Genomic DNA, 121896 nt, shown 5'->3' on the forward strand with positions numbered 1-121896 from the left:
TTCTAATATAAGCATTTAAAGTGTTAAGTGCCCCTCTAAGCACTGCTTTAGCTACAGCTCATACATTTTGATATGTTAGGTTATTGCTCCCGTTCAATTCAGCACATTTTCTAATTTACCTTGTGATGTCACCTTTGATTCATTGTTTTTCCAAAAGCATATTGTGAAATTCAAAATATTTTGGAAATCTCAAATTACCTTCTGTTGCTGGTTTCTTATTTAATTTTGTTGTAGTCAAAATAGTTTGACTTGGCTTCCCTGGTAGAACAGTGGTTGAGAGTCCACCTGCCGATGCAGGGGACACGGGTTCGTGCCCCGGTCCGAGAAGATCCCACATGCTGCGGAGCGGCTGGGCCCGTGAGCCATGGCCACTGAGCCTGCACGTCCAGAGCCTGTGCTCCGCAACGGGAGAGGGAACAACAGTGAGAGGCCGTGTACCGCAAAAAAAAAATAAAAAAAAGTTTGACTTATTTTGTGGCCTATAATACAGTTAATATGGAGAGAGTTCCACGTGCACTTGAACAGAATGTATATTCTGGTGTTGCTGGATGGCGCATTCTATGTTATTTATGTCTAGTTGCTTGCTCGTGTTGTTCAAGTCTTGAATATTCTGTCTAGTTCTATCAATTACTGAGAGAGGAATGTTGAAATTTTCAACCACTACAATACTGAACTGTCTACCTATCTTTTAATTCTGTCAGTCTTTGATACATGTATTTTCGTGCCCTGGTGTTAGGTATTTATATATTAATAGTTGTTACTTCTTCCTGGGGTACTGAAAACTTTATCAGTATGCAATGCTTCCTTTTATCTGTAGTAATATTTCTTGTCTTAAAGCCTACATTTTATATTAACCAAGTCACTCCAGTTTTTTAATGGTTACTACTTGCTTTTCCATCCTTTTACTTTGAAACTATTTGGCTCAGGGCTTCCCTGGTGGTGCAGTGGTTGAGAGTCCGCCTGCCGACGCAGGGGACACGGGTTCGTGCCCCAGTCCGGGAAGATCCCACATGCCACGGAGCGGCTGGGCCCGTGAGCCATGGCCACTGAGCCTGCGCGTCCAGAGCCTGTGCTCCGCAACGGGAGAGGCCACAACAGTGAGAGGCCCACGTACCGCAAAAACAAAACAAAACAAAAAATAATATTTGGCTCTTTGAATATAAAATACGTCTCTTATAGACAGCATTTAGTTGGATCTTGCTCTTTCCTCTATTAATGGTTTAGCTATATTTTAAAAATTATTTTCTTAATAGTTCATCTAAGGATTACAATATATATCCCTTTTTTAACATATTTATTGGACTGTAATTGCTTTACGATGTCGTGTCAGTTTCTGCTGTACAACAAAGTGAATCAGCTATATGTATACATATGTCCCCATATCCCCCCGACTTGCGTCTCCCTCCCACCCTCCCTATCCCACCCCTCTAAGTGGTCACAAAGCAGAGCTGATCTCCCTGTGCAATGCAGCTGCTTTCCACTAGCTATCTATTTTACATTTGGTAGTGTATACATGTCCATGCTACTCTCTCACTTCGTCCCAGCTTACCCTTCCCCCTGTCAGTGTCCTCAAGTCCATTCTCTACATCTGCCTCTTTATTCCTGTTCTGCCCTTAGGTTTGTCAAACCTTTTTTTTTTTTTTTTTTTAGATTCCATATATACGTGTTAGCATTCGGTATTTGTTTCTCCCTTTCTGACTTGCTTCACGCTGTATGACAGACTCCAGTTCTATACACCTCACTACAAATTACTCAATTTCGTTTCTTTTTATGGCTGAGTAATATTCCATTGTATATATGTGCCACACCTTCTTTATCCATTCATCTTTCAATGGACACTTAGGTTGCTTCCATGTCCTGGCTATTGTAAAAAGTGCTGCAGTGAATATTGGGGTGCATGACTCTTTTTGAATTATGGTTTTCTCAGGGTATATGTCCAGTAGTGGGATTGCTGGGTCATATGGTAGTTCTAATTTTAGTTTTTTAAGGAACCTCCATACTGTTCTCCATAGTGGCTGTATCAATTTACATTCCCACCAACAGTGCAAGAGGGTTCCCTTTTCTCCACACCCTCTCCAGCATTTACTGTTTCTAGATTTTTTGATGATGGCCATTCTGACCACTGGGAGGTGATACCTCATTGTAGTTTTGATTTGCATTTCTCTAATGATTAGTGATATTGAGCATCCTTTCACATGTTTGTTGGTAATCTGTATATCTTCTTTGGAGAAAGGTCTATTTAGGTCTTCTGCCCATTTTTGGATTGGGTTGTTTGTTTTTCTGATATTGAGCTGCATGAGCTGCTTGTATATTTTGGAGATTAATCCTTTGTCAGTTGATTCATTTGCAAATATTTTCTCCCATTCTGAGGGTTGTATTTTCATCTTGTTTATGGTTTCCTTTGCTGTGCAAATGCTTTTAAGTTTCATTAGGTCCCATTTATTTTTCTTTCCATTTCTCTAGGAGGTGGGTCAAAAAGGATCTTGCTGTGATTTAAGTCATAGTGATGTGCGTATGTTTTCCTCTAAGAGTTTTATAGTGTCTGGCCTGATCTTTAGGTCTTTAATCCATTTTGAGTTTATTTTTGTGTATGGTGTTAGGGAGTGTTCTAATTCCAAACTTTTACATGTAGCTGTCCAGTTTTCCCAGCACCACTTATTGAAGAGGCTGCCTTTTCTCCATTGTATATTCTTGCCTCCTTTATCAAAAATAAGGTGACCATATGTGCATGGGTTTATCTCTGGGCTTTCTATCCTGTTCCATTGATCTATATTTCTGTTTTTGTGCCAGTACCATACTGTCTTGATTACTGTAGCTTTGTAGTATAGTCTGAAGTCATGGAGTCTGATTCCTCCAGCTCCATTTTTCATTCTCAAGATTGCTTTGGCTATTTGGGGTCTTTTGTGTTTCCATACAAATTGTGAAATTTTTTGTTCTAGTTCTGTGAAAAATGCCAGTGGTAGTTTGACAGGGATTGCACTGAATCTGTAGATTGCTGTGGGTAGTATAATCATTTTCACAATGTTGATTCCTCCAATCCAAGAACATGGTATATCTCTCCCTCTGTTTGTATCATCTTTAATTTCTTTCATCGGTGTCTTACAGTTTTCTGCATAAAGGTCTTTTGTCTCCATAGGGAGGCTTATTCCTAGGTATTTTATTCTTTTTGCTGCCATGATAAACGGTAGCGTTTCCTTAATTTCTCTTTCAGATTTTTCATCATTAGTGCATAGGAATGCAAGAGATTTCTGTGCATTAATTTTGTATCCTGCTACTTTACCAAATTCATTGATTAGCTCTAGTAGCTTTCTGATAGCATCTTTAGGATTCTCTATGTATAGTATCATGTCTTCTGCAAACAGTGACAGTTTTACTTCTTCTTTTCTGATTTGATTCCTTTTATTTCTTTTTCTTCTCTGATGGCTATGCCTAACACTTCCAAAATTATGTTGAATAACAGTGGTAAGAGTGGGCAACCTTGTCTTGTTTCTGATCTTAGAGGAAATGGTTTCAGCTTTTCACCACTGAGAACGATGTTGGCTGTGGGTTTGTCATATATGGCCTTTATTATGTTGAGGTAGGTTCCCCGTATGCCTACTTTCTGGAGAGTTTTTATCATAAATGGGTGTTGAATTTTGTTGAAAGCATTTTCTGCATCTATTGAGATTATCATAAGGTGTTTATCCTTCAATTTGTTAATATGGTGTATCACATTGATTGATTTGCATACATTGAAGAATCCTTGCATCTCTGGGATAAACCCCATTTGATCATGGTGTATGATCCTTTTAATGTGCTGTTGGATTCTGTTTGCTAGTAGTTTGTTGAGGATTTTTGCATCTATGGTCATCAGTGATATTGGCTTGTAGTTTTCTTTTTCTGTGATATCTTTGTCTGGTTTTGGTATCAGGGTGACGGTGGCCTCGTACAATGAGATTCGGAGTGTTCCTCCCTCTGCTATATTCTGGAAGAGTTTGAGAAAGATAGGTATTAGCTCTTCTCTAAATGTTTCATAGAATTCGCCTCTGAAGCCATCTGGTCCAGGGCTTTTGTTTGTTGGAAGATTTTTTTTTGTGGTACGCAGGCCTCTCACTGTTGTGGCCTCTCCCTTTGCAGAGCACAGGCTCCAGATGCGCAGGCTCAGTGCCCATGGCTCACGGGCTCAGCCGTTCCGCGGCACGTTGGATCTTCCTGTACCGGGGCATGAACCCACATCCCCTGCATCAGCAGGCGGACTCTCAACCACTGCGCCACCAGGGAAGCCCTGATGGAAGAGTTTTAATCACAGTTTCAATGTTACTGCTTGTGATTGGTCTGTTTATATTTTCTATTTCTTCCTGGTCCAGTCTCAGAAGGTTGTACTTTTCTACTAATTTGTCCATTTCTTCCAGGTTGTCCATTTTATGGGCATACAGTTCCTTGAAGTAGTCTCTCATGATCCTTTGTATTTCTGCAGTGTCAGTTGTTACTTCTCTGTTTTCATTTCTGATTCTGTTGGTTTCAGTCTTCTCCCTTTTTTTCTTGATGAGTCTGGCTAATGGTTTATCAATTTTGTTTATCTTCTTGAAGAACCAGCTTTTAGTATTATTGATCTTTGCTACTGTTTCATTTCTTTTTCATTTATTTCTGATCTGATCTTTATGATTTCTTTCCTTCTGCCAACTTTAGGGTTTCTTTGTTCTTCTTTCTCTAATTGCTTTAGGTGTAAGGTTAGATTGTTTATTTGAGATTTTTCTTGTTTCTTGAGGTAGATTTGTATTGTTATAAACTTCCCTCTTGGAACTGCTTGTACTGCATCCCATAAGTTTTGGGTTGCGTGTTTTCACTGTCATTTGTTTCTAGGTATTTTTTGATTTCCTCTTTGATTTCTTCAGTGATCTCTTGGTTATTCAGTAGCGTATTGTTTAGCCTCCATGTGTTTGAATTTTTTATAGTTTTTTTTCCTGTAATTGATATCTAGTCTCATAGCATTGTGGTTGGAAAAGATACTTGATATGATTTCAATTTTCCTAAATTTACCAAGGCTTGATTTGTGACCCAAGATATGATCTATCCTGGGGAATGTTCCATGAGCACTTGAGAAGAAAATGTACTCTGTTGGTTTTGGATGGAATGTCCTATAGATATCCATTAAGTCCATCTAGTTTAATGTGTCATTTAAATCTTGTGTTTCCTTATTTATTTTCATTTTGGATGATCTGTCCATTGGTGAAAGTGGGATGTTAATGTCCCGTAATATGATTGTGTTACTGTCGATTTCCCCTTTTATGGCTGTTAGCATTTGCCTTACGTATTGAGGTGCTCCTAGGTTGGGTGCATAAATATTTACAATTGTTATATCTTCTTCTTGGATTGATCCCTTGATCATTACGTAGTGTCCTTTTTGTCTCTTGTAATAGGCTTTATTTTAAAGTCTATTTTGCCTGATATGAGAATTGCTACTGCAGCTTTCTTCTGACTTCTATTTGCATGGAATATCTTTTTCCATCCCCTCACTTTCAATCTGTATGTGTCCTTAGGTCTGAAGTGGGTCTCTTCTCGACAGCATATATACGGGTCTTGTTTTTGTATCCATTCAGCCAGTCTATGTCTTTTGGTTGGAGCATTTAATCCATTTACATTTAAGGTAATTATCGATATGTATGTTCCTATTACCATTTTCTTAATTGTTTTGGGTTCGTTATTGTAGGTCTTTTCCTTCTCTTGTGTTTCCTGCCTAGAGAAGTTCCTTTAGCATTTGTTGTAAAGCTGGTTTGGTGGTGCTGAATTCTCTTAGCTTTTGCTTGTCTTTAAAGGTTGTAATTTCTCCGTTGAATCCGAATGAGATCCTTGCTGGGTAGAGTAATCTTGGTTGTAGGTTCTTCCCTTTCATCACTTTAAATATGTCCTGCCACTCCCTTCTGGCATGCAGAGTTTCTGCTGAAAGATCAGCTGTTAACCTTATGGGGATTCCCTTGTATGTTATTTCTTGTTTTTCCCTTGCTGCTTTTAATGTATTTTCTTTGTATTTAATTTTTGATAGTTTGATTAATACGTGTCTTGGCATGTTTCTCCTTGCATTTATCCTGTATGGGACTCTCTGTGCTTCCTGGACTTGTTTAACTATTTCCTTTCCCATGTTAGGGAAGTTTTCAACTATAATCTCTTCAAATATTTTCTCATACCCTTTCTTTTTCTCTTCTGCTCCTGGGACCCCTATAATTTGAAAGTTTGTGTGTTTAATGTTGTCCCAGAGGTTTCTGAGACTGTCCTCAATCCTTTTCATTCTTTTTTCTTTATTCTGCTCCGTGGTAGTTATTTACACTATTTTATCTTCCAGGTCACTTATCTGTTCTTCTGCCTCAGTTATTCTATTGATTCCTTCTAGAGAATTTTTAATTTCATTTGTTGTGTCATTCATCATCGTTTGTTTGCTCTTTAGTTCTTCTGGGTCCTTGTTAAACATTTCTTGTATTTTTTCCATTGTATTTTTGGATCATCTTTACTATCATTACTTTGAATTCTTTTTCAGGTAGACTGCCTATTTCCTGTTCACTTGTTTGGTCTGGTGGGTTTTAACCTTGCTCCTTCATCTGCTGCGTATTTCTCTGTCTTCTCATTTTGTTTAACTCACTGTGTTTGGGGTCTCCTTTTCGCAGGCTGCAGGTTTGTAGCTCCCATTGCTTTTGGTGTCTGTCCCAGTGGGTGAGGTTGGTTCAGTAGCTTATGTAGGCTCCCTGGTGGAGGGGACTGGTGCCTGTTCTCTGGCTGGTGGGGCTGTGTCTTGTCTCTCTGGTGGGCAGGGCCACGTCCAGTGGTGTGTTTTGGGCTATCTGTGAACTTAGTATGACTTTAGGCAGCCTCTCTGCTAATGCGTGCGGTTGCATTCCTGTCTTGCTAGTTGTTTGGCATGAGGTGTCCAGCACTGGAGCTTGCTGGCCATTGGGTGGAGCTGGGTCTTAGCGTTGAGACAGAAATCTCTGGGAGAGCTCTCATTGATTGATATTACGTGGTGCCAGGAAGTCTCTGGTGGTCCAATGTCCTGAACTCAGCTCTCCCACCTCAGAGGCTCAAGCCTGACACCAGGCTGGAGCAGTAGACCCTGTCAGCCCCACGGCTTATAAGAAGAGGGAGAAAAAAAGAAGGAAAAAAAAAATAAATAGAACAAATTATTAAAATAAAAAAGAAAATTTTTAAGGGAAAAAAAGGAAAGAGAAAAAGAAAGAAGAGAGCAACCAAACCAATAAAGAAGTCCACCAATGATAACAAGTGCTAATATCTATACTCAGAGAAACATAAAAATCAGAAACAAATCAGTCACAGACAGCAAACCCCAAGTCTACATTTGCTCCCAAAGTGCACTGCCTCAATTTTGGGATGATTTGTTTTCTATTCAGGTGTTCCATAGATGCAGGGTACATCAAGTTGACTGTGGAGATATAATCTGCTGCTTCTGAGGCTGCTGGGAGAGATTTCCCTTTCTCTTCTTTGTTCACACAGCTCCTGGGGTTCAGATTTGGTTTTGGTCCCACCTCTGCATGTAGGTCGCCTGAGGGTGTCTGTTCCCGCCCAGACAGGATGGGGTTAAAGCAGCGGCTGATTAGGGGGCTCTGGCTCACTCAGGCCGGGAGGAGGGAGGCGTACCGTAGGTATAATTGGAATGCGGGTGAGCCTGCAGCGGCAGAGGCCAGCATGACATGCAACAGCCTGAGGCACACCGTGTGTTCTCCCGGGGAACTTGTCCTTGGGTCACGGGGCCGTGGCAGTGGCGGGCTGCACAGGATCCCAGGGGGGTGTGGATAGTGACCTGTGCTTCCACACAGGATTCTTGGGGGCTGCAGCAGCAGCGTTTGCGTTTCATGCCCGTCTTTGGGGACTGAGCTGATAGCCATGGCTCATGCCCGTCTCTGGAGCTCATTTAGGCAGTGCTCTGCCTTCTGTGGGCAAACAGAGAAGGAATCCCCTCTCCTCGTGCACCCTGGAACAATGGTCTCTTGACTCTTAGGCAGGTCCAGGCTTTTCCCCAGACTCCCTGCCGTCTAGCTGTGGTGCACTAGCCCGCTTCAGGCTGTGTTCATGCAGCCACAACCCCAGACCTCTCCCTGGGATCCAACCTCCGAAGCCCGAGCCTCAGCCCCCAGCCCCCATCCACCCTGGCGGGTGAGCAGACAAGCCTCTGAGGCTGGTGAGTGCTGGTCGGCACTGGTCTTCTGTGCGGGTATCTCTCCGCTTTGCCCTCTGCACCCCTGTGCTGCGCTCTCCTCCATGGCTCCAAAGCTTCCCCCCACCCCGTCCATCCCCATTCTCCTCCAGTGAAGGGGCTTCTTAGTGTGTGGAAACTTTTCCTCCTTCACAGCTCCCTCCCACAGATGCAGGTCCAATCCCTATTCTTTTGTCTGTTTTTCCTTTTTTCTTTTGCCCTACCCAGGTACGTGGGGATTTTCTCGCCTTTTGGGACGTCTGAGGTGTTCTGCCAGGGTTCAGTAGGTGTTCTGTAGGAGTTGTTCCACATGTAGATGTATTTTTGATGCATTGGGGAGGAAGTGGGGAGGAAGGTGATCTCCACGTCTTACTCTTCCACCATCTTGAAGGTCCTCCCTACAATATATATCTTTAACTCATCACAATCTGCTCCACAATAATAACAATAACAGTAATAGTAATAATAACACAGCAACTTTGCTCTGATACATTTTCATTTTTCCCTCTCGTTTTAGTGCTAGTATTTTTTTTTTTTTTTTTTTTTGCGGTACGCGGGCCTCTCACTGCTGTGGCCTCTCCCATTGCGGAGCGCAGGCTCAGCGGCCATGGCTCATGGGCCCAGCCACTCCGCGGCATGTGGGATCTTCCCAGACCGGGGCATGAACCTGTGTCCCCTGCATCGGAAGGCGGACTCTCAACCACTGCGCCACCAGGGAAGCCCCTTAGTGCTAGTATTGTCATACATATTACATCCACGCATCCCCCAAAATGCAGCATTATAATTGTGGTTTCACATAGTCTTTGTTTTTAAAGAAATTAAGAAAAAACAATAAATATTCTTTCATGTTTACCCACATATTTAACATTTTCAGTGTTCTTCATTCCTTCCTGTTGAGCTGAGTCACATGTGCTATCACCATTTCCTTTCAGCTTGAAGGATAGCCTTTAGAATTTCTTACAGGGCAGATCTGTTTTCATTTACCTGGGAAGATCTATATTCTCCTTCATTTTGAAAGATGGTCTTACTAGATAGAAAATTCCTGGTAAATAGTCTTTGTTTTCGTTTTTTCTATTAGCACTTTGGACATGTTCTTCCACTACTTTCTACACCCCATATTTTTGTGAGAAGTCAGCCACTGTTTGTATTGTTTTCCATACATGATGAGTCATTTGCCTCTTGCTGCTTCAAGACTTTGTCTTGGCTTTCTGGAGTTTTTATTATCATGGGTCTATGTGTGAATCTCTTCGTGTTTATTCTACTTGGTGGTCATTGAGTATCCTGGACCTATAGATTAAGGCTTTTCATCAAATTGGGGAGTTTATGGTCATCATTTCTTCAAAAAAAAAAAATTTACCTTTGTGCTGCTCCATTCCTCCTGGGACTGCTATTACAAGTACATTGATATGCTTGCCCTTGTTCTACAGATCTTTGAGTCTCTGTTTATTTTTCTTCAATCTTGTTTTCTCTTTATTCTTTAGATTAGATAGTTTCTATTGATCTTTCTTCAAGTACACTGATTGTTTCTCCTGTCGTTTCAAATCTTTTACTGACCCATCTAGTGAACTTTTCACTTCAGTTACTGTATTTTTCAAATCTAGAATTTCTACTTGTTCTTTTTTATAGATTCTAAATCTTTTTAGATTTCCTATTTTTTGAGTCATATTCACCATATTTTCCCACACATGTGCAGCTCCTCATGTTTCTACTTAGGTCTTGAAATTGTACTTTTAAAATTATTTTTCAGCTTTCCTTATTAGGGTTCATCCCTGTGTCACTAATATTTTAGTGGTCAGCTAACAATTTATGCAGAGGTTTGCTTAAGCACCTCAAGTCCAAAAGTACTTCCACCCTCTGGCAATCAATCTGTGTATAGATTGGGAAATGCATTCAACCCTCAGTTAGTTCTCAAGGATGCCCTGGCTTTTACTTTTAAGTACACTCTTTATGGTCTCCTCCTGCATGAGCATAGCTCAGAGTCCCAGTCAGCCAGGAATGTGTGGAAAGCTTATGGAGTCCTTTTAATGGCTCTCTCACTTCCAAGATCTCCCCATTAAGTTACTAGGTGGTCCATCACTTGTCCCAGATAGAACCAGAGCCTCAGGCCAGAAAAGCTGTAGGTTTTTCCAGTTTGATTCCTACTGAGTTTGCCACTTTTAGATGACAAAGCCATGGGATTTTTGACTTCAGCCTCAAGTTGCGTCTGCCCACTCAGGAAGCAAAACTGCTGGTATTCACAGCCAGCACCACCCTGGTAAACTACAGCTTTCACCGACCAGCATGGGCTGGGGAAGCATCTCCAAGCAGAAAAGGTGCATATTCCCACAGCTCTTACCCAAAATTCTTGCAGATTTTTTCAGGAATAAATCCTTCTCAATTATTATCTCCCTTTGCTCAATGTCCATAGCCTTGAAATGGTTGTTATTGACAATTTTATCCAGTTTTATATTTGATTTTGTTTTGCAGAGAGGTCTCACTGACCTCTTCATACAACAATAGCTGGAAATATCTGTATAATGTGGCTTTGTGGTGCCTCTCCCTAGAGTAGCAAGAGTATATTTCTTTGCCCCATTGATGTTGGGCTTGGCCTTGTGACTTACTTATCCAGTGATACATCAGCAGGGGCTTTAAATGTATTCTCATGATCTGGCTTGGGTTTTGTACCCTTGTGATCCATCATCAGAAGAGCATACCCTGGATGGTGATTGGTCCTAAAATAAAGAAGCATGAAGTAGATCTACATCCAGTCTTGAGCCTGACGCCAAGCCCAGCTGAGCTCAACCATGTTCAGTCAAACCCCAGCTGAAATCCTACTGACCCACAGACACATGATTAAGAAAATAAATATTTGTTATTATGAGCAACTGGACATTTTGGCATTATTTTTAATGCAGCAGTGTTGACTCATGCAGTCACCTAATAATAGACAGTGTCCTATCTAACCTGTTCCATACCACCAATAAAAGAGAGTAGTGCCATGCTCTACTTTGTACAACCTTTTCAAAGTATCCAGATTGAAGGGTAATGTCTAGGTTACAGGCATCATCAAATGCCATGGAGAGGTAATGAAGCAATTGGCATGGATTTATCATGAAATTCTTTACAGAGTCAAGAAAGAACAGTGAGCTGTTGTAAGCCTAAAGAAGCCATTTACTGCTGAGTTATCGACTAAGAAGTAGAGAAGTACATGAAGAATGCCATTGTGTCTTTTATGAACCTGACAGACCAAGCTTAGAGGTAACCCAGCATTACTCTCTTATTCTGCATTACACACTGAGGGTCCATAAGCAAGAATGCATTCTGAACTTGTTTTGCTGAAAGCTCTGCATCATTTGCGCACACCTTACAGAGCCTCTTGAGCAGTTTCATCAGTTCAGTTCAGTTCAGCAACAGGTACAACAAAACACCTACAATATTTCAAGGGCAGCACAAGGCATCCTAGAATCCGTCACTCAAATGATAGAACTTACCAATAAATAGATGTTTACAATATGATGTTATATGTGTTATAAAAGACATCTATGCATTAGGGAACAATACCGTCTCCCAGATCTAAGAATGTTAACTTAAAAATCAGATCTCTCACCAGCATCAGAAGGAATACCGTCAGTCTTGGCACTGAAATAATCCTCATGTTGACGTGCCCCTGGAATGTGTGTATGCAGAGAATAGAAGACAGCAGGCCACTCAAGGAGCTATTATATATGAAAGCTGATGTCGGAAAAATCACAGGCAAGGAGAGCAGGATAAATGCTATCGGCACATATCCAAACACAGCATCAAGCAATGCAACAGAGCTTTGGACTACTGGGAAACAGCAGCAACACACAAAACAGCCCTAGCTGCAACTGTACGGAATGTGGGGAAAGACTTCAGGTGAATAGCTAAACAACAATAGGCGACATCTGCTAAGAGGCTGAAATTTCACATGAGCATAGCTCCTTCCACCTTTGCCTGCTTAGCCACACTTGAACATAGCAGCTGTGGTATGAACCCACGACACTGTCTCAAAACAAAACAAAACAAAACAAAACAGGAGTCAACAGAAGAATTCTAGCTATTGCCTATCAAGCCCTTATATATTTTTTTATAGCTATCTCAACAATTGTATACATAAATTCTAACGTCATCTGAAAATGCCACACTTCAGGTAATAGGTTAGTAGGAAGACTTCTAGCAGTCACAGATATCTCATCCATAACCTCAAATCCAGAAGCCAAAAAGATCTGTGCCTTGCAAGAAAACCAGCTGTAATAAAACCCATGGACCTTATCTACAGAAGAAGCAGAGCCTACCAGGGGTCCTAAGACCTACAATTCTGTAAAAGCTCACAGACCTCATAAGCTGCTTGCCTGCTTTTTCTAGAAAGCTGTTAAGTTTTCTGAAATTATAGAGGACATGCAGGTTGCATTAGAAAGGGCATAAAGGTATTCTTAAGAAGCAATAACAAACATTGGGGAAAATACAGCCAAACTCCTGACTATAATCATACATGAACCAGGGGCCATTTTATGTGAGAGCAATAGCTCTATAAGGTTCACTCACTCATAGGGGCATCAAGCAAACACAACATAAAAAAAATTAAGCTCCATAATGATGGTACTGACTCATGAAGAAAATGCTATATTAAGTTGTTTTTTCTAATTAAGAAGATGCAGAAGTATAGTACATTTAAGAAGACTTTCACAAAAATAACTGACACAGTGAACATTTTAATGTTTAAATGTATCTGGAAAATATAAACACGTAAAATCCTTGTTTGCACAATGGCTCTAGATCACCACTGCTCAGCAGAAACAAAAATGTCAGCCACCAGTGGAAGCACCCATGCAATTTTAAGTTCTCTAGCAGATACATTAAAGGGGGTTTTAAAAGAGTAAAATTAATTCCAATAATAAATATAATTTAACTCAACATATTCAAAACACTATATTAGCACTTCAGTATACAATCAACATAAAATTATTAATGACATTTTATCACATTTCATTTGTACTAAAGCCAATGAAATCTGGTATGTGTTACACCATGGCACATCTCAACTCATACCAGCCACGTTTCAAGCGCTCAATGGACACACCTGGCTGATGACTACCACACTGGATAGCACAGCTCTCAATAAATGAAGCTTTACTGAAGAGCTGAAATTAATGCAAATGCAACCATACTATTCTAATCCAGTATTCAGAACTACTAGAAAAAAATGCTGATATCAAGCCACACATGTTCCCTGAGTTTCTCCAAAAGCTCTATAAACAAGGTTGAAAGAATTTAATATATGTCTCTGATAACCATCACCAAGGCAAAGAACGGTTAGTACTAATTCCTGGTAAGAGGAAGGAAAGGGTTGTAGACTCTTAGAAATTTAGATTTAGGAAGAAATTTTCTCTGTAAGATTTTCTTGAGCCTTCCGAAATGAAGTGTAACCTTTGATGTCATAAGTCCTTTTCTTACCAGAGTCCTTTTCTTACCTGGAAAGGAGGACGGAGAATTGTAAACACTTAAAGCCATTTACATAGTCACTTCTAAGGTTAATAAGAGAAGTTCAATTTTCAAAGCTACAACTTTAATATAACTGAATTTTCAAAGATTGCTTCAATGTATGTCTAGATCACAGTAAGAAAGGCTCTACTAAATAAATCTAATAACAATATTTTAAAGTATGGCTTTTTTTGTACCACATGTCTGTTGGTATAGGGTCATTTGCCTGCTTATATATTTTGAAATTTTGCAAAAATTTGATATTACTATTTAATAATTATATTAATTTGGGGCTATTAAAATCACATGCAGGTTTCCTTGTGTTTAATTGCACTTTCTGAAATAAAAATAAATGAAAAAAATCTTACTAATGCAACATTAAAATTAAACTTTTTTATGCCCAAATGACAACAAATGTAAAGAAAATATTTCTTAGGGAATAGTCTTTCTCTTTGATCTAATTCAGATCTTGTGTCCTTCCACTTTTTTCTACAACTCCTGGTCCACAGGACTACACCCTGTCCAATTTCCTGCTCAAGCACCTCTCTCATGCCAAAAAGGCAGAGGTGACACCTTTTTTTTCTCATTGGATGAGAGCTAGAGCAAAGTTTAGCAAAGAATTAGAGGAGCTGCCAGGACAGACCTGTGCGAAGGGAAGTTCTTAAATGTCAGGTCCTAAGAAGCAGATGGAGACTAAATCTGCACTCTTTACCCCATGAGGTGCTAATTAAGAACCACTGGAAGATGCAGGGGTCACAGTACATGGCATGGGAAACCATGCTTGAGTAAACTGAGGACACAAAGGAGGAAGGATGGCAAGAATAAAGCCTATAAGGCCATTACAAAGTTTTATTTACCATGAACTTTGTTGGTTTAAATGTATTAATTTTGAATGAATTATAGAAGTTTATTATGTTTTTCTATGATAATTATGTTATCATTTTCTTAAAAGGCCAACTGATTCTCTATCTCTTCATCTTTCTTCATGATTCTCATAATCTGATACTTGATTACTCTTGTATGAACTTTCTCAAAGCTTTCTTTCTCTTCTGAGTTGTTGAGGATTTTAATACAAATCACAATACATATGACAGTCTAACTGCAGCTGAGTGCAATAAGAGGAAAACTCATGGTTCTAACATTAACTGGCTCTTATAAAAGATCTTTGTATTAAAGGTTGATTTTTTAAATCAAACTACATGCTATCCTGGATCTGTCTTTGACCCTCTTTGACGCCATATTCTCTCCTAGCTTTGGAGGACCCTTTTATGATCAGGAAGATGAATACACTTTGTAGTAACCGTGTATAATAGATTGATACTACTATCCATCAGTTAGCTGATAGGAAAAAAATTGAAGTGATTTTTGCTTATGGACAGAAGTATGTGGTAATCTTAGGCCTTCATTCTTAGGCTTCAAGATTCACCCGTCTCTCAAAGCAGTCCAGGCAATTCTCGTGATGTCAGGCCACCAGGACAAGTACTTGGGAGTCTAGAACTCATTACTATTTTCCACCCATCACTCTAAGAGTAAAGTTCTGGCTTCCCTTTCTTTTGTAGATATTGGTAAGTAGACAGGCATTTAAAAGTAAATGGAGGGCTTCCTTGGTGGCGCAGTGGTTAAGAATCCGCCTGCCAATGCAGGGGACAAGGGTTCAAGCCTTGGTCCGGGGAGTTCCCACATGCCGCGGAGCAACGAAGCCTGTGCGCCACAACTATTGAGCCTGTGCTCTAGAGCCCGCGAGCCACAGCTACAGAAGCCCGTGTGCCTAGAGCTCGTGCTCCGCAACAAGAGAAGCCACTGCCATGAGAAGCCCACGCACCGCAAACGAAGAGTAGCCCCCGCTCACCACAACTAGAGAAAGCACGCACGCAGCAAGGAAGACCCAATGCAGCCAAAACTAAATAAATAAAATTAATTAATTAATTTTTAAAAAAGTAAATGGAAGTTTGGGTGACAAAGAGATCAATTCACACCAAGTAACTAAAAGACACATGAGACAAAAGTAAACATCAAAAGGCTGATGTGTTAACTGACAGTGAGAAATATCACACCACATGCTCAAGAAATATCATGATGGCTTGATCAAAACTTTTTTTTTTTTTTTTTTTTTGCCGTGTGGTCCAACCACATGGAAATCAAAAGGAGGCTTCATGAGCGTGGACTCAGAACAACAGGAGGTAGATAAAATCAAGCCTTTAATGCATCCTTTCCCAAAATGTGCTGTGTGCTGTGAGACATTTGAATAGATCTTTCAACAACAACAGAAGGTTCAGTAATCAAGTGAAGTTGAGAAATGCTGGATTAAACCAAGGAAAACAGCTTTCATAACTGCACATTTCCTTTGATCTGCAGATGTACACTGCGGAGTTGTGAGCTCAGATAGGCAGTTTTCTAGAATAAATTTGGCTCCCGTCTTTATAGAACACGTCAATGTCTCATGGAACGATATTATTCTACAGATACAGTTTAGGATTCACTGACCAAATTCCTTAGCCTGATATACAGTCTTACCATAGGGACAGACTTGTCAGTGGGCCTAGTGCACTTAGAATGCAAGGACTCAAGCCCTGTAACATTCACCCTTCAGGGACACGCTTACCATGAGAACTGAAATAATCAAATAACAAACAGTATCTGAGTCTCCCTTTTCCTTTTTAGCGTTTGGGTGGGCACTGCCAATATATACTTATGTTATTGTCCTTTTTCTTTAATTTTATTTAATTCTACCAGTGATATTAAGACATTAAAGACGTTACAGCGAAGGCATGCTTGCCTACAAGTAATTTCATCTTCTTCAGATGATTTTCTCTACCTTTATTGTAAGTTATGTGTTGATTTTTAAATGTGACTCTAAATGACTCTATTTTCTTTATTTTCAATTTTTAGAGTCCTGCCACACTATAACCCCTAAATGCTTAGAAAAGTATGCAATCAGAAAATGATATAACTGTGGGAAACAGATTCATAACCCCCCCACCCCAAAGTCTATATCCAATCTCCAGAACCTGTAAATGTGTTAACCTTATATGACAGAAGGCACCTTGCAAATGTGAGTAAGTTAAGGATCTTGAGATGGAGAGATTATTCTGGATTATCTGGGTGGGCCAGTGCAATCACAAAGGTTCTTGTAAGTGAAAGAGGGAGGCAGGAGAGTAAGTCAGAGGAGGAGACGTGACAGTGGAAGCGGATGTCAGAGTGATGCAACAGCTAACTGGAAGGGGGCCATGAGCCAAGGAATGTGGGCAGCCTCTGGAAGGTGGAAAGGGCAAGAAAAGGAACTCTTCCCTCGAGGCTCTAGAAGGAGTGGTGCCTTGCTGACACTTTGATTTTAGACCCATGAGACTCATTTCAGGTTTCTGACCTTCAGAACTGTAAGATAGTAAATTTGCGTTGTTCTAAACCACTAACTCTGTGGTAATTTGTTAAAGCAACAATAGGAAAGGAATAGAATAACCAACACTTTGGAGACACCTGTCCCCTGTCCACCTGGTCCTTGCTGCCCATATGCAACGTGCAGCCTGCTGGGTTCAACCTTGCCGAATAACTAATACCCTGAGCCACAGTGTCTATCTGTCCTTTAAAACTTATTTGGAGATTCATGTGAATGTCGCCCTACAGTGCTATGGAAACTTAAATCTAAGAATCTTAAGAAGTTTCAAGAAGCATTAAACAAATCACTGAATGTCTCAGAAAGACATCAATGTAGTTAGAGAGCAAAAACCTGAAACTTTTAACTCAAGATGACAACTACTTGAGAAATGTGAGTGTTTAGAGCCTCGACGTAGAATGAACTCAGGAGAACTGGCCCATGTTAAACAAACTCACAAGACACTGTAAATAACTGTCAGGGTTCTCCAGAGGAACAAATCCAATAGGGTGTGTATATAAATAGAGATTTATTTGAAGGAATTGGCTCACGTGATTATGGAGGCAATCTGAAGGGTGAACTGTCGGGTTGGAAACCCAGGAAGAAACAATGTCGAGGTCAAGTCCTAAGGCTGCCTGCTGGTAGGACCCCTTGCTTGGGGAAAGGTCAGTCTTCTGTTTTATTCAGACCTTCAGCTGATTAGATGAGGCCCACCCACATTATGAAGGCAGTCTGCTTCATGCAGAGTCCACCAATTTAAATGTACATCTCACGGAAAAACACCTTCACAGAAACATCCAGAATGTCTGACCGAACATCTGGCACACAAAATTAACCATCACATAAACCAAAATGTCAATTTATTCATTTAAATTTGGGACATTTCTTCCCATTAATTACAGTATCTGTGTCCACTAACCAGAAAACCTTAGTGTCAGAACATCTGGCAGAGTAAATTCATAAGCCTTAAACTACTTGGTGAGTGTGAATCGGAACGAAGTTGGTAGGACAGTCGTGGGGAATAATTCACTATACTGGTCAGATTCTACCAGGTGCCTGTGATCTTACTACCCTTCAAAGAAGCCTCCAACGTCTTGCCTTTTGAAATTCTCCTTGTCAGTGGATTTCCATCCTTTGTTCAATGTGATGGAACACCATCTAGAAGGGCCACCATCTAAAGGTCTACGAGTTGGCCTCGCACTGACTGTACAGCAACTTAAGCTCATTTCTCCTTGAGATTTTCAATATGAAACATATGGACAGAGAGAGAGACTAAGTAAAAGCCTTAAAACATAGGAAACAATATTTTAGTAGAAGCAACATAGAGAACAATGGAGACGAGTTCGTTCGGCAGAAAGGAACAAGTGCCAGTAGAAGAAGAAGTGAAGCCTGAAGTGCTGAATCGCGCACCTGGGAGCTGAGTGGTGTGAAAGGCCTCCAGCCAGTGAGAGCTACCCAGGGGTCCTGACGACACGCCACCTACCAGTTCTCCCACGTATCTTACAACAAATCCCATTTGTGTAGCCCGACACATTCACCCAGGCTCTAGGAAAGCCAGGTAAACCTTTACTACCTTATCAGAGAGTACACCTTTCCCAGAGCCAAAAGTATGCCTATGCCTTAGGTCCGGTGTCTAGATCCCAGGTTCTTTGGACAGTTTTGGAGACTTAAGATCCCTCTGTAGGCTTCTGACCTCATCTCAACACCATATAATTACAACATACAAGATATATATGCCCGACGTATGGTCAGGTCAGTGCTCTGACCTTGTTATTACTGCAGAATATGATTCATCTGTTCATCTGTTTCCAGGAATGGTGTGCGTTATACTTTCAAAGCTTGTGGAAGCATTTCATCTTCCTGAGACCACAGCCCAGTCTTGCTCTACATGCTACTGCTCTATACATGCTACTGTTGTCCTCCAGGCACCTATTTCTTGATTACTCCTCAAGGTGTGTAAATATTAACGATGGCTGATCTCATCCACTCTGTGTGGCTTTTTGGAGGTTTACTGTCACAAGTTAACCTTATTTTCAGTTCCCATGTGACACACCTCATTTTCCCTCTTTGCGCTGACAACAGCATCATGCCTATTCAAATCCATCACTGAAAAATTATGAGCTTTAAGATTAATTACACAGTAAACATTAGGCAGAGGCAGAATTATAATGTAAAAATCCAGGCTTATTCAATCAATTTTAGTGTATTCACATTCAAGGGAGGAACAAGGAATCTGAAAGCTGATGTCGGGGAATTCTCTGACCTCCTTGAAAGTCCCTTGCCTTACAGATAGGTGAACAAGCACAGAAGCCGGCTGTCCAGGTGAGGCCAGGATTGGGGTCTCTGAGTTGAAGCAATCTGGCAGCTGCTTCTGGCAAAGGCCAACAAGCCCTTAGGACCCAGTGTCAAGTCACAGAGGGAGGATTCGGCAGGTGCTGCGTGCTCAGGCAGCGAAGAGGAATCTTGACTGAGAAGACAATGAAAGCCAGTGGCAGAATAAGACGATACGGCAGCTCCATCAGACAAGCAGGGGCCCTCTGGTCCCAGCACAGGGACCCTCTGTCTCCTGCCCTGCCTTAGGGCCGGCTCTGTAGGCTGCGGGAGACTGAACTACTAGCGGTTGTTTCTAACTAGAAAGAAAGTGTTGGTCCACAGATGAATCCTGGGCCTGGATGGTGCCTGGGCACAGGGTTCAGCTTGCCCCACTTTCTTGTCACAGGAAACAGGCTGCCACAAAAATGCCTTAGAACAGTGATTCTTCTTCTAATGGGTAGCAAGAGAACCTTTTTTCAAGTGAAATTTTTCTGTGGAATGTCAAATATATAAAAATAGTTGAAAGCGTATCAGCTCTGAACAGCCCAGAGCCCAGACACAAGGCCGCCCCACTGGGTCCCACCCCCATGGCAGCCTCTGAGGCCCCTCCATGGAGCTGCTGGCATTGGTGGGACACACTGTGAAAGCTGCTGCTTTAGAATGCCAGGCAGTCTGCCTGTGGAAGTCTGAAAGCAGAAATTCAGGCAAACGTGAAAAATAAAAATCATGTATCAAGCTGACAACTTAAAAAACCTACCAAAGTTGAATCAACTGGTCCCTGGGAAACCCTAAGCGTCAAAGGCATCCTCGAATCCTACCACATCAGCGGTCTGCTGCTAGAAATACCCTTACTGGAAAGGCACCTGAAAGGCCATGCATTGCCATGGAACATGTCATTTAGGGTCCTAAACCCTGAAGTTGAGTCACAACTCTGTGACTTACTAGCTGGGTGACCCTGAGGAAACGTCTTATCACTCTGAACCCTGATTCTCTCATCAACAAGAGGAAGATCACAGGTTTCTTACTCACTTTACATTGTTACGAGGATCAAACAAAAGAACACATTAAAGAGGTATATAAACTGTTAAGCTCTGTGTTCATGAAAGTTGTTGCCATTATAAAAACCTGCTGCCTGCTGTATCATTCATTTACTCTGCAAATTTCTATTGAATAATATTCCAGCTAGTGTAAGACTATTAGACTGGGCTGATTTGGATGTAACTGCTCTGTATCCCACTACACAAGGCAATAGTCCCTCCCAGGAGCAGTGATGGGATCTCCCTTGTCTGAGAGAGTCCCTCCAGCCCCACCCCCTGCCTGAGCTCCCTGGAGCTAGTGAAGCTTCCTCATGGGAGAGTCTACTCCTCTCTGTCACTCACTGTCATCTCCTTCACAGCTGGGGCCCTGAGCTTCCCGGTCCCCTCCTCTATACAGAAAATTCAGAGCCAGCTGACCTACTCATTCCATGACAGACAGACCTCACTTTCACCACCGCCAAGCTGCCGGCGGCATTGCCCAACAGAACTTTCTGCAGTGATGGAAATGTTCTATATATGCACTGTGTAGTAGATAGCCACCAGCCACATGAGGCCACTGACCCCCTGAAATGTGACTAGCATTCCTGAGGAATTAATGTAATTAATTTAAATAACCACATGTGGATAACAAACAGCACAGCACTAGAAGAATGGAACAGAGGTCAATCTTGATCTTTTCAATGCAATCCAAAAAAAAAAAACCACATAGTAGTTGCAACCGTATCATTTTCAAAAATAAAAACACTGTTAAATAAATAAATAATGGTGTTACCATGTTCATGCGCTCTTGCAAAAAGAGCAGATTGAGTTCCCTGTCCTAACTCAGTAGTGCTTCTCCTAATTGTTGAAGGTGGTGAGCAGAGGCCAATGTCAGACAAGAAGACAGCCTGCATCTATGGGACTTAGCACTTAGTCAGCAAATGAAACCTACAATAACGTTCATCTGACACCTATTAATGATGTGCATAATCACTGTGGTGCGTGCAGTAATTAGTTATAAAGGGTAAGTCATTCTCATAAATTACTAAAATTAGCATAATTTTATACCATTTGTTCTCTGGTATTAACAAATTACACCAATATCCCCAGCTTTCCTGAATTCTCTGTCAATGTTCATACATGGTCCATCTCCAGCATCAGTATCCTGGCTCTAACGCTATTGCTCCGTGTTCTAATATCAGCATTCATTCCCCACCCAAACAGTCCACCGCTGAGGTGCTGGGTGCTCCTGGCCATATTGCCAAGTTCTCCCTGTCCCACCCTTGAGATCCTGACAAACAGGGCCATTTTCACTCTTCCCCCCTTAAAGTTTTTGCCCTGGAGGGCCAGTAGCAGAAGCTCTGAGGCAAATTGTGGATGGACAGCTCTACCCGATCACCATGCATCAAAGAAAAGGGAGGGGAGGGGAGAAAGGGAAAAGGCCAGGAAAGAAGTCAGACACTGAGCAAGGGTGGCCATCTGGAGGAGCCAGAGGACGTGCTGAAGGTGGACTCTGGGTGAACTGACAGATGGCAGTTTGGGGGCGGAGGGGAAGAGCATGGAGTGAAAGAAGACCTTGCAGCAGTTAGATGAGGGGACCTGCACTCTTGCAGATGTGATCCTGGTCCTGCAGACACACCCAACAGAAGCCAAAGGGCACGCAGACCCAGGTGGCCCCTGGGCATATGTTGTGCTGAGCAGTCCCTGGGAATGTGCTCTAGTGGCTCTAGCTGTGACACAGATTCCACAGTGAAGAACAAAAATAACTAACATCACTGCAGTCTTGACCTCTTGGAAGACTAGAGGCAGCACAGGGGCAACAGGTAGGCAGAGAGGATAGGGCGAGGGAGAGGCTGCAAAGCCCAGGAAAAAGAAAGCTTGCGTTTCCTCTCGACTGGGAAAACTGCAGGAATCCCGCCGCGTTCGCAGGAAATACTCATTTCCATGGCAAGTGTTGGGTTATAAATACCTCAAATCGACCCTGAGCAGACCCTGCCGGCAGACTACATGCTTTCTGGGTTAAGGAGGCGGCCAGGGCTTTGAGGGGAACTAAATGGTACAGCTTCCTCACCAAATTTTCTACACTAGGGGTCCCAACAACATCCTGCTTGATATGCTTTTTCTAAGGTAGAAGCTGTCAAGTACTGGTTTATTATTCCAAGGCCCAGAAAAAAACAAAGGAGTTGTAGGAGTTCAGCAAGGCTTGTACTAAACACATCCTTTTCTCTCCAAGGACCCTCTCCATCTTCACAGTTTTCAGCTGACTCTGAAACGAAATACCAGTAACAACTACAATCCAGTCACTGAAGGATTTGTATGAGCGGCACTCAATGTTCCCACCTCAACCCAGCCTCTCCCTCTCTCTCTCTTTCTCTCAGCCTCCTGCATGACTACTCTACAGCTCTTGACATCTTCATTCACGGAGCCAGCTCAGATAGAAACCAGCAATTTTTGTTCTCAATTTAAACTCACTGGAAGGAAGAATTACCTAGCCCTGCTTGAGTTAGAAAATCTACCTTGGTTGAATCAATGGATACCAGAAGATCAGATACTTATAGAACACAGGTAAACAGTGGGGTCCCATCTTGAGGGAGTAGGAGGGTGACTGCCCTCAAAGAAGAGAGATGTGGGCTGGACAGACACTTGGGAACGTGTTTACTGCAGTGCAATACTTCAGTGCTGTTGGTATAGACTGTCTTTGATCTTTGGGAAGAGTTGTCATCACCAGAGATGGGGAAATTCTGAAATGCAGGATGGGGTAACCTCTAACTGCTGCACGGTTTACCTGCGACTGTCTCAATTACCTCCAAATGACCAGATAAATAAACGCTGTGTGCAAAGGAATCTGGCTCTGCCTGATTGCATGTACACAGGGAGGTGGGGTCGCAATCTCTTCTTTGATAAAGAGTTACTTTATAGGGAGGGTGGGAGGGAGGGAGACGCAAGAGGGAAGAGATATGGGAACATATGTATATGTATAACTGATTCACTTTGTTATAAAGCAGAAACTAACACACCATTGTAAAGCAATTATACTCCAATAAAGATGTAAAAACACACACAAAAAGAATATATATAAATATCTGAATCACTTTTACTTTTAATTATTCTGAAGCCAAAAAATGCCTTGGAAGAGAAATGCTACTGATATTAAAGTCTTTGAGCTGAGAGATTATTGTGCTCCCTCTTCCTTTCAGGGAATCTGAGAAAACCTGGTTGGGAGAAAGTGACTCAGGTGGCAGGGCGTGGGGCAACTGTTTGCGAGATCACACGGAGGAGAATGAGCTTCTGCTCCCCCAGTGGAGCTAATGTTAAAGGTTCCTGTGCTAGTGACAGGTGACTAAATAACTCAAACGTCGATTGCAGTCAGTAGTATTAGTTATGTTTATTAGGCTCCAGCAGAGAAAATACGGAGCAAAGACCAGACGATTAGGCTCGCCTTTGGCAGCTGCCGACGGAGAGCAATTCTGAGCTGCGTCTCTGGTGGTGAACTCCTTATGACTAAGAAGAAGATACCAATACAGAAATCTTTCTGTGGAAAAACTTTAAATAAAGAAGAGCCTTATCTCCTAGGAAACCAATTCACTCCTCCTCATTCTCTGTTCAGAAAGATGGCCAGCTTTCCCTTTCCCTTCCCCAATCCCATCCCCATTTCCTCCTTCAAAAGCTCACAGTTTATCAAAGCAAGCAGGCATTCTAGATGAATATATATATAATATATATATATATATATTTAAAGCTGAATTGTATCCAGCCAAGTTTCAACACCATTTCCAGATTCAGAATCCTTTTCAAAAGATATTTGGGGGCTTCCCTAGTGGCGCAGTGGTTGAGAGTCCGCCTGCCGATGCAGGGGACACGGGTTTGTGCCCCGGTCCGGGAAGATCCCACATGCCGCGGAGCGGCTGGGCCCGTGAGCCATGGCCATTAGGCCTGCTCATCCGGAGCCTGTGCTCCGCAACGGGAGAGGCCACAACAGTGAGAGGCCCGCGTACCGCAAAAAAAAAGAAAAAAAGAAAGAAAAAAGAGAGAATAATCCAGACAGTATGGTATTAAGCAGGAAGAGGTCATCTGAAATCATGGGTAAAGACATGAAGATGACATAAATTATAACTGGTAGAAGATATCCATTTAAAAATATAGGAAGGATTTGAACTGACTACCTAGATTCATTCAAATGTCATTATTTGTTCCTTTTCCACATGGGTGCGGTTTTATACAACATGAAAATGAAGGGATGTTCTTTGCACCTTCACCTTTCCACTGGGTTTTTTCTCTTCCTCTATCTTCCTCCTTCATCCTAAAGGCAATTTTCCCTTTCTTCACTGCTTTATTCCCTCATTTCATTCCCTTTGTTCTTCTCAGGATGAAGCCCATGCATTTCTACCTTTACAGATAAGAGTTCCTGCTCACATCTTCCAGATACCTAATCTGCTTTTCTTTAGCCAGGCAGTCTGGATCAAAGCCTTGTGGATCCAATGCCCATGCAAGTTTGGATGTGGCCACTCACAGACTTATGGGTTCAAAAACTGTAAATAGACCTCTAGGGCTATGTTGAAGTCAGGTTAATTGGTCATGGCCAGCCTAGTTTTTAAACGAAATACAGGAGAGTAAAATGGAATAGAAAACACAAGCACATATTACTGGCAGCAAAGATAAATATTATTTCATGGAACACTTGTGTCAGTGATAGGTTACGTGTGTATTTCAGTTTTATGCACGGTATGTGTGAAGAGTCACAAAGTCACATAATGGAGCAAAGTCTCATAAATATAAGATGAAAAAGAACTACCAAGGAGGATTGAGTTCTACCTTAGTTTACTTTTACAGGCAAGATCCCAGGCGCAGGTAGTTTATTTGGAAAGTGATCCTGGGAAACAAAAGGTAGGGAGTAGCGAAACAGAGAGAAGGAAGGTCAAAGAGCCCATAAAGTGCGTGTAATGTGCTGGCTACCACTGTGGGCAACTGGTCTCCATCTAACTGGGGACACATGAAGGAACTGTGTAGAATGTGCCTCAAAACTGACCAACTAGAGCAGAGGTTGGCAAACATTTTCTGTAAAGGGTCCAATATTCAACATTTTCCTCTTCGCAGGCCGTGCAGTCTCTGGTAACTACTCAACTCTGCCACTGTAGCATGAAAGTAACCGCTGACAATATGTAAATGAATGGGCATGACTGTGTTCCAATAAAACTTTATTTACAAAAACAGGCAGGCAGGATTTGGCCCATGGGCCAAAGTTTGTCAATCCCTACACTAGAGTGATAACCTTCTCTCCATTGCTGAGCGTGCACAGACAGTGAGAAAACAGCACAAATGGATGTTCAGCATGTTTGATGTAGAACACTGGCCAGCAAGGATATATGGGAGTGTGCTGGAGTCAGATGGACTAAGGGGATGTGATGGAGTGTATCACAGATGCTGCAAGGGACCAGTTGAGACTAGGAGATTCTGGAGAATATATTCACATACTCACATCTTTGCTGAAATGGCCTCACAAGGCTCTCCTAAGTCCTAACTCATTTTTCCATACCATCTCTTTCTCTGGAAATGCTAAAACTTGGTGTTTTCATATTCAGCATGACCCATTCCCTACGGAAATTAGTAGATGCATTTTAGAGAAGTTTTTTCTTTTACTTCTTTAAAGTTAACTGTGTGTTCAGCTCTCATACCTAGCTTGGCACAGACTCTACCATTTCAAATCATTTTCTCTTAAGACTTTCCACACAGAGGAATCTCACCTAATTATTCTTACACAGTCTAAAAGACACAGTCTCTCTTATGCTTTTAAGCTCATTTTCTTTTCCACACGCTTTCCTTTTTTCCCCAAATGGATACATCCAATTACTCTCCTCTTGGGTGTTTTAATTTCACACATTTTTGTATACTTAGAAAGACCATAGATTGCACTACATTCACTGGCAAATCATCAAAAAGCATTTAGATGAAAGAAAATTTTTGTAAAAACATATCTTTTGTAGCAACATAAGCATAAGATCATTCCTTGTTTTAAACCACATAACTAGAGGAGAGAAGGAAATGAGATTTCATGATTTGAATTCTTTTTAATGCCTTTTTCATGTATATAGCATTTTTACAGCTCACAAAACTCTTTCTCACTGAAGTTGTGTGATTTATACATTTCCTTATTTGATCCATAGGGAAACTGAGACTCAGAGGTTAAGTGCTTTGTAAACTTAACACAGAAAATCAGTAACAAGACTGGGTCTACAATCCAAGCCCCCTTTATCTCAATATTTTGTATGTGAATTATTCACAACTTTCCTGTGAATTACAGAAATTTTAAGGGTTATTTTAATTTTATTTTTTTTGGCTACTAACGTCTCACAAGGACTTTATAATACCATGTCATTCAACTTTCTCCATGTCTAGATATTGGCTATAACTGCTTGAATGTTTTTTGCTTTTGTTTTAACGTAGGTCCCAAGCATGGTAGATTATTTGCAAAGATGGCTACAAAACCTTTTATCCCTGTATGCTCATGACTTTGCTATTCTTTCTAGTGACAGAGTCTATTTCCCCCACCCTTGAGTCTTGGCTGACCTTGTGATTTCCTTTGAACAGTAGAATGCAGCAATGTAACATAGTGGAACTTCCAAGGCCAGGCCTCAAGATGCCTCTTGAAACATGGTGATGCCATGTGAGGGAGCCTAGCTCTCTTGCTTGAGGATGAAGGACCATGGGGAAAGGGTCCCAGCTGAAATTCGATACTGAACAGCAGGTGAGTGAAGCCACCTTGAACTATCCAGCACCATTCAAGCCTCCAGGAGACTGAGCCACATGAGTGATTCTAGATGACACCAGTAGAAGTGGGCAGTTAAGCTCATCCCAAATTGCTGACCCAGAGAAGGATGAGCAAATAAAAACAGTTGCTGTTTTAAGCCACTAAGTTTGGGGTTTATTTGTTATGCAGCATATACATAACTGATAAACTAGGGGTGAGGGATTTCATGGCCCATTATTTTGAGGAAATAGTGGACATTCCCCAAAGATCTGAAGCCATCTTTAATGCACCAGGGAATGATGAGTTTCCTCCATTTTTAAGGAATGCTTTCTCAATTCCCCAGGCTTATTGCAGAGTAATAGGATGTTAATAGATAAATACCATACGTTTATTATATTAACGTCTCACAGAACTGTTCGAGCTTACCATAGGAGTGATTTCTGGGAGCCAAATTTCTGTTGCTTGACTCTGCCCTGGTGGCCATAATTAATTAGTCCAAGAATGGATATCCAAGAATGGATACTAGTACAGATTGGGCAAGTTTGTCTCTCAGTGATGCATATGAAATATTGAATGGAAACCCAGAGACTGGAAATCTTTGAGAACTGAGTCTGTTTAACAGTATGGCTCTGAAAGAAAGGCTATGACTACTCTGAGGTCCCCAGAGACAAACTGGTCTTCACCCTCCCTGAAGAGTGGGTGTTAACTCCTCATTAGACTCTGTGACATAATTTAGTATTCATCCAATAAATCCCCTTTCCCACATAAGCTGCCTTGAGTTGGTTTTTGTTCCTGGCTCCTAAAAAATAAGTCTAAACGTAGGTCCCAATCCCACCTTTGGCTAGGTAGAAGCCCAGGGCTGGCTCCTATGGGTTCCTCGGGGGGTCTCATTTTATAGTGAGATCAGAAAAGCTGGTATCTTACATTTCTTCATGGTTCCACCTACAGCCCAGATCAGTGCTAACATCAGATATAAGCAAGTCTCTGTCAGTAATGATTTCACTGATGAGAGCTCTCCTGCCCCGTGCTCTTATCAGATGGACATCAACCCTGTGCTGTAGGGATCAGCCTTAGTGGTGGCAGTAGGAGGAAGAAAGTGTAGATGATGATACCTGCAACTGGTTTCTTAGGAAACTGGGCATTTGATGGTCTGTGGCACCCAGTACAAGGTCTTTTCTCCACTGCCCCACCAGGGCAGCTCTGGCCATTCTATTTCCTTGTTCCCTGTGACGTCAAAAATCTATACCCCTCTACACATTACTATAATATACTAATTTTATATGAGAAATCTTAGTTAAAAGAGCTGGAATCTTACATAATTACCACAATTCAGGGCCCAGAAAAAAGGCTGCAGGTAACAAAATCATTTTCTATTATATTTGTGCAGGGAAAGGTGAACGCTGCTGAACAGCTCCTGAGGGCATCTTGTTTTCAGTAACAGCTCACACGGTCATGTGGCTAAATTTCACCTATTTCATTCAGGACAAGTCTGGGATTTGATTTAGGTTTGTTACTAAAAAGGGAAAATGATCTTAGTAAATGTCCAGGAAATAAGGGTTACCAAACTTTACAATGTCATGATAATTTCCGCAAAGGCTGAACCAAGGATTAAAGTTAGGTGTCCCATGGGCAGATGTCATTGTGCCTGAGTCTCTTTTTTGGTTCTCTGAAAAATACGAACAAGGCCTTTGAGTGAATTTAAATCTAAGGAAGTTGATATCTTTTAGAAAATAGTTTCAGGTTGTGGCCTACAGATTGATAGTGAACGGTCACATTTGGATAAGAGCAAGATCCCTGGTTCTTGATCATATTCGAATCTCTTCCTCCATCTTCAGAAACCAAAGAGTTGAGTTTTCCATAAAAGTTATTGGTCTAAAGAAACAAATCAATTTATTCCAATTTCTTGTGGATTGGAAAAAGGAGAAAAGGGACAGAATCATACAAATGTAAAAATGGAGATGATCTCTTAATCCCACTCTATAAATAAAAATTTGCATAGGTTTTAGTTTTAGTAATCCTAAAGAAAACATACTGCATATGTAAAATCTCTATTCAAGTTAAAAAACAAAATCAAACAAAAATCCCTAAACCAAAGCTCTCCCTTTAGCCACACTCATTAAAGTTAGAACCATTTCCTTAGGACGGAGCAATTATCTACTGATAGGACCTTGTGTTACTTAGTACGTAAATGTCTATGCTTGAGTATCATGGGCAAAGATTACATAGATACCAAAAAGACTCCAAGAAAGGAGTGAATTTGGTCATTGGCAACTGCCGTTTTTTCAACAACCTATGCTCATGACCTAGAATTCATTTTTCTTTTTCTCATTTATTCACTCACTCCCTTGTTCACTCATTCATTCAATAGCATTTACTAATGACTGCAGCGTACCAGGCAATGTACTAAGCACTGGGGATGAAGAGAATTAAAATACAGCTCCTGTCCTCAAGAAGCTTACAATACACTCTGATCATGGAAACTTTCCAGTCTCATCCCTTACATCCAATTGTGAAAGTCAATGTAAGTCTCTTTTCTTTCCATCTCTTCCTTGTCTCCACCATGATTAAGGTCATTAATGGATGGCTGAATGATTAAAGTTGTTTTCTAGTGGAATTCCTATATCTAGCCTCTTCTCTCTCTGCAAATTCTTTATACCACTGCTTCATTCACCTTCCAAAAAGACTGCTTTGATCATGTCATACCCTTGTACACATTTCGTTAGTGGCTTCTCGTTTTCCCCAGAAAAAAAAAGATGAATTCCACAACCCAACTGTTATTATCAGTATAACTAATAATTACTACCATTTATTGAAGGCTTACTATGTGCCAGGTACTGTGCTAAAGACTTTATACACATTATGTCATTTACTCCACATGACAACCCACTGAAGGCAAGAATTCTCTTCATTTTATAAAACAAACAAACAAAAAATGATGCTAAGAGGTGATCACTAACTTTCCCCAGGTCACAGAGATAATAGGTAGCAGATTAACTCCAAAGCCCACGCTCTTAACCACTACACTGAACCGCCATTCTGCTCTTGAGTCAGTCTCAACCCTGTGCAGGTGTGCTTCTGTACCTTTGTTCCCCCTGGGTCCCCCATACGATATGTCCTTCAGTTTCTCCGTGCCTTCCAGGTTCTACTGACACTCATTCAAGGCCCAATTTAAGTCCCCTCTCCTCTGTGAACTCTTCCTAGACCACGCTAGTCTGCATGGATCTCCTCATCCTCTGAGCTCCTATAGGGCTTATTCTCTCCACCACTCATTTGGCATCAAGATGTCCCATACCACATTACTAGAGAACTATCTCATATGTCTCAGGCCCAGCAATGAAAACCCCTTGGGAGCACATGGTCCTCAAGATACTTAACAAATACCTGTTGGTTTTGTGGTGCTATACATTTAACAGGCACACGATAAATTAATACTGTGTGAGAAATGAAGAGCTTGGACATTAAAACAATGAGGGAAGACTGTCACTAAGTATGAATGATTACAATGCACATAGCATTCTCTTGCCATGACTGGTAGAAAAGGATCACGTTGGAGATGCTCTATCTCCCTGTCCCAGCATGCCATAAGGAACAGAAAGTTATAGGGGAGTTATAGGGGTTCCCCAAATCTTGCCTGAGTAGTCAGACAAGGGAGTATTACAAAAATCCCTGATCTGATCCTTAATTTGAATAAGACTTATGTGGAACTTAAGCCCCAGAGGCTTACACCACGCAAGCTCCAGGGCAGAAATGGTGGGCTTCCCAAACACTTGGCAGCAGCGTAGTTTGCTAAGTCTGAGCGGTGTGGATGCGGAGGGTTCCCACCCTCTCCTCAAGCCACAGGAAATGGTCTTCATTACAGGTCTAATCTAAGCCACACGGAGGGACCACAGAGCTCCTCAGCCCACCAGCCATGTCCTTCCACACTGAGCCCCTCCCCAGCCAGCACATGGCACGACGTGACGACCACCCTCCACGTCATACCTGGAGGTTAGCCAGAGAGAGGCTGCCAACTGGACAGTAATCTCCAGTGCGAAAGCCTGGCTGCAGGCTACGTGTGACCAATTGCTCCATGCCATTCTTACCTTTGTGAATTAGTGGCAGAACAGGGTCCATGCCTTCACTTCTTTGCTGAGGATAAAATGCGAGCCAGTGACTTGACAATGGAAGATTCCGAGTAAAGCCTCAGATGCCTTCGAGTAAGCATTATATTTTCTGAGAAAGGGAAGAAACAGAGGAACTTGTGGCACGTTGGATGCACATTCTCTGGAAAAGAACTGATAACATGCTACATTTGATATTAACCTTTTCTGGTTTTAAAGGGGGGGGGTTCATAAATTTCCATATAATTTCAGCCTCTCATCAATCCTAGGAGATGTCTCAGGCAGCAGTAAGTGTCCTCCGTTGTACGCACGTGGTAACAACAGCCCAGAGCCTGGCCGGAGATCCCACCGCTGGTGATGGGCAGCACCAGGGCTAGAACCTCTGTGCCTCTCACGCTTGCTCTAGTGCCCGGCCAGTCTCAGCACACTGTTCCTTCCCAAGACTGTAGAACTGGAATATGAAATGGCTTGGTTTGGTTTGGTTGGCTTTGCTTTTTTTGCTTCCATTCCTGTTCTGACTTTGTTCCCTTTCTATCCCTTCCCTCCCACATTCACACACTTCCCTCCCCCTCCCCACTGCCCCCCACCCTCTCATGCTGCTTCACTGGCAGCTTCGGCTGCAAACTTCCCAGCTTCACAGCCAACATTTGGAGCTCACAGATTACAGAGCCATGGCCTCAGGCTGCCTGTTGCTTCTTCTCGCAGTTGGATGAATGATTTTTTTTTTTTTTTAAATGGAGAAGGGGTGTTTGTTAGAGAGGAAGAGGAAAGAACTGAATAATTACCGAATTAACATCAATTGGTGCTCACCTAACAACACCATAGAGACCCCAAATCATCTCAATCTAACTCTTCAGGTTTGTGATGGACAAAGAGACATTTTAGGGGTCAAAACTCCAGGGTAAAATGCTTCCGGTGTTACAGTGTTTTGATTTACCTGACTGGTCAACATCTTGGCATGGAATAATCAAAAACACTTTAGACAGAGTTCTCGAGCGACTCCTCTCTTTTACTGCCAAGCTGTGAGGGAGAGACACCAGAGAGGGGGCGACATGTGCCGGGAGCTGTCAATCCGGCCTCTGCCTGGCCCTAAATTCACACAAAGCACACACCGCACACATGAGCAGCAAAGAGAGAACAAGGAGAAATCTGAGGGCTACGCTGTCATTCTACTTAGAGGGAAGAGAGTTCTGAAATTGTCAAAGGGAAGGCCCTACTCTGGGCCTCTCTTTTTTTCCACAGCAACATTGTTCAGGCGACTCTCACCATGACACACACTTCCACTGAGCTTCTCAGGGTGGGGGGGAAACAGCGACTCGGGCCTCCAGTGCTTCACCGGTAATAAAGATTTTACCAGCTGCCCGGAGTGCTGCTGTGGAATCCAACTATGGCTGTCAGGCTAATAGGAGAAGAGATGCACTGTCGTGAATCAAGTAAGTAAACATGCCTGGGAAACACTGTGGCAGCAGATAACACTGAGGAGAAATGAGAATTGGTACTATTTTTAGTGCTAGCTTTCTGATTATAATTATACTTGAAGAGCAACTAGCATGAACAATATAAAGGCAAAGGCAAAGTTAATTTCAGATCCTGAGCCTGCTGCAGAGTTCTTGGATGATTTGAAATGCAATGTGATCTAGAGCCATGTTTCAACCGTGTGACAGGGAAACTTGGAGATGGTAAGTAGCTGCTGGGAGGTTCGTGGGCAAATGGAAGTTGAGTACAGAAAGATTTTTTTACTTTAGAAAAATCTCACAGAGCGTATTCTGTTCACCCTTTTAAGCTAACATTTACTGAAGACTTATCTTGTGGCCAGGTACTGTGCTAATTGCGCTCATGAGAATTATCTCCTTTAATTATCGCAACAACCTGTGAGGTAGGTACTGTTATTGTTTCCATCATATAGAAGCCATACAGCTTGCAAAAACTGACTTAGAATTTGAACCCAGAGACTTCCCTGGTGGTCCAGAGGTTAAGATCCTGCGGTCCCAATGCAGGGGGCTCAGGTTCGATCCCTGGTCAAGGAACTAGATCCCGCACGCAGCAACGAAGATCCCATGAGCCACAACTAAGAGCCGGTGCAGCCAAATAAATAAATATATATATTTTTTAAAAATTCTCTTAATAAAAAGAAAGAATTTGAACCCAGTCCTCTTAGCTCTAGAGCCAAATCATTGCGCTATTGTAGATAACACACCCTTCTGCTTTCTGTCCTTCGATGAGACAAGGAATCACGTCCCACTACCTGCACTGACCTACACATCCATCGCTAATGACTAATGACAGAGCCCATGGTTGCTGCCCCAGTGATCCAGAAAGGAAACAGTGGTTACACCTTCCCAACACACCTGGAGCCCCTCCCATCCCACCCCCGTGTATCCGCACTGGTGGGAACCCTCTCCCTTGCTGAGTCCAGGCCTCACAGCAGAGGTACTCTCATCCTTCTTCCCAGATCAGAGCACTTAGAAGCACACACTCAGGTCCAGCTTTGAACCACTACTCTTACCATCACCCAAGGAAGCAGAATGGCTCCGACAGTCACTTCCACAACTCTACGACACTCAGTGTCTCCTTCCTTCTCCTGCCCTCGAGCTAAAAAGGGCCCAGGTTCAGACTCACTAAATGTGTGTATGAAAACAACCTTCATTCACATAAACTATACCAAAGGCTGAGCTTACAGGATCAACGAAGTGAGGAACAAATTTGTCCTACATTATGTGATGCTCTGAGTGCTAACATACTAGGTGTACATGTACATGGCAATATGTACAGATGGAGCTCATTGTTAACCACTGCAAGTCTTCAGATTAAAGAAAGATGAAAACCAAACCAAACTGCCAGCATAGGACTAAAAGGAGAAAATCCCCATTAATTGCAAAACACAGCGCGCTTGCTGACTGACCACAGGCTCCTGTGATGCCGTGTTACCGAGCTCATTTCCAAGCCTATGGAAATACTTCTCAGAGAAAGCTTTATAGTGAGAGTTAATGGGACAATAGTCTTGCCGTTAAGGAAAAGTCTTATACATATAACTTGACTAGAATACATTAGTATCAGTTTAAGAGCTTTTTGGTTCCAAATGACAGAAGATCCAACTCAAACTACCTTGGGTAAAAAGGGCCCTTGCTAGCTATAGGAACAGGCCTAGAGCTGGCTTCCAGGACAGACTAATCCAAGGACTCAAACTCTGTCACCAGAGCCTGTTCTCTCTCCACACCGGCTTCCTCTCTCCTTCATGTTGCTTTCATTGACGGTGTCCACTTGGTGGCAGGAAAAATTGTCAGCAACTTCCTGCCCTACACTCCCTGGAGTTGGAGGGGAGCTTGAAGGATAAGTGCTCCGGGCTCCACTCTGGTTGGCCTGACTTGTTTCAGGGGCTTATCCTTGATCACATCCCTGGGGTCGAGGGGTCTGAGTGTATTCTTTGGCCAAGCTGAATCACATGCCCACCTTCCACAGGGGCTGTGAGACAACGGGTGAGTCTCCAACAGAAATCTGAGGAATTTTTTTCCAAAAGAAGGGGGAAAGGAGGCCTCACATCAACAGATGTCCTCTACAGCCTCTCTTCATAAAACAGAAGTCCTTGTATTCTTTTATTAAAATTATTCAGTGCCGACGCCTTAAACACTTCACTGTGAGTACACTTAAGCTCCCCCCTGCAATGTAACATTCTTAGACGGACCTAAAACATTAGCACATTTTTAAAGCTTTGGCTGCCCACTGGTATGAATATGATTGCAAAAATTATATAGGTCTAAAATTAAAATCAAAGACCAAGACCAAAGAATCTTGTATTTCTATCTCAGATTGGCTTCTAAGTCATGAAATGTTATCCTGCTCAATTCAAGTAAATTTTCTGTACTATTTTTCCACTGGATGTTATGTGAGGGGATTAATTTGGGGGGAGGAGACTTGCAAAGACGTTATGGTTGTGCGATAACCAGAGAATAATTACCTGGAAGCATTTAGCCGACATCCCATTGGAAGCAAGGACCGCTGTCCGGTACGGTTCTATGAACACACTCCTGGGGGAGCTGAGTTATCCATATTTGCCTGTTCTTTGCTAGATCAAGACATTTTCTGTTTATCAACAGGGGGAGTGACAGCCCATCTACAGTGGGCTGTCACTGTAGATGATATAGTGAACAACAAAAAATGGGGTGAAGAGGAAAAAACAGAGATTATTAGCTTTAAACCCCCATCCCTTTCATTTGTATCAATTTTCCTATCAGTAGCTCACGCTCCTTTTGCTTCAGGCAGGGGAACTACTTAGAAAGTGGAATAGGTTATACTCTCCCTGGTTTGCAAATCTCTGCTGCTGCTACTGCTTGTTTATTTTTTTGTTTTTAATTATTTTTTAAAGGCATTGGTAACAGAACCAAGGAATGAGAGAACATACTCATTTCTTCCTGGCTGTTGGCCTTTCTTAAGTCCATGATTTTTTTTTTTTAATTTGTTGCCCCCAGCCATGGTAGCTGCCTTCAGTTGCCCAATTGAGTCTGCATTTTAATGAAAAGCGCGTTATCCTCTCCTATTCAGTTTAGGATAATTGTTGCCCAGGCAAATCATTATAATTAAGTTCAATTTAAAAGTGAGAAACCACCTGCAACCATATGCTAAATCTGCCTGTGGATAAGGAAGTTGGTATTTTCACTTTGTATTTAATGCAAAGGTGGATAATGGTAAGATTTTCAATGGTGATGGTTGAGGAGACTTGCTTCTTTTTTTAAATGAGTAATTACAATTCACCTGCATCTGAAAGGAAATTACTTGACTCTTGGAAAAACATTTTCATTAAATAGAACTACCACTGAGCAGGCTTCTATCAAACGGATTTGGTATTGATGCAGAGAAATAAACTTATTGAGATGAGAAAAAATAAGGAGCTTTCCGTAGATACGTGAAATGAAATTGAAACATAGAAGGATCCTATAGAAAACATTTGGCATTGCTTGGCTACCCAGCGTCCTTTCCATTTCCTAAAAGTGTTCTGAATTTCCTCTGAAAAAGCTATTTCTCATTCTTATGCAGAGTTTGGAAGAATGAGACCCTCCCAAACCAAGGGCTGATGTGATTTAAGCCAGTCAGATTAAGCCAATCGGCGTAACCCATTCCTCTGGTCAGACTAATTGGACTAGGAATCAGAGACAATGTTTGCAGGAACTTCTGGGAAGAAGAAAATTCCTCTCTCTTCTTCAAGAGTCACTTAAAGAGATGTTTTTCTCTAGAATGTATAGTTTGAAGATGCAAGATCTAGAACTGCGACAGCCATTTTGCCGTCTGGAAGGATGGCAGGGGGCCCCTCCCCCCCTGGGAGGGGCCCCCTAGGCGTGAAGCTTTTTACCTAGGAAGGCAGATCCATGTGATCACCTTGGTGACATCATCTGAGCCATTAGATCAAGCTAGTGCTACCTCTGGGTTTCTCAGCCATGTGTACCCACCTTTACACTTAAACTAATTTAAGTTGAATTTTCTGTCACTTGCAACCATGGGAATCCTGGAGGAGTGAGTTCCCCACCTGGTTTGAGGCAAGGTCAGCTGACCCTCAGTCTCTGATAGGGTAGAAAAAAATGACAATGCCTGCATTACTGGGACAGTGCATTATTAGGTCAGGAGTTCGTGGGTCTGGCTAATCATCTGAATCACCAGGAAACTTGGCAAAAACACATGTGAGAACTTGAAGATCAATGATTTTTGGAAATTAGTTTTTAAAAATAGGTGAATTGAGAAAAGAGAACTAAGGTAAACATAATTAATGATCTATATCTAAAAGAGGAGGGAGGGACTTCCCTGGCTGTCCAGTGGTTAAGATACCACACTTCCAATGCAGGGGGAGCAGGTTCGAACCCCGGTAGGGGAAACTAAGATCCCACGTGCCGCGTGGCCAAATAAATAAATACATAAACAAACAAACAAACGAGGGAGAGAATATTAGAAGAAATGGGCAAATTTTCATTCTCTTATTCAACTAGCATTCATTTAAAGTCATTTAACGGCAAAGTACTATGATAGAACTTGGTAGAGGTGATTACAAAGCTGTGAAAGACAAAAATCCATCTGCACATGGAATTTTTTTAATCGGGTAGGAAAGCTAAGCAGGTATGCTTGTAAGTCCATTGCAATTCAGTACAAGGCAAGCGCTGAGAAGTTATTTCTACAGTCTTTAACAGCCTTCTAAGCATAGTCACACTCATTGTATCATTTGATTCTCACAACAACCCTTTGAGATGGGCAGTGGCACTTCGCTATCTGGCATAAAGAAACAGCCTCAAAGTACACAAAGGTAAACATAAATGAATGTCGCTGTGACATTATTTGAAAGAGAAGAAAACGCGAAACTGCGTAAATAGCCATCGATAGTGGAGTGGCTAAATACATTATGTCCCTCCGTACAAGGGAACAGTAGGCAGCTGTTAAACATCGTAAGACTAAGTTCCTCTCTGGGAAAGATGGAGTAACGACACCCTACCCCGTCTCCCAGTGAATTAGGATTGCCAGATTGAGCAAATAAAAGTACAGACCATCCATTTATATTTGATTTTCAGATAAACGGTTAATTTTTTTAGTGTGTGTCCCACACAATATTTGAGATAAACTTACACTAAAAACGTATACTGGATGTCTTGTACTTTATCTGGCAAGCCTAGACTGAATGGAAATAAAAACCTGGACAAAATGCATGGAGAAATTATCTGAAGACTCTGAAAAGTGAACGGGAACAGGAAGGCTGAGTAAAGAGATCTTGAATTATGAATGATCTGGTGGTGAATTTCCTGGGTTGTTTGTCTGTTTCCTTCCTCATCTCCCAGCCTGGACTAAAAGCAACTCAAATCGCAGAGCTCTGGACGTGGCACAGAGAGCAAGAGTACCAAGAGAAGCTCTCCCTTTCTGGTCTGAGGAGTGAGAAGTGGGGCCTCGTATAGTATGGAGAGAACAGGGGAGGTCCTCTGGTTTCCTCCCTCCCTCCCTCCCTCCCTCCCTCCCCAACCTCCCTCCCTCCCTCCCCCCTCCCTTCCTCCCTTACTCCCCAACCTCCCTCCCTCCCCCTCTCTCCCTCCCCTCCCTCCCCTCCCCCTCCTCCCCCTCCCTCCCTCCCTCCCCCTCCCTCCCTCCCTCCTCCCTCCTCCCTCCCTCCCTCCTCCCTCCTCCCTCCCTCCCTCCTCCCTCCCTCCCTTCCTTCCTCCCCCCATCACCCCACATCATGGTATTCACACCCTTGTGTTGTTCCTTCCCACGCTGTACCAAGGTTGGTCTGGGGGCCCAACAGAATATGGCAGAAGTGATTATTTGCCACTTTGGAGGGTGTAAAGACTGTGGCTGCAGTCTTGGGTTCACTCTCTCTTGCATCACTCCATCTGAGGGAAGCCATGTCATGAGGAACCCCGTGGAGTGTGAAGGAGCTGAAGTGTCCTGTCAGCATCCATGTAAGTGAGCTTGGAAGTGGATCCTCAAGTCGCAGGCAAGCCTCCGCTGACCGCAGCCCAGGCAAAAACCTTGCGGCATCATGAGAGCCCCAGAGCCAGAACCACTCAGCTAAGTCTCCCCCAGATTTCTGACCCCCAGAAATTGTGAGATAACGAATGTGTGCTGTTTTAAGCTACTGGGTTTGGGGTAACTTGTTATATAGCAGTATATAACTAATATGCCTACCAAAACAAACAAGCAAAAAAATCCACCTTCTCCATATGATTCAAACAAGATACAGATTCTCATAGCATAGCAGTCAAATGATGCAATGTTAACGATGCAATCCAAATTACTTGATGTATGAAGGAATGAGAAAAATTTCATTGCTAGTATATAAAAATATGATTGATTTTTTTAATGTTGAACTTGTATCCTGTAATTTTCCTAAATTCACATATTAGTGCTAGAAGCTATTTAGTAGATTCCTTAAGATTTTCCGTGTAAATGCAATCATGCTGAGTGAAAGGACCCATTCTCAAAATGTCACATACTGTATAATTCCATTTACAGACACACCTCAGAGATCTTGTGGGTTCAGTTCCAGACCACTGAAATAAAGCGAGTATCACAACAAAGCAAATCACACACATTTTTTGGCTTCCCAAGGCATGTAAAAGTTGTTACACTACACTGTAGTCTATTAAGTGTGCAAGAGCATTATGTCTCAAAAAATAATGTACATCCCTTAATTAAAAAATACTTTATTGCTAAAAAATGCTATCATGTAAGCCTTCAGCAAGTCATAATCTTTTTGCTGGTGGAGGGTTCAAATATTTCGAGAATTACCAAAATGTACCACAGAGACACAAAGTGAGTAAACGCTATTGGAAAAATGGCGCCAACAGACCTGCTCGAGGCAGGGTTGCCACAAACCTCCAATTTCTAAAAAAAACACTCAATGTCTGCGAAGCGTAATAAAGCAAAATGCAATAAAATGAGGTGTGCTTGTACAAGACAGTCTGGGTAAGACAAAATTATGAGAATAGTTGCCACGGTTAAAGGGGAAGAAAGGGTTTAACTACAAAGGGGCAGCAAACGGGAATTTTGGGAGTGATGCACATAAATGTTCTCTATTCTAAATATGGTTTTGTTTACACAAATCTATATATGTGTTAAAACTCACTGAACTGTACACCCCCAAAATTCAATGTATGTAACTATTTTTAATTTAAAGTAATAAAAACTATTTTAAAATGAGAGAAAATGCCTATAATATATATTGCTTATTATAAGAAGTCACAAATGTGTGAACGTGTATATGTGTATCAGGTGTGTCTGTATGCATGTATTTTGTGAATATAGAAATATCTTTTTTTTTTTTTTTGCGTTATGCGGCCTCTCACTGATGTGGCCTCTCCCATTGCGGAGCACAGGCTCCGGACGCGCAGGCTCAGTGGCCATGTCTCATGGGCCCAGCCGCTCCGCAGCATGTGGGATCTTCCTGGACCAGGGCACGAACCCATGTCCCCTGCATCGGCAGGCGGACTCTCAACGACTGCACCACCAGGGAAGCCCTAGAAATATCTTTTTGTTTTTTTTTTTTTAATAGAAATATCTTTTTAAAAGAAGATATACAGACTGCTAACAAACACATGAAAGAATGCTCAATATCATTAATCATTAGAGAAATGCAAATCAAAATTACAATGAGATATCATCTCACACCAGTCAGAATGGCCATCATCAAAAAATCTAGAAACGATAAATGCTGAAGAGGGTGTGGAGAAATGGGAACCCTCTTGCACTGTTGGTGGGAATGTAAATTGATACAGCCACTGTGGAGAACAGTATGGAGGTTCCTTAAAAAACTACAAATAGAACTACCATATGACCCAGCAATCCCACTACTGGGCATATACCCTGAGAAAACCATAATTCAAAAAGAGTCATGTACCAAAATATTCATTGCAGCTCTATTTACAATAGCCAGGAGATGGAAGCAACCTAACTGTCCATCGGCGGATGAATGGATAAAGAAGATGTGGCACGTGTACACAATGGAATATTACTCAGCCATAAAAAGAAACGAAATTGAGCTATTTGTAATGAGGTGGATAGACCTAGAGTCTGTCATACAGAGTGAAGTAAGTCAGAAAGAGAAAGACAAATACCATATGCTAACACATATATATGGAATCTAAGGAAAAAAAAATGTCATGAAGAACCTAGGGGTAAGACAGGAATAAAGACACAGACCTACTAGAGAATGGACTTGAGGATATGGGGAGGGGGAAGGGTAAGCTGTGACAAAGCGAGAGAGAGGCATGGACATATATACACTACCAAACGTAAGGTAGATAGCTAGTGGGAAGCAGCCGCATAGCACAGGGAGATCAGCTCGGTGCTTTGTGACCGCCGGGAGGGGTGGGATAGGGAGGGTGGGAGGGAGGGAGACGCAAGAGGGAAGAGATATGGGAACATATGTCTATGTATAACTGATTCACTTTGTTATAAAGCAGAAACTAACACACCATTGTAAAGCAATTATACCCCAATAAAGATGTAAAATAAAATAAAATAAATGGGTATATAAATACCTTTAAGGATCTGAAGCAAACTTTTTTGTCACAAGAAAATGTTTTAATCTTTTCATACACTCTGTTCACTTATTCAATAACTATTTATAACTTGGCAAGTATTCTGGAAGGAATCAAGGAGACCACAGTCAGTGATACAAACCATTGCTGACTAATAATATTAAAAATATACCACATGTGTCCAGTGTATATGCCAAGTGAGTCACATCTGTTTTTTTGCTTAAAGAGGTGATGAGAGCTGCCCGGACTATTACAGCTAAGAAGTGGAAGAGGCAACATTCACACCAGGTTTGCTGTCTCTAGAGCCCAAGCTCTTAACCACAGTGCTATCAGGCTTTTCTGGCAGATAACGCTTGTTAAGTTACAAGTGGGACAACTGAAATAGAAAGTAAATCTAAGGCACCCACCCTTGCAGGGGGACAGAGAAGACCATCGTGGCCGTAACATTTTAGCTGAATAAGAGTTAGCTAAGGAAAGCTGGAGGAGTTGAGGGGACTGTGCAGCAAAGCAGAGGAAAAGTAGGGGCAAGGTGCAAAGAAACTAAAAAACAAATAACAGCAACCAGACCCCACCACACACACACACAGACAAAACCAAAAACAAAACAAAACTTGTAGGGCTACAATCAAGCGGTGGGAGAAGTGAGAAAGGGCAAGGAGTAAGATGCAGGCTTACTGAGGAACCTTGTTAATAACACTGAACTTTAAGAGCAAAGGCACATAATCCTACCGCTGAAACATGGGTTTCTATATTTGAAGCAAACTCTTAACAGAAGCAGAACTGGGGAGGAGTGGGAAAATCTTACTTACGGAGAGTAAATTTTGAAATGATATTTGTTACAAAAAACTTGTATAAAATTTGTAACATTGGTTAAGATTTGTATGATGAGAGAAACAGGCCCAGATAAATTGAGGTGTCTTGTTCAAAGTCATACTGCGACGGAATCAAGAGGATTCTTACATATTCCTAATGTTCTTGTCAATAAATGACAATGAATTCAAAGGAAAGTCAGAAAGGGGTGACTGGCGTTTGGGAAAGACCGTATTAAGGAAGAGGTATTTGGGGTCATACCTTAAAGGACAGAAAAAATTTAAAAGGTGGAGATAACAGGAAAGCATTTTTGGTAAAGAGACTACCTTGAGTATAACAGGAAAAAAATAAAGCTTGTTATTTTAGCCGTTCCAAATATTTATCTAAATAACCATTCCAGGTTATTTAGATCAATTATATAGGTATACCTACAGCATTAGGAGAAGGTGATGCAGAGATGTTACAGGGCATGAGAGCTTTGAAAAGACTGTATGGGGTTTGGGAATTGGGAAAAATTAGTAATACACTAACAGCCTTCAGAGAAGCCAGAAGAGATTAAGCCGTCTTAGTCTGAGGATGGACAAAAACAAGCTGTGCTTTCCAAAATAAGTAGTTACTTCCCAAAAATGTATTTCAAAATTTGGCTGCGTTTCTTTGCAGGGAAACTTATGTTTATAGCTCAATTAAACAACGATGTTTCACACGTACAGCGTTTCAAAGAATTCTGGGCGCTCTGGAAACTGAGAAGGGTCCTGACATTATCCTTCTCATCAGTTATTTAGCAACAACCTCAGGTGTTCTGGGACGCTTATTTCCAGAGCTTCCTGGCACATAATAATAGTAACCTTTCGCCCACACTATGTAATATATTAAGGAAAGACAAATCGTGGGTCTGTGGTTACTTGGGAGTAGCATGCGCCAGCACTGTTTACTGATTGGATTTAGGATTTGTACTTGGTTTGGTGGAGCCAGGTAAGTTTGACAGTTAAGTCTGATCACATAAATGTAATATGTCTAATATGACCAGCTCACTACAGGAGACCCTGACCAGGAGCAGCCTTGGGGCTTTCTGTCAATACGTGCTTTGCACACACAATAGTGGTGGTTTGAGACCTGGAGACAAAGCATGTCTTATCCAGCCTAGCAGTGACCAGACAAAGAAAGCTGGACATGAAATCTTCAGGCACTTTAAATGCATATCCTTTTCCTGATATTGTCCTGTATCCTTTGCTTGTAATAAAACTCTTCCATGGGTATAAACGATGTGAGTCCTGGGAGTCCTTTCAGCAATCAGCATCAGAACTCCTCAGGTAATTAATGAACAGAGCAAGGGGGATAGGAAGGCACAAAGATCATCTCTGAAGGGCAAACATTTGTTTTTCAGCTTTTATTGAATGTTTATAACTGCAAAAATCTCACTTGGTAATTGACAGACAAAAATGACTCAGGACTCTGTGATCCTGAAATCTAGGGAAGTCGTTTTTTCTTCTCTTTTCCTGGCTTTTCAAGAGCTTCTCCCCCTCCCCCGGGGGATGGGAGTACAGAGACAGAAACCTCAGATGAATGCCCGGTTCGTGGACACACTGCTCATCATCTCTGTCTTCTCGTGCCTCCTATTCTCACCAAGGGAGTAACCGGGGTCCTGGTTTACAGGACAGACAAGTACAGGAGACTGAAGGTAAAAGTGGAAAAACAGGGTAAAAAACTAGAAAGAAGAAAGAAACAGTAAGAGTCAGCTGGTAGAAAAAAAGAAAGAAAGAAAGGAAGGAAGGAAGGAAGGAAGAAAGAAAGGAAGGAAGAAAGAGAAAATGGGCACAGCTTGGTGCTTTGTGACCACCTAGAGGGTTGGGATGGCAGGGTCGGAGGGAGACGCAAGAGGGAGGAGATATGGGAATATATGTATATGTATAGCTGATTCACTTTGTTATAAAGCAGAAACTAAACCACTGTAAAGCAAGTATACTCCAATAAAGATGTTAAAAAACAAGAAAAGAGTCAGGTTGTAGGACTTGCTCTACAAGATATCATGACTTTATAAATCTGCTATAATTAGGATAGTATAGATATTAGGGCAGGGATAGAAAATTAGACCAAAGGAACAGAAACAGAAAAAAGAAATGGATATATATGTATGGATTCTTGTTTTATGACAAAAGTAGTATGGCAGAACAATGAGGACAGGACAGTTTTCAAACACTGCAGTTGAATAACTGTATGTCTATATGAAAAATAATTAATTCTGACCTCTACCTGACACCACATACAAATTAATTATAGGTAAATTTGCAGACCTAAATGTGAAGGCAAAACAATGGAGCTTCCAGAAGATAACATAAGAAGGAAAAAACCACATTCACAGAAAGATAGACAAGATGAAAAGGCAGAGGGCTATGTACCAGATGAAGGAACAAGATAAAACCCCAGAAAAACAACTAAATGAAATGGAGGTAGGCAATCTTCCAGAAAAAATTCAGAATAATGCTAGTGAAGATGATCCAGGACCTCGGTAAAAGAATGGAGGCAAAGATCGAGAAGCTGCAAGAAATGTTTACCAAAGATCTAGAAGAATTAAAGAACAAACAAACAGAGATGAACAATACAATAACTGAAATGAAAAATACACTGGAAGGAATCAATAGCAGAATAACTGAGGCAGAAGAACGGATAAGTGACCTCGAAGACGGAATGGTGGAATTCACTGCTGCAGAACAGAATAAAGAAAAAATAATGAAAAGAAATGTAGACAGCCTAAGAGACCTCTGGGACAACATTAAACATAACAACATTCACATTATAGGGGTCCCAGAAGGCGAAGAGAGAGAGAAAGGACCCAAGAAACTATTTGAAGAGATTAGAGTCGAAAACTTACCTAACATGGGAAAGGAAATAGCCACCCAAGTCCAGGCAGCACAGAGAGTCCCATACAGGATAAACCCAAGGAGAAACATGCCGAGACACATAGTAATCAAATTGGCAAAAAATAAAGACAAAAAAAATTATTGAAAGCAGCAAGGGAAACACAACAAATAACATACAAGGGAACTCCCATAAGGTTAACAGCTGATTTCTCAGCAGAAACTCTACAAGCCAGAAGGGAGTGGCATGATATACTTAAAGTGATGAAAGGGAAGAACCTACAACCAAGATTACTCTACCCGGCAAGGATCTCATTCAGATTCAATGGAGAAATCAAAAGCTTTACAGACAAGCAAAAGCTAAGAGAATTCAGCACGACCAGACCAGCTCTGCAACAAATGCTAAAGGAACTTCTCTAAGTGGGAAACAAAAGAGAAGAAAAGGACCTACAAAAACAAACCCAAAACAATTAAGAAAATGGTAATAGGAACATACATATCGATAATCACCTTAAACATGAATGGATTAAATGCTCCAAACAAGGGGCTTCCCTGGTGGCGCAGTGGATGAGAGTCTGCCTGCCGATGCAGAGGACAGGGGTTCGTGCCCTGGTCTGGGAGGATCCCACATGCCACAGAGCAGCTGGGCCCTTGGGCCATGGCCACTGAGCCTGTGCATCCGGAGCCTGTGCTCCGCAACGGGAGAGGCCGAAACAGTGAGAAGCCCGCGTACCGCAAAAATATAAATAAATAAATAAATAATGCTCCAAACAAAAGGCACAGGCTTGCTAAATGGATACAAAAACAAGACCCATGTATATGCTGTCTACAAGAGACCCAATTCAGGCCTAGGGACGCATACAGACTGAAAGTGAGAGGATGGAAAAGATATTCCATGCAAATGGAAATCAAAAGAAAGCTGGAGTAGCAATACTCATATCAGATAAAACAGACTTTAAAATAAAGAATGTTACAAGAGACAAGGAAGGACACTAGGTAATGATCAAGGGATCAATCCAAGAAGAAGATATAACAATCATAAATATATATGCACCCAACACAGGAGCACCTCCATACATAAGGCAACTGCTAACAGCTCTAAAAGAGGAAATCGACAGTAACACAATAATAGTGGGGGACATTAACACCTCACTTACACCAATGGACAGATCATCCAAACAGAAAATAAATAAGGAAACACAGGCTTTAAATGACACAATAGACCAGATAGTTTTAATTGATATTTATAGGACATTCCATCCAAAAACAGCAGATTACACTTTCTTCTCAAGTGCGCACGGAACACTCTCCATGATAGATCACATCTTGGGTCACAAATCAAGCCTCAGTAAATTTTAGAAAACTGAAATCATATCAAGCATCTTTTCTTACCACAACGCTGTGAGATTAGAACTCAATTACAGGGGAAAAAAACGTAAAAAACACAAACACATGGAGGCTAAACAATATGTTACTAACTAGCCAAGAGATCACTGAAGAAATCAAACAGGAAATCAAAAAATACCTAGAGACAAATTACAATGAAAACACGGCAATGCAAAACCTATGGGATGCAGCAAAAGCAGTTCTAAGAGGGAAGTTTATAGCTATACAAGCCTACCTCAAGAAACAAGAAAAATCGCAAATAAACAATCTAACCTTACACCAAAAGGAACTAGAGAAAGAGGAACAAACAAAACCCAAAGTTAGCAGAAGGAAAGAAATCATAAAGATCAGAGAAGAAATTAATGAACTGGAAACAAAGAAAAAAATAGCAAAGATCAATAAAACTAAAAGCTGCTTCTTTGAGAAGATAAACCAAATTGATAAACCATTAGCTAGACTCATCACAAAAAGAGGGAGAGGACTCAAATCAATAAAATTAGAAATGAAAAAGGAGAAGTTACAACAGACACTGTAGAAATACAAAGCATCCCAAGAGACTACTAAAAGCAACTCTATGCCAATAAAATGGACAACCTGGAAGAAACGGACAAATTCTTAGAAAGGTGTAACCTTCCAAGACTGAACCAAGAAGAAATAGAAAATATGAACAGACCAATCATAAGTAATGAAATTGAAACTGTGATTTAAAATCTTCCAACAAACAAAAGTCCAGGACCAGATGGCTTCACAGGTGAATTCTATCAAACATGTAGAGAAGAGCTAACATCCATCCTTCTCAAACTCTTCCAAAAAATTGCAGAGGAAGGAACACTCCCAAACTCATTCTATGAGGCCACCATCACCCTGATACCAAAACCAGACAAAGATACTACAAAAAAAGAAAGTTACAGACTGATATCACTGATGAATATAGACACAAAAATCCTCAACAAAATACTAGCAAACAGAATCCAACAACACATTAAAAGGATCATACACCATGATCAAGTGGGATTTATCCCAGAGATGCAAGGCTTCTTCAATATACGCAGATCAATCAATGTGATACACCATATTAACAAACTGAAGAATAAAAACCATATGATTATCTAAATAGATGCAGAAAAACCTTCTGACAAAATTCAACACCCATTTATGATTAAAAAACTCTCCAGAAAGTGGGCATAGAGGGAACCTACTTCAACATAATAAAGGCCATATACAACAAACCCACAGCAAACATCATTCTCAATGGTGAAAAACTGAAAGCATTTCCTCTAAGATCAGGAACAAGACAAGGATGTCCACTCTCACCACTATTATTCAACATAATTTTGGAAGTCCTAGCCACGACAATCAGAGAAGAAAAAGAAATGAAAGGAAAACAAATTGGAAAAGAAAAAGTAAAACTGTCACTGTTTGCAGATGACATGATACTATACATAGAGAATCCTAAAGATGCCACCAGAAAACTACTAGAGCTGATCAATGAATTTGGTACAGTTGCAGGATACAAAATTAATGCACAGAAATCTCTTGCATTCCTATACACTAATGATGAAAAATCTGAAAGAGAAATTAAGGAAACATTCCCATTTACCATTGCAACAAAAAGAATAAAATACCTAGGAATAAACCTACCTAGGGAGACAAAAGACCTGTATGCAGAAAAGTATAAGACACTGATGAAAGAAATTAAAGATGATACCAGCAGATGGAGAGATATACCATGTTCTTGGATTGGAAGAATCAATATTGCGAAAATGACTATACTACCCAAAGCAATCTACTGACTCGATGCAATCCCTATCAAATTACCAATGGCATTTTTTACAGAACTAGAACAAAATATCTTAAGATTTGTATGGAGACACAAAAGACCCTGAATAGGCAAAGCAGTCTTGAGGGAAAATAAAGGAGCTGGAGGAATCAGACTCCCTGACTTCAGACTATACTACAAAGCTACAGTAATCAAGACAATATGGTACTGGCACAAAAACAGAAATATAGAAATATAGAATATAGAAAGCCCAGAAATAAACCCACACACTATGATCAACTAATCTATGACAAAGGAGGCAAGGATATACAATGGAGAAAAGACAGTCTCTTCAATAAGTGGTGCTGGGAAAACTGGACAGCTACATGTAAAAGAATGAAATTAGAACACTCCCTAACACCATACACAAAATAAGCTCAAAATGGATTAGAGACCTAAATATAAGTCCAGGCACTATAAAACTCTTAGAGGAAAACATAGGAAGAACACTCTTTGACATAAATCACAGCAAGATCTTTTTTAAGTCACCTCCTAGAGTAATGGAAATAAAAACAAAAATGAACAAATGGGACCTAATGAAACTTAAAGTTAATGAAACTTAAAGTTAATGGAAACAAAAATAAACAAATGGGACCTAATGAAACTTAAAAAATTTACTGTGCAAACTTCCTTTGTACAGCAAAGGAAATCATAAACAAGACGAAAAGACAACCCTCAGAATGGGAGAAAATACTTGCAAATGAATCATCAGACAAAGGATTAATCTCCAAAATATATATGCAGCTCAAAATTAAAAAAACAAACAACCCAATCCAAAAATGGGCAGAAGACCTAAATAGACATTTCTCCAAATAAGGCATACAGATTGCCAACAAACACATGAAAGGATGCTCAACATCACTAATCATTAGGGAAATACAAATCAAAACCACAATGAGGTATCACCTCACACTGGTCAGAATGGCCATCATCAGAAAATCTACAAACAATAAATGCTGGAGAGGGTGTGGAGAAAAGAGAACCCTCTTGCACTGCTGGTGGGAATGTAAATTGATACAGACACTATGGAGAACAGTATGGAGGTTCCTTAAAAAACTGAAAATAGAATTACCATATGACCCAGAAATCCCAATACTGGGCATATACCCTGAGAAAACCATAACTCAAAAAGACACATGCACCCCAATATTCACTGCAGCACTATTTACAATAGCCAGGTCATGGAAGCAACCTAAATGCCCATTGACAGACGAATGGATAAAGAAGATATGGTACTTATATACAATGGAATATTACTCAGCCATATAAAGGAATGAAATTGGGTCATTTGTAGAGACGTGGATGGATCTAGAGACTGTCATACAGAGTGAAGTAAGTCAGAAAGAGAAAAACAAATATCATGTATTAACGCATATGTGTGGAATCTAGAAAAATTTTAGAGATGAACCAGTTTGCAAGGCAGAAATAGAGACACAGATGTAGAGAACAAACATATGGACACCAAGGGGGGAAAGCGGGGGGCGGGGGGGTGGTGGTGGGATGAATTGGGAGATTGGGATGGACATGTATACACTGATGTGTATAAAATGGATGACTAATAAGAAAAAAATGTATGTAAAAAATAAACTTAAAAAGTAAAACAATCAAATACTAAAAAAAAAAAAAGCAGATAACATAAGAAGACTTTGTGTCTTTGGAGTAGGAAAGATGTCTTTAACAGGACACATATAGTATTATTACTCAAAGAGAAATTTATTAGATTGGATTATATTAAAATTAAGGACTTTTATTCATCTAATAAACCATTAAGAAAGTGAAAAAGAAAGGCACAGAGTAGAAGAAAGTATTACATCGTATATAAGTGACAAAGGACTTGTATCCTGAATTTATAAGGACCCTGTACAAATTCAATAACAATAAAAAGACAATCAGGTAGAAAAGAGACTTGAAGAGGTTCTACATAGAAGAAGATATCCAAATATATGAAAATGTGCTCAAACTCATTCATCTTCAGGAAAATGTAAATTAAATCCACAATGAAATGTTCTGACACCTCCACCAAAATGGCTAAAATGTAAGTCTGTTAATACCATAATGTTGCCATGGATATGGAGCAACTAGAACTCTCATACACTGCTAATGGGTTCTAAATTGGTACAACTACTTTAAAAAAGAGTTTGAGGGCTTCCCTGGTGGCGCAGTGGTTGAGAATCTGCCTGCCAATGCAGGGGACACGGGTTCGAGCCATGGTCTGGGAAGATCCCACATGCCGCGGAGCAACTAGGCCCGTGAGCCACAACTACTGAGCCTGCGCGTCTGGAGCTTGTGCTCCGCAAGAGAGGCCATGACAGTGAGAGGCCCACGCACCGCGATGAAGAGTGGCCCCCGCCTACTGCAACTAGAGAAAGCCCTCGCACAGAAACGAAGACCCAGCACAGCCAAAAATTAATTAATTAATGAAACAAAATTAAAAATTTTTAAAAAGAGTTTGACGTTGTCCACAAGATTTATAATAAACATAGTCTTTGAACCGGAAATGTCATCCTCAGGTATACTGCCAAGGAGAGAAAAAAATATATATATGTATATATACCAAAATACATGAGTGAGAATGTTAACAGCCACATTATTCAAAATGGCCAAACACTATAAATTCATAGACATTCTACAGAAGAATTGGTTTATTATTTTTAAGTGCCAAGGTCAGAAAAACGGAGGAAAAATTGAACAGTTGTTCCAGATTGAAAGACATTAATGCAAAGTGTGGTCCTGGGTCAAATGAATGCCCTTATTAATATAGTACAGCCATCAACTTCCTTAACTTTTCCATCGCCATTGTTTTAGTTCAGACCCTCAAAATATTTCACTTGGAGCAGCCTTCTAACTCTTCTCTCCACTTCACCTTCATATTTTACTCAGAGTGGGCTTTATAAATGCAAATCTAATGAAAACATTATTATTATTATTCCCAAACACAAAACTTTTCTCTGTCCCATTACCTATAAGATAAAGTCCGACCCCTCACTTGTGTTTCACCTAGTCCCCACCCTGCTAGCCAAGATCAGCAAAGCTGCCTACCTGACTCACATTTAACCACAGGCAAATGCGAGAGCCCAGCTGTAACCAGAACAACTGCCCCGCTGAGCACAACCTTCATTGCTGACCCACGAAATTGTGAGCTAAATAAATGGGCCGTTTTTAGCTAAAAAGTTTTGGCGTGGTTGGAAGGGAACAACACCTAACTGCTACAATTCCTTTTTAATCACCTGAGAAAGGATCCTGAGTCTCTCCGAAAAGCTACTTTGGTAGTGACTACAAAATCCAACCTCATATTTTTTTGCCTTGTAAAACCGCCCAGGAACAGGTGGAGGGGTATGTGAGTTAAGGCATCTGCCGGAGGTTCAAACTTTAGGGGGATGCCTAAGAGCTCAGTAATTGAGACAATATTTTGAGGCAACATCTTTAAATTAAAAATAATGGAAAAAATGCATACCAGACAAAACATCAAAATTTTAAATAAAACCTAGAGCAGACAACAACACAACTGCAATTTCTACTTAACATCTGATTGAAATATAGGAGTAAGAGTAGTCAAGAAATTCTTAAATGGGATTAAGGAGAAAATGGGAAGAACTGATTATTTCTCAGACTATTTAACATGAAACACTTGATTATAAACTGACATTCTCTATAACATTAAACATGTTTCACTGAAAAACATGATTGACGGTAATAATACACAACCCTCCCCTTTGTTCCCCCACCATCTGATTGATGGACCTCACATCATTTGAGGGACAGAAAGGACAGCTACAGCTATTGAGACTCGCCACAGATGGAGTTTGCAATGTTAGTAAAAACCAACTTAAATTTAGACATTGCTTTCGGCTTCAACACAGACAAGAATACATTAAAGAACCTTTAAAAGAGGCTGATAAGATATGTTCGTCTTTAAGCTTTATAACCAAATGTTTTTAATGGTCCCGCTACACTTTTACTAACATTAAAATAAGAACTATCCCTGATTATTTTTCCTAAATGGATTTGGAGCAAGTGAATGGGGAAAATGTATTTACTTATTATGCAACACATTTGTTCTTAATGCAGCCTCTTACATCTTTGGGCAATTAATGGAGTTTAAATTTGTCTCATGATTAGTCTTGAGCCCTGTCTATCCCTTGAAGTGGAAAGACTTTGACATCTGTGTTCTTAAGAGGGACCTTAAATAATGAATAAGAATCTCCACACAATTCAGCTGGAGTAAACTATATTGAGATAGTACAAATAAAGAAGAAATTTTAAATATATTTAATTGGAAAAACTCTAACTCATAAATACTGTGTTTCTTTGGGACTTGAAACAACTATAATAATACTGGGTGCTCTAGGATACGAACTTATCACTGCTTCTGAGCCATCCTTCACTCATCTCCAAATATGTGTATGCCTCAAATATTACAGATGACTGTGCCACCCATTTGATTAAAATGAGGAATATCTTCCTCTTATTAGTAAAAGGCAAAGGCAAAAGAGAAGTTTTACCACTTGAATACATAAGAGAATAGCCAGTCTTTGACATAAGGAAAACATTTATTGAACTGATACCACACCAAGTGCTATACATGCTCTAATCATCAAATTTGATCTTCACAATGCTGTGCAAAAGATAATATTAACTCCTTTAACAGATGGGGTTTATGAAGCTGAAGTGAATTGACCAAGATCACAAAGATATGGAAGAATCTGGATTCCAACCCAGTCCTCTGGTTTCAGTCCTGTGATCTTCCTAGAGGACCCAGGAGAATGATTCCCATTCCCCCACAGTAGAGTCCAGCTGAGGTTCTGAGCCCCTTCTGTTTCTTCAGTGTGAGGGATGTGATAGTGACTGAGAGGAATTGAATAGATTAATCTCACTGATGGTCCCAGTTCTTTGCCTTCCCTGTATCAATGCCACTTTGCCAGATGAGTGTACATTTCTCATGGTTTTCCCATGTCACTTGCTTTGGCTAATGGGACGTTAGCAGATCTGACACATGTATAACCGTGAAAAAGGGCTTCTGCTCTTATGCTTCTGCTGCTGGCACAAGAACATACCTGGGCTGGCCTGCTGGAGCATGAGAGCCTAGGGGGTCCAGTTGCCTCAGTTAACAGTCAGCTGAGGAACTTCTCTGGTGGCGCAGTGGTTAAGAATCCGCCTGCCAATGCAGGGGACACGGGTTCGATCCCTGGTCTGGGAAGATCCCACACGCGGTGGAGCAACTAAGCCTGTGCACCACAACTACTGAGCCTGCACTCTAGAGCCCACGAGCCACAACTACTGAGCCCGCGTGCCACAACTACCAAAGCCTGTGCGCCTAGAGCCCGTGCTCTGCAACAAGAGAAGCCACCGCAATGAGAAGCCCGTGCACTGCAACGAAGGGTAGCCCCCGCTCGCCGCAACTAGAGAAAGCCCGTGCACAGCAACGAAGACCCAATGCAGCCAAAAATAAATTAATCAATGAATTTAAAGAAAACGAAAACAGAAACAGGGTTACGTGCTAAAGAGTGACATGGAGAAGGGCTAACAGAGAGCGACAGGTCAGGTGCACTGTCACTGAGGAAATAGCCGAGAAACAGACCAAACAGAGGACACATACACACACACATACACACACACACACACACACACACACACACTACACACACTACACACACACACACACACACACACACTTATTTCAAGGAATTGGCTTCTGTGGTTGTGGGTATTGGCAACTCCAAAATCTGTAGGGCAAACCATCATGCTGGATCAATCGGCCAGGAACTGATGCTGCAGTCTTGAGAAAGAAGTTCTTCTTCCACAGGGAAACCTCAATTTTGCTCCTCAGCCTTTTCAACTGATTGGCTGAGGACCACCCACATTATTCAGGAAAATTTCCTTTTATTAAAGTTGTACATATTAACTACAGCTACAAAATACCTTCACAGCAACACCTATATTAGTGTTTGCTTGACTAACTGGGCACTCTAGCCTAGCCAAGTTGACCATAAACTAACCATCACACTGAGGAAGCACAAATTACACTGAGATCTGGATGACAAGGTAGAGCCAACCATGTGAAGAATTGGGGAGGGACATTTTAGGCAGGAGGAAGAGCTAGTGTTAAGGCCCCAAGGCTGATATAATCTTAGAACACTGTTGTGCACTGAATTTTTACGTGTCCCCCCCCAAATTGATATGCTGAAATCTCATCCACAAGGTAATGGTATTTAGAGGTAGGGCCTTTCAGGGATGAGTAGATCATGAGGGTGGAGCCTTTATGAATGGAATTAGTGCCTTTAGAAGAGACCAGACAGCTAGCTCGCTCGCTCTCTCTCTGCTATGTGAAGATAGAATGAGAAGACAGCCATTGGTAAACCAGATAGAGGGCCTTCACTGAAACCTGACCATACCGCAGTCTGATCTCAGACTTCCAGCCTCCGTAACTATGAGGAATAAATATATGTTTTTTAAGTCACCCAGTCTATGGTCATGGTTACAGCAGCCCAAGCTGATAAGATGCACATCAAGAAGCAAATGGAAGGTCTGTACTAGAGTGCAGTGGCTGAGGAGGTAGAGATAAGTTAAGAGAAGCAGGAAGGCTATATCAGGTAGGGCCTGTAGAACATTACTTGAAAATGCATTTTATTCTAAGTACAATGGGAAGCCATTGGTAAGTTCTAAAAGGAAGTTACATCTGTTTGTTTGCTTTCCATTTTTTTAATTTTGGGCTGCACTGGGTCTTCACTGCTGTGTGCAGGCTTTCTCTAGTTGCAGCAGGCAGGGGGCCACTCCTCGCTGCAGTGCGTGGGCTTCTCATTGCGGTGGCTTCTCTTGCTGTGGAGCACGGGCTCTAGGCGTACAGGCTTCAGTAGTTGCAGCACGTGGGCTTTAGTAGTTGCAGCATGTGGGCTCAGTAGTTGTGGCTCACAGGCTCTAGAGCGCAGGCTCAGCAGTTGTGGCGCATGGGCTCAGTTGCTCTACGGCATGTGAGATCTTCCCGGACCAGGGATCAAACCCATGTCCCCTGCAATGGCAGGCAGATTCTCAGCCACTGCGCCACCAGGGAAGTCCCTGGTTTTTGTTTTAAAGATTACTCAACATTGCCAATGGAGAATTGATTATAGGCACACAAGAGTAGAACAGCCAAGTGATGATTTAGAAACCTATTGAAGTTGTTCAGGCAAAAGATAATGCTAAATTGACTGTTCTGATTAGTCAAAGTGGGAAAGAAGTAGATGGATTCAGCTGTGTATTGGTGGTAGAACCCACGAGACTTGCTGGTGGGTAGGACACGGGAGTGGTGTGGTGGTGGGCATCAGCATACATGAGTTTGGACTTCTGGTTTCCAGTCCAGCATGTAAGGGGCTTGGAAGTCATCATTCCATTCTAACAACAAAAAGCTGCACAAACTGAACGATCAACAGCTTTTCTTAGATCAAGCAGAGAAGTTAGGTCACAGAGCAAACTTCTGCCCCTCAGACTGGAGAGATAGACAAGTGAATACAGGCAATCACAACTTACCAGAGTAGAAACCCATGAGCAGAAACTTCTGTAAGAAACAGTGCTGGGGTAGAAAATCTTAATTGTAATTGATCAATTGAGGAGACTCAGTGTGGACAAGTCTTAAAGTTAAAAAAAACCAAGGGAACCAGTCGTGAGGGCCCCCTACACTTTCGAGTTTTACTGCCAGGAATTCTACCAGAGTGAATATTGGAAAAAAAATTCCCTTGTGCTTTTGGCAAAGGGATGGGGAAATAACCATTTTGAAACACTCAAGAAGATTCTGTTCTTAACAAGGCCTTCTTCCAAGAGAAACTATTTAATCAGAGCCTAGCCTGCTGGGGTTTTATCAGAGCCTGATTAACCTAGGAGAAGGGAAATAGCCGATTCTAGCCCGCTCTGCCCATCCTGTCCCATTGTGGGGGCAGGGAGAGGGCTGAGAAGCACTGGGAAAGTTCCCAGTCCAGGGTACAGGATCAATAAAAGACTGAGACCTGATCATAGGACAAGAGAATGCTTCTCTGCCCCCAACAGCTTAGACCTGTTTACTGAAGTTCCATTTGCTCAGTACCTCATATCCAGCTATGAAGAAAAACTACAAAGCATACTAAAATGCAAAAACACAATTTGAAGAAACAGAACAAGCATCAGAACCAGACTGATATGGCAGCGATGTTGGAATTATCAGACAGGCGTTTTAAAACCTCTATGATAAATACAGTAAGGGCTGTAACAGGTAAAGCAGACAATATGCAAGAACTGATTGACAATGTAATCAGAGGCATGGAAATTCTAAGAAAAAATCAAAAAGAAATGTTAGAGATCAAAAACACCATACCAAAAATGAAGAATGCCTTCGATGGGCTTATTAGTAGACTGGACATGGCTTGCGGATACATCAATACAGGTACTTCTAAGATGGAAAAGCAAAGGGAAAAAATCCTGAAAAACACAGAATAGAATGGAATATCCAAGAACTGTGGGACAACTACAAAAGATGTAACATACATATCATGGGAATACCAGAGGAGAAGAAAGACAAAAAGGAATAAAAGAAACATTTGCAGCAATAATGACCGAATTTCTCCAAATTAATATCAAACACAGATCCAGGAAGCTCATAGAACATCAAACTGGATAAACACGCCCCCCCAAATAATAAAGAATTACATCCAGTGTTGCCTCAGAAACCATGCAAATGTGAAGAGAATGGAGTGAAATATTTAAAGTATTGAAATAAAAAAACCACCAATTTACCATTCTGTACTCTGTAAAATTATCCCTCAAAAGTGAAGGGGAAAAAAAAGACTTTCTCAGACTAGCAAAAATTGAGAGAATTTGTTGCCAGTAAACCTGTCTTGTAAGATATGTTAAAAGAAGTTCTTCTGAGAAAAATGATACGCATCAGAAACTTGGATCTACATAAAGAAAGGAAGAGCACCAGAGAAGGAATAAATGAAAGCTAAAAAAATAAAATAAAACACTTTTATTTTTCTTATCCTTAACAGAACAGATAACAGCTTGTTTAATAATAGCAACAATGTATTCAATTGTGTGTGTGTGTGTGTGTGTGTGTGTGTGTGTGTGTGTGTGTGTGTGTATGCATGTTTGTATAAGTGAAATGAATGGCAGCAATGACACAAGATTTGGGAAGGGGAAGGAGCGTTATTCTGTTACTGGAAGATACTTGCACTACCCATGAAGAGGCTTAGTGTTATTTGAAAGTGAACTTGGATTCATTACAAATGTATATTATAAACTCGAGGGTAGCCACTAAAAAAGCAATTAAAAAACGAAGAAAAAGAAGTGTAGCTGAAATGCAGAGAAAGGAAAGAAAATGGAATCATATAAAATGTTCAGTTAATACCAAAAGAGGCAGAAAGAGTGGAAGACAAAAATAAAAACAAAGAACAAGAGCAACAAATAGAAAACAGTTACAAATATGGTAGAGATTAATCCAACTCTATTTGAGTCTGAAGTTCAGAAAGAAATCAGGACTAGAGATATAAATAAGGGAGCTATCAGCATATAGATGTTATTTAAAACAATTAAATTAGATATGGTTGCACAGAGAGGGAGGGAGGTAAAGGAAAGTCAAGAGCCTGGAACCAAGCTTGGGGTCACTCCAGCTTTTACACTCAAAGTTGAGTAACAGGGAACTTCTGTGGCAAGGGGAAGGCAAATAATCAAGGTAAGAAATTTCTAAGTCAAGGAGGAAAACAGGATTGCTCAGTCCACCCAGCTGGGGCAGTCTCTCTCGGGGGGATATTTGTTCATAAAGTTCACTTACGAATCAAGTTGGTAATGGCTACTGTTAGATGCTGTTGTCGATATATTTTTTTAAAATCACTATGAGTCCTGCTCTTTATGTATTTATTTATTTAGCCATACCACATGGCTTGCAGGACCTTAATTCCCCGACCAGGGACTGAACCCAGGCCACCGTAGTGAAAGTGCCAAGTCCTAACCACTGGACATCCAGAGGACTCTGGACCTCGCTCTTAAGGAACAGATAAATTTTCTTCTAAGTTCAAGTGCCAGAAATATTTACACCAGCATCTATAGTTACAGGATAGACAATCCTATAGATGAGGTTCTCCCTGACTTAAAAAGAGTGAAAATACTGTTTCCTCCCTGAATAACCTGGCTCTGAAAATGCCCAAATCTTAAAGGCCTTATTATTCCCAAAGAAATCTACACCAAGATACATCATAGTCAAACTTGTGAAAACTAAAGAAAAATCGTGAAAGTAGCTAAAGAAAAATGGCACCTTATCAATAGGAGAAAAACAACTCAAAAGACACTGGATTCCTCACCAAAACCTTAGAGGCCAGAATAAAATGGCACAGCATTTCTCAAGTGCTAAAAGATAAATCTGTAAATCTAGAATCCTATATCCATCAAAAATATCTTTCAAGAATAAGAGGAAATCACGACATTCTCAGATGAAGAGAAACTAAGAGAACTTGTTGCCAGCAGATCTATTCTTTATTTTCAGCAGATTTATTCTAAAAGAAGTTATTTAAACAGAATGGAAATTATTAAAAATATAAAGCTGGGAACATCAGGATGGAAGAAAGAACAGAGTAAGAAAAACTGAGTAATGTAATAGGTTTTCTTTCTCCTTTTGAGTTTCGTAAATTATGTTTGATGATCAAAACAAAAAATATAACGTGGCCTAATTTGGTTCTGAATATATGTAGAGGAAATATTTAAGAGATTATATTATAAATGGGAATGGGTTAAAAAAAAAAAGGGAAGTAAGGTTTCTACACTTCACTCAAACTGATAATATGATGATAGAAGTAGACTGTAATAAGGTATGGATGTAGAATGTAATAATACTTAGGGAAACCACTTAAACTATGCAAAGAGATACATTTAAAAGCATTATAAATAAATCTAGCTGAAATTCTAAAAAATGTTCAAGTAACCCACAGAAACACAGAAAAAAGAGAAACAGAGAAACAAAAAGCAACAGAGAGAACAAACAGAAACAAAAACATAAAATGGCAGACTTATGCCCTAATCCATCAACAATTATTTTAAATATAAGTGGTCTAAATACACCAATTAAAAGATAGAGATTAGCAGTAAATATATGCACAAAACAAAAGAACAGGAAAATGCGTGAAGGAAAAACTGATAAAACTGAAAACATAAACAGACAAATTCAAATTATAGTTGGAGACTTCAACACCCCTCTCTCAATAATTAATAGAAAAACTATGTAGAAAATCAGCACAGACATAGACGAACTCACTGACACCATCAACTAAGAGGATCAGTAAACATGTATAGAACACTCCACTCAACAGCAGCACAATATATATTCTTTTCAAGTGTCCATGGAACATATATTAAGATAGAACAAATCCTGGGCCATAAAACAAACCTCAACAAATTTAAAAGAATCTAAACCAGAGTGTGTTCTCTGACCACAATGGAATCAAACTAGAAATCAATAACAGAAGGATAAAAAGAAAATTTCCAAATACTTATAACCCAAACAGGACATTTCAAAGAAGAAATCTCAAGGTAAATTTTAAAAAATACATTGAAGTGAAAGAAAATGAAAATACAACATACCAAAATTTGTGGGACACAGCTAAAGCAGTGCTGAGAGAGAAATTTGTAGCATTAAATGCATATATTAGAAAAGAGGAAAGTCTCACATAAATAATTTAAACTTTCATCTTAAGAACTTAGAAAATGAAGAGCAAAATAAACTCCAAGTAAGTAGAAGAAAGGAGATAATAAAGATAAAAGCAGAAATAAATAAAATTGAAAACAGAAAGACAGTAGAGAAAATCAATGATAAGAGATTTCAGGTTTTTTTCAAAAATCAGTAAAATTGACAAACCTCTAGCAAGACTTACAAAGAAGAAAAAGAGAGAAGACTGAATTACCAGGATCAGGAATGTAACTGGATGTATTACTACAGGTTCTGCATACCTCAAAAAGATAATAAGGCAAAACTACAAACAACTCTATACATACATTTGACAACTTAGGTGAAATGAAGCCATTCCTCAGAAAAAAAGAACAAACCATCACAGCTTATGCAGAATAAAATAAATATGTGAATAGTCCTAGAATCATTAAGAAGTTTGAATTCATAATTTGAAAAACTTCCAAAAAATGAATCTCCAAGCCCAGATGGTTCCACAAATATTTAAAGGAGAAGTAACACCAATTCCACACAATCTCTTCCAGATAATGCAAGACAAGGAAACACTTCACAATTCATTTTATGAGGATAGTATTAGCCTCATACCAAAACTAGAAAAAGACAATAAAAAAAAAAAAACCTAAAATCCAATGTCCATCACGAATACAGACACAAAAATACTTAACAATGTGTTACCAAATAGAGCTAAAACTGAGCCGGACTCTGTGGAGCTCCAAAAGCCTTTCTGTGTCCCCCATTTCTTGATTAGAGGAAACAGGATTCATTCAGCCTCCATGACCTTCCCTGAGTTCCAATGGGCAAGTTCAAACAGTTGTTAATTAGGGAAGGGAGAGGAATGGATGCAATGCAGAGACAAGGGAGGAACAGACAAGAAACAATAGTGCAGCCTTCAGGCAGGGTTCTGGCTCCCCCTCAAGGGATACACATAACAATATCTTTGAGCTGTTTTGCAGATACTGAAACCCCCACCAGGTGGGAGAAGTTAGCTGTATGCTGCCCACAAGCATGTAGACCCCAGACAGGTTGGAACCAGAAGATCGATAATGGTCCCACTTACCTCACCACAACCAATCAGAAGAATGTCGATGAGCTGATCACGCCCTGTTTGAACCATTACTGTAAAACTCCTCACTACCTCCTCTAGGTAGGGACACACAGTTTTGAGGGCATTAGCCCACTGTAGCCCCCTTTGCCTGGCAAAGCAATAAAGCTATTCTTTTCTACTTCACCCAAAACTCTGTCTCTGATATTTAATTCAGTGTCAGGGTAAAGAGGCCAGATTCTGCTTCAGAACTGGCAATATTTATTTAGTTTTTCTTTTCGGCTGTGTTGGGCATTTGTTGCTGCACGCAGGCTTTCACTAATTGTGGTGAGGCCTACTCTTCACTATGGTGCGTGGGCTTCTCATTGCAGTGGCTTCTCATGTTGTGGACCACAGACTGTAGGCACGCAGGCTTCAGCAGCTGTGACACACAGGCTCAGTAGTTGCAGTGCATGGGCTCTAGGGTGCACGGGCTTCAGTAGTTGTGGCATCTGGGCTTAGTTGCCCTGTGGCATGTGGGATCTTCCCGGACCAGGGATCAAACCTGTGTCCTCTGCATTGGCGGGTGGATTCTTAACCACGCGCCACCAGGGAAGTCCTTGGCAATATTTTAAAAGAATTATATACCATGACCAAGCAGGGTTTATTCCAGAGATGTAAAACTGGTTCAATATTTGAAAATAAATAATGGTAATTCATCAAATTAGGCTATACAAGAAAACTCACATGACATAATCAATGCAGAAAAAGCATTGGACAGAGTTCAACACCATTTTTTTTTTTTTTTTTTTTTTTTTTTTGCGGTATGCGGGCCTCTCACTGCCATGGCCTCTCCCGTTGCGGAACAACAGGCTCCGGACGCACAGGCCCAGCGGCCATGGCTCACGGGCCCAGCCGCTCTGCAGCATGCGGGATCCTCCCGGACCAGGGCACGAACCCGCATCCCCCACATCGGCAGGTGGACCCTCAACCACTGCGCCACCAGGGAAGCCCAACACCATTTATTAAAGAAAGAAAAAAAAACTCTCAGAAATATGGAATGGAAAGGATTTCCCTCAATTTAATAAAGAACATCTACAAACAAGCTTCAGAATTACAGTTAATGGTAAAAGACTGAATATTTTAACCCTAAGATCAAGAAAAAGGCAAGGATGCCCACTCTCACTGCTCTTATTCGATATAGTGTTTGAAGTTCTAGCTAGTATAATAAGGCAAGAAAAAGAAATAAAAGGCATGCAGATTAGAAAGAAAGAAAGAAAACTGTCCTATATGCAGATAACATGATTGTGAATATATACAATCCCATGGAATTTACAAAAACTCCACCTAGTACTAACAAGTGAATCCAGCAAGTTCACAGGACACAAGATAAACATACAAAATTCATTTGTATTTACATATGCTAACAATGAACAAATAAATATCAGAATTAAAAATACAATACTATTTAAAATTGCTTTTATAAAAAGAAATACTTAAGTGTAAATCTTAAAAAATACATGTACAGGGCTTGTATGCTGAAACTAAAAAACACTGGTGAAAAAAATTAAAGACCTAAATAAATGGAGAGACGTATTATGCTCCCGGATGGAAAGACTCAGCCTGGTAAAGATGTTAATTCTCCCCCAAATTAATGTAAAAGTTTAACATAATTCCTATCACAATCCCAGCAATATTTTTGTTAGGTATAGACAAGATTATTCTAAAACATATATGGAAAGACAAAGGAACTAGGATAAGTTAAAAATTGTTTGAAAAAAAAAAAAGATTAAAGTGAATATATTAGTCACTAGGGCTCCCATAACAAAACAGCATAGACTGGGTGAATTAAACAACAGAAATTAATATTCTCACAGTTCTAGAGGCTGAAAAGTCCAAGATCAAGATTCCTGCAGGGTTCAGTTTCTGATAAAAGCTCTCTTTCTGGCTTGCAGATAGCCACCTTCTTGCTAGGCCCTCACCTCCCATGGCCCTTGCTCTGAGTGTGTATGAGGGAGGAGAGAGAAAGCAAGCCCTCTGATGTCTCTTCCTATAAGGACACTCATCCTATTGGATCAGAGTCCTACCCAAAAACCTCATTTAACCTTAATTGCCTCCTTATAGGCCCTATCTCCAAACACAGCCACACTGGGGGTTAGGGCTTCAACATATACATTTGGGGAGTGGCAGAGACAAAACCATTCAGTCCAAAACATCAGGACCAATCAGTTTACCTGATTTTAATATTTATTATACAGCAATAGTAATGAAGACTGTGTGGTATTGGCAGAGAGACAGACACACACATCAGTGGAGCAGAACAGACAGCACAGAAACAGACCCAACAGATTTTTGACAAAGGTACAAAAGCAATGCAATAGAGGAAAGATATCTTTTTCAACAAATGGTGCTGGAGCAATTAGACATCCATAAGCAAAAAGTGACAATAATAAACCTTGACCTAAGTCTCACTCCTTATACAAAAATTAACTCAAAATGGGTCACACACTTAAATGTAAAACATAAAACTATAAAACTTTTATAGGAGAAAATCTTCAGGATCTAGGGATACGCAAAGAGTTCTTATGCTTAACACCGAAAGCATAATCCACAACAGGAAAAATGGATAAATTTGGCTTTAAAAGAATTTATTTGCTCTGTGAAAGGCTCTCTTAAGATGACAAAGCAAGCTATAAACTGGAGAAAATATTTGCAAACTGTACATCCAACAGAGGACTAGTATCTTGAATGACATAAAGACCTCTCAAAACGTAAACATGCAAGTATCCTGTCACCCAGGCAATTGCGATCTGGGTATTTATGTCACAGAAATAACACATGTTCACACAAAAACTTGTACGTGAATGTTTACTGCAGCTTTATTCATAATAGCCCCAAATTGGAAAGAACCCAGATGTCCTTCAATGGATAAGTGGTTAAACAAACTGTGATAGAATCATACCATAGAATACTACTTAGCAATAAAAAAGAACAGACTATTGGTATACATATTCTCCATAGAATTATGCTGAGTGAAAAAAAAGCCAATCACAAAAGGTTACATACTGTATGATTCTAACTACATAACATTCTTGAAATGACAAATATCAAATCCCTAAAATGGTTTCCAGGGATTAAGGAGGGGGTGGGGCAGAGGGAAAGTAAGTATAACTGTAAAAGGGCAACGTGAAGGACCTTATGGTGATGAAAATGTTCAATATCTTGACCATATCAATGTCAGTAACCTGATAGGCACCGTATACTATTGTTTCCTAAGATGTTACCATTAAACTAGGTAAAGGGTACACAGGATTTTTCTGTAATATTTCTTTACAACTCATGTGAATCTAGAATTATCTTAACAAGTTTAATTTTAAAAAATGAGTGTTCAACTCTATGACATAAATCACAGCAAGATCCTTTTTGACCCACCTCCTAGACAAATGGAAATAAAAACAAAAATAAACCAATGGGACCTAATGAAACTTAAAAGCTTTTGCACAGCAAAGGAAACCATAAACAAGACCAAAAGACAACCCTCAGAATGGGAGAAAATATTTGCAAATGAAGCAACTGACAAAGGATTAATCTCCAAAATTTACAAGCAGCTCATGCAGCTCAGTAACAAAAAAACAAACAACCCAATCCAAAAATGCGCAGAAGACCTAAATAGACATTTCTCCAAAAAAGATATACAGATTGCCAACAAACACATGAAAGGATGCTCAACATCATTAATCACTAGAGAAATGCAAATCAAAACTACAATGAGATACCATCTCACACCAGTCAGAATGGCCATCATCAAAAATGCTAGAAACAATAAATGCTGGAGAGGGTGTGGAGAAAAGGGAACCCTCTTGCACTGTTGGTGGGAATGTAAATTGATACAGCCACTATGGAGAACAGTATGGAGGTTCCTTAAAAAACTAAAAATAGAACTACCATATGACCCAGCAATCCCACTACTGGGCATATACCCTGAGAAAACCATAATTCAAAAAGAGTCATGTACCAAAATGTTCATTGCAGCTCTATTTACAATAGCCAGGAGATGGAAGCAACCTAAGTGTCCATCAGCAGATGAATGGATAAAGAAGATGCGGCATATATATACAACGGAATATTACTCAGCCAAAAAGGAAATGAAATTGAGTTATTTGTAGTGAGGTGGATGGACCTAGAGTCTGTCATACAGAGTGAAGTAAGTCAGAAAGAGAAAAACAAATACCGTATGCTAACACATATATATGGAATCTAAGAAAAAAAAAAAAGGTCATGAAGAATATAGACAGACCTACTAGAGAATGGACTTGAGGATATGGGGAGGGGGAAGGGGAAGCTGTGACAAAGCAAGAGAGTGGCATGGACATATATACACTACCAAACGTAAGGTAGATAGCTAGTGGGAAGCAGCCGCATAGCACAGGGAGATCAGCTCGGTGCTTTGTGACCGCCTGGAGGGGTGGGATAGGGAGGGTGGGAGGGAGACGCAAGAGGGAGAAGATATGGGGATATATGTATGTGTATAGCTGATTCACTTTGTTATAAAGCTGAAATTAACACACCATTGTAAAGCAATTACACTCCAATAAAGATGTAAAAAAAAAAAAAGGGTGTTCAGACACTTGTAAAGGTCCTTCTGAATGTGACGTTCTAATTGTTACCGTGATTGTGTGCACACCTCTATGGCGTAGTTTCCAAAATGCAATCTATGGAACAAGGGTCCACCTCAAGAGGCCGGTAAGTGGTCTGTGGTTAGGAGGGTTTGTTCTATTGTCAAATAAGTGTGGATGAGCGTTACTATAATAAAGAGAACAGAAAAATTTTAAAAACTAATTAAACTTAAGCCACAGTTTCCAAATCCAAAACATGGCCAGAGTCCTTTTCCTTCCTTTCCTTTCCTTTTCCTTCCTTTTCTTTTCTTTCCTTTCTTTTCCTTTTTCATTTTTCCTTCTGAGGACCTAGTAGCATCAAATGGAACACTGGAGGTCCACAGAACCCAACTTGAGATATGATGCTGTTATCAATAGGCGGTTCCTCTGACATAGGGTGTACAACTTTAAGCTTTCACTGTGAGTCCTCCCTCAGTCCCTCTCTGGCTATGTATGTGCATTTTGGCCCCTGCTTCCAATTCCATCTCTTTCTCTTTGTGTTTTTAGTACTCTCTCCTGCACTGAATTCAGAGCTCCCTGAGGGCAAGAGCCTCGTCTCCTTCGTCAGAGGCAACCAAGCACTTGCTTTGTACCCACCTCTGCCTCCCCCCAGGCACTCTTCTGACTGTTTAGGCGTTACTCATCTCAGTTATTCTTCTGAAGTGACCCGCTGTTGTTTCTGCCTTCCACCAGCATTCCAGAACTGATCCTCCCCCAACGTGAATCACGCATCCTGGTGGCCTGTCACCTCTCTGACATGGGACGCAACGTGGTCAGATAGGACCCCATTCTCCTGGACAAAGGGATTGGTCCGGGGTGAGCATAAGACCCAAACCAAGCTAACCAAAGCTTTTCCCTGGAATTATCCAATTTGGAGTTGGAAGAGAAGTTTTGCCTCTTAGGTCATAGAAGCTGGAAAGATGTAAATCTGAGGCCAGGTTATCCATTTTGAGAAAGTCTGACTATGGTTAAGCTGAGGATAAAGCCACTCAGAGACAAGCAGAATTAATGAATAGAAAAAGTTCTGACACTAGTAGTTGGATCTCTGGGATCCTGTGGACAGCTCCACTCCTGAACTTCCCACTTACTTTAGCTAATATATTCTTTTTATGCTTAGGTGAGTTCAGGTTGGATTTCCATCACTGCAACTAAAAAATTTCTAACTAATACATCCCATTCGACTTCTCGTTCATTCCTGATCACCCTAATAAGCAGTAAGGATTGGAGCTTTTCATGCATCACTTTAACACATTTGGATACACTGAACACACTTTTACATTTTGATTTAAACCTGATGAGCTATGCAGGCACCTACTGTGCTCTTTCTTCATGAATGGGATCGAGAACAGATGTGTTTCCATGAAAAGAAGTCAGGAAAGGTCTGAAGCCTGGAGGGATGTCATGTGAGGATGCGAGGCAGCCAGTAAGAAGGAGGAGGGCTGTGGAGAGTCGGGTAGAAAAGGTCCTTTAACGGAAAGGGTGATCCCTCAAATGTATACGTTAGCTCTTCCAAAACGCTATACAGGAGTGAGCCTGCCTCGGTCAACCAGAGCCAGACAACAGCTGGGCGGGGAGAAGGAGGTACAGATGGACAGGAAAACCAGGGAAGGAGGAGAAGAGATTAACATTCATCCGGTGCCTAATACATGGCAGACACAGGCTCGAAAATGTCAAATAACGATTAGCCCAAGGTGGTGGGTTCACAATTCAAACACAAGTCTGTTTGCCTTCAAAGCCAGTGCTCTTTACACTCTGATGTGGGCTGTACCCGGATCCCAGCATCTGCAAATCAGGAAAGGGTGGAGCTTGCGGTCAGGACAGCAGAACCAGGTCAGCTTCAGAGCCACTTCTCTGACATGACCCGCACACAGGGCTGCCTCTCTCTTCTCTGGAACAGAAGAGAGCTCCAGGCGGTAGCCTCCTGGTGGGCTGCTGGAGCCCAGGGCATCTGAGGACCTGATCGGAATCGGGAGGGAGGGGGTGGAGGCAGATATTTCTATGGAACTAGGTTGTCAAAAATTGGGAAGTGTTCAAGACAGGCACTACTGTACATGGAGATGAGTGTGATCATAATCTTTTCTCTTAGTCCCCAGCAAAGCCAATGACCCAAGGCTGTTTGCAGCAGGGTGGGGAAGTAAAAGGGAATAGCATCTTCACGGAGAGTCCGGAAGTAAGGAATCTGGTTCCATGTTATATAATCTAAAAATGCCTCCACCACCTACCCTCACCCCACGCACAGGAGCAGGAAAGGGGGAAGAACTCCCAGAAATCACACAGTCAAGGCAAATGCAGCGAAATGGCTCACTGGTTACTGTGGCAACCGACTCCTCCCTGCTCCTGCTGCTTGTCCCACGATCCCTCTGTCACCCTATTTTTAGACTGAAGACAACGAATGAAAACGGCTTTAAAATATATATTTTTTTTTCTTTTCGGTGTGTTGAAGACATGCATAACCTTTCAAAAAAACAAAAAAGACTCCGAAGCCTGAGCTTCAAGGTAGGCACAAGTCCCACGGTCTTGCTATAAGGTGACCCTCATTTCTCTGAGACCCCGGACCAACTCCGCAGAGGAAGGAGGGTGCTGGGTTTCCTGTGAGTTACAGGGCAACAAATAAGGAGGAGAAACCTGAAGAGACTGGAAGGAGCATAAATGCAAAGTAAGCTGGAGAACCAAAGTCATTAAAAATAAATAACAGTTTTTGAGGAATGAGAGGAGTTTTGAATCAACTGGCTAAGAATGACTATGTAACTCACCTCACCTCCAGATTTACTTGTCCTCATCTGTGAAATAAAGGAGGTGATGGTCTTTCCGAATCTCCATAACCTCCAAGATTCTGAAAAGCTCTAACATCTGTGATCATATACGTTTTAAACGTTACTCTCGTTAACCTTGCAAAGGAGCCAAATTGTAAGAATCTACTAGAGTTTCCCTAAGAAACAGTCCCAAACTTGTTACAGTGTTTGGTTTTATTCCAGTTGTGATATTTGAGGAATGCTACTGTGGACTATATCTTTTATTCTGATGGAAAGATACTTAAAAACAAAACAAAACAAAAACAAAAACTTTTAGTGCTGATGAAGATAAGAAATGAAAAAATGTAGATGCCTTTTCCTCCTAGAAAACACTGAATGAGTGCAACATACACTTAAGACGTTTTTCATGAGAAAGCTGGCCTTCTACAATTCAATGGCAAATAAATTAGCAACTAGAATGCAAAGCTATAGGCTTAGTCTGTGGCAGAAAATAGCGCAGAGTCAGAGGAAGGGAAAAAGTGGAGAAAGCTCACTGAAGGAGGAGAAAAATCTAACCTAGATACAAGCTACATGCTTGATTTAGTTGATTCTGCATGGTGGTAGAAAGGGGCTCATGTGTCCAAATGGGTGGGGAGGCTCAGTAATAAGGGGCCTCCCCCGACCTTGCCCCATCCTAGTTCAGGGCTGAGTGGGAGAGCAGAGAGAGAGAGTCTTCCCCACAGGTGGTGGATGGGGAGACTGGGGTATATTTTGGGTCAGCTGAGGCCCCAGGGCAGGGGTTCTTGAAGTCCATCATGCTTGAGCATTACTAAAGTGCTTGTTAAAAAGGCAAATGCTCATTCACAGCACCAGTCTGTAGTAATCTGGCTTGTATACTCTTCACCTGGCTAACATCTATTTGCTGTTTGGTTTTGGCTTAGATGTCCCTTCCACAAGGAGACCTTTTTAATCACCCCCCACCCCACCTCAGATGGTTTAGATCTCTTCTTGTGTGATGCCATCACACCAGTGTTTCTTGTTTTGAACTTTGTATCATAGTTGCAACCATTTTGTTTAATATCTGTCTTCTACACTGGACTGTAAGGACTGTGAGCTTCATATAGGACATGTGCCACATCTGTCTTACTTGTCACTCTATCCCTAGTAGCTAATGTTGGGCCTAGCGCACAGTAGGCCCTCAATAAGAATCTGCTGAATGAATAAACATTATAAAGCATAGCAGTCCCATGTTGAATAGTGCCCGCCCCCCCCCCCCAAATTCATAACTACTTGAAACCTCAGAAGGTGACCTTACTGGATCAGCGGGGGTCCTAAATCCAATGACTGGTGCCCATACAAGAAGGTCGTGTGAACACATGAGAGGCAGAGATTGGAGTGATGCACCTACAAGCTAAGGAGCCCTGGCAGCCAACAGCAGCTGGGAGAGGAACGCAGAACACACTCTCCCCCAGAGTCTCCAGAGGGAACCAACCCTGCTGACAGCTTGATTTTGGACTTCCGGCCTCCAGAACTGTGAACGGATAAATTTTAGTTGTTGTAAGTCACCCAGATTGTGGTCGTTTGTTCTGACCGCCCTAGGAAACTAATACAGTAGCCCACCCGTTCTGGACACCTTTCCATTCACTGATTACTCCTTCTGTTTAGTCTCAGACTCTCCCTACATTCAACTCATGCCATCAAAATTCTCATATTTCCTACTCCAATTAAGCAGTTAAAAGTACCAGAAACCCAAACTGGTTTTAAGAATAAAATATTTAGGGCTTCCCTGGTGGCGCAGTGGTTGAGAGTCCGCCTGCCAATGCAGGGGACACGGGTTCGTGACCTGGTCTGGGAAGATCCCAGAGAGGCCACAGCAGTGAGAGGCCCACATAACGCAAAAGAAATTAATTAATTAATTAATTAATTAATTAAAATAAAGAAGAATAAAATATTTATTGCTCATGCTCTATCTGCAAAACACAGAGTAAGATGAGCTTCAGTGATGACAATGAGGAATCAAGCTCTTTTCAACCTCTCTGTTTCGCCTTCCAAAATGTAACTTCCGGGCTTCCCTGGTGGCACAGCGGTTGAAGGTCCGCTTGCTGATGCAGGGGACACGGGTTCGTGCCCCGGTCCAGGAGGATCCCACGTGCCGCGGAGCGGCTGGGCCCATGAGCCGTGGCTGCTGAGCCTGTGCGTCTGGAGCCTGTGCTCCGCAACAGGAGAGGCCACAGCAGTGAGAGGCCCGCGTACCGCAAAAAAAAAAAAAAAAAGTGTAACATCACCTCAAGTTGGCTCCTTCCCATGGTCACAAGATGCCTACTTACAACTCTCTGGGCTACAGTTTTTTTCTCTAGTATATTCATTATTTGTATCTGTGCAACAAATTACATTAAACCTATTGTTTAAGACAACAGCAATCGTTTATGTCTGGAAGGTGTGGAATTCTGTAGTGGTTTGGTTGTGGGATTCTGGCTAGGCATTTCTCCTGAAGTTGCAGTCAGATGTGAGCTGAAGTTGCAGACACTGAAGGCCTGCCTACAGCTGGAGGATCCACTTCCAAGGTGGTTTGCTCATATGGCTGACAGACTGATGCTGGCGAGTTGGTTCCTCTCCATGTGGGCTTGTACGCAGAACTCCAAGAGTCTTCCTGACACGGTGGCTAGCTTTCCCCAGAGCAGGAAGTCAAAGAGAGAAGGAAGGAACCTGCAATGGCTTTAGCCTCAAAAGTCATGCACCGTTGCTTCCACGGTATTCTATCATCCTGCTGTTCACACAGGTCAGCCATAATTCAATGTGGAAGGATACTACACAAGGTGTGGATTTCAGGAGGCCATCTGAGCAACTGGCTACCACACCTATGTCCTAGAAAAGCAAGTCTGAGTTTCTTCCTAGAGTTTGCTCAGAAGAACAAGGAAACTTTTTTCCCAAAAAATCTCCAGACAACTTTCTTCCTGCTTAATTGGTCCATCCTCAAACTAGAAAGTGTAGCTAGGATATGGGATTGAGCTAAATTAAGCCTGTGCTACATACCACACTATCGGGGCTATACAGGGCAGAGGGGTACGGACACTCAAATGAAAATCTGGATGGATGCCAGGAAAATCTGGGGAGACGCCATAATCTTCCCTAAATCCAGTGGCTTGACCCCAGGAACTTCTATTACAGTAAATACCCTAGTATGTATGTTTGAAGAAATAAGGACTTATTTAAAGACATAACTACAATACCATTGGCTTTAAAAATTAAGTCCTTATAATCAAATGTCCAATTAGCATTTAAATGCTCCTAAATATCTGATTGTTCAATATTGTTTATAGGGCTTCCCTGGTGGCGCAGTGGTTGAGAGTCCACCTGCCAATGCAGGGGACACAGGTTCGTGCCCCGGTCCGGGAAGATCCTACATGCCGCGGAGCGGCTGGGCCCGTGAGCCATGGCCACTGAGCCTGCGCGTCCGGAGCCTGTGCTCCGCAACGGGAGAGGCCACAGCAGTGAGAGGCCTGTGTACCGCAAAAAAAAAAAAAAAAAAAAAAAAAAATTGTTTGTATGGTTTTGTTTGGTTTTTAATTTTGTTTTCATCAGGATCCAAAGTCCAAACACTGCATCTGGTTGGCGCCTCTTCCCTTTCATTTAACCTATATATTTCTCCTTCATATTTTTTACTGCAATTTACTTGCTTAAGAAACCAGGTCATTAATCCTATAGAATTTCTCGCAGTTTGGATTTGGCTGAATGCATTCCCATGGTGCCATTTAACATGTTTCTCTGTCCCCTGTAGTCCCTGTAAACTGGCAGTTACAACTAGAGGCTTCATTAGACTTAGGTTCTGGCTTTTTGCCGGATATACTTTATTGATGGTGCAGTGTAATGGCAATCTGCATTTTAACAAATTCATATTTAACAAATGTGCCCTTTTTAAATAAGTTATTTATTACCGATATTAATGGAATTGATAGTGGATACTTAAATGGGAAAAGCTCTGGAGTGTGACTGCAAAACCCTAGCATACATAAGAATCGACTGAGGAGACTTATTTGAACAGATTGCCAGGTCCCACTCCTAAAGCTTTTTATTCAGTAGATATGAGATAAGACCTGAGAATCTGCATTAATAACAAGCTCCCAAGTGATGCTGATGCTGTTGTTCTTAGAACCACACTTTGTGAAACGTCTTCTTTAGAACACGGTGGTTTAGAAAGAGGCTTTGACATCTGAAAACCTAAGATGGATTCTGCCACCTGCCAGCTGAACAGTCTTGGAAAACTACTTGACTTCTCTAGACCTCGATTTCCTCATCTGTAAAATGGAGTGAAAATAATATTCACCTTAGATACAGAGTTTACAAACGATTAAATGAGATAATACCTGTAAACTTTAGTATTGAGCCTTGTGAATTGTCAATATTCAACAAATGGTAGTGGTGTTAGTATAATAATTATAATTATTATCATCAATATTATTATTCCTTTGCTAGTTTTATAACTTGCAATCAGGTCATAAGAAATTATTTCAACATAACAGTAATGAGGAATCTGCCTGGGAGACCTACTGGCCTCGAGATAGGAGTCTTTGGTCAAGTTGTGGCTGTGAACTATTTCAAAGTGGAACGTAGGAAAGAAAATGGAGGAAAGTTCTATTCTTTTTTTTAGCGGTACGCGGGCCTCTCACCGCTGTGGCCTCTCCCGTTGCGGAGCACAGGCTCCGGACGCGCAGGCTCAGTGGCCATGGCTCACGGGCCCAGCCGCTCCGCGGCACATGGGACCTTCCCAGACCGGGGCACGAACCCGCGTCCCCTGCATCGGCAGGCGGACTCTCAACCACTGCGCCACCAAGGAAGCCCGAAAGTTCTATTCTTATTCAGAGTCAGAGGTGTTCTTCCAAGTGGAGCAGTGAGAAACTGGCCCTTCCTACCACAAACACCACATCTGCCTCATGGACGCTCAGTAAATTTCCCAACATCACAGATAAAGGGACTCATCTCTCACCCATCAGCAGAACAGTTTTAACATTGTACAGAACGTGCAGACACAAAGACAAGTGGACCAAAAAATCAGACAAAGATATTTACAAAAATTAAAAATAAAAAGAGTGGCAATGAGTATTTTGGAGATGGGATTAAGAATATTTTTTTAACTTCATCACTTATTATGAATAAATGCTAAGGATTCCCTGGGTCACTGTAACTTCCTTGGTTCCACCATTACTTGATTCGACTGTCAGCCCAAAGCAAAGCGAAGGGGACTTGAGCCAATGCGGGGGAGGACAGGACTGACGAAGGGAGAAGACAACACAGGAACAGTCATAAGACTTGAGCTGAGATTAGAAAGAGGTTACTAATCCCAGCAAGGAGGGGTAGGTAGGAGGTTAACGAAATACATACATACATACATATATATATTTAAATATGGAACTGAACTGGAATCTTCTGTTGGGGAAGTAATACGGAATAATGATTAAGGGTCAGCAGGTCTAGGTTTCAATTACGTTTCTGCTGCTCACAGGCTGTGTGCCCTTGAAGAAGCTGTACAATCTCTCTGAGTCTCAATTTTTTTCATACGTAATGATGAAAATATTATTGTTATTAGTATTATTGTTATTACTATTATCATTTTGACAGGAGTATCTAAGGACTGTATATCCCGCCCAGGGCCTCTTATACTGTCACGATTCTCGTTCAAGCTGCAGACTATAACTCCCAGTCATGGTGGTTGTAAATAAAGTAAAGGGAAAATAAACTTGCCGGTGGGAGGAAACACTCTTAGAGGTCATGGGCATAATGAATCTGCCTTAAAGAGGCAACTGAAGAGGAAGGAAGATTAAGGCATGATGACTTTGGGAAAGACTGTCAAAAGCAGTAAAGAGTCTGAGATTTTCCTGTACTCGCCAGCTGACCATGTAGTCCACCACAGTTTCCTGGACAGAAGACCAAAGACTTCTGAGTCAGACACAAAGGTCTTTATTACTCACTGCACAGTGAGCAACGTGAACATCAGCAGATTTGCCTCAGTTCCCCTTGCTGTCAAGTCCAACAGGGGTGACATGATGAGACCAAACGATACCTGCACGCACAGCTGGTTGCTTTACAGGAGAGGAATCCAGGGCCTAAAGCCCAGAACTTTTTGATCAGGCAGCAAACATTGCAGCAAGCAGAAAATAAAGATACTTAAAATGAATTTAAAATAAAAGGAGCAATAATGAATATTTTGAAGTTAGTTAGTCCCCTTCCCTCTAGAGCACAAGTAGTTACAAGGTAGTCCCGCTGCGGTCACCTAGACCTACTTAGCTGCCTGTGTGGCTAGCTACAAAAACTGTTCAGTGTCAGGAGATGGGTAAGCCTTGCAATCTAGCACACTCAGCAAGGATGTCTAGGAAAGTTCAAGGCCCATGGGAGATTGCCTCTACCAATGGAGCACTCACACCTCCCGAGGGCCTTCTGAATCTCATTAAGTCTGCTGATGCTTTATTAATATTTGTATAGGTATTTTTTCATTTATTTAGAGTTGGAGTGGTCTGTCATCAAGATAAGAAGATAAGTCAGTCTTTAGAATGCATAATAAAACACCAACTTTCCATGTCTCTAATGTATACGAATATTATTTCAAATAACACAGGATACCTGGGGTTCAGATTCCCACCAGTAACCTCGATTCTGAAGTGTCATTTCTAAGTTCCCACTAAAAACCCAGTGAAGACTGTGATGCTCAAGAAAGACAGACTAGCTATATCATGTCATCTCAGCAGAAACTTATATATCTGAATACTACTCTAGCTCTTTATAGAAATGGTCTTACAAACTATAATTTAATACCATGCCCTCTTTTTACAAATCAAAACTTGGTATAGCTAATACTAAATAAAAAGCATCTTATTTAGTTGAAGATATGTCTACTATCTTGATCAACATCCCCAAAGATTCACAATATAGTTGTTGTTTTGTTTTGTTTTTTTACAGTTTAGCTCCAGGAAGACATTTGTCCAATATGCTTATTCATAATCGATATGAGAGAGATGTAACCGAATGTGCTTCTCTTTTTGCCTTGGCTATAGGAAAACCTGAAACTAAGTCTTGAACTTAAAAGTAGACATTTACCTCAGTCCAGAATAATTATTCAGTGTCTTTCATTGGTTTGTCTTCATCCTTGTATTTTTATTTCAGTGGGTTTAAAGAATTATGGTACATTGTCTCAAATCATTTTTTGAAAATAGGCAAAGTAATGAATGAATGAACAAAACTACCTAAGTTTGGGCTTTTTTTAAAAATTTATTATGGTTAATATTTTGCCAAAGTACCCATAAAGTTTTTTAGTTTAAGGCATAATCCTCAAATTAGTTTAAGATTTACAAAATGTAAATTGAGCTTCCAAGAGTTTAGTCAGCATGCCTTATATTATGAGTTTTCCTGACTGTACTTTTATTGGGGTTTAATCAGAGACCATTGTAAGAAATTCTAATCTGGGTTCTAAGCATCTGACATTATTAAACAGCTGAATGAAAGAGAACATAAGAATTGCAAAGTAGAAAATACAATTATTTTTAAATTGAATAACATTATAAATGTAACAACATTGAAATGTTAAGAAGCATTAGGCAGCTCCAGCAGTTCCTGCTTCACAGGCCTAAATGCAACTGGAGAGCAATTTCTGAGGAGCCCGGGGGTAAGGATCTGGTGTCCATCCCAGGGCAGTTCCCAGGAATAACAGGGCAGAAGTTCCATGGGACAGGTGAAAGACTCTCTGAGGGTTATGCTGCTGGCTGCTGGGTTTGCCCAGAACACAGCAGTGATAACAGTTTGGTCATGGGCCAGTCATGCACAGACACTCTCATCACCATGGCAAGGCCTAGAACGTGCCTGGAACTACTAAGGTGGGCCACGAAGGCCCCCTTCCTTGGGTACCACATCCAGCCCAGCACCTCTCACCTAGACTCTGCCTTGAGCTAAGCACTTCCTTAAGACCCGAGGAATGAACCATCATGAATGTGCTCAGCCAGAGAACACCCACATCCTCAAAGGCATAAAATACAGCCTGTTCCCGGGGCCCTAGATCTACCCCTGCTCTGTGGTGGCCTGAATAAGGGTGAAGACGCAGCCATCAGTAAAGGGCAGCGAATATACCTTCTTGCTGCAAAATGAGGGCAGTCAACATCCAACCCTGTTTCCTGGCATCACCTGAGTCTTTAACGCCATCTAAGAATTTAGATGGGGTGGGCGGGGGGCGTTAAATTCTCAAAAATAACTTCAATTAACTTTAATGATTTTAACTTTAAAAGTAAATATCTGTCATCCAGTAAATGGGTTACATTGTGTGGCAGCACAGAAAAACAAGTAACTTTGCAGTTGTTAACTTTGGAGCGGTAACTTTGAAGTGGCTGCGGAAAGGCCATTGACAGAGGGAGGCTGCCAGCACAGCACCCTCTGCCAGGCGAAAGCGTCCCTACAACCTGCCTAGAGCTGCTGGAGCTGCATGCAGCGGAGTGACCCTCCAGGCTGCTGTGGTCACCAAAGTAGAGTAGCTGTGGCACCCTCAGGGCTGATTCTCACGAAGTATACGTGAGAAAAAGAGAAGAGCAGGAAGCCAGAGCAAGTGTGACTGGACGAAGGGCATTTTTCTGCTTCTCCCTCCTCTTTGCAGCAGCTGCCGTTCACCATGCGGGATAAGTGAGGAGGGCAGGCTGCAGTTTGTATTTGCTCTTCCCACCCCCACTTTCATCATCTCCCTCCCCACCTCCACTCCAGACCAAGGACTTCATTCTAACAGGAATCTGCTTTGCTCTTGTAGCTATTTCTACTAAAATATTAACCCTGCTAAGGTGCCAGCAGACGAGAGACAAGCCACAGCCTCTCCTTGAGACATCTGGATTTCAAAAGGAGCCTCTTGTAAGATAAGTCTTCAGTCTCCAATGAGAAGGGGTTTGGATTTATCTGAAAAAGGACCACACTTGATGGGGAGAGGTTTTCCAGGCACACCTCAAATTGTGGGTGACCCTTGAACGACACGGGTTTGAACTGTGTTGATCCACTTATACACACATGTTTTTCAATAAATACGTACAGCACTACAGAACTGAGGATGGCTGAATCCGTGGATGTGGAACCACTCATACGGAGGGCGCACTTTGGGACCTAAGCATCCGCGGATTTTGGCATCTACTGGCGGCTCCTGGAATCAATCCCCCCACGGATACCAAGGGACAACTGTACATTGCCTTGGGCGGGAGGGCTTTCAAATGGCTCTGGTCATTCAGGTCAGACTTAGGACTATAGAACACTCCAGGGAGAGCAAATGATAGCCTGAAAAAGTAACAATCCCTGTCTCTAACTCAGAGAAATACAAGATCTTATGTAAGAATGATCACTACTAGGAAGAGGACACTTTAATCTTGGAAATGACATGAAGAGTTGGTTGATTCAACTTGACAAATATGTATGAAGACCCTCTTAGGAACTATACCATGAGATACTGGAGTGTACAAACTATGAGTAAGCCATGATGCTTACCCTCAGGGTGCCCAGTCCAACAGGGGAGACACGTGTAAATAATGCAATGTGGTTGGAACCTGCTGTAATAGCTTCACGGGAAAAGTGCTATCATCAGAGAGGGGAGAGGGAAGAAGAGGGAAGGAGGCTGCTTCATGTATCAGCAAGTACGCAAGAGGCATCTTCACGCTAGAAATGCCGAGATCTCAAATAATAGACAAGGGAAAGAAATGGAGAAACGAAGCAAAAATGAAGTCTGTGATTTAAACAGGACCTACTGCAAAAGGATTTTTGCCTTTGCCTTTTAAACTACAAACCCTTTCAGACACTTAATTATGAATGTATTACAAGAATAAAAAATAAACAGAGCATGGAAGATGATAGTGCAAGTTAATATTAGAATTTAATATCCATGAAACCTTGGCCATTCAGTTCGTTTAGGGTTAGGGCCAGGGAATCGGAAGGTGAACAGAAAGAGAAAATTATAATATAGAAGGAAAATCAGACGAAAGCATTACTGAATATTTCAATAGAAGAGGAACGAAGGCAATGGCACAAAAGGCAGAGCAGCAGAGGTAGATGATTTATTAACAGAGCTACTAAATTCCGTGTCAAGGATAATTCCAAGTTACAAAGACTGAAGTTAAGAGAGAGGGAAGTAGAAACTACAGAGAATGGGAAGTTTAGAGATCAGATTCTAGCCTTAGCTCCACTGCTAACAAATAAGGAGCCCTTTCTGGACCTTGATTTCCATATCTGTAAAGAGATAAGGTACAGTAAAGTCTCGCTAAGATTCCTTCCGTCTCATGTTTTTTTTTTTTAAAAAAAAAAGCATGGAGAAAGTGTAATACTCATTCATTTCATCTCAACAAATAGTGAGCACATAGCATGTGCCAGGCACAGGGGGACACAGGGGAGAACAAGATTATACTCTGGCTGGGGAGAGATCAGAGGAGATGAGAAAGGGAAGGAGTAGTACTTGACAAGACTGTTAATTCCACTGTTGAGCACTGTGGTAGCCAGCCTCGAAATGGCCCCCAATAATCCCTGTTTTGGGTGTTCACACCCTTGAGTCATTTGCTCCCACACTGTACCAGGATTGGTCTACGTGACCAACAATACACAGCAGAAATGATGGGAGGTCACTTCCAAGATTATTAGGTGATAAAAGACTGCAGCCCAGTGTTGGGTTCCCCCTGCTCCCCCATCTATCTGTACCTGTATCTCTAGCTCTAGTTTTCTTGGATCTCTTGCTCTGGGGGAAGACAGCTGCGATGCTGTGAGCAGCCCTATGGTAAAGAACTGAAGACTCCAGTCATTAGCCACTGAGGAACTGAGGCCTGCGATAATCACTTGAATGAGCTTGGAAGCTCAAGCTTTTCCAGCCCCAGTGAAACCCTGAGACGACTGTAGCCCTGGATCTACAATGGGACTGCAACCCTGTGAGAGACTGAGTCAGAACCTCCCAGAAACTGCATGAGATCATAAACATGTGTTCTTTTAAGCTGTCAAATTCAGGGGTGATTTCTAGTACAGCAATAGATCTAATCCACAGGTGCATGGTTTTAGTTTCAGTTATTTAAGTGTTCACATACATAGAATTTTAGAACTGAGGCTTAAGGAGGTTAAGATAATACCACTAACAACAGAGCAGGGACTAGAACCAACACCTTTTGATTGATGATCAAGCTCCTTTCACTGTACTGTGCTGACTCTCCATAATGGATTAATCTCATGGATAAAGAAATAAGGTCTGAGTGGATGAAGTAATTTGCTCAAGGTTCTACAGCAAGCAAGTAGCTGAGCCTCTGCACTAACCTACTGAACTCGACTCCATTCTTTATAATAATCTTTTTCCTACTCTCAAGCTTCACTGACCTTGAGATAATTAGCTGAATGAAGATTAAAAGAAATGAGAGCTGTCCTTAAAGGGTAAACTGGGCGCTTGCCTCGGGCCTTTCCATTCAAGGCAAGCTCTATGCTGGTGATTTACACTTAGCAATATATTCACGCATTTATTCAACAAGTGTTTTTTTTGACACCTGCTTTAAGCACAGCAAAATCTGTGGGTTGTAAGGAACACAAAATGCTCGGACTTAAAAATCTAATTAGGGATAAAAGACAAACGTGATGAAAAATTACAATAAAGTCAGTATATGTTTGCCTGCTGAATGAACAGTAGGAACAATATCTGCAATAAGCATTTTAAAAGAATTGTAGGCTAAAAAAAAATGAAAGGATAGAAGGAAATCCACGGTTTCCCCCAGTTAAAGTCATACCCCACCCTCAGGCAACGGAATGAGACCTAGAAATCCCCGTTCTTATTCCCTAGAAGCTCCTTTCTCCCCTAGGGACATTCCATTCATTACCATTACAAATATCATGGCCTCTGCTTCCTCCTTCATTGTTTTGGGTGTGACTTGGTCGTCAGGCTAAGGAATTTGAACTCCTTTTCTCTAATTGTTGAAGGTTTTTGAGCTAAGGTTGCAATGGGGATGAGAACGGACTGGGTGGCAGAGGCAGGGGGATTCATGTCAACACCCACTTGTTCACACAGGTCGGTTGGCCAGGGCTGCCACCTTGTGACAGGCATGGGCAGTGTGCCCTCTGCAGTGGAGACTGGAGACTAGAAGGGGGTGTGGGCGCTTAGCAGTGCCTGACTGGCTGGCAGCTGAAGGCTTTTTCATGTCTGTCTTAAAGAGACCTTGCTTTAGCTTGATAAAGAGAAAACAGGGACAAGTGTGGGCCTTTTAAGAAGATCAATATGGCCCACAATAAAGATGCCAGAGAATTCCCTGGCGGTCCAGTGGTTAGGACTCCATGCTTTCACTGCCCAGGGCACAAGGTTCAATCCCTGGTCAGGGAACTAAGATCCCACAAACTGCTCAGAGTGGCCAAAATTTTTTTTAAATAAAATAAAACAGCAGGCAAAAAGAAATTATTCTCAAAAAAAAAAAAGATACCAGAGACTATATATTTACACATCCAAGGATATGTATATTTTCAAAGATTGTGAGGAAAAGACTGGCAAAAGTAAACAGGGAAAATTCCGAGCAGCAATGAAAAAAAAAATTGAGCTTCACGTGTTCTCCATTCAAGTCAGCAGATGAACAACAGTCCCTCCCCCTAAAGGGCCCAGAAGCAGTCTGAATTTAATATGTCCCCCAAATACTATTCATATTCTCCTTAGCACCTGTTCTTCCTTCTGTGTTCTGTAATTTGGTGAACGATACCACCCAACTCAGCCTGAAGCCAAGAAGCCACCCTAGATGCTCTCTTACCTCCTCCCCACCTCCCAACCGCACTGTCAGTTCTCCTCCCTGAGTATCTCTCCAACCTGTGTCCTCCGCTTCATATTTGCTATGCCAGTCTTGGTTCAAACGCTCATTCTCTCTGCCCCAGATCATCGAGCATGAAGCCAACAGATGCTTCTCAAGTAGAGTTTTCCATGATTGCATTAGTCAGGGTCCCAGCAGGAAACTGGATCACATCCCAACATGGTAACTTAAGATACTTGGATGACGAAGGGACTTTTTACAAAGGTGTAAGCATGTTACCTGAAAACTGGGTTCCCCTCTTGTTGGGTGTCAAGCCAAAAGACACAGCCAAGCCAAAGAGTGGGAGAAGGAAGAATTTATTATAAATTGCAGCAAGTAAGGAGAACACAGGGAATCTTTCCCAAAGCAGTGCCTCCCTGGAAAACAAAACTGGGTACGTTTTAAGCTAAGGGTACATGCATATTCATGAAGGGGCTTGGGCAGTCTGGTCAACAGAGTCCAAGCTTTAGTTGATTGAAGTCATCCAGGGTGAGAAAAGGTCAACACCATCATCATCCCTTAGGTTCCAATTGTTCTGGGGTTTAAGCGCCTGGGGGATTTAAATTCTGCACAACAGCTCAAGAAGAGCTAGTTTCTAAAGACTTCAGGCTAGTCTTTACCATTGAAAAAGAACTGGGAGTCCTTACAACTGATTTGCTATCTTTGTTATTGTTACTTCTCTTGCTTAATAACAGTTTGTTCTTTTGTTTCCTTAAAATCATTATTACTGAGACCTGTTCAAGGGCAAGCATTGTGGCCAGGCTTAGATCACAAAATGGTTTAGGCCCCAAAGGGCTTTTCTTGAGTCAAGAAAGCCACGCCTGGTTCTCTTTCTCCAGGGACCCCTACCCTATCTGCTTACAAGTAGGCTAAGGGAACTAGCAAGAGACAGTTACGCTCCCCTAAGCTAGCCACTGCTGGGTCTGAAGCGATGAGAGTAAGGACAGAACTGTAGCTCTAGGACCCAGAGCCAGCTATGCCTATGGAAAACAGACCTCCCAGATAGAACTGTGACCTCGCAGTAGAGCTACTGACAAAGGCCCAGTGGAGGGGGGTGTGTAAATTTCCTGTCCTGTCTCTCTGCCTACCCTTGAATCTCCTGCTAGTGACTCCCACTGACTGAATCCAACGAGAAACCAAAAGGCAGGGGACATTTTCAGAAGGTCAGCCTCTTAGAGTCATAGTAGAAAGAGTAGAGAGTGGGTCTGGAGGGACAAAGAGAGAATACCCACAACAGAGCCATTTCACAGTATTCATTCCCACATTCGACATTTTTAAGAGAACTCTGGCAAAGAAATCTCTTCAAATTTGTTTTACTCGGTGTTTTCCTGATCTTTCTCCATCTAATCTTGCCCAGCTGTATCTACTTCCTCCTAACTGCCACTAGATATGCCTTCTTAAGGCACAGATTTTAGCAGGTTACCCCCCTGCTTCTAAATCTGTCAATGGTTGGCATCATCCTTTGAATGAATGCCTCTGCCTAACCTTGTACCAAAACTCCACCCCCAGCGTACACAGATACCACACCATCACTGACTCCTACTCATCTCTCCAATGTCATCTCCCTCCCAACAGTTTATACTCCAGGCTTCCGAGCTGCTGTGGATTCATGACCGCATGCTGTCTTTTTACGTGGAATGCTTCAGTGATCCTGAGACCTGCATTAACGTGATCATGTGGGTGCTCTTCCAAAAAAACGTTTTCTGATGCACCAGACTGGATGACACCTATTTTTGTGCCCCTGCTGTACTTTAAGCCTACATCTGTTATAACATTTATCCATCACACAGTATTAACTGTATGTATGCTATTTACCTCCTCAATGAGGTTGAAGAATTTCTTGAGATCAGAGGTCAGGATAATACAGCTCTGTACCCTGGTACAACAGGTACTCAGTGAATGTCTGTTGAATTAAATTCCTCCTCTATGTAAGGACCACATGGGTGGTTGGCAATCGGAAGTGAGATCTTTCCATGACACGCACCCCCAAGTTGTAAGCAGAGGAGATTTCAAAAATGTCTACAGCTTGGGTTCCTTGCATTTGGTGTATTATTCCTTCTTATAAAAGGCAAAGGATCAAAGTCAATGTCTCAGTTCATAGAAAACTTATTTCTTGAATAACTCCTAAACACCTGTCTGTAAATGCCAATACCAGGAATTGTGACTCCCCTCAAATAGATCAGAACACAAGTGCCCTGAGGAAAGACTGTGTCTTCACAGTCTCTGCCTTTCTCTGCACTTCTTGCACTAGACTAATCATAAACTCAGATTTTCTCAGGTAAATCTGTACCATGAAACAGCTGGCCCAAGGGGTCAAATGTGGGTCCAAACATTTCCAGATGTCCTGGAGGTATGACTAGTGTGCTGCAGACACCTTCAGAAGGGGTGAGAGTTGTTTCCACAGTCAGCTTCAGGCCTCACTGTACTGCAGTGATGGGAAAGCACTAGATGACTGATCAGACAGAAAAAGGGTGAGGGGAATGTTTAAAACCCAATTCTGCCCCTTCTTGGCTGGGTGACCTTGGTCAAGTTACTGTATGCTTCTAGGTGTGTTTCCCCATCTGCAAAATGGGATCAAGACGGGCCTCACATGGTTCTTGTCAGGATTAAGTGAGATAAATCAGAAAGAGATTATTAGTAAGGACCCAATAAATTTTTGTTTCTCCTTTGACCACCTTAATTATCTCCTGCTTTGAGAGGCTGCCTTTCTCACTTACAAGGGGGCAGGTGACTTGGCTGGGTGCAGTGAGGTATGCTAGCTTGTTTGTTTAAATTTTTTAAAAATACTTAATTTCAAAGCTTCCTTATGGCAATACTGTGACAGAAATAAAACTAGGCAGTTGTTGCTATGCAACATCAAGTAGTTTGCCGAGGAACTGGATATATCTTTGCTGTTACTTATCTTTAGTTGAATTCTGAGCAACATTTATCTGACTAGCCAGCGTTACCCTGTTCTTATTTCGTAAGGGGAAGCTGCTGCGGTGGGAAATCGAGGGGGAAGTGCTGTGCTGGGGTCACTGGATCATGGCTGGTGCTCGGTCCCTTAACACTGGGCATTTTGTGTCCTCTTTTCATTTTTTGTTCTTTTCCCTTAATCTGTTTTGCCTCCCATTTTCTTCACTATAATAAAAGAAGACAAGGGGGAAAGTGGACGGTGGGGTGGTGGTGGGATGAACTGGGAGATTGGGATTGACATACATACACTAATATGTATAAAATAGATAACTAATAAGAACCTGCTGTATAAAAAATAAAATTCAAAAAAATAAAAATTAAAAAATAAAATAAAATTCAAAAAGAAAACATGCGGCAAAAGCTTCATGACATTGGGACTTCCGTAGTGGTGCAGTGGTGAAGAATCCGCCTGCCAATGCAGGGGACACGGGTTTGATCCCTGGTCCGGGAAGATCCCACATGCCGCAGAGCAACTAAGCCCGTGCGCCACAACTACTAAGCCTGTGTGCCACAACTACTAAGGCCCAAGCGCCTAGAGCCCATGCTCCGCAATAAGAGAAGCCACCGCAATGAGAAGCCCAGTGCACCGCAACGAAGAGTAGCCCGCGCTCACCGCGACTAGAGAAAGCCCGCGCGCAGCAACGAAGACCCAAGGCAGCCAAAAATAAATAAATAAATAAAAGAAGACAAAATGTTTCTTTTAGCCCTTTTCTTGATAGCAGGCTTCTCAGTTTTGGTTAGTTGTTGGACTTTGTCCCTTTTGGAGCAATAAATATTAGAATTTATCTAAATATTTAATTATAGCCAGTCCATCCAATAAATGTCTCTACTTTTCACTTAATAAAAGACATACCAAAATTAATACAATGCCTTTTGTAAAATATTTAACTCTATGCTCTTGAAATATTCTTATCCTCACCCTGTGTGCTGGTGTGCAATCCTCATACCTTATATTTTCTTTCAGAAAGCTCCTTCCTAAAAAAAAAAAAGCTGCCGTACAACAGACCTGCAGTAAAATTCCTAAGTCTGTCTCATTCCCCAGCCCTCCCTCCCAACACCGACCCTTCCCTTTTTCCACGTCCTCTTTTCCATCCAGAGAGCTCACTGACCTCCCATTCTTATTCCTCTTCACTGACTCCTCTGCTCTCATCCAAGTAAGTATATGCTAGGCTTCATCTGACCCTTCCGCTGTTTCCCATTCTGATCTCATAGGCATTAACTTGTTGAGATTCTGGGGAGGTGCAGAAAAGAGCACACAGAGCTCAAAGGGTGGGTAGGGGATATTCGGAAGGATCATGTGACCAGGTGTGAGGAAACATTTCCAGGGTTAGGGGGCATCATGGGGAAGCGGTTAGCATTCTGAAGAAGGCGTTTTGAGCTAGAAGCCGTTACTCTTGTGCTGAGAGGAACGAGGAGACAACAACAACAACAGGACACTCTAGGTTTTTTGTTCTTTTTTGGCCATACCGCGTGGCTTTCATTTCCCTGACCAGAGATGGAACCCTGGGCCCCTGCAGTGGAAGCGCGGAATCCTAACCGCCGGACCGCCAGGGAATTCCCAGGACACTGTAGTTTCGAAGGAATGCCAGGGATTTCATGCTGATACCTGACCTACCCCGATCCTGCCCCTTCTCCTGCCACTGTGTCTACCCCAGCTGAAATATATTTACCTGTCCTCTGCCTCATTCAGCTTTCCCAGGATCAACCATGTAGAAGATAGTCAGGACTGAGAGGGACCTCTGAGAATATGAAGTCTAACTCCCTGATTCCAAAACCTGAAGCCCAGAGACTAGGAGAGATCGGCTACAGTCACACAGCTTGCTGGTGTCACAGGCCCTGTCTCTCCAATTAACAGACTGATTGGCTACACCAGAGGTCAGGAGGGTGGCCTTGTTGTATTGTCTCATTCATGTCTAATTAATGATTAGAGAAGGGAGAAATCTTTTCAGTCTTGGACGGAGGGGATGGAGACCCAAAGCAATGATGGGCATAGTTCCAGGCTCTAGGGACTGCTGGCAAGTTTTAAATCAGACAACACGAACAAGTTCCCGTTTATCTCATCAGTGTATCTTGCCCTATGGTCTTCCGCAAACTTTCATGCGGCAAACATGTATTGAGCACCTGATGTTTCCACATATGGCACTGGGCACTAGGGTGCAGAGAGACAAAGAGGAAGATTCTGCCCAGCCCTCAAAATGCTGGAGGACTAATGGCTAGACAAAATCTCAAATGAAATAGAACAAAAGACAGAATCACGTGGGAAATGCTTATTTTCACACAGAGAAAGAATGATTAATCCTCCCTGTGAGGAAGAAGAGGTCAGAGGTGGTTTCACAGATGACGTGGCTTCTGAGCTGCGTCTTAAAGGGTAAACACGAAAGTGACGAGGGAGCAGGGCATCTGTGCAGCTGAGGCAGGCCCAGCAAATAAAGAGCCAGGACAGGCGGGCATCTGTGGTCCCAGGTAAGAGGGGCTGTGCCCGTGCTGTGGGTGTGTGGGAACCAGAGGCGGGAGGTTAGACTGAGCACACAGACCAGGGCTGGACCGTGGTAGGCCTTGCACACCCAGGGCACGGGTTTGATTATCAGATCTATTTACATATTTCTCATCCACTTGGACAGGAAAAGGATTTGCAGCTATGGAATTTGGACTTTGTGAGCCACGGGGAGTAAAAAGGTTTTAATAATAAGAGCGTTGTGACTGGATTTGTGTGTTAGAAAGATTTTCAGATTTTCACAACTGACCTTTCAAATGCTAGGTGGAATGAGTTAAACGTTGCATCTTTCCGAGGGTGAAAGAACTGTAAAAGGCAAGCTTGTATTTACAAAGTGGAGAATATCTCAGAAGACTTAGCTTGTTATGTCTGTTGAATTCTAAATAACAATGGTTACGGTTAGGATAAGACCTAAGGATGAAGAGCACGTCATCTTTTCTGCTGCAGGAGTCCTCTGAAACTCTCCTAAGCTTCTAATGTCATTAAACCTTACAAAGTCTTATCTATAATACACAAAGTGACCCCCTACCTAGACAGCCAGAAAACAGAAATCACTAACATTTGTATAACTCTCTATGTTCATTAAAGACTTTAATTCGACTTTCTGTCTTGATTCCACAACAATTGGATAGATCAGTGTTACTTTTGTCTCCGCTTTACAGGTGAGGAGACTGTGAATCAGAAAGATAAAGTGACTTGCCTAAGGTAGCAGTTGGTCAGGGGAATGGGGCCTGAGTTCTCTGACTCTACATCCTCATGTTCCTTCCACTGCAGCCTGCTGATCATCAGTAGGGTGACAGCCAGACTACCTTCACAGAGATGAGGGGCTGTCATCTGCACCGGAAGCTGCCCCCAGTTTACTGATGATCTTGGTCATGTCTTTACCCATCCAGTAGGAATACTCACTTGCTCTCTAATTGTCAGGATGTTGTAAGAATATGATACCAGGACTTCCATGGTGGTGCAGTGGTTAGGAATCTGCCTGCCAATGCAGGGGGCACGGGTTCGAGCCCTGGTCCAAGAAGATCCCACATGCCACTGAGCAAACTAAGCCCATGCGCCACAACTACTGAGCCCACATGCCACAACTACTGAAGCCCACGTGCCTAGAGCCCCTGCTCCGCAACAAGAGAGGCCCCCACAATGAGAAGCCCGTGCACTTCAATGAAGAGTAGCCCCTGCTCCCACAACTAGAGAAAGACCATACGCAGCTACGAAGACCCAACGCAGCCAAAAATAAAGTTTATAAAAATAAATAAATAAAAGCTTTGCTTTAAAAAAAAAGAAAGAAAGAAAGAAAGAAAATGCTACCACTCTGCAAAGAGCAGAGTACTAGGCAAGCGTAATGCTCATCTGTATTCACTTGGTACAACAGCCTGATCCCCAAAAGCCGAGAAACCATCCATATGTTAGAAATGACAGCAAAATATTTTCCCCTTGAACCTCTGTCACATGGAGAAGGGAAAACAGAAATAGGTCGTATCTCTAATGTGTTCCTCTTCCAGATTACCAAAAGGGAAGGCACACTTTTACAACCAGTCATAGTGACACATAAACCAGGCATTTAAAAAATCACTTATAAACTAGCAAAACAGTGGGCAAAGTTACTTCACCTTTCAGGACCTGCGAGGCCACATCTGTAAAATCATGGGGCTGGACCTGATGAACTCTAAGGTCTCTTCCTGTCCTGAGACTGGATTATTCTACGCATAAGTGAAACAGGTTCATGTAAGATCTGATTAAGACCTTCTTGAACCTCCAGAGGTGAATACCGGGAATGCAGTTTTTAAAGCCTACTTCTTGCTGTGAGCATCACATTACTGCACCCCCTCCTCCAACTTCAGAGAAAACAGAGCCCAAACTGATTCATAAACAGCCACAAGAGGAAGACCAGAGGTGTGAGAAGATGACTTCTTGGATAACTCAGCAGCCTGAAGAGAAGCTCTCCTCTTTCTTCTCTCGCTGTAGTAGCTACAAGAAGGTAAGAGTCCCCAAAAGACAAACAACCCAGTTTAAAACAATGGGCAAAGGACCTGAATAAACATTTCTCTAACAAAGATATACAAATGGCCAACAAGCACGTGAAAAGATGCTTCACATCATTAGTCAACATGCAAATGTAAATCAAAACCACAATGCATGAGATATGACTTCATGCCTACTATGATGGTTATAATCAGAAAAGGGGACAATAACAAGTGTTGGCAAGGATGTGGAGAAATTAGGACCCTACTACATTGCTGGTGCAGATGCTGTGGAAATCAGTTTGTCAGTTCCTCAGAAAGATAAATATAAAATTACCAGATGACCCAGCAATCCCTCTCCTAGATATACACCCAGAAGAACTGAAAACAGGAACTCAAACATATATTTGTATGCCAGTGTTCTTTGCAGCACTATTCACAATAGCCAAAAAGTATGGATAAGCAAAATGTGCTATATACATACAATGGAATGTTAATCAACCACAGTAAAGAATGAACTTCTGATACATGCTACAACATGGATAAACCATGAAAACATTATGTTAAGTAAAATTAGCCAAACAAGAAGGACATATATTGTATGATTTCACTTATATGAAATACCTAGAATAGGCAAATTCAAAGAGACACAAAGTAGATTCAAGGTTATCAGGGGATGAAGGGAGGAAAACAGAGAGTTTTTGCTTAACGGGTACGGGTGTTTGGGTGATGAAACACTTTGGGAAATATAGATAGTAGTGATGGTTGTACAACATTGTAAATGTAATTAAGGCCACTAAATTAAACACTGAAAAAAGGTTAAAATAGCAAATTTGTGTTTTTATATATTTAACCACAATAGAAAAAAAAGAAGGGGGCAGGACTTGCCCCCATTGAGTGTGTAGAGCAAAGACTGTTGCTCACCATCCAGTTCTCCAAGGATCGAGTCATCACCCACTGCAGTCGCTGACCTCCAGGACACCCTGAAAGGAATTCAGGACGAAAAACAAGATAAGGCACTCTGTGCTTTGGAAAAACACCCTTAGATAGTTAGGGATATTTCAGGAAAAAATTTTAATGGACCCAGATTCCTACATTTTCCCATACATAGAAACTCACTAAAACTATTAACTGAGAAATCTGTTCCTCATGATGTATATGTGATTGCATGCATTCCCTAGCCATAATCATATATACATAGTGGCTTCTTCTCCTACCTCTTCGGAGCAATCCCCTCAGAGCTACTGAGAGGCTGTTTCCCAGGCAACAGTCCTCAGTGAAGTCCCTGAATAAAACTGAAACTTACAACTCTTACACTGTATATTTTTCTTTCAGTCAACAGATGTCTAAGCAGTCTGAGGCCACCAGGCTTGTTGACCTGCCGCCAGTGCAGGAGAAAGAACACCACAGAGCAGGGCACCAGGGCGTAGCCTGGTTGAGAGGGGCGTATGGTCCCGTTGGGTTCCTGTTTCCTGAGGCATGCAGAAGATAGATTCCACAAGTGGCTATAGACCCCGCGTAGGAGGCCATGAAGGGCAGATGGCCATGAAGCTTACAAAGGACTACCAATGCCAATGGAGCATGCAGGATGGAGACGCATCAGCAAGGCTTAAAGCAATCCCTACTGCTTCCACTGGGCCTTCAAGCAACCAGCCAGAGCAGTGAGAATGGTCAAAAGAAAGGTAGGAAGAGGTCACCATCTGTGTCCCTTATGCTTGTCCCTGACTCAGTCTCAGAGAGGTAAGTAGGAGAAGGAAAGGGGAAGATGAAAGGGAGCCCATGGTGCCAGGTGCCTCTAACCTCTAGATCCCTGGAACTACTAATCCAGCATGAACTGGGGGGAGGAGGAGGAGAGTTTTGAACTTAATTTCAGATAGATGTTTTTAAATGAAGAGATTGGGGCTCACAAACTGAAGTGAGACTGTTCTGAAGAGCCCAGAGCGACTAAGTACAAGGAACCAGACTGAAATATCATTAGGGGAGCTGGCTCCCAGGAGGAAAAGGTGGTTGAGCAGAGCAAAGGTAGTAGAAGTTATTGGACAAATAAATCATTCACATTTATACCACAATGAGTTGAGTCTGTTTAATACACAGGTTACATACTGTGCGAGATGTCTGCCAGTGTTCTCCAGTACCCGTTCTCTCCATTCCTTCCCAGTAGGAGGACTTGCAATCCTAAGCTGAACAAATATCCACTCAGAACAGAGAATACGTTTTCTATCCGCCATTCCAACTAAGTCTGAACATGTGCCTAGATTCTGGACAATTGGATAAACATGAAAATATGTGGCAGCTTTTGGAGACCTCCCTCAAAAGGTCACTGTCATATCCTTTGCTTTCATCCACTTTCTTTTTCAAGTATTCCTCCACTCTGCATCTTAAGATGGTGGCTGGGGCTCTAGCTAACATCCTAGGTCATGAGGACAATGGTTGAAACCTCAAGATGGCAGAGGCGTAAACTCTAAGGATTCTTGATTCCTGGAAACTTCAGGGAATAGAACCACTACACACCAGCCCTGGAGAGCCTAACTTTTATACAGAAAGTGGGGTGGTCTATATCTTTAAAGCCACTGTTGTTTTAGCCCTCTGTAACTCACAGCTGAACCTAATTCTATATGAAACATGCAAAATATATTACCACAAAATAATCTACAGCTAAAATGTAGAAAAAATAAGAACTGCATGGTACCTCTTCCCCTCCGCTTAGTCAAAATAACACAGATACTAAAAAACAGTATTTATGGAGACCTTAGGCAAAGAATCTTACCAGAGCTTCATAAGCGTTCTTTCTCTAGTTTTCTCAATTGCAGCCACATAAATAGGTATTACTGTTCACATCTTAGAGACGGAGACACTGACACTTAAAGAAGATAAGTAACTTGTCTAAGGTCACACAGCTAGTATCTGCAGAGCCATGATACAAACCCAATCTGTCTTCCTCCAGAGCCATGCTCTTAACCACTACACATCACACCGGCCTAAACATTCTTGCAAAGATTTATTTGTGTGGAGATCTGGGATAGATGGAACTGCAATAACATTTCACAGAATTCTTATAATATATACAGAAGGGATTTGTTTGGTGTTGGGTGGTGATGGTATTTTGTAATTAATAAAACAACAAAAAGTTGTAGGTTTTGCTATCTTGGCTACTATATCTCATACTACAGGTCCACAATACGGTTGTTTAAACAAATTGTAAATAATTAATTCTCAGTCTGCTTATAAATTAAGAAACGGTGTACTACAATGTGAACCCAAGAATATGCTGGAAGACAACCATTAAAAGATGTATAACATTGAGAAAACGCTGTGATAACAAACCTACGATTCTGGCCAAACAGAGCAGGTAAGTAGCTACTTGCGATAGATCAAGCCAAGCAGATTATTTGAGCTTATCTGTGTTGCTATTGCAGAAAGCAGAATTTCTCTGAAAAGGTTGTAAAATTTCACTACCTTTGATAAAGAAGCTGAAACGTTAAACTGGAACATTAAAATAAGACATTAACCTTTAGTGACCAATTAGTCTGTACACACTGGTTAAATATTTCTAAGAGAGTGCTGATTCTAATTTACTGGCATTGCTTCAGAAAGTGGTTTTCAGGAATATTCATCAGAGAACCAATAATTCCTTACACTGAGTCCATGCCATAGTACAGAGATTGACATATTGTAGATGTTTAATAAGTATTTGATAAATGAAAGAATAGGTTGATCAAGGTGAATGGATGGTGATTGGGTGGATGAATGGATGGATGATTGAACAGATGAATATGAATGGTGTTTTACCAGCTTCAAGTAATTTTTATAGGTATTCTATCATGACCTTCAAAAGCCTCCTGTGAGCAATATGGCTGAAAGACAGCCCTCACTTGTATTACCCCTTCAACAACAGCAGGTTGGCATACACCCACTAACAAAAATGTCTTTGTGGGAGCTGTGGGATCCAGCACCACATGCCAAGGGACTTGGGAGGAGTATCACCCACCCAGGCACCAGGCAATAGGCATACAGACCTTGGTCCCAGGCTGTGGACTCTGCAGTGGCCCACAGACTGGCTCCAGCCCCTCTCAGCTATGGTTCAGGAGCCTCTGGAGAACACTGTCTTAGATAATCACCCATGGATAAGAGAGCCTTTGTGGAAGTCCAGAGGTCCAGTGAAGTTCCAGCAAAAAAAAAAAAAAAATATATATATATACACACACACACACACACACACACACACACACACACACACACACACACGAATTTGGATGCATTGGAGATAGTAAGAGGAACAACTTGACTTTACCCATGTCACCCCTCCCCCAAAGTAGCACAGCTCAGTGCCAAGAGAGACCATCTGTTTCCTACTGAAGGGGAGAGAGAGTACGTGAGTGAGTACCTGGCTTCCACAGATGTGCAGGACTCTGCCAAAGAAGTGTATTTCTCTCTCACCCCAGCCAGAGTACTGTCATGATCTGCATGACTAGGAGGCATGAAGAGGCTGGGAGAGCGGCAGACAGAATTCTGGGAGGGCATTAAAGGGATGTGGATCCTACTGAAGGCATCATGGACTCGATCAAGAAGCCCTCGCATGAGCCATTGGGGTGCTCTGCCCATGGGTCCCCCCAAAGCTCCACGTGCCTCACGTACACACACGCCTACCCTGTGGCTGGATCTGTGTGCACTCCTGATGGCAGCAAGAGCTTGCCCTGGCAGATAGCTAGTGAGCACACACAGAAAGGTGACCTAAATCTGCAGACCAGGGAAAGACCACAAACTTAAGCTTCAGCATTGCCCTTGAGAAACCAAAAGGAACACCTCTCAGTACCTTGCAGGATCAAGAGAAGGTACACAAGCTTAAGAATTCTGTCACAAGAGGGATCAAGTGAAGGGATGGAAAAAGATACTCTATGCAAATGGAAACCTAGTGAGCAGAGGTAGCTATACTTATATGAGACAAAATAAATTTTAACTCAAAAGCTGTAATAATAGACAAAGAAGGTCATTATATGATGATAATAATAATAAAGGGGTCAATTCACCAAGGGGTTATAATAATTGTAAATATATATGCACCCAACATCAGACCACCTAAGTATATTAGGCAAGTACTAACAAATCTGAAGGAAAAAAGAAATAACAATAATTGTAGGGGACATCAATAACTCTTTCAACAATGTACAGATCACCCAGACAGAAAATCAGTAAGGAAATGTTGGAGTTAAGCCATACTTTAGGCCAAATGAACCTAAGAGACGTAGACAGAACATTCCATCCAACAGCAGCGGAAAAACACATTCTTCTCACATGCACACTGAACATTCTCCAGGATAGATCACTGATAGATCACAAAACAAGTCTTAGTAAATTTAAGATTGAAATCATATCAGATATCTTCTCCAACCACAATGGCATAAAATGAGAAATCATAACAGGAGGAAAGCTAGAAAATTCACAAATGTGTGAAAACTAAACAACACACTTCACAACAACCAATGAGTCAAGAAGAAACCAAAGGGAAATAAAAAAAAATCTTGAAACAAATGCAAATGGAAACACAGCATACTAAAACTTATGGAATGCAGCAAAAGCAGTTCTAAGAGAGAAGTTTATAGAGACAAACGCCTATGTTAAGAAAAAAAGAGGGACTTCCCTGGCAGTCCAGTGGTTAAGACTCCACGCTTCCACTGCAGGGGCCGTGGGTTCAATCCCTGGTCGGGGAACTAAAATCCCACATGCCATGCAGTGTGGCCAAAAAAAAAAAAAAGAGAGAGAAAGATTTCAAGTCAACAACCTAACTTTATGCTCAAGGAACTAGATAGAAAAACAGGAACTAACTAAGCTCAAAGTTACCAATAGGAAGGAAATAACAAAGGTCAGAGCAGAAATAGAGACCAGAAAAACCATAGAAAAGATCAATGAAACTAAGAGCTGGTTTTCTGAAAAGAGAAACAAAATTGACAAACCTTTAGTTAGCCTAAGAAAAAGAGAGAAGCCTCAAATAAATGAAATTAGAAATGAGAGAGGAAGACATTACAACTGACACCACAAAAACACACAGGATCATAAAGAGATTACTATGAACATAAATTCTATAACCTAGAAGAAATGGATAAATTCCTAGAAATATGCAACCTACCAAGACTAAATTATAAAGAAACAGAAAATGTGAACAGACCAATAACACATAAGGAGATTGAGTCAGTAATCAAAAATTTTTCAACAAAGAAAAGCCCAGGACCAGACGGTTTCCCTGGTGAATTCTGCCAAATATTTAAAGAAGAATTAAACCGATCCTTCTTAAACTCTTTCCAAAAATCAAAGAGGTGGCACACTCTCAGACCCATCTTACAAGGCCAGAATTACCCTGATACCAAAGCCAGATATGGACACTATAAGAAAACTACAGGCCAAAATCCCTGATGTACATACATGCAAAAATTCTCAATAAAAAATATTAGTAAACTGAATTCAACAGCACATTAAAAGGACCATACACCATGATCAAGTGGGATTTATCCATGGAATGCAAGAATGGTTCAATATATGCAAATCAGTAAATGTGATAAACTACATTAATAGAAGGAAAGTTAAAAATTATATGATCATCTCAGTAGATGCAGAAAAAGCATCTGACAATATACAACATCCTTTCATGATAAAAACTCTCAACAGTTTGGGTGTAGGAGGAATGCACTTCAACATTAAAAAAAGGCTTTATATGACAAGCCCACAGCTAAAATCATAGTCAATTATGAAAGGCTGAAAGGTTTTCCTCTAAGATCGGGAACAAGACAAAGGTGCTCGCTCTCACTACCTCTACTCAACATAGTACTAGAAGTCATAGAGCAATCAGGCAAGACAAAGAAATAAAAGGCATCCACATTGGAAAGAAAAAAGTAAAATGGTCTCTGTTTGCAGATGATATAATCCTACATATAGAAAATCCTAAAGACTCCACCAAAAAACTATTAGAACTAATCAGTAAAGTTGCAGGATACAATAACATTATACGGAAATCAGTTGTATTTCTATATACTAAAAACAGTGTATCTGAAAAAGAAATAAAGAGAAACAATAAAATAGAGGGGCTTCCCTGGTGGCGCAGAGGTTGAGAATCTGCCTGCCAAGGCAGGGGACATGGGTTCGAGCCCTGGTCTGGGAAGATCCCACATGCCACGGAGCAACTAGGCCCGTGAGCCACAACTACTGAGCCTGCGCGTCTGGAGCTCGTGCTCCGCAAAAAGAGAGCCACAACAGTGAAAGGCCCACGCACCGCAATGAAAAGTGGCCCCCGCTCGCCGCAACTAGAGAAAGTCCTTGCACAGAAATGAAGACCCAACACAGCCAAATAAATAAATAAATAAACAAATTAATTAACTAATTAATTTAAAAGTTAGAAATTTAACCAAGGAGGTGAAAAATCTATACACTGAAAATTATAAGATCTTGATGAAAGAAATTGAAGAAGACACAATTGGAAAGATATCCATATTCATGGATCAGAAGAATTAATATTGTTAAAATGTCCTTACTATCCAAAGCTATCTACAGATTCAATGCAATCCCTATCAAAATTTCAATGGCACTTTTCACAGAAATAGAAAGACAACCGGAACCATAAAATTCAGACAGAACCATGAAAGACCCTAAATAGCCAGAGCAATTCTGAGAAAGAAGAACAAAGCTGGAGGCATCGCACGTCCTGATTTCAAACTATATTACAAAGCTGTAGTAATCAAAACAGTATGGTACTGATACAAAAATAGACACACAGACCAACAGAACAGATTTGAGAGCCCAGAAATAAACTCTCACATATACAGTCAACTAATATTCGACAGGGAAGCCAAGAATAATCAGTGGGGAAAAAGATGATAGGCTCTTCAATAAATGGTGCTGGGAAAACTGGATAATCACATGCAGAAGAATGAAATTGGACCCCTATTTTACACTATTCACAAATATTAACTTGAAATGGATTAAAGACTTAAATATAAATAATGAAACTGCAAAACTCCTAGAAGAAAAAATAAGAGAAAAATCTCCTTGACACTGGCCTTGATTTTTTTTTGTGTATGATATCAAAAGCACAATTAATAAAAGCAAAAATTAATAAGTGAGACTACATCAAACTAAAAAGCTTCTGTACAATAAAATCAACAGAATGAAAAGGTAACCTACAGAATGGGATAAAATATTTGTAAACCATCTATCTGATAAAGGGTTAATATCCAAATTGTATAAGAAATTCATACAACTCAATAGTCAAAAGAAAAAAAGAAAGAAAAAATTTAAATCCAACTTAAAATGGGCAGAGGAACTTAACAGACATTTTTCCAAAGAAGACATACCAACAGGTACATGAAAAAGTGCTCAACATCTAATCAACAGGGAATTGTAAATCAAAACCACAATGAGATATCACCTCACACTTGCTGAGATGGCTATTATCAGAAAGACAAGAAATAACACGTGCTGGTGAGGATGTGGAGAAAAGAGAAACCTTGTACACTGTTGGTGGGAATGCAAATTGTTACAGCCACAAGGGAAAACAGTATGGAGGTTCCTCAAGAAGTTAAAAATAACTACCATATGATCCAGCAATTCCACTTCTGTGTATGTATCCAAATGAAATGAAATCAGGATCTCAGAGAGATTGTCTGTATTCCCATGTTCACAATAGGCAAGATATGAATAAAACCTAAGTGTCCATAAATGGATAAAGAAGATGTGGTGCATATACATATATATACACACACACACACACACACACATATATATATGTATATATACACGCACACAATGAAATATTATTTAGCCATGAGGAAAAAGGAAATCCTGCCATTTGCAACAACACTGATGGACCCCGAGTACATTATGCCAGGTGAAATAAGTCAGACAGAGAAAGCCATATAGCGTACGATCTCACTTATATGTACAATCTAAAACTTCCAAACCCACAGAAACAGAGACTAGATTGGTGGTTGCCAGTGGGCTGCAGCGTGAGGGAAATGGGGCAACGTCAGCCAAAAGGTACAAACTTCCAGTTATGAGATGAATAAATGTTGGGAATCTAACGTACAGCATGGTGACTGCAGTTAACAATACCATATTATATACTGGAAATTTGGAAATTGACTAAGAGAGTAGATTGTAAATGTTCTCACCCCCCAAAATAAATAGCAATTACCTGAGGTGATGAGATGTTAACAACCTTATTGTGGTAATCATTTCACAATACGTAAGTATATCAAATCATCACGGTGTACACCTTAAACTTACAAAATGTTGTATGTCAATTATACCTCAACAAAGCTGGGAGTTGTGGGGAGAAAGAAGCATCCTGGCAGTAGGCAAAGTATGATTATACTCGTTTGAAAAATAGAATATTGAGGCCCTAAGATTTTGAGAGATTTGCCTAGCCAGATTTGCTACGGGAATCCTTCTCCCCGGAAAGTATAAGAAAACGTTTATTGCTTACTGTTTTGAGAAGGAAGAAGAAGAAATGCCAATGTTATGAAGTATTCCTTGAACAAAGCCATGATGTTTCACTCTTCTGTGTCCACAGTGGATCGTATTATCCAAAGACATTCACAATACTATCCTCTTACCCGTGACTGGACACTCTTCCCGTTGAGATACGAAGTCTAGGTTCTCAACCCTTGAATCTGGATTAGTTTAAGATTATGGCAGAAGTGAACTATATGACTTCTTAGGCTCGATCATAAAAGGTAAAGTAGCTTCTGCTCACAAACCTGAAGACTGCTCTCCTTTCCATCCAGCCAAAGATGCTCCATTCAACATGGGGAACTTCTCTTTCCCCACTATTATTACAACTCTGATAAAGGTGTCTGCTTTCTCTCAGTCTCCTTCAAGTTTCCCACTTAGAGCACTTTTTAAGTAAGTTCTCTTGGGGCCAAACTGTGAATATTCAAGTGGCACCACATTTTCTCCAAGAGCCCCACATAGTAATCCAAAGTCAGCTTTATTATTTCCGTCAACTGATGCAACAGTCTAAATGGGGCTCTTGGTAGGCAGCATGGGGTGCCAAGATTCCCTGGCTGACTAAACTGATCAGACCCCCACTGCCTCCAATCTGTAACCCCCACTTACTTAGAAGTATTCGCAGAATTATTTACAGAAATTGTTTAATTATTTTGTATACATAATTTTTGTAGTGGTGTGTACCTGGGATATCTCAGTTTGCAGAAGACACAAAGCCACTTGCTAGGACTTGATAGGCTACATGCAGATAGCACAGCACCATTACTAAGCCTAGTGCTCATAGGAGCCGCAGGCTGAGTTATGTTCCTCTCACTCTTTGCCACACTGTATAGGAGAGATTTATTCCAGTTAGCATCTCCACTTCATTGGGAAAGACTAGGATTCAACATTTTCATATTTTTTCTTTATTAACCATTGCCCCCCCGACACCGACGTTTCCTATTTTTGTTGGTCATATTTAGACACATGTTGCACAGCACAACCGGTTGGGCATTTGTAGTGCTGCAAGTGCGTGTTATTGCAGGTTTATATGGTGGCCCATGGTGCAACAGGAAGAACAATGAAACTGCAGGCAGAAGACCTGGCTTCTCTCATGAAATATCTGTGTGTGACCTTGGACAAGTCGTTTTATTCTTTTAACGTCTCCATTTATCTGTAAAATGAGGGAATCCAAACATATTCTCTCTGAGGGACTCATTCAGAAATAGTAGTTGATGCTTCTATACTCTACTTGAATAGCACTTCATTCATTACTTGCATTTTCTAGGTACTTCTACAAAAAAGAAATCTCAAAACTACCTAATAATCATAACATGGAACGATAAGGTTGGAAGCCATGCTTTATAGAATTCTTGATTTTTTAATATATTTATATTAAAATATTTTGTATAATTATGCAGAATAGCAGTGCCAGCTTATCAAGACTTCAGGGGCAGAACAGAAGGTGAGTATATATGGCTTTTGCTGAATTGAAATGAACAGCTTTGAACCCTAGCAAAAACCATTTTCCCCTCAAGTCCAGCAGAGAATTTGTCGCATACTTGTGATGGTTAATTTTATATGTCAACTCAGCTAGAACACAGTGCCCAGATATTTGGTCAAACATGTCTAGATGTTGATGTGAGGGTAACTTGTAGATAGGATTAACATTTAAACTTTGAGTAAAGTAGATTATTCTCTAAACTGTGAATGGGCCTCATCAAATCAGCTGAAGGCCTTAAAAAAGCACCAAGGTCCCCGGGGAAGAGGAAATTCTGCCAGCAAACTGCTTTTGGACCTGAGCTGTAACATCCACATGGACTCTTCCTTGGGTCTTCACCCTAAGGGCCGACCCTGCAGATTCTGGACTTGCCAGCTCCACAATCACAGGAGCCAATTTTTAAATCAGTCTGTCTCTCTCTCTCTGTGTCTCAGTCTCCATAAAACCAGCCATTGCTGGGTTTAAAGACAAAAGGGAACCATGAGCCAATAAATGTGGGCACCTTGAGAAACTGAAAAGGGACCATGACCTTCAGTTAAAACACTGGTCTTGAGCGGGAGAGTGATCTGCGTTACCACAGATCCCTATATGGTGTGGTTTCCAAGAATGCATTGTGGACATAAACAAGGACTGCCTGTACTGATACAGGAAGTGGAAACAACACAAACCAGCGTCTGAGTGAACTCTGAAACATACCTGCAACCAATCACTGGATCTGGGTAAAGACAACTCATGATTCCAAGGGAACTTGGGGAAGAGCACTAAGTGAACTTTAGTATATTGTTCCCTGACGTATCTTTGTTTATGACTCTACAGGTGGCTAGTTGTTTTCCTCAGTCCCGTTGCAAAAAGAACTGGAGGAGACAGGAAGCGCAAGAACAATTTGACCCTCAGTGAATTCTCAATATTATATATATATATATATATCTCTTCCTTTTGGTTCTGTTTCTCTGGAGAACCCTGACTAGTATAACATCTTCCTAGACTTTTTCATTCAAGCCTGCCCTTATCCCATGTCTTCTGATTCAGCCCCAGCTAGAGGGTCCATCATTCAGTAATGAATGCAAGTGAAAGGGATCTACAAACTATAAAGTACTGTGCACATGTATGTTAAGATAATAGCAGTTATTACTGTCATCATCACTATCATCATTTTAGACATATTCAGTTTGAAACACTAGACACAATGAGGTATGCTCAGTGTTATATCATGTGAAAGGCTGGAATCTCTAAGAGAAGGAAGACCACACAGGGCAGGGTGATATTGTGCTCTGCTTCCACAACCCACCAGCCCAGCCACACATCAGATTATTAAAACCACTTCTGGGAAAGAACAGAATTCGTTGATTATGCATTCATCCCACATAGCTCTTAGCTCCAGCAATTCTCTACACCTCCAGAGACCTCTCATCTTCCTCTTCATCTACATTATCCAGAAAAGAAAAAAAAGCCAGCTGTCAGAGGGGGTGATCTTTTTAGCACTTTTCCAATCAAAACCAGCCTTTGCTGACTTCCTAAGAATAAATCCTGCCCTGGTCTCCAAAAAGCCTATGATAGCTTTTCAGTGCACTGGCTCCACCTAGTGACTGCTATCTAGAATGCACCCAAATTTTCTCAGTTTGGATCAAGTACACAGAATTGACAGCTAAAAATAAGATGATGTGTTTACAATAGTCAGACCTAGATTTCAGTTCCAGAGGTTTCCAGGGAACACTGCACATTGCTTATTTTAGGAGTACCTAGCATAACGTTAATAGTGTGGACACTGAGTTCAGACACCTCTGAGTTCAAATCCCTGTTCTATTCCTACTGTTTTTGCCTATGTGACTTTGGACAAGTCATTTAGCTTATTTAAGCTTCTTTTTTTTTTTTTTTTTTTTTTTGGTAAAAACTGGGTTAATTCTTATATAAGCTTTTTTTAAAAATTAGGTTAATTTTAATAGCTAAGGGGAATTTCTTAATAATATAAATAGATAGTAGATAGAATACCTAGTAGACTACATAGCCTTTAATAAACAATAATAAATCATAGTTATTTCTATTATTATCTACTTGGAGGACTTCCATAGACTATCCATTTCTATATGGGTTGCTACTCCCTACTCTTCTAACTAAACTAAACAGGAGATGATCAATTTTATTTTATTTATTTTTTTTGAATTTTATTATTTTTTTTATACAGCAGGTTCTTATTAGTTATCTATTTTATACACATCAGTGTATACATGTCAATCCCAACCTCCCAGTTCATCCCACCACCACCACCTCCACCCCCTCCACGCTTTCCCCCCTTGGTGTCCATACGTTTGTTCTCTACATCTGTGTGATGATCAATTTTAAAATGCTTACATTAGCACAGTTTGGGTCTGATAGATGCAGATTTTCCTGTAGGAATTATACACTCTTTGTTATGCTTCTGCCTAGAATAAATATTCTAATGATTCAATAAAGGCACTACATTTTTTTATTGAATGTGTGTCACATCTGTTCCTTTCTTTGGTACTACAATAAAAGTTTGAAGTTCATTCTTAGATCTATGACCTTGGGAATATAACCTTTTCAATTATCTCTAATATCTATTCTAAAACTAAATTTTCAACAGCATAATTTTGGGTCTGTCTTGAATGCAAAAACAAAAAAGACCATGTCTTAATGAATGGGGAAGATTTTTTAAAAGCACGAATATTTATAGTTAGTTGTTCATAATGTACCTTTGTTCAATTTCATAACCAAATCTTACTTCCAGAATCCCTTAGTTTGCAATACCACTGTCAGGCAGAAGAACTCAACCTTGCTCCCAGCCCTGTTCTTTCTTTTCTTTGGTTTTTCAGAAGTGGGTATTTTATATCCGGTCCCATCTTTCTCTATCTTTGCTTCTGGATACGTTTTTTTTTCCCCACGGAGAACTTTGTGATGTAGAGAAGAAAGCACTGGACTAAGACCCATGGAATCTGCAACCTCATCTCATCGGAATCAAACTCATGAGACCAGATACAGGTCACAGCCTAAGTCTCAGTTTCTGTATCTGAAAAATGACGATACCTACCTATCTTATTCTACAGAATTGTGGTAAATAAAATAAATTAGTGTAAGTAAAAGATCTTTGTACATTATAAGGTGCTTACAAATACAAAATCAGTGTGTAATTATTGCCCAGGATGAGAACTACTAGTTTATCAAGATCCATTTCCAGTCTTTTAAGTATGGAAACTCTCATATACCAATAATTGTATTTTTACTATGTATTGACTGAGAAAATACAAGTTTTCATTTGGATGTCATGCTCCTTACAGTAACTTCAAGGCCTCCCAGAAGGTCATGGTCATTCGTTTAGATGCCTAAATCAGTAAGGACATCAACCAAAGACACACTGGACTGGTTCTGTCTTGTTTTCAGGTTCCTCAAAACCAACTGCTTTCCTTTCCTAAATGTCCTCTACCACTGGCTCTGACTCCTAGTCCCTCTTCTTCTCTGCTGGTTCTCAAGAGCCTAAGCCCACCTGCCATTTCTTCCATAACTAGTAATGATAAATTCTTAACAGTTACTCATAGTTAAACCATATAGGCACACACCTCAACAGTGGAAAATCAAATTGTTATCACACATGGGAATGGAAAGATTTGAGTCCAAAGTACTGGTAAGAAGTACAAAACTACTGCCCTCCCCCAACGCTTGAGTTATTAATCATCTTGAGGTTGCAGTACTCAGACATCTGTTGGATAAAAGAACAGAAGAGAGGGAGGCAAGGAAATCTGCCAAGACCTGAGGCAGATGCTTCCTCTTAGATTTGGACCTATTAGCAATGTTACATGTTCTGACTCTCCCACAGGTTTAAGTTTCAACATCACACTTCTCTAATGTATTAAAACAACTCTAGTGGGGGTAGAACGTTAGCATAAGGAGTCCCAGGTATTATTGGGCCACTTCATTCATTCATTCATTCATTCATAAGCATTAGTTGAGAACCTACTAGCCTTAAATTACCCTGAGGCTTGAGACTTAAAGATTAAAGACACTGTTCTAAAAGTGTTCGCTGTCTACTGAGGGATTCAGTTTACAGTACGGTGGCCTCAGTTCAACTGTACAAGGAACCCAAGGTGTTCTGGAGTACATGGGTCAGCACCTAAACCAGAGGCGAGAGGGAATCCAAAGTGACTTCCCAGAGAAGGGAAGGCCTAAAGCAAGATCTGAAATATAAACGTAAGCTCATCAGGTGAGAAAGGGGTAACTTATTCCAGGTTAACCAACAGGGTTCAGAGACTTGAAAAGAGCTTGCTCATAAGATGCGAAGTGGAGGAGCTGGGAGATAGGAGAAAGAGTAGCTGAAGGCTCTTTAAGGAAGGGCTTGGGACTTCCCTGGTGGTCCAGGGGTTAGGCCTCTGCACTCTCTTGCCAAGGGTCCGAGTTCCATCCCTGGTTGGGGAACTAAGATCCTACAAGCTACGGTGTGACCAACCCCCACCCCCGCCGCAAAAAAAAAAAAAGGCTCCCTATGGCCAGCGGACAAGCTTCCACTGTGGCTGAGGCGATGGGAGCTACTAAAGGATTGAGTGGGAGAGCAGCTTAGATACCCCTTTCACAGTTTTCAGCATGGTCTCTGCAGAAAGTGAAGTGATTTCAAGGTTTAAAGAGAGCTGGATTTAGTTGAGTTATGAGGATCAGAGAAGGAAAATGCAGGAAAAGAAAAAGAAAGGAAGGAAATGTGTGCTGAAATGAGTTTGCCACCTATGCATTTTCAACAATCCACATCCCTTATTCTCTGCTTCTCTCCCTCACCACCACCAATACCATTTCTGGGTTTGACCTCATTATAGTCCACAGTATGTACATCACTGACTCAACTACTCAGAATAAACACGTTTAGAAAGAAGAGAACATGGACAGAAATACTGTAATACAAAAGGTTTTCTCACAATGTGGGAAGAAGTATGTATTTTTTCTTCCAAATTTCACATAGTCCAAGAAACACTGTAAGGATAAGTGCATGTTGCCATGGAAACTAGATGTCATCATTAGCATCATCAACAGGCTAAATGCCTGTTAGGTATTGTTCTGAGTTATTTCCTACTTACACTGGAAAAGAAAGATCTGATGTTCGCTGTGAAGGAATTTCTAATTCAAAGCACTTCTGGAATAACACATGCTTGCTAAGAAAGTGATGAACATTTTATCATTCATCACTGCTAGGTGCTAGGGATATAGAGATTAATAAGACTCAGTTCCTATCCACAGAGTTCAGTCTGGTGTGGGGGGCAGATGCATAAATGATTATTAGACAGTGTGGAAATGCAGTGGTAGTGATGTACACAGGGTATTATGCATAACCCCCAAAGCCCTGAAACGCTGACACTAGAAGAAGCAAATGCTTACTCAAGAAAAAATAATCTGTTTGTATATCTATTTCTTGTCTCATTATTTATCCCTGAACATAATGTTTTAAGTTTTATAATGCATAGGGGAGAAGACTCCCTTTGTCCTCTCCCTAAATGCCTCTCACTGCTCCTAATTTTACCCTTAATCTGTGAGATTCCCCCATTCAAACGCAGATCTCCTATAAAGGCTGTAAAGACTAGAATTATGGTTTCTACAAGCTGGTAAGTCAAAGAATGCGTGAATAATTTAGTCTCCGCCAAGCGCCAATAATCTTGTGTTCCAAAACTCTGGACCCAATGAGCAAATGATAGGCACGGCACTCGGGAGGGATAACAGGGAGCCCAGGAGAGTGATTAATCTTTGTTTCCTCTGTGTTTGCATCAGCCAACCCTGATGCAGGCTGCTGACGGCCTCTCTGCATCTGCCGGACTCTTGGATTGCCCTCTGGGGCCCCACTTGTTGCCAATGTTCCACTCGTTGCTTCTTGTTGGACCTCCGTGGCTTGGCCAACTGCCTAACCTTCTACCCCACATCTGCACCGTCCACCAAAGACTATGCTTTGCCTATCAGCCTCTTCCCTACTCCTGCAATAGAATCGCCCTCAAGTGCCTACTCTCCCAGGAGTCTATAGAGTTCTACTATTTTAGTATAAAAGCAGGATTCTCTAGAGAAATCTAGGCAAGAGGAATCAGGCTTACCACATACAGTGGCCAAGGACATGGAGTGTAGCATCTGAATCAGTTCCAGAAGGTCCTGGAGTTCTTAAAGGAGCTTCGATCCTAAGTGGATCGGGGCCTGCTGAAGACGTAACACTTGTTTCCCTCTGAGCAACAGCATAGTGATGTTTAAGGGGCCCCTAAGAGTCACACTCAGTTTCATGAGGAGAAAGAGTGATTAAAGAGAAACACCTAGTTCACAAATGGCCTAGAGTGAATTTTGGGATAAAATCATTTTTGGACTGACTGAAGCACTGGTTTTATGTCAGCCTGTGCAGCCAGAATTATGCTCAATACACGTTCCTTTCCCTTCCTTAACCCAGCTTTTCATTATTTACCTTCTTCTCTAAGGTTTTTACAATGATCCAATCTCCCTCCCCCAAATAACTATCCCTCTACCCTGCAATCCCCTCAATCCACTGTCCTATCTCTCTCTGATGCCTGCCTGTCCCACCCATCCTCATGGCCTTGGCCAGACAGTTCTCCCAACTTTGAGTGTGAACGTTGCTATCTATACACCTAGAGCTTTCAGTTTCCAGGCTGCTGCAGAGGGAGGGGAAACCCAAGCAGAGCCTGCTAGTCTCCATGAGTCGGGGAGAGGATGCTGGGTGTCCTAAAAGGCGAAATGGCTAGAGTTTGCAGGGCAGAGTCCTGGAGAGGAGTGAGCTAAAGCATGAGAGAAGTTCAGAGATCTGCAAAAGGTCTCATCAAGTATTCAGCTGAGTTTTGAAAGGTGCGTGCATGTGAGGAAAATACTCAAGACCAGGGAAAGAACCATAAGAAAGGACTAGAGGACTGAAGCTGTAATTTGCTATATTAATAGGTTATATCAAAAAAAAATCATATGATCATCTCAACAGGAATAGACAGTGAAGAAGGAGAGATCACATATGGTCATAAGGAAGCTTTTGCAGGTGATGAATATGTGCGTTATGCTGATTGTGGTACTGATTTCACAGGTATGTGCTTATGTCAAAACTTAGTAAGTTATATGCTTTAAATATGGGTATTTTATTTTACATCAATTATATTCCAGTAAAGTTGTCAAAAAGGGTTACTGACTATAGTAGAATAACAATGTATCTATATTTGTACAGTAAGAATTGAAATATACTAAATATTAAATATATTTTTATATGGTAAGAATAACAATTATTGTGGATATACAGCATATGTAGAAGTAAAATATAACAGGAACACAAAGGAAAGGAAGGGAGAAAGGTAAATGTACTGTTGTAACATTTTTATACTGTATATGAAATAGGATATGATTGTAAGTAGACTGCAAAAAGTTTAAAAAGTATATTATATTTCATAGAGCAATCACTAAAATTTTAAAAAGTGCTAAAAGCCTAGTGGAGGCAAGATGAAATCAGAAAAAATATCTAAATCCAAAGAAGTCAGGAAAAGAAAATAAAGAAGGAAAAAGCAATTGACACAAATAGAAAACAATTAGCAAGATGGTACATTTAAACCTAAGCATATAAATAATTACATTACATATAAAAGGTTTAAACAATTAAAAAGTGGAGATCGTCATTTTGAATTTTTTTTTTAAGGCTCAGCTGCATACTAACTCTGAGAAGAAACTCACTTTAAATATAAAGACACAGATGGTTAACATAGAAAGGAGGAAGAAGATATAAAATGCAAATGCTAATCAAAAGAAAGCTAAAGTGTCAATATTAATATAAGATTGAGTAGATTTTTAGAACAAGAAGTTTTTACCAGGTTTAAGAGGAATGTTTCTTAAAGATAGAGACCAGGGCTTCCCTGGTGGCGCAGTGGTTGAGAGTCCGCCTGCCGATGCAGGGGACACGGGTTCGTGCCCCGGTCTGGGAGGATCCCACATGCCGCGGAGTGGCTGGGCCCGTGAGCCATGGCCGCTGGGCCTGCGCGTCCGGAGCCTGTGCTCCGCAACGGGAGAGGCCACAGCAGTGACAGGCCCGCGTACCGCAAAAAAAAAAAGAAAAAGAAAAAGATAGAGACCAATTCACTAAGAAAATATAATAATTGTAAATGTATATTAACCTAATTACAGAGCCTGAAAATATATAAATCAAGAACTGATAGGAGAAATAGAAAAGCCTACAAACTGGGACTTCCCTGGTGGCGCAGTGGTTAAGAATCCGCCTGCCAATGCAGGGGACACAGGTTCAAGCCCTGGTCCGCGAAGATCCCACATGCCGCCGAGCAACTAAGCCCATGAGCCACGGCTACTGAGCCTGCGCTCTAGAGCCCGTGAGCCACAACTACTGAGCTGCGTGCTACAACTGCTGAAGCCCGCGTGCCTAGAGCCCGTGCTCTGCAACAAGAGAAGCCACCACAATGAGAAGCCCATGCACTGCAACAAATATTAGCCCCCACTCGCCACAACTAGAGAAAGCCCGCACAGCAACAAAGACCCAAAGCAGCCAAAAAATAAATTAATTTTAAAAAAAAAACCTACAAACATGTTAGAAATTTAAATACTCCTCTTTAGTAAACAGTAGCACAAGTAGACAGAAATAGCTGTAGAAGACTTAAACAACACTATCAACCAATTTGACCTAACTGACATTTATAGATCACTATACCCAGTAACAGCAGAATATACGTTCCTTTTGAATTCACATGGAACATTCACCAAGATGGACTATACTTTTGGATATAAAGCAAATTTCAATAAATTTTGAAGTCTTTAAATCATATATAGTATGTTCTCTAACCACAACTAAATAAAACTGGAAATCAGTAGCAGAATGGTGTCTGGAAAATCTCCAAGTATTTGGAAATTAAATGACATAATTATAAATAATCCAAGGGTTAAAGAATAAAACCTAAGAGAAATTAGAAAATATTTGAAGTAAATAAAAATGATAATACATCATATCAAAACTGTGGGATGCAGCTAAAACAGTTCTTAGAGAGAAATGTAGGTGGTATTAAATGCCTATATTAGAAAAGGAGAAGGGTCTAAATCAATGATCTGAAATTCTTCTATAAGAAACTAGAAACAAGAAGAGCTAAACCCAAAGCAAACAGAAGAAAGTAAAAAATAAAAGTGTAGGAACCAATGAAACAGAAAATTTAAAAAATAATACAGAAAACCAGTAAAACCAAAAACCTTTTCTTTTGAAAGCTTAATAAAATTGATAAGCCTCCAGCCAGACTTAAGAGAGAAAAAAAACACACGACTTACAAATATCAGGAATGAAGATATTCCTGAGAGGGAATATTCCAGAGGGGGGCAACACTATAGATTCTAGAGACATAATAAGAAAACATTGTGAATAACTTTATGCCAATAAATTTAATAACTTACATGAAATGGACAAATTCCTTTAAAAAATAAAATAAAGCTCATTCAAGAAGTTGATAACCTGAATATCCCTATAGCTATTAAAGATATTAAATTTGTAGCTACAAATCTTTCCACAGAAAAATGTCTAGGCCCAGATGGCTTCAATGGTGAAGCTTTTAAACAAAAATAATACCAATTCTACACAAACACTTAGAGAAAGTAGATGAAGAAACACTTTCCAACTGATTTTATCAGGTCATTATTATTCTGATAGTTAAATCTGATAAAAATATTATAAGAAAAGTATATATCATTATCCCTTATGAACATAGATGCAAAAATCCTTTAAAAATATATGTAAAAATCAAATTTGGTAAGATATATATATATACACACACATATATATGTGTGTGTATATATATACATATATATTTTTTAAGTAGTTTATCCTGGAATCCAAGGTTAGTTCAACATTTGAAAATCAGTCCATATAAAAAGTAAAACCGAGTAGTGAGAAAGATGGCGGAAGAGTAAGACGCAGAGATCACCTTCCTGCCCACAGATACACCAGAAATACATCTACACGTGGAACAACTCCTACAGAACAGCTACTGAACGCTGGCAGAAGACCTCAGACCTCCCAAAAGGCAAGAAAGTCCCCACGTACCTGGGTAGGGCAAAAGAAAAAACAGAGACAAAAGGATAGGGACGGTACCTGCACCAGCGGGAGGGAGCTGTGAAGGACGAAATGTTTCCACACACTAGGAAGCCCCTTTGCGGGCGGAGACTGCAGGTGTAGGAGGGAGAAAGCTTCGGAGCAGCGGCAAAGAGCACAGCAACAGGGGTGCGGAGGGCAAAGCGGAGAGATTCCCGCACAGAGGATCAGGGCCGACCGGCACTCGCCAGCCCGAGAGGCTTGTCTGCTCACCCGCTGGGGCGGGCGGGGCTGGGAGCTGAGGCTCGGGCTTCGGTCGGAGCGCAGGGAGAGGCCTGCGGTTGGCGGCGTGAACACAGACTGCAGGGGATTAGTGCGCCACGGCTGGCCGGGAGGGAGTCCGGGTAAAAGTCTGGACCTGCCGAAGAGGCAAGAGACTTTTTCTTCCCTCTTTGTTTCCTGCTCCGCGAGAGCGGATTAAGAGCGCTGCTTAAAGGAGCTCTAGAGACGGGCGAGAGCCGCGGCTAAAAGCGCGGACCCCAGAGACGGGCATGAGACGCTAGGGCTGCTGCTGCCGCCACCAAGAAGCCTGTGTGCGAACACAGGTCACTATGCACACCCCCCTTCTGGGGAGCCTGTGCAGCCCGCCACTGCCAGGGTCCCGGAATCCAGGGACAACTTCCCCGGGAGAACGCACGGCGTCCCTCAGGCTGGTGCAACGTCACGCCGGCCTCTGCCGCCGCCGCAGGCCCGCCCCGCCCTCCGTGCTCCTCCCTCCCCCCCGGCCTGAGTGAGCCAGAGCCCCCGAAGCAGCTGCTCCTTTAACCCCGTCCTGTCTGAGCTAAGAACAGACGCCCTCCAGCGACCTACACGCAGAGGCGGGGCCAAATCCAAAACTGAGCCCCGGGAGCTGTGAGAACAAAGAAGAGAAAGGGAAATCTCTCCCAGCAGCTTCAGGAGCAGCGGATTAAAGCTCCACAATCAACTTGATGTACCCTGCATCTGTGGAATACCTGAATAGACAACGAATCATCCCAAATTAAGGAGGTGGACTTGAGAGCAAGATTTATTATTTTTTCCCCTTTTCCTCTTTTTGTGAGTGTGTATGTGTATGCTTCTGGGTGATATTTTGTCTGTATAGCTTTGCTTCCACCATTTCTCCTAGGGTTCTATCCGTCCGTTTTTTTTTTGTTTGTTTGTTTGTTTTTTTAAATATTTTTTTCTTGGGCTTCCCTGGTGGCGCAGTGGTTGAGAGTCCGCCTGCCGATGCCGGGGACACAGTTTCGAGCCCTGGTCTGGGAAGATCCCACATGCCGTGGAGTGGCTGGGCCCGTGAGCCATGGCTGCTGAGCCTGCGCACCCGGAGCCTGTGCTCCGCAACGGGAGAGGCCACAGCAGTGAGAGGCCCTCGTACCGCAAAAAAAAACTTTTTTTCTTCATAATTACTTTTTATTTTAATATATTTTATCTTACTTTATTTTATTTTATTTTATCTTCTTTCTTTCTTTCCTTCCTTCCTTCCCTCCTTTATTCCCTCCTCCCTTTCTCTCTCTCTCTCTCTCTCTCTCTCTCTTTCTTTCTTTCTACTTTTTCTCCCTTTTATTCTGAGCCATGTGGATGAAAGGCTCTTGGTACTGCAGCCAGGAGTCACTGCTGTGCCTCTGAGGTGGGAGAGCCAACTTCAGGACACTGGTCCACAAGAGACCTCCCAGCTCCACATAATATCAAATGGTGAAAATCTCCCAGAGATCTCCATCTCAACACCAGCACCCAGCTTCACTCAACGACAGCAAGCTACAGTGCTGGACACCCTATGCCAAACAACTAGCAAAACAGGAACACAACCCCACCCATTAGCAGAGAGGCTGCCTAAAATCATAATAAGTCCACAGACACCCCAAAACACACCACCAGACGTGGACCTGCCCACCAGAAAGACAAGATCCAGCCTCATCCAGCACAACACAGGCACTAGTCCCCTCCACCAGGAAGCCTACACAACCCACTGAACCAACCTTAGCCGCTGCGGACAGACACCAAAAACAACGGGAACTACGAACCTGCAGCCTGCAAAAAGGAGACCCCAAACACAGTAAGATAAGCAAAATGAGAAGACAGAAAAACACAGCAGATGAAGGAGCAACATAAAAACCCACCAGACTAAACAAATGAAGAGGAAATAGGCAGTCTACCTGAAAAAGAATTCAGAATAATGATAGTAAAGATGATCCAAAATCTTGGAAACAGAATAGACAAAATGCAAGAAACATTTAACAAGGACCTAGAAGAACTAAAGATGAAACAGACGATGAACAACACAATAAATGAAATGAAAAAACTCTAGATGGGATCAATAGCAGAATAACAGAGGCAGAAGAATGGATAAGTCACCTGGAATATAAAATAGTGGAAATAACTAATGCAGAGCAGAATAAAGGATGAAAAGAACTGAGGACAGTCTCAGAGACCTCTGGGACAACATTAAATGCACCAACATTCGAGTTACAGGGGTTCCAGAAGAAGAAGAGAAAAAGAAAGGGACTGAGAAAATATTTGAAGAGATTATAGTTGAAAACTTCCCTAATATGGGAAAGGAAATAGTTAATCAAGTCTAGGAAGCACAGAGAGTCCCATACAGGATAAATACAAGGAGAAATACGCCAAGACACATATTAATCAAACTGTCAAAAATTAAATACAAAGAAAACATATTAAAAGCAGCAAGGGAAAAACAAAAAATAAGACACAAGGGAATCCCCATAAGGTTAACAGCTGATCTTTCAGCAGAAACTCTGCAAGCCAGAAGGGACTGGCAGGACATATTTAAAGTGATGAAGGAGAAAAACCTGCAACCAAGATTACTGTACCCAGCAAGGATCTCATTCAGATTTGATGGAGAAATTAAAACCTTTACAGACAAGCAAAAGCTGAGAGAGTTCAGCACCACCAAACCAACCTTACAACAAATGCTAAAGGAACTTCTCTAGGCAAGAAACACAAGAGAAGGAAAAGACCTACAATAACGAACCCAAAACAATTAAGAAAGTGGGAATAGGAACATACATATCGATAATTACCTTCAATGTAAATGGACTAAATGCTCCCACCAAAAGACACAGATTGGCTGAATGGATACAAAAACAAGACCCATATATATGCTGTCTACAAGAGACCCACTTCAGACCTAGAGACACATACAGACTGAAAGTGAGGGGATGGAAAAAGATACTCCGTGCAAATGGAAACCAAAAGAAATCTGGAGTAGCAATTCTCATATCAGACAAAATAGACTTTAAAATAAAGACTATTAGAAGAGACAAAGAAGGACACTACATAATGATCAAGGGATCAATCCAAGAAGAAGATATAACAATTGTAAATATTTATGCACCCAACATAGGAGCACCTCAATACATAAGGCAAATACTAACAGCCATAAAAGGGGAAATCGACAGTAACACATTCATAGTAGGGGACTTTAACACCCCACTTTCACCAATGGACAGATCATCCAAAATGAAAATAAATAAGGAAACACAAGCTTTAAATGATACATTAAACAAGATGGACTTAATTGATATTTATAGGACATTCCATCCAAACACAACAGAATACACATTTTTCTCAAGTGCTCATGGAACATTCTCCAGGATAGATCATATCTTGGGTCACAAATCAAGCCTTGGTAAATTTAAGAAAATTGAAATTGTATCAAGTATCTTTTCCGACCACAATGCTATGAGACTAGATATCAATTACAGGAAAAGATCTGTAAAAAATACAAACACATGGAGGCTAAACAATACAGTTCTTAATAACGAAGTGATCACTGAAGAAATCAAAGAGGAAATAAAAAAATACCTAGAAACAAATGACAGTGGAGACACGAAGACCCAAAACCTATGGCATGCAGCAAAAGCAGTTCTAAGAGGGAAGTTTATAGCAATACAATCCTACCTTAACAAACAGGAAACATCTCGAATAAACAACCTAACCCTGCACCTAAAGCAATTAGAGAAAGAAGAACAAAAGAAACCCAAAGTTAGCAGAAGGAAAGAAATCATAAAAATCAGATCAGAAATAAATGAAAAAGAAATGAAGGAAACGATAGCAAAGATCAATAAAACTCAAAGCTGGTTCTTTGAGAAGATAAACAAAATTGATAAACCATTAGCCAGACTCATCAAGAAAAAAAGGGAGACGACTCAAATCAATAGAATTAGAAATGAAAAAGGAGAAGTAACAACTGACACTGCAGAAATACAAAAGTTCATGAGAGATTACTACAAGCAACTCTATACCAATAAAATGGACAACCTGGAAGAAATGGACAAATGCTTAGAAATGCACAACCTGCCAAGACTGAATCAGGAAGAAATAGAAAATATGAACAGACCAATCACAAGCACTGAAATTGAAACTGTGATTAAAAATCTTCCAACAAACAAAAGCCCAGGACCAGATGGCTTCACAGGCGAATTCTATCAAACATTTACAGAAGAGCTAACACCTATCCTTCTCAAACTCTTCCAAAATATAGCAGAGGGAGGAACACTCCCAAACTCATTCTACAAGGCCACCATCACCTTGATACCAAAACCAGACAAGAATGTCACAAAGAAAGAAAACTACAGGCCAATATCACTGATGAACATAGATGCAAAAATTCTCAACAGAATACTAGCAAACAGAATCCAAAAGCACATTAAAAGGATCATACACCATGATCAAGTGGGGTTTATCCCAGGAATGCAAGGATTCTTCAATATGTGCAAATCAATCAACGTGATACACCATATTAACAAATTGAAGGAGAAAAACCATATGATCATCTCAATAGATATAGAAAAAGCTTTTGACAAAATTCAACACCCATTTATGATAAAAACCCTGCAGAAAGTAGGCATAGAGTGAACTTTCCTCAACATAATAAAGGCCATATACAACAAACCCACAGCCAACATCATCCTCAATGGTGAAAACCTGAAAGCATTTCCACTAAGATCAGGAACAAGACAAGGTTGCCCACTCTCACCACTCTTATTCAACGTAGTTTTGGAAGTTTTAGCCACAGCAATCAGAGAAGAAAAGGAAATAAAAGGAATCCAAATCGGAAAAGAAGAAGTAAAGCTGTCACTGTTTGCAGATGACGTGATACTATACATAGAGAATCCTAAAGATGCTACCAGAAAACTACTAGAGCTAATCAATGAATTTGGTAAAGTAGCAGGATACAAAATTAATGCACAGAAATCACTGGCATTCCTATACACTAATGATGAAAAATCTGAAAGTGAAATCAAGAAAACACTCCCATTTACCATTGCAACAAAAAGAATAAAATATCTAGGAATAAACCTACCTAACGAGAGAAAAGACCTGTATGCAGAAAATTATAAGACACTAATGAAAGAAATTAAAGATGATACAAATAGATGGAGAGATATACCATGTTCTTGGATTGGAAGAATCAACATTGTGAAAATGACTCTACTACCCAAAGCAATCTACAGATTCAATGCAATCCCTATCAAACTACGACTGGCATTTTTCACAGAACTAGAACAAAAAATTTCACAATTTGTATGGAAACACAAAAGACCCTGAATAGCCAAAGCAATCTTGAGAACGAAAAATGGAGCTGGAGGAATCAGGCTCCTTGACTTCAGACTATACTACAAAGCTACAGTAATCAAGGCAGTATGGTAGTGGCACAAAAACAGAAACATAGATCAATGGAACAGGATAGAAAGCCCAGAGATAAACCCACGCACATACAGTCACCTTATCTTTGATAAAGGAGGCAGGAATGTACAGTGGAGAAAGTACAGCCTCTTCAATAAGTGGTGCTGTGAAAACTGGACAGGTACATGTAAAAGTATGAGATTAGATCACTCCCTAACACCATACACAAAAATAAGCTCAAAGTGGATTAAAGACCTAAATGTAAGGCCAGAAACTATCAAACTCTTAGAGGAAAACATAGGCAGAACACTCTATGACATAAATCACAGCAAGATCCTTTTTGACCCACCTCCTAGACAAATGGAAATAAAAACAAAAATAAACAAATGAGACCTAATGAAACTTCAAAGCTTTTTCACAGCAAAGGAAACCATAAATAAGACCAAAAGACAACCCTCAGAATGGGAGAAAATATTTTCAAATGGAGCAACTGACAAAGGATTAATCTCCAAAATTTATAAGCAGCTCATGCAGCTCAATAACAAAAAACCAAACAACCCAATCCAAAAATGGGCAGAAGACCTAAATGGACATTTCTCCAAAGAAGATATACAGACTGCCAACAAACACATGAAAGAATGCTCAACATCATTAATCAGTAGAGAAATGCAAATCAAAACTACAATGAGATATCATCTCACACCAGTCAGAATGGCCATCATCAAAAAATCTAGAAACAATAAATGCTGGAGAGGGTGTGGAGAAAAGGGAACCCTCTTGCACTGTTGGTGGGAATGTGAATTGGTACAGCCACTATGGAGAACTGTATGGAGGTTCCTTAAAATACTACAAATAGAACTACCATATGACCCAGCAATCCCACTACTGGGCATATACCCTGAGAAAACCATAATTCAAAAAGAGTCATGTACCAAAATGTTCATTGCAGCTCTATTTACAATAGCCCGGAGATGGAAACAACCTAAGTGTCCATCATCGGATGAATGGATAAAGATGTGGCACATATATACAATGGAATATTACTCAGCCATAAAAAGAAACAAAATTGAGCTATTTGTAATGAGGTGGATAGACCTAGAGTCTGTCATACAGAGTAAAGTAAGTCAGAAAGAGAAAGACAAATACCGTATGCTAACACATATATATGGAATTTAAGGAAAAAAAATGTCATGAAGAACCTAGGGGTAAGACAGGAATAAAGACAAAGACCTACTAGAGAATGGGCTTGAGGATATGGGGAGGGGGAAGGGTAAGCTGTGACAAAGCGAGAGAGAGGCATGGACATATATATACTACCAAATGTAAGGTAGATAGCTAGTGGGAAGCAGCTGCATAGCACATGGAGATCAGCTCGGTGCCTTTGTGACCGCCTGGAGGGGTGGGATAGGGAGGGTGGGAGGGAGGGAGACGCAAGAGGGAAGAGATATGGGAACATCTGTATATGTATAACTGATTCACTTTGTTATAAAGCAGAAACTAACACACCATTGTAAAGCAATTATACTCCAATAAAGATGTAAAAAAATAAAATAAAATAAGAAATTAAAAAAAAGTAAAACCATATGATTATCTTAATAGTGGCAGTAAAGCTTTAGACAAAATTCAATACCCATTCATGATAAAACAAACAAACAAAAAAAAAAAAGCTTTCAACAAACTAAGAATAGAACAGAATTTTCACAACCTGATAAAGGGTGTCTTGAAAAACATACAGCTAAGCTAATATCACTTAAAGGAGAAAGATTGAATCCCTTCCCCCTAAGATCAGGAAGCATGTCCACTCTCTCCACCTTCATTTAACACTGTGCTGAAGATTCTAGCTAGAGGAATAAAGCAAGAAAAAGAAGGAAAATGAATATACTTTGGAAAGGAAGTAGAACTGTCCTTATTTGCAGACAACATGATTATCTATATGAAAAGTCTCATGGAATTAAATAAAAGTGAGTTTAACAGTGTCTCAGAATAGAAAGCCACTATACATAAATTAATTCTATTTCTATATGTCAACAACAAACAATTGAAAATTAAAGTTTTCTAAAGTAACATTTGTTATAACATTAAAAATATGAAATATTTAGGGACAAATAAGTAAATATGTGTAAGACCGATACACTGAAACCTACAAAGCATTACTGAGAAGAAGTAAAGAAGACTCAAGTAAGTAGAAAGAATGCCATGCTTATGGATTAGAAGGCCCAGTATTGTGAAGACGTCGATTTTCCCCAGATTGAAAGACAGATTCAATTTCAATCCCAATCAAAAATCTCCACAGGCTTTTTAGAAATTAACATGCTGATTCTTAAAATGTATAGGGAAATACAAAGGATCTAGAAGAACCAAAATAGTTTTTAAAATAAGAACAAGTCTGTAAGTCTTACATTACCTGATTTCAAGATTTAAAATAAAGTTACAGTGATCGAGACCATGTGTATTGACATAAGGGTAGACACACAGACCAATGCAACAGAATAGAGATACAGAAAAAGACACGCATTTATGGTCAATTAATTTTCAAAAGAATACCAAGATAATGCAATGGGGAATGATGATCCTTTCAACAAATGGTGCTGGAAAAGTTGGCTATCCATATGAAAAAGTGAACCTCAAGATGGTTCCTCAAAAAGTTAAACATGAAATTATTATGATCCAGCAATCCCACTTCTACATATACATACAAAAAAATTGAAAGCAGGGACTCAAACAGATTTACCCCAATGTTCATAGTAGCATTATTCACAAGAGCCAAAACATGGAAACAACCCAAGTACCCATCAACAAATGAATGGATTTAAAAATTTTGCTATATACATACATTGAAACGTTATTCACCCTTAAAAAGGAATAAAATTCCGATATATGCTACAACATGGAGGAACCTTGAAAACATTATGCTAAGTGAAAGAAATCATGCACAAGATGACAAATATGGTATGGACTCATTTATATGAGATACCTAGAATAGATAAATTCATAGAGACAGAAAATAGAGAATGGGGAGGGGAAATGGAAATTATTGTTTAATAGGTACAGAGTTTCTGTTCGGAATGATGAAAAAGTTCTGGAAACTGAGAATTGAATTCTTGAAATCTTAGAATCCAAAATTTAATCAGGAGACTAACAAATAAACTACCACAATGGACCAGGCAGAAGATGAGAGTGGTAGCAGTAGAGACAGAAAAAAGTAGACGAATTCATAATATATTCTAGCAGTAGAACCAAATGAACTTGCTGGTACATGGTTAAGCGAGATGGGAAAGAGAGGAATCAAGAATATCACATAGGTTTTTGAATTGAACATTTGGGTGGAATATGGAGCTATATGTGAATAGATGGAAAAATCAGGAGTTCAATTTCAGCCTTTTTCAAGTTTAAGATGCCAATAAGACATCATATGGAAGCTGCTGAAGGCAGCTGCAGATACAAATCTGGAGGTCCCTGCTCCCATGGTGCTTATAATCCGCGATGGTTAATTTTATGTGTTAACCTGACATTTGGTCACACATTATTCTGTGTGTGCTGTGAGTGTGTCTTAGATGAGCTTAACATTTGAATCTGTAGACTTATTAAGACAGAGCGCCCTCCCTGAAGTGGGTGGGTCTCATCCAATCAAGTGAAGACATGAAAAGAACAAAAAGGCTGAGTAAGAGGGAACTCCTCCTGCTTGGCTACCTTGAGCTGGGACACTGGTCTTCCTGCCTTTAGACTCTTCTTGGGTCTTAAGCTGCTGGCTTTTGGACTGGAATTTGTACCATTGGCTCTCCTGGAACTACACCATCGGCTCTCCTGAGTCTCCAGCTGGCCAACTGCAGATCTTAGGATTTCTCAGTCTCCATACTCACGTGAGCCAATTCCTAACAGAGAATATAAAAGTGGTGCCTATAATTATGATTGTGATAAGGGTTACACAGCATACATATAGGTACTCTGGGAGCATATATCAGGAGGAGAGTCTAATCCAGGCTGAGGAAGGAGGAAAGAATTTTCTGAAATTCAGAATAATTGATTCCAAACTTGGAAATAAGGCACAATGATGATTACTTGATACTTTTATATCATACCAGAGAATATTTTTAATAAGCCTATTTGACTTTCATGTGAGTCTCTCAGAAAATATCACTTAAAAAAATAACTCACTGCTGACAAGGGACATTTTTAAAGACAGACCTGGGGCTTCCCTGGTGGCGCAGTGGTTGAGAGTCCGCCTGCCGATGCAGGGGACACGGGAGAGGCCACAACAGTGAGAGGCCTGTGCTCCGCAACGGGAGAGGCCACAACAGTGAGAGGCCCGTGTACCACACACACACAAAAAAAAGACAGACCTGAAAGAATACAGATTAACCTGGTAAGGTGTCATGGTTTTATAGTAAACCATGTTGTTAATACTTGTAGGATATTAACTAGTTTTGCATACAACTTAACATTGTTATTTTGACATTTCTTTCTTATCAGAATATACAAACCCCTGTTCTTCAACACATCTTAGAACGAGCATTATTCCTGCTGACTCCCTCATCAATGAGTTACATGGAGCTTAAGCTCCTGCTCACATATAACTCTTTGAGAAGTGTGCTGGGGAAAAACTATTTTTATAAATAAACCATATTTTTATAAAAGCTAAGATCAGAACAATGAAGAGGAGCTGGCTGGATACTGCCTGTTGGGTGTGTCGGGCAGCAGGAAGCATAGGGACGTGTTCTAGAGAAAGTGAAACTGCAGTGCAAAAGCACTAAAGTTTAAAAAACAAAAAGCACAATAAGTTCTAGGAACTGGAAAAATATAGGGGAAAATCTTAAGTACTGAGAGGAGAACAGAAAATATAATAAGATGAGGCTAAGGAGAAAGGTGGGGATCACTGAACAACAGAAGGATCCACTGAAGAATTTATTCTGGGGAGGGACTCGATTGAGATTATGTTGGCTGAAATCTGAAAAGTAAAATAGAAGAAAGCAAATTTGGTTTGGAATAAACTCTCAGGAGGCCCTTGCGATCATTTAGGCGAAAAAGATGATAGTTTGATCTTGGGCAAAGGAGAAGGAGAAAAGGAAAACAGAGTCAAGAGATGGTTCGGAGATGGAATCAATATAACTGACTATTGACAAATGTGGAAAATAAGGGAAAGGGCAGAGATCAGGGTTGCTCTCAGATTTCTGGCTGCAGCAGTGAATGGTAATGCCCTGCAGAGTAGCAGCTGTGTTGGCTTGAGTCTCTGAGTCACAAAATACCCCAGGGAAAGAGCAGGTGTCATCTTTAGCTGTGACCATAAAGTGGCATGCTGTCGGGAGAGTGGCAGCCTGCCTGGGCCACTTTACCTTGGAATATGGTACTTACTCGGTCCTCTGCTCCAGCCACTGCCCTGGGCACTGGCATGATGCTCATTTGCAACAATCATTTCCCTTGGTCACTTGCCCAGACACCTCCTGGGCCACAAAAATAATCCTCAGTTCCTTAAAAAACTAAAAATAGAATTACCATATGACCCAGCAATCCCGCTACTGGGCATATACCCAGAGAAAACCATAATTCAAAAAGACACATGCACCCCAATGTCCACTGCAGCACTATTTACAATAGCCAGGTCATGGAAGCAACCTAACGACGTGCCCATCAACAGACGAATGGATAAAGAAGATGTGGTACATATACACAATGGAATATTACTCAGCCATAAAAAGGAATGAAATTGGGTCATTTGTTGAGATGTGGATGGAACTAGAGACTGTCATACAGAGTGAAGTAAGTCAGAAAGAGAAAAACAAATATCGTATATTAACACATATATGTGGAATCTAGAAAAATGGTACAGATGAACTGGTTTGCAGGGCAGAAATTGAGACACAGATGCAGAGAAGAAACATATGGACACCAAGAGGGGAAAGCAGGGGTGTGGGGGTGGGGGTGGTGGGATGAATTGGGAGATTGGGATTGACATATATACACTAATATGTATAAAATAGGTAACTAATAAGAACCTGCTGTAAAATAAATAAAATTTAAAAGAAAAAGAAAGTCTACTCTTTCTTTTTCTTTATGTACTTTAGTACATAAATATCACAGTACATAAATATTTATGTACAAAATAGTACATAAATATCACATAAAGTACATCACATATGTACTTTATGTGATATTTATGTACTATTATAACTTGGAGAGCTATGAAAACAAAATGCAATTAATTATTTTAACTTCATTAAAAATCAATGATTTAATAAAAAAAATAATAATAATCCTCAAATTAGGCAACAGACACAATAGAGAAAGTGAGGACCTCTGGCACATAACCATTTTCCCTTTCCCTACCTTCTCTCAGGGTCCCATTAATTCTCTTTTTGTGTTTTCAAGCACAAAAGGGTGTGTGACTCATCCCCTTCTTGGAAGAAGGAACTATCTGCTGTAACAATCCTACCCCTCACCCCTTAGCTACCTGAATTCTCCTGGGGAGGCCCCACCACCTAGCAGCTTCTCCTTTTATGAAACTTGACCATCTCAAGCTGAAACTAGCTCTGCTTCCTGAACAGCAAGATGCAATCACACTTATAGGACTTGAATCTTCCAAGTACAGAAAGCCGAATGGGAGCGGTGTTGCAATGCATCCATGCCTCAGTAGGGGTTCACCATCTAAGCATCCACAAGGGGCTCTCTTGTGCCCTTTCACCTATTCAACAAAGGTTCAAAAAACACTGCTGGGCTTCCCTGGTGGCGCAGTGGTTGAGAGTCCGCCTGCTGATGCAGGGGACCCGGGTTCGTGCCCTGGTCCGGGAAGATCCCACATGCCGCGGAGCGGCTGGGCCCGTGAGCCATGGCCGCTGAGCCTGCGCGTCCGGAGC

The 121896-nt window shown here is 41.1% G+C and overlaps 1 long non-coding RNA gene across 1 annotated transcript; it reads right to left on the reverse strand.

Moving 5' to 3' along the window:
- Positions 1–31231: 31231 nt before the first annotated feature.
- On the reverse strand, positions 31232–120504 carry LOC125960575 (uncharacterized). Its single transcript, XR_007470381.1, has 4 exons — positions 120398–120504; positions 118739–118920; positions 89289–89347; positions 31232–31316 (listed from the first exon to the last, which is right to left on the reverse strand). It is a non-coding gene; the product is annotated as an uncharacterized LOC125960575 (long non-coding RNA).
- Between the last annotated feature and the right edge of the window lie 1392 nt (positions 120505–121896).

Source organism: Orcinus orca, chromosome 11 (assembly GCF_937001465.1).
Source record: "Orcinus orca chromosome 11, mOrcOrc1.1, whole genome shotgun sequence".
Taxonomy (NCBI): Eukaryota; Metazoa; Chordata; class Mammalia; order Artiodactyla; family Delphinidae; genus Orcinus; species Orcinus orca.